This window comes from Aethalodelphis obliquidens, unplaced genomic scaffold (assembly GCF_003676395.1).
Source record: "Aethalodelphis obliquidens isolate GAN/ISIS:26980383/991018 unplaced genomic scaffold, ASM367639v1 scaffold59, whole genome shotgun sequence".
NCBI classification, from domain to species: domain Eukaryota; kingdom Metazoa; phylum Chordata; class Mammalia; order Artiodactyla; family Delphinidae; genus Aethalodelphis; species Aethalodelphis obliquidens.
This window is the reverse complement of record NW_020838003.1, coordinates 10,906,539-11,050,717: the sequence shown is the minus strand read 5'-3', so window position 1 is coordinate 11,050,717 and position 144,179 is coordinate 10,906,539. Positions and strand designations below refer to the sequence as shown.

Below are 144,179 nucleotides of genomic sequence, written 5' to 3'. Positions count from 1 at the left end.
AGTCATAACTAGGGACTTTCAAACTTCTTAAGGCATAAAAATACCAGTTTAGAAATTCCTTGTTCCTGGAATAATTTTTTTTAAGAACTGCCATTGAAAGCCTGAAAAAAAAAAAAAAGATCTGATATTGTATCCAAAGAAATGTACTTACTAAAGCAGAGTCTGCATGCTTCTGAATACTCACGCATGTGCATAGTGAGTAGAATTCCAGAAATGGTGATACTCCTTCTTCTCACTAAATTAACATTATGAATGTAAATCTTACAGATGAGACCACCGACAAGGAAAAGAGATTGAGTGGGTCATTATATAACTGGTATAAGAACAACAAAAAAATACTGAAGAAAATTTTAGAAAACAATAACTTTTAAGCTGAAAAAAAAACTGTTTTAACTACTGCTAGAATAATTATATTAGCAGCTAAAGCTGTGTTCTGCTCCCAAATACCTGTTCACTGAAACACTTCTATTATGAAAGAGACAAATTAAAAACATAAAAATTAATCAAGAGTTTATTTCAAAAAGCAATTTCTTTATGCAGCAGGAGAAAAATATTATAACCTCACAGCTCTATAATTAAGAAAGATCATGTTAGTTTAAAGGCCTTCATTCAACTGAGCTACTCTGTAGAAAAGAGAGAATTTATATCAGAAAGAGGAAAGAAGAGGTCAGTATTCCAAGATGGAGGAAATGAGAAAGAAAAATGGGAGAGAGAGGGAGAGAGGGAGAAAAGAACAGATAAGAGACCACATGCTCTGCAATAACTTCCCATCTTGAAACATCTCCTCAAATATATAGCAAATGCTGATAAAACTTATTAGACCTCTGTTGCCTGTCACCTTATAGGGGAAGAGAAAATCACTTTAATAGGGTGAAACTTGTATATGGGATGTGAAAGTATTCTTTGCAAAAACTTTTTTTAATTCTCATAAAACACAAGTCAATGATTTATTCAACTCATTGATGAGGGGACCAGCAAGATGGAGAGCTGGTTCCAGGAGCACTGGGGGACTTGGGTGTCATATACCATGTGAAAGAGAATGTTAGAATAACATTTTAGGTTAGATACAAAACTAGTTGTATCCTACAGGACAATAAAAGCATAACCTAAGGATATAAATCATTTGCATTTCTACTAGAAAAAAAATTCAGAGGCTAACATTAATTTCAGTCTGGTCTCTGAATCATACCAAATAAAAGCTCAAAAAAGATATTTCCCTTTTGAAGGGTTGACAAAACTATGGCTTGCAGGCTAGCCATCTGGTTTTATAAATACAGGCAAACCTCTGAGATGTTGTGGATTTGGTTCCAGAACACTTCAATAAAGTGAATATGGCAATAAAACAAGTCTCATGAATGTTTTTGGTTTCCCAGTGCACATAAAACTTATGTTAACACTATACTGTGGTCTGTTAAGTGTGCAATAGCATTATGCCTGAAAAGCAATGTACATATATTAATTTAAAAATACTTTATTGCTAAAAAATGCTAGTCATCATCTGAGCCTTCAGCAAGTCGTAATCTTTTTGCAATAGTAACATCAAAGATCACTGATGACAGAGAACTTCCCTGGTGGTCCAGTGGTAAAGAATCCGCCTTCCAATGCAAGGAAGCGGGTTCCATCCCTGGTCAGGGAACTAAGATCCCACATGCCACAAGACAACTAAGCTCACGCACCAGAGCTACTGAGCTCGCGCGCCTCAACTAGAGCCTGCATGCTGCAAACTACAGAGCCCACGCCCTCTGGAGCCCGTGCCACAACTAGAGAAGAGAAAACCCGCACTCCACAACTAGAGAGAAGCCCGCACACCACAACGAAGAGCCCGCGCACAGCAACGAAAGATCCTGCATGCCTCGACAAAGATCCCACGTGCCACAACTGAGACCCAATGCAGCTAAAAATAAATAAATAAATAATAAATAAATCTTTTTAAATAAATTTATTTATTTTATTTTTGGCTGCATTGGGTCTTCATTGCTGCACTCGGGCTTTCTCTAGTTGCAGCGAGTGGGGCTACTCTTTGCTGTGGTGCACAGGCTTCTCATTGCAGTGGCTTCTCTTATTGTGGAGCATGTGGCTCTAGAGCACAGTCTCAGTAGTTGTGGCGCACGGGCTTAGTTCCTCCGTGGCATGTGGGATCTTCCCGGACCAGGTCTCGAACCCGTGTCCCCCGCATTGGCAGGCGGATTCTTAACCACTGCACCACCAGAGAAGCCCAACAAGTCTTAAAAAAAAAAAGAAAAAAAGATCACTGATGACAGACCACCATAACAAATATAATAATAATGAAAAGCTTGAAATATTGTGAGAATCTGAAATATCGTGAGAATAGTGCACAAATGTTGTTGGAAAAATGGTGCTGATAGACTTGCTCAATGAAGGATTGCCACAAACCTTCAATTTGTAAAAACTCAATATCTCCAAAGTGTAATAAAATGAAGCACAATAAAACAAGGTATGCCTATAAAAACCTTTTGGGACACAGCCATGTTCATCTGTTTAAATATTTTCTACGGCTGCTTTCAAGCTACAACAGCAGAGTTTAGTAGTTGCAACAGAGATTATATGAACTGCAAGTTTAAAATATTTACGGCCTGACCCTTTAAGGAAAAGTTTGCCAACCTCTGCCCTAGATGATTAAATAAATTACTGAGAAGTCCTGTAAAAAATACTCCACTGGGACATTAAAAGGACATGATGCCCACTCTTTGCCTGTTTCCAAATTTTGAACAGCTTTTCCTTAACAAGAAAATTTAGGTAGGGTAAAGCATAACTTTTTGATGCAAGGTCCAGACCACAAAGAGTACAAAAACTAGAAATTAGCAGCTTTCAGAAAAGAGCTTTGAACTTTCACAGGTAATGGCATTAACTGGGGCCACAAGCCAATTATAGTGGCAAAGGGCAAGACTGCTGCAGATGGTAACTAGGTAATATAGTAACTATAGAGTAGAGGCAGTAGAGTTTGTCAAATCTTCCGTACTTTCTCCTCTTTATAAAACACAGTAATAATTGTTCACTGTAATCATCCTGGGATATAACACTATCCCGAAGTCTGTCAGTGTTTCATGAAAGGGAATTTAATCTTGTTCGGCATAGTTTCAGTGATACTGAGTATTCTATTGGTCTGAATCTTATAGTACAAACAGTATGTAACATGTCCTGTGGCAATGGTTTTCAAACTGCACTCGGTAAGGGAAGGTGGATGTGGGATAGAGGAGTCAGTAATTAAGACTCCCAACCTTTTTCTCTTATTTTAATCCCAGGAGCTGCCTTTTACCAATTTTAAAAAATCAAGTGTCCACTTTGAATTAAGGTCTATGTGGCGGGGTGGGGGCGGGGGCGGGAACTGCCCCAACTGCCCAAAGATGCTGCTCAGGGGTCAAGACTTTTCAATGAGAAGAGAGAAAAAACGTAGAAATGAAACAGGAATATCACAGCCAATCTTGCAGCCATTAAAAGCATACTATTGAAAGTATTTTTAAAGTCATTAAAAGTACTATGGGCACCTTATCTTTGATAAAGGTGGCAGGAATGTACAGTGGAGAAAGGACAGCCTCTTCAATAAGTGGTGCTGGGAAAACTGGACAGGTACATGTAAAAGTATGAGATTAGATCACTCCCTAACACCATACACAAAAATAAGCTCAAAATGGATTAAAGACCTAAATATAAGGCCAGAAACTATCAAACTCTTAGAGGAAAACATAGGCAGAACACTCTATGACATAAATCACAGCAAGATTCTTTCTGACCCACCTCCTAGAGTAATGGAAATAAAAACAAAAATAAACAAATGGGACCTAATGAAACTTCAAAGCTTTTGCACAGCAAAGGAAACCATAAACAAGACCAAAAGACAACCCTCAGAATGGGAGAAAATATTTGCAAATGAAGCAACTGACAAAGGATTAATCTCCAAAATTTACAAGCAGCGCATGCAGCTCAATAACAAAAAAACAAACAACCCAATCCAAAAATGGGCAGAAGACCTAAATAGACACTTCTCCAAAGAAGATATACAGACTGCCAACAAACACATGAAAGAATGCTCAACATCATTAATCATTAGAGAAATGCAAATCAAAACTACAATGAGATATCATCTCACACCAGTCAGAATGGCCATCATCAAAAAATCTAGAAACAATAAATGCTGGAGAGGGTGTGGAGAAAAGGGAACCCTCTTGCACTGCTGGTGGGAATGTGAATTGGTTCAGCCACTATGGAGAACAGTATGGAGGTTCCTTAAAAAACTACAAATAGAACTACCATATGACCCAGCAATCCCACTACTGGGCATATACCCTGAGAAAACCGAAATTCAAAAAGAGTCATGTACCAAAATGTTCATTGCAGCTCTATTTACAATAGCCCGGAGATGGAAACAACCTAAGTGCCCATCATCGGATGAATGGATAAAGAAGATGTGGCACATATATACAATGGAATATTACTCAGCCATAAAAAGAAACGAAATTGAGCTATTTGTAATGAGGTGGATAGACCTAGAGTCTGTCATACACAGTGAAGTAAGTCAGAAAGAAAAAGACAAACACCGTATGCTAACACATATATATGGAATTTAAGAAAAAAAAATGTCATGAAGAACCTAGGGGTAAGGCAGGAATAAAGACGCAGATCTCCTAGAGAACGGACTTGAGGTTATGGGGAGGGGGAAGGGTGAGCTGTGACGGGGCGAGAGAGAGTCATGGACATATACACACTAACAAACATAGTAAGGTAGATAGCTAGTGGGAAGCAGCTGCATGGCACAGGGATATTGGCTCGGTGCTTTGTGACAGCCTGGAGGGGTGGGATAGGGAGGGTGGGAGGGAGGGAGACGCAAGAGGGAAGAGATATGGGAACATATGTATATGTATAACTGATTCACTTTGTTATAAAGCAGAAACTAACACACCATTGTAAAGCAATTGTACCCCAATAAAGATGTTAAAAAAAAAAAAAAAGTACTATGGGGACTTCCCTGGTGGCGCAGTGGTTAAGAATCTGCCTGCCAATGTAGGAGACAAGGGTTCGAGCCCTGGTCCGGGAAGATCCCACATGCCGCGGAGCGGCTGGGCCCGTGAGCCATGGCCGCTGAGCCTGTGCGTCCGGAGCCTGTGCTCCGCAACGGGAGAGGCCACAACAGTGAGAGGCCTGCATACCGCAAAAAAAAAAAAAAAAAAGAATAAAGTAGGAGGAATCATTTTTCCCAATATTAAGACTTACTATATAGCTACAATAATCAAGACTATATAGTATTGGTAAAGGGATAGACAATGGAGCAGTGGAACAGAACTATGAACCCAGAAATAGACCCACACAAATATGCCCAATTATTTTTTCACAAAGGAGCAAAATTAATTCAATAGAGGAGAAATAATCTTTTTAACAAATGGTGCTGGACCAGTTGAATATCCATAGGCAAAAAAATAAAATAAGGAAACTTGACCTAAACCTCACACCTTCTACAATGATTAACTCAAGTAGATCATAGACTAAAATGTAAAACATAAAACTATAAAATCATAGAAAACCTTCAGGACCTAAGACTAAGCAAAGAGTTGTTACACTTGACACCAAAATCATCCCATAAAAGGGAAAAAATGGTGAATTTGATCTCATGAAAATGTAAAACTTCTGCTTTGTTAAAGCCTATGTGGGAGAATGAAGAGCCAAGCTACAGACTGGGAGAAAATGTTTGCAAACCACATATCTATCAAAGACCTAGAATTTAAAATAAAGAACTAACAAAATTGAACAGTAAAAAATTCAAACAATCCAATTAAAAGATGGGCAAAAGTGCTTCCCTGGTGGCACAGTGGTTGAGAATCTGCCTGTCAATGCAGGGGACACGGTTTTGAGCCCTGGTCTGGGAAGATCCCACATGCCACGGAGCAACTGGACCCGTGACCCACAACTACTGAGCCTGCGCATCTGGAGGCTGTGCTCCGCAACAAGAGAGGCCGCGATAGTGAGAGGCCCACGCACTGGGATGAAGAGTGGCCCCCGCTCGCCACAACTAGAGAAAGCCCTCGCACAGAAACGAAGACCCAACACAGCTAATAAATAAATAAATAAATGTATTTAAAAGAAGTCAGGAGACATTTTCTTAAAAAAAAAAAAAAAAGATGGGCAAAAGACACAAAGCTACATTTCATTGAAGAGGATATGAGATGACAAATAAGCACATGAAAAGATGTTTAACATAGCTTTCAATCAGGAAGATGCAAATTAAAACCACAATAACATATCACTATACTTCTATCAGAATGCCTAAAATTTAAAATAGTGATAACACCAAATGCTGGCAAGGATGCAGAGAAACTGGATCACTCATACATCACTGGTGGGAATGTACAATGGTTCAGTCATTCTAGAAGGCAGGCTGACAATTTCTCAAAAAAAAAATAACGGTGAAATTACTGTATAAACCAGCAATTGCATTCTTTGGCATTTATTCCAAAAAAAGGAAAATTTATGTTTACGCAAAATCCTGTACATAAACATTCATAGTAGCCTTATTCATAATAGGCAAAAACTGGAAACGACCAAATATCCTTCAATACATACTGTGGAATATATTGCTCCACAGGAAAAAGGAACAGACTGCTGAGAGACGCAACAACTTAGATGCAGCTCCAAGGACTTAGGCTGAAGGGGAAAAGCCAAACGTTACATAGTATATAATTCCATTCTTATGACATCTGTGAAATAACATAGTTATAAAGTGAAGAATAGATTAGGGGCTGCCTGGCACTAGGGATGGGGGTTTGTCTATAAAGGGACAGATGGTAAAGTAGCTAATTATGGTGGTGGTTACTGCATAGAGTTACACACCACACACATACACACAGTGAACACATGTAACTGGTGACAACAGAATTGTACAGTGTCAATTTTCTAGTTTTAATATTGTACTATAATGTCTTATGTAAGACATTAACATTGGAGGATGCTTGGTGAAGGGTGCACAGGACCTCCGTGTACATTTCTGTGCAACTTCCTGTGGATCTACAACTATTTGAAAATAAAATGTTAAAAAAATACACTGCCCAAAGATGATGCTCAGGTGTCTAAAATACAGCAATACCTCAAATACTCAAAATGTATCCAGTCTGGAAAAACAGAATCTTAATGTACACATCTTACATGCCTTTATCACTTAAATTTACTATTTTACTAAAATCTACATGTGGGATAGAGGCACTTTACATATTAAATTTGTAATCTGTTTTCATTCCCCCATCTGTACTGAAGTAGGTAGAATGTAGTGGTATAGTGGTTCTAAGCGAGACTCTGGACCTGGACTATACCACTTAGTGCCTGTGTGAGAAGTCATCCCACCTCACTTCTGCCTCAATTCCTCATCTGTAAAATTGGTATAATAATAGTACCTACCTCAAAATGTTGTATGATTAAATGAGCTGATGTATGTAGAAAGCTTTGAACAATGCCTGGCATACTGCAAATTTTCGATGAAAGTTAACTCCATTACTTATGTCCTTGTTAACATTGCCATCATGAGAATTTACTTTCTCTCTCATCAATATCCTTTATCAGAGGACAAGTACAAAATAATGGGCCACCAGAGGTTTAAAACCATAAATAAAATCTCTTATATGATTTTCACACTGAAAATCCCTTACTTTCCATATAGTATTTCTTTACATAGTTCTACTGAGAAGCATAAGATGTCTCCAGGTAAACAATCACTGTCAAGATTCTCACTGAACCAGAAGTAGAAAACACCAGAAAAAATTCTAACAAAATCCCCTGTGAAATTGGTCTGATTTCTGCTTCAAAAAGTTTTAGATAAGGCACCAGACTTGTGGACAGTTATTGAATCTAAATCTCATCTCTTTGAATTTTTATCTTTTTTAAATGACTGATTTTTATAAAAAGATGTTTGCAACCTACAATGGATATTTCCCTCTCAAAAAAAAAGTTAGCAGTACCTTCCTCTCCCACCTGATGTCACTTAAATTAAAGCACTCACCATTATATTTTCCCAGTCAAAGCAATCAGATTGAACATGCAAATATAATTCCTTTGGGGTGGAGGCGGGAGTAGGATAGGAGAGTACCACAGGGTAAAACGTGAGCATTATTAGAGAAAAGGTCTGTATCTCTTCCTCTTCACTTAATCCATTTGTTAATTCATAAGTGCTTCTATGTGTCAGGATTTCTTCTGGGGGCTGAAAATACAACAAAGAATAACTAAAAAGATAAAAATCCCTGTGCTCATGGAGCTCACAGCCTAGTGGGGAAGGCAGACAACACAAAATTACACTATTGTGAGATTCCTTCTATGACTGGGGAAATGCAAGATAATAAAGAAGCATGTCGGAGAAGCACTACCTTGGTCTGTGGGATCAGAGGACACTTTCTGAAAGTAGTGATATCTATGCCAAAACCGAGGGCAGAAGTTAACTGCAAGGCAAGTTTCTTTTACTTACACTCCCATTTTTAAAAAATAAGAACATTTTGAAACACTTATAGGAAGGAACAGATGAAGAAGGGTCAAAAACTGAGAAGAGAAAGGGGAAAACCAATAAACTAGGTTCCCTAAAGCAGAGGTAGGGGTAAGATACAGAGAACACATAAAGACTCGCCTCAGAAGAGAGAGGTGGGAGGTTTTAAAGGGTGAGTAGTGGGAGAGAGCAGCCTGGAGGAACACACGAGGAATTCCCAGCAGCAGAGAACACCGCTGGGGGTGGACACCGTGAATAACTGAAATGAAAGTCTCTCCTTTTCTGTGCCCCCATGGAAAGCAAGGGGAGCTTAGATGCTGTTTACATCCATAATAGGGCATTCTTTAAAAACACTTCCAGGAAGCCAGTCTGAAAAGGCTACTTATTGTATGATTCCAATTATATGACATTCTGGAAAAGGCAAAACTATGGAGACAGTAAAAAGATCAGTGGTTTGAAGAGGGTTGGGGGAAGGAATGAACAGCTGGAGCAGAGGATTTTTAGGCCAGTGAAACCACTCTGTATGATAACATAATGATGGATACATTTGTCCAGACTCATGGAATATACAACAGCTAGAATGAACCCTAATGTGAACTATGGACTCTGGGTGATAATGATGTGTCAATTGTAGGTTCACCAACTGTAACAAAAGTACCACTCAGTGAGGGATGTTAATAATGGGGGAGGTTGCACATGTTTGGCAGCAGTGGGGCGGTGGTATATGGAAAATCTCTGTACCTTCCTCGTCATTTTGCTGTGAACCTAAAACTGCTCTAAAACAAAATTAAGAATTTTTTAAAAAAAAATACCTTCAGGACCTCTGTAACAATGTATAAATAATGAGAAATTCAGGGGGAAAAAAACCTCAATACATCCTGACACTTCTTTCAAAGAAGAAAAACACTAACAAACCATCTGACCTGAATATCTTTAAACATAAATATAAAATGTGATGCCTACAAGGCATCTCACTTCCCGGTTGAGATCCAAGGAGAGAGAGGTTCCCTCTGCCCAGGGCCGCACAACCCACCAGAGCCTGAACACACACCCCGTCTCCAGACTTCCAGTCTGGGATGCTCCCTATACACCATACTTTTTTCTTTCCTCCATTAGATACTTTGAGAGATCATCTCACTTCCATTTTTCTGTTCTACTACAGAGCATCAAAGTCACATTGTGAGAGGTTGCAAGTTAGTCAATCGCCAGTTGCTCAGCACAAGGGATGCGCTGAACTGATGGTTGGTTTTGGTGTCATGCAGACCCAGCCTGAGTGCTGGCCACCAGTGGCTCCTACACAGTCCCTAGAATTTAAAGCATAGATATCATTTGTCCCCCCAAGTCCGCTCTGTCAGCATCTGTCTAGAAATTGAATGGGAGGAAGTTTACTCCCAGATCCACAGAGAAGGCTTCTTTCCCAAGCCCAGAGAGGCAGTGTCTCATCATTGAGATGCCCATGTTCTAAGTCACTGAGACCAGCTCTTGCCTCTTCCACTTACTCTTTATTTCAGACTATCCAGGACAGATCAATAGGAAGACAGAGCCAAGAGGTGCTCCTCTGCCTTATGCCCTAAAGATAATTTATCTTGAATGAAAGCTTCTGCTTCCTAGCTAGTTTCTAAGCAAAGGTCAGTGCTAGCCATCCCCCCAAAAATGTGGTACACATGATATAGCTCCTTCCCACATATTTCCATTTCTCTACCACTTCTGCTGTCCCACTGTGGACCCCACCCTCGGATGCTTCCCTGCAATACTCTCATTTTCTCCTTACTCTCCCAAAAGTACATCCAAGTAAAAGCTCTCCCTGTCTCCAAGTATGACATTCAAGTCAAGCATTAAGCAAAAGTAATATGACCAGTTATTTCACACCATGTGATCAGTACACTCTCATGCGCACTGTTATCTTATTTGGGATGTGTGTGGTTATTGTGCATAAGCACAATAGTTCTATGTGCAATTTTGGAGCTAGACAGGCCCTGGGTCCAAGTCCTGGCCCTGTGGCATGCTAGATTTGTGACTGTGGGCACGTGATTCAATTTCCTGGTCAGTAAAAGGGAGATATAAGGATATCTGCCTCAGATGGGTGTTATAAGAATTATATGAGGTAATAGGTATAAGTGCTTAGAAAAGTCCTTTGCACATAATAAGTACTCAATAAGTGGTAAATATTGCTATTTCTGATTCATACTACATACCTGTGATGCAAACAGGGTTTTAAATCACCATTTTATATAGCAGTCATGTGATTTGCCCAAGGTCACAAAGGAGACCTGTATCCTATTGTTTCCACCAAAACCCTCTGAGAATATCCCGTTAATCCTCCTCCAGCATTTAAAAATAATAATAATGACAGTAATAATAATAGCTAACACTGTGCTAGGTTAGGATATTGAGGCACAGAAAGAGAAATGATTTGGCAAAATTCACCCAGCTAATAAGTGGCAGAGTCAAGAACCAAACCCAGTTAATCTGGGACCAGAGTCCAGGCTCTAAACTATCACACTGTAAAAGAAGTGCTATTTCATTCACTCATTCCATACCCAATTCTCAACTATTAATTTCTAGACACTATGCTAGTTTTGGAAACAACAGGCTATATAAAATAGTCCTTGACATCAAGTAGCCTGCAATCTAGAAAAGACTAATTACCACACAATTTGTTGAATACTGTTTTAGTGGCATGATGAACAAGGTGCTTCAGAATCACAGAGCAACTAATGGTGTCTGGCCCAGTCAAGGAAGGCTTCATGCAGGAGGTGCCCTCTGGGGGAAATCTTGCCTCAAGGTGAAGAAGGAGAAGGCAGAACATTCCAAGCAAAGGAATTTGTGAGGGATTTGGATTCAAATGTGCAAAAGTCCCGGGGCCAGTGCGAAGTTCAGTGTGGAGAAGTTCATAATGAGAATAATAGGAGAGGAATCTGGGAAAATGAGCAGGAATGGCATTGGAGAGATCCCAGCATACTAATCCAAGAAGTCTGAATTTTATCCTTGGAACAAGAGAGGGGGGAAACACATTTTTAAACAGCTGTATGGAGTATTGTGATGTGATTGTAACTGAGCAGGACCCTATGAGGCCTTCCCAGAATAGACCCCCAACTGTGTCCTCCACCTGCCTTTTGTCTGTAGAAAAACTTTAGTCAAAGAATAAATTTAATTAGAGAAGTGAGAAAACGAAGAAAGGAAAACAGTTAAGCAAGATAATATAATAATACTTTAACCATTAAACAAAGTCAAGGACACTAAGTTCTTTCTCAAAGACTATAGATAATCTTCTGAGCCATGTCCTTTGAGCCGTTTTGCAGATACTGAAGCCCCACCAGGTGGAAGAAGTTAACTGTGTGCTGCCCACAAGCACGCAGACCCCAGACTGGTTGGAATCAGAAGTTTAATGATGCTGACTCCCAATACCTCACCACCAGCCAATCAGAAGAATGTCCACGAGCTGATCACACCCTGCTCCTTGAACACTCTAAGACTCCTCACTACCCGCTCCAGGGCGGGACACAGTCTTGAGGGCATTAGCCCACTGTGGCCCCCTTTGCCTGGAAAAGCAATAAAGCTATTCCTTTCTACTTCACCCAAAACTCTGTCTCCGAGATTTGATCCGGGACCGATGTACAGAGGCCAAATTTTGGCAGCACGATCATTTTAGGATAAAAACCCTGGAAGATGATAAACTGGGCTAAAGACACATTACTGGCAGGACGTCCAATGAACAAATGGTTGAAATGGTCTAAGAAAGACATTTCCAAATATGGTTAACCATTAGAAAGATCTGGAGGAATATTTTTAAATATGCATTCTTAAGCCCCACCCAAATGAGTCAAAATCAACAAGAGTGGACTTGGGGCATCTATATATGTTTGTGTATACGTGTGTGGTGTAATATGTGTGTGTGTGTGTGTGCGCGCGTGTGTGTGTGTGTGTGTGTGTGTGTGTGTGTGTGTGTGTGTTAACTCTCCAGCTAATTCTGAAGATGAGCCTGATTTGGGAACCACTGATGTTCAAGGAGACCCAGTGATAGTCCTGTTAAAATAGTAGCATTGAAGATAAAAGGAGGCTGGACTAAAGACACAATTCTAAATTAGAATTGTTAGGGTTTTGTGAGGAGTGTAGTTGATGCAGGATCCTCTTGTGTGAGTCCCAGGAGATACAGCAGAAGTGCCTTAGGACCCAAAGGAAGACAAGAGGGGCCAGGCCATCAACATGATATCCCTAAACTATCACCTAAATTCTAATAAGATATACTGAAGATTTACCTTTGTATATTCAAAGAAGCATCACCCTGCCCTGGCTAACACCGCTTCATTCACACCTCCATCCTTTCCCCTGCTTCTCCACTCCAACTCCAAATCAGTGTCCCTACTAAGGCCCAAGTCTTGTCACTGAAATATAACCATGGCTGTTAAAACTTGTTTTTCTCAAGCCTGTCGATTAAAAAACTCTGAGTTAGAATGAATGTATTGTCCCCAGTAAATTAGCTACTTACTATTCCCTGACCTATTTTTCCTATCACAGTCTCATTTGATTATTCCAAGCAGACAAGTCTATTTTCTTCCTTTGGCACGCAGATGAGGAAGGTGGGTAGGAAGTTATATTGAGAAAAAAGTAAGTGCACTGTAGTGCATACTTGAAAGCCTTTCTGTGATAAAAGGACGGAACTTAGCTCAGGAAAGTCACAGTGTCAAGCTTAAATGCTTTCTCTACCAGTGTGCTTTGAGAGGGAAAAAAACACATAATCTGGAAAGCTGGTCCAGCAATTATATTACTGACAGAGAGTTTTATGAGATAATATCAGAGGGGAAGTGCAATCAGGCTCTGTCAAACCACAGGCAGCACAAAAAGAAAAAAAAAATGGAATCATAGAAAAGGGACAAATAAAGTTGGCAATGAAGAGGGCATTTGTTTAATTGCTTAACCTTTCCTTTCAACTGCATCTATAAATGGAGCAAAATGTCCCTCCGATCTCCTGAAGGCACCTGGTGCTTAATGGGAGAACCAGGACCCTGCAGGTGAGGTCAGGCAAGAGAGGGAGCTGATCTCCCAGGGAGAAGTCAGGACTGGTCAGTAACGGGTGAGATAAAGCGTATAACCTCTCAAATGATGTATTTCATCCTTCCACAGAGTCCGAAATGGCAGGTGGCAAAGCTTTGACCCCAAAAGAAAACAATTTGCACTGTTTGTGCCGGTGGGAGAATTCATGGAAGAATGGTTACTTTTGCTTCATGCTTTGTAGGCACCATTAGAGATCACTGGGAAAGGAAAGTTGTATTTGGTGGGCAGCTTGGTGCAGTGGAGCCTTGGGGACCTGAAGGCTGTGAATTCTAATTCTGCCTCTGCTGCTAATTTCCTGTGGCATGTTGAAAGGACGCACTTAATATCTTAGAGCTTCAATTTCCTTCCCAGGGGAGGTGGGCCTGAACCTTACTGATAAATGATTATGAAGCAAGATTTCATTCACACCCCTAGAGCAGCCTATCACATGGAGTTATTCCCAAGAGTAGCATATTAAAATGTTTCTAGTACAATTAAGCTAACAAAAAAACCAAAATATTAACGTGATGGTAGATACACATTTTACTTACATCTAATCTTAAAAGAATGGCAGTTTTTTCCCAAAATAATCAAGCATCAAATGAGATAAAATGTTAAAGCTCTTTGAAGAAACATCCAGCACTATTCAAATACAAGGCCATGTCATTATTATTACTAAGCAAAAAAAAAAAAAAAAAAATCAATGTGTGAAATCCCAAAGGTGCTTGCTACTCCCATCCTCCAACTAAGACTTTCATTTATTCCGTTTATATTTATCCAGTACCTTTTTGGGCCTGGCATTAACTGGGCACTGAGAATGCAAAAGTGAACTGTAGCCAGACAAAAAAGAACAAATATTGTATGAGTCCACTTATAGAAGGTATCTAGAACTGGCAAATTCATAGCAACAGAAAGTAGAATAGAGGTTACCAGGGGCTGAGAGGAGAGGGAATGGAGAGTTACTGCTTAATGGTTACAGACTCTCTGTTTCAGGTGCCGAAAAATTTTGGAAATAGACAGTGGTGATGGTTACACATGTTGTGAATGTACTTAATGCTATGAAATTGTCCACTTAAAATGGTAAGCTTCATATTATGTATATATATACATATATATATATATATATATAACCACAATTTTTTTAAAGGGTTGAAACAAAAAAAAAAAAAATGTGAACTGAGCATATTCTTTCTCCCTCCTGACAAAGGCAGGACCCTTACTTCCCAGTCAGAAAACTCTGTTGATGTGGATTTTGTTGCTTCCTGCTCCCCAGGAAGTTTTCTCAAGGTTCTTTATCATCTTGCATCCTGACACTAAGAGCCTACTCGATTCAGGGTTATTTCCAGAATACTGAGTATTATCAAACTTTCATTATCTTGGATGTTCACTGAAGCTCTCTTCTCACAGCTGAGTAAATACTCTTCCAACAGGAAGCCTGACACATGAATTGTCTTGGCCCCGAAATGTATTTTCACGTCAGAACTCAGACAAGTGTGACAGTTTCTTCCCCTAAGCTCCTCTTTTGAATAGTTTAATATGACTCAAGCCTCTACCACCTTCCTTCACCTTCAAGATATTCTTTTCCAAGACTATTTGCCATTAATAGAGACCATCTCCTCACAGGAGAGGGAGCAGTGTCCTAGCCTGGAAAAGAGAGGTGGTTTAATTGGGAGAATCAAGCAACACACTTGGGGAAGCTGATTCTGGTTCACATTCTGTGTCTAGTTTAACCATAAGACCAAAGCCTACCCCTCCAATTCCCCTCTATGGAAAAGTAGCAATCATAACACCTCCTAAAAACCTCACTGTAATTTAACAAATCAACTCTTGAGGGAATACATTATGAAAATGATTTTAACTGAGCAAAATTATTTTGGTACTTCAGAATTAAATTGCTTTGGCTGGGATCCAAGACTAACCCAAATTACAGTATATTCTACTTAAAGTTATTAGTGTTATAGTCAAGTTGTTGAGTTTAGTGTTCATTTGGCAGAATATTGGCTGATGTGTTTGTCGTGCCCCTTTAAGAATATAATTTAGACTTATTTTTATATGGCAGCCTTGTAATTCACCTTAAATTTCATTTTCACTTGTTCACCAAGTTCACTGATTTGCCATTCTTAAATTCATGCCTCATCCTAGACCAGAGTTGTTCAACCTCATCTCTAATGACATTTTGCACGGGATAATTCAGATAATTCTTTGTTGCAAGGGGTTGTGATGTGCAGTGTCTGATGTTTAGCAGCATCCCTGGTCTTGTACCCACTAGATGCTAGCAGCACCCCTTCCCAACCACAAATGTCTCCGGTCATTACTGAATGTCCCCTGCAGGCAGACTAGTCACCACCACCACCCAGTTAAGAACCACAGCCCTACATCTTTTTTCTAGCCATGTAACTAACACCACAAAACTACTTCTGACAACACTACCATCCAACATTTTCAAAATGCCTAAATAGCCACAGTTTGTCTCAACTTCTGTGTTTTAGAACACCTCCCCTGCTCCGAGGAATAGGGTAATTCCTGTCCAAAAGTCTCATCTATGTGTATACCCAAGCATGAGATATTCTGAAAAGTGTCTAAAGGAGACTCATTCCCTTAAATGTCTCATCATTCCTGAAAATATTAAGCTAGGAATGCTTAAATAGATTTTGAGGTGGGACTTATGGATGAGATATAGATAAAAATCAAAACTGACTAGAAACCTTCACCACAACTCAAAATGAATCTTGCCAAAATCCTTTTAGAAAACTAAAAAAAAAGTTTTCAGAAATCAAAACATCTTAACCCAATTTCAGTAAGAATTAAAGAGCAGGAAAATACTCCCTGTGTGTCAGACCCTATATCATAACCCTCCTAAACATTTCTAGCAAAAGTGGATTCTTTCTATAAACCATTCCCAACTCTATGTGGCAAACTTGTCTACTTTCAGTCTGACTGGAAATAATTCTGCCCACTTTCTCCCTGAACCCAACACCAGCTTCGTAAATCTCAGATGGTCCTTGAGAGACTACAATGTGATTTTTAAATATCAGAAAACTTGAGATTTCAGGAAACTGATGTAAACTGTTTAATGTTTACCCCTCACTTTCAAATTTCCCAGACTGTCTAATGAGCTTCTCAGGGTGTTTCTTCCAATCACTTGCCAAGGTAAACATGGCTACACTGGAGGGAGGGAAAGAAGGGAAAGATATTTCTACAATTCTGGGTGTTTTCCACCTCTGCCACCTGATTAGGCCTGCAAATGGGGGAAACATCCATTTTGGGAGAAAGTAAGATAAATCTCCTAATTTTAAATACCATGACTATATGACCTAAGGAAGCACAATTTTTTATTATGTAAAACATAAATTCTGTTAATTATTTTAATTCAGTTAGTAAGTATCCATTGTGTTTTCCAAGGAAAAATATAAGCAGACAAAAGTCCAAGAGCTAAAATTTCAATTCTTTGGTCTCAACTACCTATCACAAAGTATTAGCGAACAGGAGCTGAAACCGTGTGCTTAAGCCCAGACATGTATTGTTAAATGTGACATGCTCAATTTATCATTAGTTATGAAGTGAAAAACGGATGAATACACATTCAATTTAGTTCAGCTGCTTTCTTCATTTATCACACTCTTTCATCATCCATCATCTTCCCCCACCCTTTTGATTTGAACAAATAACACACTTTCATAAGTTTAATCTAATTAATCATAATTGTAAGGTAATGTTCCCTTAATGAACCATACATCTGATTTTATAAAGTTTGTTGCAATTTTAATAAAATGTGTTCCAGATAGAATCTACAAATGTTCTCTTTGAAGCCCATCCACCTAATCATTCCTCTGCCTAACTTATGTTTCTCAACTCTGCGTGGATGCTCATGCATGCACACAAACACACACCAGCATATTCTTCTTTCTGGGGTTGATGAAGATATAACAATACTGAGAGTCATTGAAGCATGCTGGTCTTCTACAGAATAACTGTTTCAATAAATTGGAAAGTGTTCATTATTTTATGAGGTGAGATAGGAAGTTAAGAAAATTAATTGCAGAGTGGAGAAAAAAAGCAAGGAGGAATGGAAAGAATTCCTCCATTATTATCATTTTATTATTATTATTGTTGTTGTTATTACTACTACTACTATTATTAATATGAGTCTAGGCCTGGATGGTAACTACAAAGACCACGACAGAAATATAAAGAAGAAATTGTGGGTACTAAATTTGTAGGTACTAAATTAAGCTACAAATCCCAAAACCCTCTCTTTCTAGTGTAACTCCAAAGAGAATCTCATAGGAGAGATGACAGTCTATAAACTGTTGAAAGCACATATCATTCCCCATATTTGAGCAGGGGAAATAAGATGAGCCTCCATCTGAGCCTACACAAGCTTTAGTTTAGGGGACAAAGTGTCAAAGAACAGTTAAAGCCAGAAGAAAACTTAAAGCCATTTTGCTCAAATCCCTTGCTTTAAAAATGAGGAGAGTGAAGCCATGAGAAGTTAAAAGGGACTTGGCCAACGTCATAGAATTAGGTGGCAGTAGAATGTGACTATAAGACAAGCCCACTGTGCCATGCGGCTGCTTCCCACTAGCTATCTACCTTACTATGTTTGTTAGTGTGTATATGTCCATGACTCTCTCTCGCCCTGTCACAGCTCACCCTTCCCCCTCCCTCGGTGCTTTGTGACAGCCTGGAGGGGTGGGATAAGGAGGGTGGGAGGGAGGGAGACGCAAGAGGGAAGAGATATGGGAACATATGTATATGTATAACTGATTCACTTTGTTATAAAGCAGAAACTAACACACCATTGTAAAGCAATTGTACCCCAATAAAGATGTTAAAAAAAAAAAAAAAAGACAAGCCCACTGATTGGCATTCCCACATTGTTTCTCACCTGATCCACATTCCTTTCCACATCAGAGAAACCTCACAAGCCTGGTCCCTGTTTGATACCAGTTGCTTTCTCTTTTATATGAAAAAATGTGGCACATTTTAGAAAGAAAAATAGACTCTCTTTAGAGCCTAGACCATAATATTCCTATGAAGTAGCAATCTCATAGCTCTTTTTAAGCCAAGTGCCACAACGATACCATCAGAGAGGAAATACAACCCTTCTATTGTCCTCTTGTGGGACACTTTGTTTCACGTGGGCATGTTGCCTCTAGCTTCACACTTTGATTTCCTGCCAGGGAAAAGTTCTTCTTGACTGACTAGCTGCTCTTTGCGCTCCTTCTCATGGGCACCTGGTCTACTTCTCCTTTGCAATCACATTAGCGACACTGGCACCGTCTGTCCCAGCTCTCTCCTTGTGTTGCCGACATTCTAGCCCAGGTAAACTCTTAAATGCCCTCTCTCCGTGTGGCGACAAGATGATGGCCAAACTGAAGAATCAATTAACGTAAATATAAAGAATAGGCCTATTAGTCATTCCCTTGCCTTATGGTTTAAGGGCTGCAACCATCCAACAGTCCTGACAATCGCCTTGGCAAATGCTTCTCTGCCTGAACACTGATTACAAATTTCATTCATTATGCTTTGAAGCCGATCTCATTAGAGATCAATGCACAAGAAATGATAACAAACAAAAACACACAGACAAGGTTAATTTCTTTTTAAATGCCAAAAAAAATGCTGATGTCGATCTTCTCACACACTGCTAGTAAAAGTGCACGCTGTCAGTAGACAAGCTGAGTAAGCAAGCGATAGAGTCATACTCAACAACAGCTGTAAATTTTTGCAGACTCTGATAGAAAAACTCCAATCCCAGTAATTATTTCTAAGTAAATAATGTATATCACAGTTTGAAAGTTTGGAACATTGTTAAAACAAAATATGAGCAGCTATATAAAATGTTGTTGTAGAATAATGTTGAAAGACCTGAAGAAATAGTCACAAAATTTATAATGTTATAAAGGCAGATTAGAAAATACTATCACGGTATTAGTTATTTTTTAAAAAAATTTTATGAATATATTGCTTTCATAAATAGCTTGAATAAACATATACTAAAACATTACCTTTAAATCCAAGGAAGAAGGGATATATGTATACATGCGGCTGATTCACTTTGCTGTACAGCAGAAACTAACACAACATCGTAAAGCAGCTATACTGTAATAAAAAAAATTTTTTTAATTAAAAACGTTGCCATTAACTATCTTCATGTGTAAGAACTATGAAATATTATATATATGTGTGTGTATACATATATATATACATATATATATATTTTTTGTTTGTTTTTGTTTTTTGGCCATGCCATATGGCATGTGGGATCTTAGTTCCCTGACCGAGGATCGAACCTGGGCCCCCTGCTTGGGAAGCTCAGAGTCTTAACCAGTGGACTGCCAGGGAAGTCCAATTATGGAAATTATAGTTCATTAATTAACCGTGTAAATTATAACCATCTATTTAATTTCTCTCTTCTATGAAATTCTGAAAGCAGAACTTGGCCTGTCTTATTAACTCTGTTTTTATTTCCTATGCAGTTATTTATTTTTTATTAAATTTTTCCATTGAAGCATATTTCATTTATTATATTAGTTTCAGGTATACAGTTTAGTGATTCAGTATTTCTACAGGTTATACTCCATTATAAGTTATTACACAATAATGGCTATAATTCCCTGTGCTATAAAATATATCCTTGTTGCTTATCTATTTTATACATAGTAGTTTGTACCTCTTCTTTTTTTAACATCTTTATTGGAGTATAATTGCTTTAAAATGTTGTGTTAGTTTCTGCTGTATAACAAAGTGAATCAGCTATATGTATACATATATCCCCATATACCCTCCCTCTTGCGTCTCCTTCCCACTCTCCCTATCCCACCCCTCTAGGTGGTCACAAAGTTTTAATCTCACTCTATATGAATGCAACTGAAAATACAATGTTGACTATTACATTGTTTTGTATTAAATCATAATATTTTTAGTATCAATGAATCTAGCCTGATTTAGAATACGGTAATATAAGAGGAACCACAAATTAATTTGAAGGTTAGTAGTTAAATATATCAAAACCACAATGTTACAGACTAATAGGCCCTTCTATACTATGAATTGTCTGTGTTATTATTACTGAGACTTCTATTAGCTCTCTTCTAAGGATACTCATTTGACTGGAAAATTAGTTCAATATTAATGCAACACCTATTATGTTGTACTTTAAGGAAAGGAATGTCATACTTGTATAGGGCCATTGTGAATAATGAAGATGGAATATATGGTTTCTTATACGAAGTCTGAGGTGATGTAGAAAAATTAATTTTTCTCATATCATAAGTGAACACGTTACTGAATGGTGTCCATGTGAACGACTGCCTTAGTCAAATTCACTTTAAAAAATAAAAACAAAAGCTATTTAAAATATACAATTATACATCGTGAAAGAGATTTTATTTATTTTTTTTAACATCTTTATTGGAGTATAATTGCTTTACAATGGTGTGTTAGTTTCTCCTTTATAACAAAGTGAATCAGCTATACATATACATATGTTCCCATATCTCTTCCCTCTTGCGTCTTCCTCCCTCCCACCCTCCCTATCCCACCCCTCTAGGTGGTCACAAAGCACCAAGCTGATCTCCCTGTGCTATGCGGATGCTTCCCACTAGCTATCTATTTTACATTTGGTAGTATATATAAGTCCATGCCACTCTCTCATTTCGTCCCAGGTTACCCTTCCTCCACCCCGTGTCCTCAAGTCCATTCTCTACGTCTGCGTCTTTATTCCTGTCCTGCCCCTTGGTTCTTCAGAACCATTTTCTCTTTTATTTTTAGATTCCATATATATGTGTTAGCATATGGTATTTGTTTTTCTCTTTCTGACTTACTTCACTCTGTATGACAGACTCTAGATACATTCACCTCACTACAAATAACTCAATTTTGTTTCTTTATATGGCTGAGTAATATTCTATTGTATGTATGTGCCACATCTTCTTTATCCATTCATCTGTTGATGGACATTTATGTTGCTTCCATGTCCTGGCTATTGTAAAGAGAGCTGCAATGAACATTGTGGTACATGACTCTTTTTGAAGTATGGTTTTCTCAGGGTATATGCCCAGTAGTGGGATTGCTGGATCATATGGTAATTCTATTTTGAGTTTTTAAAGGAGCTTCCATACTGGTTCTCCATAGTGCCTGTATCAAATTACATTCCCACCAACAGTGCAAGAGGGTTGCTTTATCTCCACACCTTTTCCATCATTTATTGTTTGCAGATTTTTTGATGATGGCCACACCCGTCAGATGACCTGACTGGTGTGAGGTGATAACTCATTGTAGTTATGATTTGCATTTCTCTAATGATTAGGGATTTTGAGCATCCTTTCGTGTGTTTGTTGCCAATCTGTATACCTTCTTTGGAGAAATGTCTGTTTAGGTCTTCTGCCCATTTTTAGATTGGGTTGTTTGGTTTTTTTGATATTGAGCTGCATGTGATGCTTGTATATTTTGGAGATTAATCCCTTGTCTATTGCTTCGTTTGCAAATATTTTCTCCCATTCTGAGGGTTGTCATTTCATCTTGTTTATGGTTTCCCTTGCTGTGCAAAAGCTTTTAAGTTTCATTAGGCCCCATTTGTTTATTTTTGTTTTTATTTCTGTTTCTCTAAGAGGTGGGTCAAAAAGGATCTTGCTCTGACTTATGTCATGGAATGTTCTGTCTATGTTTTATAGTGTCTGGCCTTACATTTAGGTCTTTAATCCATTTTGAGTTTATTTTTGTGTATGGTGTTAGGAAGGGTTCTAATTTCACTCTTTTACATGTAGCTGTCCAGTTTTCCCAGGACCACTTATTGAAGGGGGTATCTTTTCTCCGTTGTACATTCTTGCCTCCTTTTTCAAGGATAAGGTGACCATATCTGTGTGGGTTTATCTCTGGGCATTCTATCCTGTTCCATTGATCTATATTTCTGTTTCTGTGCCAGTGACATACTGTCTTGATTACTACAGCTTTGTAGTATAGTCTGAAGTCAGGGAGCCTGATTCTTCCAACTCTGTTTTTCATTCTCAAGATTCCTTTGGCTGTTCGGGGTCTTTTGTGTATCCATACAAATTGTGTGATTTTTTGTTCTAGTTCTGTGAAAAATGCCATTGTAGTTTGAAAGGGATTGTATTGAATCTGTAGAATGCTTTGGGTAGTATAGTCATTTTCACAATGTTGATTCTTCCAATCCAAGAACACGGTATATCTCTCCATCTATTTGTATCATCTTTCATTTCTTTCATCAGTATCTTATAGTTTTCTGCATACAGGTCTTTTGTCTCCTTAGGTAGGTGTCTTCCTAGGTATTTTTATTCTTTTTGTTGCAATGGTAAATGGGAGTGATTCCTTAGTTTCTCTTTCAGATTTTTCATCATTAGTGTATAGGAATGCAAGAGACTTCTGTGCATTCATTTTGTATCCTGCTACTTTACCAAATTTATTGATTAACTCTAGTAATTTCCTGGTAGCATCTTTAGGATTCTCTATGTATAGTATCATGTCATCTGCAAACAGGGACAGTTTTACTTCTTTTCCAATTTGGATTCCTTTTATTTCTTTTTCTTCTCTGATTGCTGTGGCTAAAACTTCCAAAACTATGTTGAATAATAGTGGTGAGAGTGGGCAACCTTGCCTTGTTACTGACCTTAGAGGAGATGGTTGCAGTTTTTCACCATTGAGAATGATGTTGGCTCTGGGCTTGTCATATATGGCCTTTATTATGTTAAGGTAGCTTCCCTCTATGCCTACTTTCTGGAGAGTTTTTATCATAAAAGGTGTTGAATTTTGTCAGAAGCTTTTTCTGCATCTATTGAGATGATCACATGGTTTTTCTCCTTCAATTTGCTAATAGGGTGTATCACATTGATTGATTTGTGTATATTGAAGAATTCTTGCATTCCTGGGATAAACCCCACTTGATCATGGTGTATGATCATTTAATGTGCTGTTGGATTCTGTTTGCTAGTATTTTGTTCAAGATTTTTGCATCTATGTTCATCAGTGATATTGGCCTGTAGTTTTCTTTTTTTGTGACATCTTTGTCTGGTTTTGGTTTCAGGGTGATGGTGGCCTCATAGAATGAGTTTGGGAGTGTTCTTCCCTCTGCTATATTTTGGAAGAGTTGAGAAGGATAGGTGTTAGCTCTTCTCTAAATGTTTGATAGAATTTGCCTGTGAAGCTATCTCGTCCTGGGCTTTTGTTTGTTGGAAGATTTTATTCACAGTTTCAATTTCAGTGCTTGTGATTGGTCTGTTTATATTTTCTATTTATTCCTGGTTCAGTCTCGAAGTTTGTGCTTTTCTAAGAATGTGTCCATTTCTTCCAGGTTGTCCATTTTATTGGCATACAGTTGCTTGTAGTAATCTCTCATGATCCTTTGTATTTCTGCCATGTCAGTTGTTACTGCTTTTTCGTTTCTAATTCTACTGATTTGAGTCTTCTCCCTTTTTTTCTTGATGAGTCTGGCTTTTGGTTGGTCAATTTTGTATATCTTCTCAAAGAACCAGCTTTTCTTTTTACTGATCTTTAAAAATATATCTTCTTCATTTATTTTTTGTTTATTTCTGATCTGATTTTTATGATTTCTTTCCTTCTGCTAACTTTGGGGTTTTTTTGTTCTTCTTTCTCTAATTGATTTAGGTGTAAGTTTAGGTTGTTTATTTGAGATGTTTCTTGTTTCTTGAGGTAGGATTGTATTGCTATAAACTTCCCTCTTAACACTGCTTTTGCTTCATCCCATAGGTTTTGGGTCGTCGTGTTTTCATTGTCATTTGTTTCTAGGTATTTTTTGATTTCCTCTTTGATTTCTTCAATGATCTCTTGGTATTTAGTAGTGTATTGTTTAGCCTCCATGTGTTTGTATTTTTCACATATTTTTTCTTGTTATTGATATCTAATCTCATAGAGCTGTGTTCAGGAAAGATACTTGATACGATTCCAATTTTCTTAAATTTGCCAAGGCTTGATTTGTGATCCAAGGTATGATCTATCCTGGAGAATGTTCCATGAGCACTTGAGAAGAAAGTGTATTCTGTTGTTTTTGGATAGGATGTCCTATAAATATCAATTAAGTCCATCTTGTTTAATGTGTCATTTAAAGCTTGTGCTCCCTTATTTATTTTCATTTTGGATGATCTGTCCATTGGTGAAAGTGGGATGTTAAAGTCCCCTACTGCTGTTGTGTTACTGTGGATTTCCCCTTTTATGGCTGTTAGCATTTGCCTTATGTATTGAGGTACTCCTATGTTGGGTGCATAAATATTTACAATTGTTATATCTTCTTCTTGGGTTGATCCCTTGATCATTATGTAGTGTCCTTCTTTGTCTCTTCTAATAGTCTTTATTTTAAAGTCTATTTTGTCTGATATGAGTATTGCCACTCCAGCTTTCTTTGATTTCCATTTGCATGTAATATCCTTTTCCATCCCCTCACTTTCAGTCTGTATGTGTCCCTAAGTCTGAAGTGGGTCTCTTGTAGACAGCATGTATATGGGTCTTGTTTTTGTATCCATTCAGCCATCTATGTCTTTTGGTTGGAGCATTTACTCTATTTACATTTAAGGTAATTATCAATATGTATGTTCCTATTAACTTTTTCTTAATTGCTTTGGGTTTGTTTTCGTAGGTCTTTTCCTTCTCTTGTGTTTCCTGCCTAAAGAACCTCCTGTAGCATTTGTTGTAAAACTGGTTTGGTGGTGCTAAATTTTCTTAACTTTTGCTTGTCTGTAAAGGTTTTAATTTCTCCATCAAATCTGAATGAAATCCTTGCTGAGTAGAGTAATCCTGGTTGTAGGTTTTTCCCTTTTATCACTTTAAATATGTCCTGACACTCCCTTCTGGCTTGCAGAGTTTCTGCTGAAAGATCAGCTGTTAACTTTATGGGGATTCCCTTGTATGTTATTTGTTGCTTTTCCTTTGCTGCTTTTAATATTTTTTCTTTGAATTTAATTTTTGATAGTTTGATTAATATGTGTCTTGGCATGTTTCTCCCTGTATTTATCCTGTATGGGACTCTCTGCACTTTCTGGAGTTGATTGACTATTTCTTTTCCCATGTTAGGGAAGTTTTCAACTATAATTTCTTCAAATATTTTCACAGACACTTTCTTTTTCTCTTCTTCTTCTGGGATCCCTATAATTCGAATGTTCATACAGTTAATGTTGTCTCAGAGGTCTCTGAGACTGTCCTCAATTCTTTTCATTCTTTTTTCTTTATTCTGCTCTGTGGTAGTTATTTCCACTATTTTATCTTCCAGGTCACTTATCCATTCTTCTACATCAGTTATTCTGCTGTTGATTCCTTCTAGAGAATTTTTAATTTCATTTGTTGTGTTGTTCATCATTGTTTGTTTGCTCTTCTTCTAGGTCTTTTTTAAATGTTTCTTGTATTTTCTCCATTCTATTTCCAAGATTTTGGATCATCTTTACTATCATTCCTCTGAATTCTTTTTCAGATAGACTGCCAATTCCTCTTCATTTGTTTGGTCTGTTGGGTTTACACTTTGCTCTTTCATCTGCTGCATATTTCCCTGTCTTCTCATTTTGTTTAACTTACTCTGCTTGTGCTCTCCTTTATGCAGACTGCAGGTTCGTTGTTCCTGTTGTTTTTTTTGTCTGCCCTCAGTGGGTGAAGTTGGTTCAGTGACTTGTGTAGGCTTCCTGGTGGAGGGGACTGGTGCCTGTGTTCTGTTGGGTGAGGCTGGATCTTGTCTTTCTGGTGGGCAGGACCGCATCTGGTGGTGTGTTTTGGGGTGTCTGTGAACTTAGTATGATTTTAGGCAGCCTCTCTGCTAATGGGTGGTGTCACGTTCCTGTCTTGCTAGCTGTTTGGCATGGGGCATCCAGCCCTGGAGCTTGCTGGCCATTGGGTGCAGCTGGGTCTTAGTGTTGAGATGTAGATCTCTGGGAGAGCTCTCGCTGATCGATATTATGTGGGGCTGGGAGGCCTCTGGTTGCCCAGTGTCCTGGACTCAGCTCTCCCACCTTGGAGGCTCAGGCCTGACACCCAGCCACAGCACCAAGACCCTGTCAGCCACACGGCTCATAAGGAAAGGGAGAAAAAAAGAAAGAAAAAATAGTAATAATAAAAAGTTTTTTAATTTTTAAAAAGTTATTAAAGAAAAAAATTTTTAATTAAAAAATGAAGAGAGCAACGAAACCAACAAACAAATCCACCAATGATAACAAGTGCTAAAAACTAACCTAAGATAAACATAAAAATTAGACAGCAAACCCCAAGTCTACAGTTGCTCCCAAAATCCACGGCGTCAATTTTGGGATGATTCGTTGTCTATTCAGGTATTCCACAGATGCAGGGTACATCAAGTTGATTATGGAGATTTAATCCGCTGCTCCTGAGGCTGCTGGGTGAGATTTCCCTTTCTCTTCTTTGTTCGCACAGCTCCTGGGGCTCAGCTTTGGATTTGGCCCCGCCTCTGCGTGTAGGTCGCCTGAGGGCATCTGTTCTTCGCTCAGACAGGACGGGGTTAAAAGAGCAGCTGCTTCGGGTACTCTGGCTCACTCAGGCCGTGGGGAAGGAGGGGTACGGATGCGGGGCGCGCCTGCGGCGGCAGAGAACAGCATGACGTTGCACCCGCCTGAGGCGCGCCGTGCGTTCTCCCGGGGAAGTTGTCCCTGGATCCCGGGACCCTGGCAGTGGCAGGCTGCAGAGGCTCCCGGGATGGGGGTGTGGATAGTGACCTGTGCTCGCACACAGGCTTCTTGGTGGCAGCAGCAGCAGCCTTAGCATCTCATGCCCGTCTCCGGGGTCCACGCTGTTATGCTGCGGCTCACACCCGTCTCTGGAGCTTCTTTAAGCGGCGCTCTTAATCCCCTCTCCTAGCGCACAAGGCAGCTCCAGACTTTTTCCTCGCCTCCCTCCCGGCTAGCCATGGCGCACGAGCCCCCTTCAGGCTGTGTTTACACAGCCAACCCCAGTTCTCTCCCTGGGATCTGACCTCCGAAGCCTGAGCCTCAGCTCCCAGTCCCGCCCGCCCCGGCAGGTGAGCAGACAAGCCTCTCGCGCTTGAGTGCCAGTCGGCCCTGATCCTCTGTGCGGGAATCTCTCCGCTTTGCCCTCCGCACCCCTGTTGCTGTGCTCTCCTCCGTGGCTTCGAAGCTCCCCTCCTCCGCCACCCGCAGTCTCCGCCCACGAAGGGGCTTCTAGTGTGTGGAAACCTTTCCTCCTTCACGGCTCCCTCCCACTGGTGCAGGTCCCATCCCTATCCTTTTGTCTCTGTTTTTCCTTTTTTCTTTTGCCCTACCCAGGTACGTTGGGAGTTTCTTGCCTTTTGGGAGGTCTGAGGTCTTCTGCCAGTGTTCAGTAGGTGTTCTGTAGGAGTTCTTCCACATGTAGATGTATTTCTGTTGGATTTGTGGGGAGGAAGGTGATCTCCGCATCTTACTCCCCCGCCATCTTGAAGGTCCCCCCTTATTTACTCTTATATTCCCAGTGCTTTGCATGTACCTAGAGAGTCATAAGAGCTCAACAGATATATTTTGAGTGAATGATAGTGATTTTTATCTTCTTGTTTATGCTCATTTATATTTTCTCCGCTGAGGATGAGAAAAGAAAGAATATATTTTTTATTGATGTTATTTTTGTTCCCAGTGCCTACTGTTATTTCCTTCCAAAGTCTTAAGTGTGGAACACTTTCTTAAGAAACAGTCACAAAGAATGTCCTAAGGAAACTAGTGAAAACTCCATTCATCCGGATGTTAACCGAAATTAGATAAGAAGTGTACACATTTGCAAATCAGATGAGCATGCTTTAAGGTGTCTTTCTTTCAATCAGTAATTAATTAAACAGCAACCATGTACCACGAATTCTAAAGTTCTTTGGGATGGAGAGAGATGAATACTGTGAAGAAGAGAGTAAAAAGAACCTCTTTGTCTCAAAAGAAATTACAAATTTTATTGAAAAACCAGAGCCAATAAGCATGTAATTCCATATAAGGCAGAATGAAATGTGATACAAGACAGCTATAAATTAAATTCCATGATAGAAGAGAAAGGAGGGATTAAATGCAATTGGGGGATGGGAGGTCAGAGGAGGCTTCAAAAGAGGGGCTGACACCCTTAAAAGATCCATAGTTGAATTCTGATAGAAGGAGAAAAGGGAGGTCTTGTCTACATTTAACCTTGAATTAGAATAAAACTAATTCCCAATAGCCTGGCATTTAATCACTGCATAATCAAAAGGCCAAGCCGCCTCACTAAACATTCAGGGACATATTTTTTTCTAACCCAGAGGGCATGCAGCAGCAACAACAAATTACCAACTTTGCCCCATAGTTGGATCCTTGTCCAGCCCTCACCTGCCCAGCCTGCAGAGGAACAGCAACAGGTTCTGGGCATTAATTTTTTTTTTAAAGCATTTATCACCACTTGATTATCATATTGTTATGTGCTCGTTATCTGTCTCTCCCAGGTAGAATGAAAGCTCCCAAATGGCAGGGATTTTTGTCTACTTTGCTCACCACTGTATCCTTAGCACCTAGAACAGTGCCTAGGATATGGGAGGCATTCATTAAATATTTGTTGAATCAGTGAAAACCTTGTGGAGTGGTGTGGCACATGCAAGGTATGCTGCACCCTGGGGACACCATCACCATCATCACTACCACTCCCAGGTGAAGGGTCAACTAAGACCCTGAATCCAAGATGCATGACCACTATAGACATGTGGATTTGGACTGGTAGACTCAGGACACTTCAAGGATGCAGCAACTTTAGAGGTTTCACGTTCATTACCCTAGAAAAGACCTTAGAGTGCCCGGTTCATATCCCTCAGAAAGCCCATCAAATTCATTCATTTCCTTATTCATTCCTCCATGTGTTCATTTAACAAGAATTTATTGATTATTGACTTATATGAAGTATTGTTGTAGTGAAGAATTTGTCTTTGTCCCAGATTCCTGGGAGAGAGATTCAAAACACCTCTAATTCCTTGAGGGATAGGAGTGTCTTTATTATTCATCATGGGTCCTTGGATCGTATCTGGGTTTATGCTAAGGAAATGACTCAGGATAGGGGCTGGTCGTGCCGGAAAAAACAACGATAGGACGAGAAGTTTGGGGCTTTGAGCTAGGTGATATCATCCCAACATCCACAAAGAAAAGGGTGGTTGGAGATTAAGTTCAGCCACATGGCCAATAATTCAATCAATAATACTCCAATGAAAATTCTGGATACTGATGTCTGTGTTAGCTTCCTGGTTGGTGAACACACTTATATGCTCAGAGAGTGATGTGTCTTGATTCTATGTGTCAAGGACAGTTTGGAAACCTCCCCAACTTCACCCTATGTATCCTTCATAATAAAACGAATTATAAGTACAACACTTTCCTGAGTTCTTTGAGTCATTCTAGTGAATTCTCAAACCTGAAGGGGTCATAAGAACCCCCAAATTTATAGCCAATTGGTCAAAAGTTCAGGTGGCCCAGGGACCCCTAAACTTGTGGCTGCTATCTGAAGTGAATGCAGTCTTATTGGGTACTGTGCCCTTAACCTCTACCCTATGACCCAACTCAGACTTAAAAGGCTTAAGGTATTCTCCCTTATTGCCAGTAGAACAGGGTAGAAGTAGATCTTGGTGATCGGTTAGTTGTATTACAAAGTAGGGAGACTCCCTCTGGCAGAAGCATGATTTCCCCTCCTGGTACCACCATACCAATAAGATGACAGGGCACAGAGAAGCCACTCCAAGTTCACCCAAAGCCAACAACCCATGATATGGCTTAGGGCTGCAGCTCCAGCGTTCTCGTGTGCATGTGTATGGGTGTGTGTATCTCAGGAGATATAATTATATACATATAAAATCTCCTGCAGAAGAATTAGTTGTTGGAATACTAGGGGAAATTCCAGAAACTAAAGTTTTTTCAATTGTAACTGAAGTGTTTCTCCCAATCAAAATTTGCAAGTACCCTCTTCTATGTAGAAAAGACAAAAAATGCCCTCAGAAAATTACCTGTGACAGTAATGTCAGTGCAATACAACAGACCCAGAAATTGGCATTCTTATCTTAAGTAATGATACATATGGTGCTATGTATTGATCATGAGATAAGAGAACAATTCTGACATTAATTTCTTCGATGAAACCTTAAGCAGTCTCTTTAACTTTAGGAGCCAGAGTTTTCTTGTCTGTAGAATAGGGACAACAACCCATGCCCCACATGCCTTAAAAGATTGTTGTAAAGGAACTAGAAGCTATTGAAAAGTATGCTTACTGTCAGATGTGGGCTGTTATTATGATACATCCCAAGGAACTATTGAACTTGAGTTTGGTATAAAAAATAGTTTCTTGGGCTTCCCTGGTGGCGCAGTGGTTGAGAGTCCGCCTGCTGATGCAGGGGACACGGGTTCGTGCCCCGGTCCAGGAAGATCCCACATGCCGCGGAGCGGCTGGGCCTGTGAGCCATGGCCACTGAGCCTGCACATCCGGAGCCTGTTGCTCCGCAATGGGAGAGGCCACAGCAGTGAGAGGCCCGCGTACCGCAAAAAAAAAAAAAAGTTTCTTTTGGTTGGAGCATTTAATCCATTTACATTTAAGGTAGGTATCGATATGTATGTTCCTATTATCATTTTATTAATTGTTTTGGGTTCGTTATTGTAGGTCCTTTCCTTCTCTTGTGTTTCCTGCCTAGAGAGGTTCCTTTAGCATTTGTTGTAAAGCTGGTTTAGTGGTGCTGCCTTCTATTAGCTTTTGCTTGTCTGTAAAGGTTTTAATTTCTCCATCGAATCTGAATGAGATCCTTGCCAGGTAGAGTAATCTTCGTTGTAGGCTCTTCTCTGTCATCACTTTAAATATGTCCTGCCACTCCCTTCTGGCTTGCAGAGTTTCTGCTGAAAGATCAGCTGTTAACTTTATGGGGATTCCCTTGTATGTTATTTGTTGCTTTTCCCTTGCTGCTTTTAACATTTTTTCTTTGAATTTAATTTTTGATAGTTTGATTAATATGTGTCTTGGCATGTTTCTCCTTGGATTTATCCTATATGGGACTCTCTGCACTTCCTGGAGTTGATTGACTATTTCCTTTCCCATATTAGGGAAGTTTTCAACTATAATCACTTCAAATATTTTCTCACTCCCCTTCTTTTTCTCTTCTTCTTCTGGGACCCCTATGATTCGAGTGTTGGTTCATTTAATGTTGTCCCAGAGGTCTCTGAGACTGTCCTCAATTCTTTTCATTCTTTTATCTTTATTTTGCTCTGCAGTAGTTATTTATACTATTTTATCTTCCAAGTCACTTATCCATTCTTCTGCCTCAGTTATTTTCCTATTGATTCCTTCTAGCAAATTTTGAATTTCATTTATTGTTCATCACTGTTTGTTTGCTCTTTAGTTCTTCTAGGTCCTTGTTAAACATTTCTTATATTTTCTCCATTCTATTTCTAAGATTTTGGATCATCTTTACTATTATTACTCTGAATTCTTTTTCAGGTAGACTGCCTATTTCCTCTTCATTTGTTTGGTCTGCTGGGTTTTTTACCTTGTTCCTTCATCTTCTGTGTGTTTTTCTGTCCTTTCATTTTGCTTAACTTACTCTGCTTGGAGTCTCCTTTTTGCAAGCTACAGGTTCATAATTCCAGTTGTTTTTGGTGTCTGCCCCCAGTTGCTAAGGTTGGTTCAGTGGGTTGTGTAGGCTTCCTGGTGGAAAGGACTGGTGCCTGTTTTCTGGTGGATGAGGCTGGATCTTGTCTTTCTGGTGGGCAGAACTGTGTCCAGTGGTGTGTTTTGGGGTGTCTGTGACTTTATTATGATTTTAGGCAGCCTCATTGCTAATGGGTGGGTTGGTAGTTCTGTATTGCTAGTTGTTTGGCATAGGGTGTCCAGCACAGTAGCTTGCTGGTTCCTGAGTGGAGCAGGATGAATGAATACAAAAACAAGACCCATATAAATGCTGTCTACAAGAGACCCACTTCAGACTTAGGGACACATACAGACTGAAAGTGAGGGGATGGAAAAGGATATTCCATACAAATGGAAATCAAAAGAAAGCTGGAGTGGCAATACTCATATCAGACAAAATAGACTTTAAAATAAAGACTATTAGAAGAGACAAAGAAGGACACTACATAATGATCAAGGGATCAACCCAAGAAGAAGATATAACAATTGTAAATATTTATGCACCCAACATAGGAGCACCTCAATACATAAGGCAAATGCTAACAGCCATAAAAGGGGAAATCCACAGTAACACAATAGTAGTAGGGGACTTTAACATCCCACTTTCACCAATGGACAGATCATCCAAAATGAAAATAAATACGGGAGCACAAGCTTTAAATGACACATTAAACAAGATGGACTTAATTGATATTTATAGGACATCCTATCCAAAAACAACAGAATACACTTTCTTCTCAAGTGCTCATGGAACAATCTCCAGGATAGATCATACCTTGGGTCACAAATCAAGCCTTGGCAAATTTAAGAAAATTGAAATCAATCAAGTATCTTTCCCGACCACAGTGCTATGAGACTAGATATCAATAACAAGAAAAAATATGTGAAAAATACAAACACATGGAGGCTAAACAATACACTACTAAATACCAAGAGATCATTGAAGAAATCAAAGAGGAAATCAAAAAATACCTAGAAACAAATGACAATGAAAACACGACAACCCAAAACCTATGGGATGCAGCAAAGCAGTGTTAAGAGGGAAGTCTATAGCAATACAATCCTACCTCAAGAAACAAGAAACAGCTCAAATAAACAACCTAACCTTACATCTAAAGCAATTAGAGAAAGAAGAAAAAAAACCCCAAAGTTAGCAGAAGGAAAGAAACCATAAAGATCAGATCAGAAATAAATGAAAAAGAAATGAAGGAAAGAATAGCAATGATCAATAAAACTAAAAGCTGGTTCTTTGAGAAGATAAACAAAATTGATAAACCATTAGCCAGACTTGTCAAGAAAAAAAGGGAGAAGATTCAAATCAGTAGAATTAGAAATGAAAAAGGAGAAGTAACAACTGACACTGCAGATATACAAAGGATTATGAGAGATTACTACAAGCAACTATATGCCAATAAAATGGACAACCTGAAAGAAATGGACACATTCTTAGAAACACACAACCTTCCAAGACTGAACCAAGAAGAAATATAAAATATGAACAGACCAATCACAAGCACTGAAATTGAAACTGTGATTAAAAATCTTCAACAAACAAAAGCCCAGGACAACATAGCTTCACAGGCAAATTCTATCAAACATTTAGAGAAAAGCTAACACTTATACTTCTCAAATTCTTCCAAAATATAGCAGAGGGAAGAACACTCCCAAACTCATTCTACGAGGCCACCATCACCCTGATACCAAAACCAGAGATGTCAAAAAGAAAGAAAACTACAGGCCAGTATCACTGATTAACATAGATACAAAAATCCTCAACAAAATACTAGCAAACAGCACATTAAAAGGATCATACACCATAATCAAGTGGGGTTTATCCCAGGAATGCAAGTATTCTTCAATATATGTAATCAATCAATGTGATACACCATATTAAAAAATTGAAGGAGAAAAACCATATCATCATCTCAATAGATGCAGAAAAAGCTTTTGACAAAATTCAGCACCCATTTATGATAAAAACCCTCCAGAAAGTAGGCATAGAGGGAACATACCTCAACATAATAAAGGCCATATATGACAAACCCACAGCCAACATTGTCCTCAATGGTGAAAAACTGAAACCATTTCCTCTAAGATCAGGAACAAACAAGGTTTTCCACTCTACAACTCTTATTCAGCAGAGTTTTGGAAGTTTTAGCCACAGCAATCAGAGAAGAAAAAGAAATAAAAGGAATCCAAATTGGAAAAGAAGAAAAACTGTCCCTGTTTGCAGATGACATGATACTATACATAGAGAATCCTAAAGATGCTACCAGGAAATTACTAGAGCTAATCAATGAATTTGGTAAAGTAGCAGGATACAAAATGAATGCACAGAAGTCTCTTGCATTCCTATACACTAATGATGAAAAATCTGAAAGAGAAATTAAGAAAACACTCCCATTTACCATTGCAACAAAAAGAATAAAATACCTAGGAATAAACCAACCTAAGGAGACAAAAGACCTGTATGCAGAAAACTATTAGACACTGATGAAAGAAATGAAAGATGATACAAATAGATGGAGAGATATACCATGTCCTTGGATTGGAAGAATCAACATTGTGAAAATGACTCTACTACCCAAAGCAATCTACAGATTCAATGTAATCCCTATCAAACTACCACTGGCATTTTTCACAGAACTAGAACAAAAAAATTCACGATTTGTATGGAAGCAGAAAAGACCCTGAATAGCCAATGCAGTCTTGAGAAAGAAAAATGGAACTGGAGGAATCAGGCTCCCGGACTTCAGACTATACTACAAGGCTACAGTATTCAAGACAGTATCATCCTGGCACAAAAACAGAAATATAGATCAATGGAGCAGGATAGAAAGGCTAGAGATAAACCCACGCACATATGGTCACCTATTTTTGATAAAGGAGATAAGAATATACAATGGAGAAAAGACAGCCTATTTAATAGGTGGTGCTGGGAAAAGTGGACAGCTACATGTAAAAGAATGAAATTAGAACACTCCCTATCATCATACACAAAAATAAACTCAAAATGGATTAAAGACCTAAATATAAGGCCAGACACTATAAAACTCTTGGAGGAAAACATAGGCAGAACACTACATGACATAAATCACAGCAAGGTCCTTTTTGACCCACCACCTAGAGAAATGGAAATAAAAATAAACAAATGGGATCTAATGAAACTTAAAAGCTTTTGCACAGCAAAGGAAACCATAAACAAGACGAAAAGACAACCTTCAGAGTGGGAGAAAATATTTTCAAATGAAGCAATGGACAAAGGATTAGTCTCCAAAATATACAGGTAGCTCATGCAGCTCAATATCAAAAGAACAAAAATCCCAATCCAAAAATGGGCAGAAGACCTAAACAGACATTTCTCCAAAGAAGATATACAGATTGGCAACAAATGCACGAAAGGATGCTCAACATCCCTAATCATTAGAGAAATGCAAATCAAAACTACAAGGTATCACCTCACAGCAGGCAGAATGGGCATCATCAAAAAATCTACAAATAATAAATGCTGGAGAGGGTGTGGAGAAAATGCAACCCCCTTGCACTGTTGGTGGGTATGTAAATTGATACAGCCACTATGGAGATCAGTATAGAAGTTCCTTAAAATACTAAAAGTAGAATTACCACATGATCCAGCAATCCCACTAATGGACATATACCCTAAGAAAACCGTAATTCTAAAAGAGTCATGTACCACAATGTTCATTGCATCACTATTTACAATAGCCAGGACATGGAAGCAACCTAAGTGTCCATCAACAGATGAATGGATAAAGAAGATATGGCACATATATACAAGGAATATTACTCAACCATAAAAAGAAGCGAAATTGAGTTATTTGCAGTGAAGTGGATGGACCTAGAGTCTGTCATACAGAGTGAAGTAAGTCAGAAAGAGAAAAACAAATACCATATGCTAACACATATATATGGAATCTCAAAAAAAATGAAAATAATTCTGAAGAACCTAGGGGCAGGAGAGGAATAAAGATGCAGACTTAGAGAATGGACTTGAGGACACGAGGAGGGGGAAGGCTAAGCTGGGATGAAATGAAAGAGTGTCATGGACATATATACACTCCCTGATGCATCAAGGGGAAGGAGAGACAAAGGGAAAGCCTGCACCCCAAGGCTCCTCCTCTTCACGGGCTGCATGCGCAGTCCCTGTCCTGTTCCCATACCACTCCCCAGAGTCATCGTCTTGTCCTGCTTGGAGGGACAGAGTGCTTAGGAGACTTGCTGAGTCTGGATTTTCCTCTGGGGCATAAATAAATCTTCAGGTTTTTTATGTATATCTCAAAAATCATTGTCAGCTCCTATATTTGCTGCCTTTTCCTACTGGAAATGAGAAGTGAACGAACTGATGAGGGCCATGGTCATAGATAGGTTTTGTACCCTCCGTCTATTTCTTCCTGTTGCTGGGATTAAAAATCCTTAGAAAACTGAAATAGCTCTGTAGTAGATATGATGGATAGGCACTCAACATTCATTCCACCCTCCTCCTAGTGTGTCTTCCTACAGTGCAAAGCCTGAAAAGCTAAAAAAGCACAATTGACAAACAACTAGAGTTCTAGATGCAATTTTGGTTTGATCCATCCAATGAACTTGTGCAATATCTGGATGGTGGAAGTAGGTGGAAACTCAGCTATTGCTTTCTTCTGCAGATAAGCACATCATGGAGGTTCAGCAAAATTCCCCATAATGTGAAAAGTGGGTCCAAAATTTTCAATCATGCAAGCTGCTGTTATTACAAGATGAATGTAGTGACTGGAGCAAGCCCACATAGCTGGGAAGCTCTGAGGCTCTAGCTGCACAACTAAAATTTTTCAGTCCCACCTCAAGCTTAGCATCAACAATGACAATTGTTTTTCCAGCTTTAATATCAATGATAATTCCAAGATAGTAGCAGCAATTTCAGAAATTTCCTGATTAGTTAGTATTCATCTTTGTCATCTCCATCCAGAGAAATTGGGTTAGGAAGAATACGAAAGACGCAGGGGTTATCCCTGTAACCACCACATTCTCAAGATACCATTTCCTGGATTTCCCTGCCTGGCCTTACCATCCCCTCATCCCTACCTGCCCCAAGAGAGAATGAAGACTTTAGCGCACTTCTATTCTCACACAGGGGTGGGTACAGGATGACTGCTAATCACGTTATATCCATATTTTTGTTAACATGAACTACGTCATCATTGGTGTTATTGGATTTGGTTTTTCCATAGCTGCATTAGCAAGGGCCCCGTCACTAGCTGCATGGGACTTAAGAGGCAGGGCATGGGCACTATTTTGCTGGTGTGAATCATAGCGAGTTCAACACAGTTCTGGTACAAGAGACAGTAGCAGTGATGACCCAAGCATTGGGTAGCAGTGACAACCCAAGCATTAGGCTTCATCACCAGTTAGACCTACAGGAGATCCCCGCCTCCCTCACTGAACCACTTTCCTCACCTCTTCCCTGTTCCCCTTATTCCCACTACTTCACCAGTTTTGTTAGGATTCTTGCCCAAGGCAAGCAGCAAGGCAAACTCCTATTTCAATTGTCCCCAAAAATGGAAACATCCGTGTAGGAGTCCCTTGTTTCATTTCTAGGCCTTCTATTGGAGGAGATAGGTTTCTGGAAACATTTTCCACACATAATCACTACAATTCATGGTCATGAGTCACTCTTGGTTTTACACTTTAGTAAGGTATATTGCTTTACTTGTATATTAGGTTGAACCATATGAAGTGGCCTCTTTTGTAGGGCAAAAAGTGGTGAAACACTGGCAATTTCATGATTTAATCTAACACTTTAATAGATTTTTGTGGTCTAGTCTATGAAACATGTGTAATATTGTCTATATAGTTCCAAATAACTGACTTACAAAAGAATTTCTGACCAATATTGCTATATTAACTTGTAAGATGCTTCAGAGCAGCTATAGTGTTTTATGCATGTTTGTATCCCTTACAATACGCACCATAATACCTTACACACTGAGCGCCTCAATAAATGTTGAGTGAAAGGAGGATGTGGCTGTTTATATCTATACCTTGTTCCTCAAAGGATATAAGGTCTCAATTTAGAGGCTAGAATTCATCCTAATAAGGACTGATAATAACCAAAAGTTATATATAATAATTTCAAAAGAAATTTTAAAAAGGAGAGATTGACATGGAACTAAACATTTAGAAAGATTTTAGTTATAATCAGTTCAAAATTCCAAGCTACTCTATCTACACAGGATGGCCTGTCAAACACCTCTACTCAATTTACTGTCCCAAGCTCTAGGGTAACCAAATTAGACTGAAATTCCCTTGTCTGTTTCCCTAGGGTTGTGGCCAATCTGGACCAACTGCCAGGTCTCAAGAAATGAAAGACAAAGGTGGAAGACATCATTCATTCAGATTTAATTAACTTACAAAGAACTTATGAAACACTGGAAGATAGGTGGATGGATTCAAAATGCATGGATAGGTAGAAGTACGGATGAATGGTGGATAGATGGAGAGAGAGGAAAGAAATGGATAATATGCTCACATGAGGAGTAATATGATGAATGGAAAAATATTATGCATGTCTCATTCTCTGTATACATGTATACACACTGTTGTCTCCAATCTGCACAGAGATTTCTTTAAAAATAAGAAGTATTACGTATGGTATCCATTTGCCTAGCTGAAGTACCTATGTTAAAGCATTCCTGCTTTAGCAAAGTCCAATTCTGTTCAGCACGTTCTCCTGCTAAGAAACAGGCTGAGCCCTGATGATTACTAAATAAGAACATAATTAATTATTTCTTCAACTGAATAGTCCTGAATTCTACCACAAATCAATCAGTTCTTCTAGCCTAAGAAGCTCTGACTCTATTTTAGCTCAATGAAAACAAAATCAATGAAGACCAATTATAGCCCATCTTGTTAGAGTATGCAAATGGTGTGCCATACAAATTCCCAGCCATTGCCTCCAGAGCATCAGAGGAGGATGGGGAAGCCAACGGTGAGCTGCTGCTGGCCCCTAGCTACTCAGGCCACACAGTACAGCTATACCTGAAGTCTGTAAGTGGGAGACCAAGGGTAAGCTTTCTTCATTTGTTTCTTTAACAAATAAGTATTCATAGCAAGTCTTCAGGGTACAGGGAGCAAGTCTAAGCAGATACCCCAACATTCAAGGGTATGGATCTATATTCTAGTATAATGGCATTCTGCATATGAAAGCTGATTTCCTTATAATTCATAAGCTTGCAACCTGATTATGCAATGCCACAAAATTTCTGAGCGAGGATAACATATATGTCACAAAGGACCAGGCAAGCCTCAGGGACAGACACAGGGTTGATAAGAACAGAGCACTGAAGGGATGTAAAAGAAGGCTACCTTGCTCCCCAGGATTTCCTTGACACCCACCACAACCCAGCCACAGGGCTGACATTTCTACCACTGTTATCACTCTTAGGGCTAATGCTTTGCACCTTAGAGAGATCCTATTAAAATACAAAGGCACCAGGGCTTCCCTGGTGGCGCAGTGGTTGAGAGTCCGCCTGCTGATGTAGGGGACACGGGTTCGTGCCCCGGTCCGGGAAGATCCCACGTGCCACGGAGCAGCTAGGCCCGTGAGCCGTGGCCGCTGAGCCTGCGCGTCCGGAGCCTGTGCTCCGCAACGGGAGAGGCCACAACAGCGAGAGGCCCACGTACCGCAAAAAAATATATATATATATATAAAGGTACCAGATGGAAAGAGTAGGTCACTAAGCTACTGTTTCCTATATTTCTGGTATTTTTTCACCAAATCTCCTTTCTTTCCAAATCATATTTATTTACCATATTTCATTGAATCTAAAATGCTCTGACGTTGATCTTTCTTGATTCGACCACAGGTGTCACCAGAAGGTTTACACCACTCTGAGTGCACTGCCTGACCTAGTCCACAGGCATCATAAGATGACACCAATTGTGTGATGTATCATGATTTCAGAGGGGTTAAAAAATTGGGGGGAAATTTGAATCTTTAGAATCTATGAAATAACGTGATTTTTTTCCCTAAATCAATTTTTACTTAGTAAATTGCCTTAAAAAAAAAACAAAAAAACTTTGTTTTCATGGCCTTAGAAAACCAGTAGCACTAACATAAATAAAATGGAAACGTGTAGACGAATACAATGATAATTTTAAATTGGAGGTAATATAATTAATCAAGGTGTACAGTTTTTACTTACTCTCTAGTGTATATATTATACTCAATACACACACAAAAAAGACGCTCCCTGGTGGTCTAGTGGTTAGGATTCAGTGCTCTCAATACAAAAAAAAAAAGTCTAAGAAATAATTTACCTCCCAAGGCTTTTAGCCTGAAGACCATACTTGCTTTGTCAAAAGGGGAGATTAGCAATTGTTAAAAGATAAAACTTTGTTAAAACCACCAAAATGAAATTTTCCCCTTGCCTTAATTAGAAAGATTTGAGAAGAAATTGAAAAGGGAATAATTTTCACTCTATGCGATTCAATGTTATATAGTGCCACATTCATATGCCACTTAAAATGTTCTCCCTTGTACCATTAGTCCTACACGCCACTCGTTAAAGGACACTGAGGAACCGCCATTAACCCCTCTAGAAAGAGTTATCGGTGTTAATAAACTGTCAATTTGGAAAGCCAAGTAGAGGTTTCTAGATAATGGAACAAAGGAGAGGGAAGTTTTGACAAGTATGTAGGGAAGAAGAAGCCCAAGACATGAAGGGCCATCACAGAGACACCAGTCCAAGGGAAAATATTGACATGAGTGAGGAAGAGGGTACTAAACTGGCAGAGAGGGGCAATTTAAAAGTCCTGGGCATCTGGGAAAGAGATGTTCTAGGATGTGTCCATGGAAAAAGGGGACAATTAATGAGTAATTGGGAGAAATAAGAAGCAAATCTTGCCAGTTTAGCAATTTCAGCATCATACCAGAATTCCCATTGAAATAGGTACCTGTTTATCGATGACTCTTGTCAAATCACTGCTCTTCCACTGAATCAAGGAACAGAGGGTGCTATGACAACACAAGAAAGCAGTACAGTCAGCCCTCTGTATCCACAAGTTCCACATTCACAGATTCAGCCAAACATGGATCCAAAAATATTCTGGAAAAAAAACAAAAAAAGTCCAGAAAGTTCCAAAACACGAAACTTGAACATGCCGTATATTGGCAACTATTTAAATGGCATTTACATTGTACTAGTATTACAAGTAATCTAGAGATGACAAAGTATACGGAAGGATGTGCACAGGTTATATGCAAATACACCATTTCATACAAGGGACTTGAGCATCCACAGATTTTGGTATCTAAGGCGGGGGGTCCTGGAACAAATCTCCCTCAGTTACCCAGGGACCACTGCATATGCTTAAGGACCATGGATTATTATGCTAAGGATTTGTGGGAAAAACGAGCCCTCCATTCTGGTACATAATACTGTTCGTTTAGGGGGTTTTTTGTTCTGGCTCTCGTAATACCAGTATATCCCAACTCTCTCACACTCTCCTTTGGAAAATAAGAAAAATTAGCCAGAATGGTTTTCATGATAATCCTTCTTATACATTAGCTGTCCCTTTTCTAAACAAAACAACCCACGTCCTTTAACCTGAGATATGGCTACTGAGATATCAATCACTTAAGATGCAAAGGCTGGGTGTTCCAAGTCAGTGTGACCTGGAAGTTGGTATTCTTAACCAAAATGATGTCAGAGTGGAGAATTTAACCATTTACCCCCACCGTTAGTTTTTCTCACTTATTTCTTATTCCGTTCATCATTTTGTGCTTCTTTCCTTGAATCTTTTCATCTTTTAATATACAGTGACCAAGATTGGTAATTATATTCTAAATAATGGTTGATCAATGCCAAGTGTATCCTTGCCCTTTTCATGTCATACTCCTGCTAATACATCTCTCAATCCTGTTCCCTTTTTTAAAAAACAGCATTACAAATTGCTGACTCATATTCAATTTATGGTACACAATACTTCAGCCAATTCTTTTAGTATCCTTGCAATGCAAATGCAAATTACCAGGATCTGCACATTTAGATACAGATCTCACTTATTTAAATGATCTTCCTCCAAGTCTTTTTTTTCACTTTTCATTCTCCTAAAGTATGCATTACCTATTTCCAGAGCCCCATTCACTTGATCATGCAGAAAGGTCTTTTAAAAAGACATTGAATGCCCCGTGGCCATTTGATGTCATCATTGAGTCACTTGCTGTCCTATCTAATTAAAGAACAACACTCAGCTTTAGTCTTTTGCTCCTGATAGAGTTAAAAAAAAAAAAAAGTTCTAGTTCAATTTTGGAATCTGCATTTCATTTCCGGCTTTAGTAATTCTGACCTTACTTCTACGAACCTCTCTACAGGTATTTGTCCTTGAAGGTTCAGCTTTCTCTAATTTTTTTTTCTATTTCGGAAGTTTCTGTAATTCTTTCATAAATCAATTAGATTTTTTTTAATCTTCCCAAATCTTTTAGACATGTATGTAAACCTGCTCTCCCTCTCTCCCTTGACAAAGTTCTGACGACGTATTTTACAAAATCTAATCCCATGTAAAGTAATTAGTTGAAAAAGAGTTGAAAGGAAGGAGCCCAAGTGAGCAGAAAGCTTCTTAAGAAAACATGTTGTTGCTGGGATTTTTTCCAACACTGAAAAAGACATGGTCACTTTATTTTAAATATTTTCTTCCTTTAAATACTCAGTAGTTCACTTTTCTAAAATATCTCCAAGAAAGATATTCCACATAGCTCCATTTACCCGATCCAAAATTTGTCCTTGACACTCTTTTTTTCTGCTCTTAAACTAAATTTCTTTACTTGCCATCTGAGCACATTTCCTCCAATAATGTCCACAGCACAGTAGGAATGAAAACTACATTGTTACTCTTCTTAATATTGTTACCATGGCTGTTAGCCTCGAGCTCCAACCCTCCTCCTTCCTTGAGGGAATGTAAGCTGCCGAGAAGTGTTATCCTTGTCCTACAGGAAACCACCAGAAGAAAAAAACAAGAGCCCACCGGAACTGGTTAGAACCGGACAAATCCAAGATGGCGGACAACGTGACCTTCAGGAGACCCTGAGCCTCATTATATGCTCTTTGTAATACATTAGCATGCTAAGTGACACACCCACCAGCGCCAAGACTGCTGATAATTACCATGACAATAACCAGAAGAGTCACTACAAGGACTGAAACAGAGCGTTTGCCTCAGTTCTGAGCAAACTACACCGCTGTTTCAGATAAGATATGGATATTCCTCCCTCTCTTTACTCAATTCCCTCCCTTTTATCTTGACCCTCCTATATATTATATATGGTGTCTCAGCCCGAGTAGCGTTGAGAAGTTGATTTGCAAACTACGTTCTTGCTTCTCTGTTCTCTGGTCATTGAATAAAACTTGGGCTGTTCAGCATCGGTTTTGCTATTGGCTGTGTGAATCCAAACGAAAAACAACCTTCCCCACCAAGGCAGGCAGCTTGGGCCAGGCTAGGGCCCAAATGGGGGGGTCCATTCGACCAATTCGGTAACAATATAATCCCAAATTCTATTTATTAATGTTCTGTGACCACTTCTCAACACTCACACTGCCAATGCATTAGTTCACACCACCCAGGTAACTGCAATGGCCCCTGATTACTGGCCTGCTGCCATCCTTACCCCACCTGTGGTCTATTCTCCATACAGTAGCAGAGGCATCTTTTAAAATATAAATCCATCATGTCAATTGATCCTCTGCTCTTAGTTTTCCATCGGCATCCCTTCACACCCAAAATAAAATCCAAACTCTTCATCATGGCCTAGAAAGCCTTCCATCATCTAACCCCTAACCACCCTCCTTCCTGCTCATTTTGGTACCAGGGCCTTAGCACTTACTGTCCCCCGCCTGGAACACTCTTTCCCTTCACATCATTATCTGGTTAAACAATAACCCTTATTACATTCATCTTGACCTGCTTTATTTTTCTTCATTCCAATGACCACTACCTGACATCATATTTATTATACGTGCATACATGTGTTTAACATGTCACCTTACTAGAATGTAAGTTTTGTGTAGGCAGGAATTTTGTTCATTTTGTTCTTTGCTGTATTTCTAGAAACTAAAACAGTACCTGGCATCCATAGAGCAAGTACCCAAAAATAATTTGGGGATGGTTAATGATGAAATAATTTCTGACCTTTTTACCTGGTAATTTATCACATTCCTTCAGACACACAAATTAAACACCATGATGAGAGCATATTGTTTAGAACTCATGTCTTTCCTCCTATCAGAAATTTCATACAAAAGAAAAGTATTTGACTTTATAATGATAATGCAGCTTGAAAATGTCTATTGTGGAACACTATTCTGAATCATTCATTGCAGTCTCTCTGGGGAAAATAATTTGCAATTTATCTACAGAGGAAAATTTTGCTTTGCCCACTGCTCTTTGCAAAGGTCAAATGGGACAGCATTGATTAGGGTACAGAGTGGGGAAAAATGCTGAGGACATAGTCATTCTGGGGTGAATTATGAAATCTAGGAAAGCATGAGAAGCATGCAAAGTACTGAAAAGAAGGCTAGAGTAAGGATGCTACTGGGAGAACTTGTTCCTTCTCTTGTGTCCACAGCTATATCTTCCAGGGAATGAAAAGCGCAAAGCATAATCACCATGTGAATTTCATTTATCATTATGTCTATTCCGGAATAAAAGTCAGAGGGAGAAAAAAATTGTCTGTGATATATATGGACTGTTTTCATAAGCATTCTTGTTAAAAAAAAAAGAAAGGCTGAACAATTGAACTGTGAAATCAAAAATACTTGGCCAAATCAGAAACTCTCTATTATGTTTCCCAATGTTCACCACTGTTTGAAACCAAGATGTGATCTCTTTAGCAATTATTCGTTCCTGCTTTCCATCCTTCAGTTAAGAACTGGTCAACAAATACTTGCACACTTGCTATGTCCATGGTCCTGGGAAATAGCATCAACAGAGGCGGGAGGCATATGGTGAGGGGGTTGAAAGATGTGGTTCCCGACCTCATAGAGATTACAAATAAATAAGTAAATAAATAAATAAAATAAAATAGAGATTACAAGCCATTGTGTTCATCAATTAGGCTCCAAGCACTACTGCTCTATGGTGCTCTTGTTAAAAAGAGACTTGATTATGATCCAAGCATCTAGGCATGGCCAAAGGGTCTGGAGAAAAACTATTTGGGCACTTATTTGGTCACAACCACTGCAGAAGCGATGGTTTTCCAAGTGTATTACAAAATAAACAGCTCCATGAAATTCATCATTATTAAATATGCTTGTCTGTGAGCGAGAATTGGAGTTGTTAATTATTTCTTAATGAGATTTTAATGGGTATGGGTTTTTTAAAATAGTTTTAAAGGACAGGGACTGCTTTTTCCAATGATATTTAAATTGTCTTTTCTCTCTAAACCTATTTGGTGTTAGCAAAGCGCCAAACTCCAAATAATTCAGGTTTGTGTTAGAGTTCACTGAAATTAGTTATGGGATCAAGATAACAGTGTGTGTTCTAAGCTTCCAAAGGCTCACGTGCCATTCTTTGCATGCACATGCAAAAACAAGCTTAACAGAGAAGAGAAAACTGAAGCCTTCCCAATTTTCCACCGTGTAAACCACTGTGGATGGATTTGCTCAATATTTATCCTAACCTGTGTCTACCACGCCTTCCTGCACTGCCAAAGCTGAAAAGACAAAAACTCCATTTCCCTGACTTGTTTGAAGATGAATTTGGGCAAGAATTGGATTCCAACCTGAGTCAAGCAGGGAGGGAGATACTCATTTTGCTGGTTCAGATTTCTCAGAAGATCAGGGCTCCAGAGCCAACAATGATGGAGCCAGCTTCCTGACCCCTAGATTTTGGCCCAGGTGATGTGTTTCTGAACTGACAGTCAAGGCGGTGGCACCCTGACCCCAGACTCACAGCTAAGGTAACATGACCCCAGAGCCAACAGTGGACCAACTTCCCGATTGTGCTGAAGTCTTTGTTCCTTTGCTGGGCCCGTGTGCGTTGTTCTTTTGATAGCAGCTCCTGGAGGACCAGCTGGTGCTTGCTCCTCCAATACTTCCCATGATTTTGTAAGCACACTTACTCCCTGTGTGAAATTTCCTTCTGCTTAAAATAGCTGAAGAGGTTTCTCTGACATCCAACCAAGCCCTGACTGATAGAGCCCCTTACCATAACTCCACCCAGGAATTAACTCAGCCAAAAGCACATAGCCTTGCTTTTTCCACCTGTCTATAGAAAACGTTCTCTGAGTCTTATCTAAACCCTACTTTGTGTGGCATTTTAAGGATTTTTTCTTTTATACTACTTTAATGACTCCTAAAAAAGAACATAAAATCCCTTTTATGTCTCCTTGCCCTCTCTCCTCCTCCATTTTTAGTCAGCCTCCATTTCCTGGGTCATGGTAAGCTCCTTGAAGTAGATCTATTAATGCAAGGGTAATAAAACCAAGATGTGCCTTGAAAACGTCGGAAAGGGGCTGGGTGGGGCCGGATGGAACGGAGAAACTTCATTTTTACTTCAGTAAGAATTATTTGCTTAAAAACTTTGCACCTGAGAAACATGAAAATCTAGGATTCCATACTTCGTTTTAAAACAGAACACTAAAGATAATGTAGTCAAGCCTTCCAAAGCTGAAAAAGAGAGGCATTTAGTTCTTCTTCGTAGTTTTTAAATCAAAGAACACCTTCCATCATGTGGAGCAAAATCATTAATAATAATAATAATAATTGTTCCCAACTGGTGAGTGTGTATGCTGTGCAAGACTCTATGCTAGATCAGTGATTACTTCCAAACCTCATATCACCCCGAGACATCATTTCCTTTCTATTGATGAAAAACTGAGGCACAGAAAGAGTAAGGAAATTGTCCAGGATTTTAACTCTGTTTAACTCTAAAAACAGTAATCCTTCCAGTACGTTCATTCCATCCATAACTGAATAAATCTCTTTTGAACATCTCAAATTGGCCATGCTTCCCACGGGTCCATACCCTTCATGTGCTAACATGGGAGATGCAGCTGTGAACAGGTCAGACACAGCACACTCACTTCTTGAAACAGAAGTGGCCAGTCGTGCCACTGCCATTGCTCAAGAAACTGCATGTGACCAGCTCTCAAAGCATCAGGGACCATCTCTTTTGAAGATCACCTTGCTTTGGTTCTGACCTTTTCAGTGTTGCTCTTCCTGCCTGAGTTTGCAACCCAGCACTGCTACTTATCAGCTACGTAACCTTGGGCAAGCTATTTAAACTCTCTGAGCCTCAATTTCTTCATCCTTCAAGTGAGCATAATAAAACTGCCTACCTTATGGGGTTACCATAAGGATTAAATAGAAGATTGTAAATAGTGCACTTAGAAGAGTGCTGGCACATAGTAACACTCAATTTGTGTTAGCTGTGGTTGTTGGTATCATTGCTGCTCTTATTTCTGTAGCACCACGCAACATTAGAAGTACACGGAGTACTTACTATTGACTAGAGTATGAGAAAAACTTAGGGTATGCTCTTCTCAGAATGAGAAGGCCACAGGAGCAGATCAGAGCTCATTCATTTCGATCTGAGTTGCTTTAAAGCTTAGTTTGAAGACACAGTCGGCCCCTGATTCCCAGATCTGAGGGTTACCACAGTTTGCTTTGATAGTCCACACTGACTTCTATCTCCCCAAACCAGAAGTACATTCCATTGGCCCCTGAAAAATTAAGTCCTTTTGAAATAGACTCTGTTATATTACCTAAATCTCAACCGCAGGACTGAAGGAATTTTCCCCCCAACTCCTGGGCATGCTGCCCTCCAAAGCCCTCAGCTCTCAGCCCTTGGGAATTGCCCTCAAGTTGGCAGAATGCAACCACCTTAGCCAGTTTTACCCTCTTCCCAGGGTCAACCTGCATTCGGTGACAGGTTGATGCAGGGACATGAAAATCCAGCCTCTAAGCCCCAACTGGGTGCAACTCCAAAGGTCTATTGCAGACGTGGAACTCGCCATGGGGTCGGCCACATCGCCACCCAAATCCTCCTTCTGCCTGATCCCTCCCCAGCAGGTGTGGATCCCAAGAGCATGCCCTAATAAACTCTTTGCATGCTAACCTCTGATTTAAAGTCAGCTTTCCAGGAATCCAACTTGCAACGTCCATTCTGTAGATTTAATTTCCACATTTGCTGCATGTCAAAACTGCTGTCTTCACAGACACCCATCTCAACTCAACACAGTGGGCACCCCCCAGCTTCTGTACTTCCCCATCAGCAGCATGGCCTTATATCCCAGGAGTTCTGTCCCTCTTATGTATGCTCTATCGTTGAAGCACTTCCAGTCTGCTTACAAACCTAGTGTAAGAATTTTAGCATCATGACTCTATCAGCTTCTGTCTTATAGCTTTTTTTTTTTCATTACTCTTCCATGAGGTAGAATATGGTCAAATAGTATTCCTCCCAAAACCTTACTCTGGGCTCGGTGAGGGACTGGGCTCATGAAACCTGGTTCCTACCTCTCCTAGGGGTGAGTCCTCTCCCACGTGGCTCTCCAGCACTTTATACACATTGACTTCTATCAGCCCCACTGAAACCCAGCTACCGACACAGCTGATGCTAATGTCGCTTGCCCAGTCCATGGGCTTCACCATCAACTGCTTAATGTTGTTTACTGGTAGGAGGTGAGCATAAATATTCACCTTCTAAGCAGAGAATAGTCTCATTCAACCCAGTCTGTAGCTGTAATTTTTTTTTGGCCGCGCCGGGTCTTTGTTGCGGCATGCAGGCTCCTCTCTAGTTGTAGTGCGCGGGCTCTCTCATTGAAGCACGCAAGCTCAGTAGTTGTGGTGCGCAGGCTTAGTTGCCCCGCAGCATGTGGGATCTTAGTTCCCCAACCAGGGATCAAACCCGCGTGCCCTGCATTGGAAGGCGGCTTCTTTACCGCTGGACCACCAGGGAAGTCCCTATAGCTGTAATTTTAAAAAGACTGAATTCCTAGTTCCCTTTGAAACCAAATAAATCATCTTAGTGGCAGAATTCAACCACGTGAGGGTGAATTCAGCACATTTACTATCTGACCTGTGTACAGTTTCCAGTTTCCCAATAAGGAGGATATGACATAAATTTGCTCTGCTGGCCAAGGTAGGTACTTCAAAGTGTCTCTCTTCTCCTTGAGCACAAACCTGGCCTTCGTTGTATCTGCTTCCTGCTTTCATATCTGCTAGACACTTGAGGAGGATTAACCTTTGACCCCAAGATGACTTTCCCTGGCGCAGAAAGTCAGTGAACTGCTGCACTAAGGGCAGAGCAGAGCACACTGGGTGGTGTGGGTTTGTGCAGGTGAGGCTGCTCCCACCGGCGGTCACATGTACGTGCTGTGCTGACAGTTATCCACAGGGTCTGCCTTCTACTTCCCGTCCCGGTGGTCAGCCGAGGAGAGCAGACAGCCATTGGAGGAGAGAATAAACTATATCCCAGAGGAGTCCCAGGAAGAAACTTATTAGTTCTGATGAAATCCTGGATCAGCTGGTTTGTCACACAAGTCAAACTTTAATCCTAAGGAATTTATCCAATGGATACTTTATGCTTTCAATCTGTGTATCAGCTAGAAAAGAGTTCTCAGAATTACAGTACATATCAATAAAAGGATAATTTTAGTTCAGGAAGAAAAAATGATTGTATACAATGATAAGAGAAGGAAGTACCAAGTGTTATTTCCTCATGGCAAGTGAATGAGATGGCTGCCCTACTATTAATAAACGACAATGTTCATAGCTACTATTTATTGGGAACTAACTATGTACCAGAAATTGAGCTAAATTTCTTACATTACCTTATTTAATCGTAATGACTAAACTATCTTGAAGGAATTGTGTCCCTGTTCACAAATAAGATGGAGGTTTGCAGGGATTGAGTTGATTGCCCCAGGTTACACAACTAGAAAGCCGTGGGGAAAGGGCTTCCAATAAAGGACTGTCTGACTCTGCACTTAGGCTCTCCTCATCGGCCATAGGCCATTTTTCACACCTTCAAAAACCAGGATAGACATCCTGCACTCAGCCGTGCTTTCTCCTCCTTCTAATAGTAACTATAATCTGTGCCAGGGCCTGCCCATCCTCAGAATCCACCCACACACTACCTGGCTGAATTCCCGAGGCCTCCTGTCTGAAGACCCTCACCCCGCCAACCTGGCTTCTCTGCAGGTAGGATGCCTATCCGACCAAGCTCACAGTGCCCTTCCCTCAAATTCAAGACCACTTCAATTTGGACACACTTCTCAGAGGTTACAGGTGTGTTTCCTCAGGCTGCTACTCACCTGATATTAGAGACAAATACATAAAAGTTCCCAACTTATTTCCACCTTCAAAGTTTTCAATAAAGCCCAATAAAGCTTTTAAGAATGCCTAAGTCTCATCTTGAATTAAGGACAAACTCTTTCCTACTCAAGGACTTTACTGGCCCATTTTTATCTCCTCAGTAAACACTGAGGTTTTGCATGGCATTTCTGAGCTATAAGTATTTTATTTCTAATTAGAAGAGGACTATCTGTGCACAGACCACCTCCATCCTGAGGGGACCATTCCCTCCTTGGACGCTCGCAGCCTGTGTACATACTCCTTCGGCACTTGGTTTGCACAGGCGTGACTGCCGCTATCTGGACACATGACTCCCAGCTCCTCCAGGTAGAAAGCTCATTGAGAGCAGATTTGTTTTGCTAATCATCTGTCCTTAGAAGCCCTTTACATAGGGATTGCTCAAAAAATTGTTGTTGAGTTGAATTTTACCTTTCTCTCATCCAGAAACAAAGTCCAGAGAAAACCCGTTCTCTAGCTTCACCAACTCATCCAGGTTTGCAAAACTTTCCTGGGTTTGGCATTGAAGGTTGTATGTCCTAGGAACTCCCTCGGTTTTAGGCAAACTGGGATGGCTGGTCACCCTATCATCCTCTCTGACATATGTACATCTACTTAAATGTCATTCCTCCCACCAGTCTGAGGCAACACTCCAAGGAAAGAACAAAATTATCATACAAACATATCTGGGCTTTTCCAAAAAACACAAAATGGAACCTAACATAGGTGTAGACCCATAATTAGCTACAAGATAAACTTTAAAAGAAAACATGATTTTAGCCCTAAATTTACTTATTTTTCTACTTCTTTTAAAGAAATAATTATATGTATTATAACTATTGAAGATACAATAGTTGGGTATTTTAATTGAGGATGAAATATTGAGGGTGTAGTTGAGGGAAAAATGATGGCAGAAAGAAGACCCTCAATGTATACTGTCATCTCTTTGAACACCAGCGTGATGTGAACTTAATGGCACCTGTGTAATTTTAGCAGCATACTCTGCACATGGTTAAAAAAAATCAATTTTTCTTAAGAGCCAAAGGGTTAAGGAGAGGTCGCAGGCACAGTTGGAGAGCCTAAAAGCCAGATATTATTTTTGAGAGACTATAATAGCCTGGTGATCAGTTCAAGAAAATCACAGTCATTCAAGATGATGTCTTACATGTACTGGCTTCTCTGTAAAATGAATTTACCTTTTCATTATTATTTACTGAGTGAGCCAGTATTTCATTTGTATGGATTTTATCCAGCAACTAGTGGGGAGAAAACACAGAAAATCTAATAAAAAGATGAAGCTGCTGTACAATATTTTGAGTCTGTGTCCTGCCTTTTGAGGTCACGTTTCTGTCTTTTTTATGATGTTCGTTTTAGAAAATGAAAAAAAATGTGTACATACGCAGGTATGCATTTTATGCATTACAACTGACAGCAAATTCAACCTGACAAGTATAGAGACATACTTATCAGGAATGACAGCAATAGAATAGTGGCAAAAATAAAATCACAACGTCACAAGCGTTTATCATTTGAGTAATAATGTAGAATCTTGTCTGCCTGGTATAAGCATTTCAGTTCTACCATTTCAGGATGGGTGATGGGATATATTACAGTTAGATTTGGCATGTGGTGCCATTCTTCATAAAAAGTTGAACCTCTAGAAAAAATGTTCATTAGCAAGTCATCTCCTCTTGAATGGGACCTTCACTAAACCCCCAACCTTTCCATTTCTCACCATCTACGGCTAATTCCTGTGTGATAGGGAGCTTCCCAATCAAACATCTTGTTTATAAGATCATTGCATCATGCTGCCATCCAGGTCAGAGTTCACTAAAAAGTATTTTAAAATTAAAATCTCTTGGGCTTCCCTGGTGGCGCAGTGGTTGAGAGTCCGCCTCCCGATGCAGGGGACAGGGGTTTGGCCCCAGTCCGGGAAGATCCCACATGCCGCGGAGCGGCTGGGCCCGTGAGCCATGGCCGCTGGGCCTGCGCATCCGGAGCCTGTGCTCTGCAATGGGAGGAGCCGTGGCAGTGAGAGGCCCGCATACCACACACACACACACACACACACAAAAAAAAATTAAAATATCTCATGCAATGATTTCCCATCCTGTGCACCCCAAGAGGCTACAGTGTCTCTATAAAGTTCTCTATTTTGGACTTTCCCAATTAATAGATACTAAAAATATAGCTACTGGAAGCAGCCCAAGTGTCCAACGTCAGGTGAATGAATAAACAAAATGTCATATATACATACAGTGGAATATTATGCAGTCCTAAAAAGGAAGAAAATTATGACAAATGCTGCCACATGGATGAAACTTGAAGACATTATGCTAAGTGAAATAAACCAGTCTCAAAAAGACAAATATCATAAGATTCCACTTATACAAGGTACTTAGAATAGTCATATTCATAGAGACAAAAAGTAGAATGGTGATTACAAGGGGCTGAGGGGATGGAGGAATTAGGAGTATTGCTTAATGGGTATAGAATTTCAGTTTTACAAGATAAAAATAAGTTCTGGAGATGGATGGTGGTGATGGCTGCACAATATTATGAATGTATTTAATACCATGGAGCTGTACACTTTAAAAAGGTTAAGATGCTAAATTTTATGTTATGTGTATTTTAGCACAATTTAAAAATTGGAAAAATGTATGTATATAGCTACCATCATATAAGGTTTTTTTTGTTGTTGTTGTTTGAGGGTTTTTTTGGTTTTGTTTGTTTGTTTTGGCTGCACCATGTGGCATGCGGGATGCAGGATCTTAGTTACCGAACCAGGGATCAAACCCATGCCCCCTGAAGTGAAAGCATGTAGTCTTAACCAGTGGACCACCAGGGAAGTCGCATATAAGTGTTCTTAAACTTTTTTTTTTAACATCTTTATTGGAGTATAATTGCTTTACAATGTTGTGTTGGTTTCTGCTTTATAACAAAGTGAATCAGTTATACATATACATATGTTCCAATATCTCTCCCCTCTTGTGTTTCCCTCCCTCCCACCTTCCCTATCCCACCCCTCTAGGTGGTCACAAAGCACAGAGCTTAAACTTTTTAACACAGCAGAGTCCTCATACAGAAAAAGGTCAGAACCACCAGTTTGGTGGGAAAAGTATGGGTGGGAAACATAGAAGCTGAGTTTTACCGTCTCTCAGGCACTAACTAGGTTTTGGAACCTAAGCAAGTCATCTGTCATCTCTATGCTGCAGTCTTTACATCGGATAAATGAAAGCAGGTGAAGGAAACTTGCTGAGAAGTGTAAACCCTTCAAAGAAGATAGCTATAACTTATCCAGCCTCCTGCCCTATTGCTAGTAACCAGTACTCCAGGTATCGAATCAGCAACATTCATTTCTCGAGTAAATACCAAATCCACCTGGAAACATATTTATGACCCCAAATTCACTAATTAGTGGTATTCATTCCAGTCCTATCACTGGTTGTCAATACCTGACCATACTGTGGTTCCCTAACTCTTCAACTGCTTTGTGAGTAGTGGAAAGTTTACCTGTCATATGACATTGCTTCAGCATCCCAATACCTGAAGCGATATTCCCTTTTCATCAGTGAACCATCTGGGTGTCTGTCCCACCCAGATCCAGAGCCACAGAAGCAGCCCTGAACCTTATGGTCCATCAGGAGATAGTCAACAGTTACTCAGTCCTCACAGGCTGCCAGAGTAGAGGGAAAAGCTGAGCCAGGTGAAGCTGGTTGGGGAGATGGGGCAGGTGTTGGTTTGTTTCCCCACCAACTATTACAAAACCTCCACTCTCATATACCTATTGCTTATTTCCCCTAGTTTGAGAATTGAAGCTAAATCCTAAATCTTAACTCAAGCTGAAAATCAAAAATTCAAGTTAAAAATCAACAATAAAATCTGCAGTAATTCTGAACAACTGTGGTCTTTGAAAAAACACAGCTTTTGTCCACTTTAAAGATAAGTTTCAGAAATTCAATACTAAAAACCTATCTGAAACCACAGCTCTGTGACCCATCTAGATGGATATAAAATAACATTATTGCTTGTACGAAATAACATTAAGGAGGAAAAATGGAATATGAAATGGTATTTTTAAGACAAAGCAATTGATTGATTATAACTAGGCAGAATGCTTATATGTACATTAATAAACAGATTATTTTGAACAATAAAAATGGTTTACTATTTATTATTTTTTGGTAAATTTAAGTTCGGAAGGAAGTTAGAATGGAAGACAGAGATGTGGAGAAAGATTCAATACAACTTAAGTGGAACCAGTTTTAAACAAGGAACCTGTGATACTAACTCATAAAAAGCTCCCTTAGAACCCTCTGACATCTTTAGGATCAAATGTCCATAATCCAGTGGCCATTTCATTATCTAAATCCAGTGGGTCTAAATGTCCATTGACAGATGAATGGATAAAGAAGATGTGGTACATATATATAACGGAATATTACTCAGCCATAAAAATAAATGAAATTGGGTCATTTGTAGAGATGTTGGTGGACCTAGAGTCTGTCATACAGAGTAAAGTAAGTCAGAAAGAGAAAAACAAGTATCATATATTAACGCATATATGTGGAATCTAGAAAAATGATACAGATGAACCTATTTGCAGGGCAGGAATAGAAACGCAGACGTAGAGAATGGACATGTGGACACGGGGCAGGGAAGGGGAGGGTGGGATGAATTGGGAGATTAGGTTTGACATAAATACACTACCATGTATAAAATAGATAGCTAGTGGGAACCTGCTGAATAGCACAGGCAGCTCAGCTCAGTGCTCTGTGATGACCTAGAGGGGTGGGATGGAGGTGCAGGGAGGTCCAAGAGGGCGAGGATATATGTATACATATAGCTGACTCACTTCATTGTACCACAGAAACTAACACAACATTGTAAAGCAATTATACTCCATAAAAATAAAAATTAAATAAATAAAAATAAATCCAGTGTGTGCCATCCTTGTCACACGCTCCTCCATCACCTTTATTTTTGTTGTTTTTTGCTCTGCCCAGATCAGAAGCTGCAGGTTGTTAGAGAACCAAAAGTGCAGCCACACTGGAAGTAGGAAACACCCCGAAATATTCGTTCAGACAGTATTACCTGTCAGAGCTGGAGGGACACAAAGCAGATCAGAGAGAAGGGTCTCTGCCATATGTTAATGCTGACCTTCTCAGGAGCAACGTGCTCTCTTTAGCTTCTACACATGTCTAATCACAAGGGATTTGTCTAGCTACACGAATTTTTCATATTTGTCAGCTAAGTCAGTGCTCCAAATGCACAATGCAGCACTTAGAAACATTATGTGAATTTATTAAATTCTCTGGAGGACTTTGGGTCCATAAAGCAGTAAATTGATTACAGGGAACCGAGGCCATAATATTTTCATCAGCAACAGAAGCAGTCGGGCTCCCATATTGTCCATGGCATGTGAAGAGAAACTGTTCCTCACTTAAGCCAGCAGGCTGAGCAGCAAAGGAGAAGGCTCTGGGATGCCCCAACATGATCTGTCATCTCATCAGTTTCTTTTAGAATGCCAGCTTTCCGGTTTATTAGTTACAAGAACACATGTGAGAAATATAAATGGCCTCTCTCCACTCTGGATTTGCGTATGAATGCTTTCAGAATTAGCCCTTGAGATCACCTGCTCATTGACTTTACCATGAAATTGTCTATTGACATTGCCATCAAAATGAGGAGCATTGATTACTAGTGAACCAAGAGGAACCGAGGTGTCAATGGTGACGACACAATTTTGATACCAAGCATCCTTATACATTGTTTGATGACCATGTGACTAACTACCTATACCCCCTTCCAAAGAGGGAAAAGACAATCCTAACATTTTCTTGGATGCCTCATACGCCAGGAATTACTATAGTTGCTTTCCCGTATATTATCCTATTTCAAGAATTGCAACAACCTTATGAGCTAGGAATTATAATTCCTGTTTTTAAGTGAGAAAACCAAGGCTGACAGTAGTTAACTAAATTGCCCCAAATAACAGAGCTGATAAGTGGTTAAGCTGGGATCCGAACCAGGACTGTGTGTTTTCAAAGATATCTTGTTCTATGACCCATTTCAGTATAATTGCTACTCATTTCTTCTAAAAGCTTTGACTCTTGTAAAAAGTAATTAGGTATCTTTCTGCTGCTGCATGGGGCAACTTTTACCATCTTGTATCTTTCTGGATGATGAGGAGAGGATAAACCTGGGGGCAATCTTGTTAGTGTCTTAGCACAAGAGATGTCATTTTCAAGCCTTCTCCTAGAATATGACTTTGACCATTTCGCTGTGTCTTTGAACCTTCTACAGGCATCCTAGAAAAGGATATGATTATAAAATTCACGTATGATGAGTGATAATTTTTTAAATCTATCACTAGATTTTAATAAACATCTAAAATGACCGTATTTCTTCCCTGTTTGAAGGGTGGTAGTACAAGGGACACAATCAGAGAGTGAGCAATTCTCACTCTTCTGTAGCCTCCGACTAGAGAATGTTTCTGTATGAGAGAAGCAGGGACCTTGCTACAGAAAGGACAACGGATTTAGGGAGTATTGACCTCCTCTCCTTGCACCACAGCCCTTGGACTGAGACCTTTAGCTGTGATGGAGGAGAAGCAGAGTCTCCATAAGGCCTGAAAACAGCTGAACTAAAGGCTAACATGGAAGGAAGGGCTCTGTTTCACTAATTTGTGGATTCCCAGCGCTTGGCCGACTGCCTGGTACATAGTAGACCCCCAATACGTGTTTATTAAATTCAATTGAAATATTAAGATAGCTCAGCAGTTTGTCAAGTTATACAATATCAGAATATTAAAAATTACTTTATGAGGTGTTTTTAGATGTAATAATTTGCAAGCATGAATGTATTTCATATGAGGCAGTTCGCAAAGCTAAGTGCAGCACCTCCCAGTTCATCTTAAAGCTGTATATTTAAGCAACTCTTGACCCTACAGCAACAGCTATCCATTATATCCGAATTTTTCCTGGCATATGTGCCTGTCCAAAATAGTCTTTCAAAACTGGAATTATCCAGGCCACACCAGAGCATATAATAGACTTAGAATTAGCCATCATTTTTGTGTATTTTTTCTTCCCCATACTATTGGCTGCAGTTGTATGAATTGCAAAGATTTTATCTCCCTCTGAATTTTTTGCTTATGGAGGGGGGTGGCTGGCTTTTCTCGCCTTATTGCTTGTCTGATGCTAAAATCCTATCAATCCTTCAGAAACTAATCTAATTCATTTTGAGATTAATGCTGTGAACTCAATACAGTCCAAACCCAAAAAGCGTCAATTGCTTCGTGAAACAGCACCACCTACTGGCAGAAGTGTCACATTGCGCCATCATATTCTCAGCCCTGAAATCCGTCCAAAATTGCTGAACTCTCTCCCTTTGGGAAATTTTGACAAGTAACTTCACAAACAGAACCGATTAGAAAGACTTAAAACTTAATAAAATTTTTACTGTATCTTACCTTCATGGAAAGTACTCCCTGCTTACAATATTTGTTAAAAAAGAGAAAAATATCTGATCTCTACCTCTTTTCATTGACCATAAAATTATAAAAGATAAAAGTTTCATTCAAGTCTGACACCAGCTTCAGATGGGTTCAAATCAAGCATTCATGTCTTTGTGTTAAATGAGTTCAGCAGTACTATCCCATGTGCAGTAAATACAAAGTACCAAAACTAACTTTAATAATATTCATACAGTTAGTTTTTTTGCTGTGAACATTTCTTTATTCCTGATCAGAACATTCAGTCAACAAATATTTACTGACACCACAGTGAACAACCTGGGTCTTATCCCTGCCACACAGAGATTATAGCCTAGGAGAAAGAATAGAAGGGGGATTCAAGGACAACTTTCTAGCAGGCACTGCTTGTACCCCACCCATAACCCCTCAACCCACACTGAAAGTCACTGTAGCCTCAATAGATAGTTGTAGCCACACTGATGTTTTTCTACACCAAGTACTTGCATCTCCCTAACTGAGGACTTCTGTTATGTACAAAATGGGCCAGCTAAAAGTGTCAGGGAATTAACACCCCCAAAGCAACCCTCAATCTGTGAGGGATGGGAGTTGGTGGATAAATATGCCAGCTTCCTTGCCCCTCAATAGATAATCCTGAAGTGTATTCCACTCAGGCTCTTAAGAGGTCCCCAGTGGAACCTATGCAATTATTATGTTGATAGAACTGTTGGGATTTCAATAGGCTCTACAAATAACATCCATCTTTTCCACAAATGATGTTAGATGATTAAGAAAAAAGATCAGGGACTTCCCTGGTGGCGCAGTGGTTAAGAATCCGCCTGCCAATACAGGGGACATGGGTTCGATCCCTGGACCGGGAAGATCCCACATGCCGCAGAGCAACTAAGTCTGTGCGCCACAACTAGTGAGCCCACGTGCTGCAAATACTGAAGCCCGCATGCTCTAGGGCCGGTACTCCACAACAAGAGAAGCCACCACAATGAGAAGCCCGCACACCTCATGGGAGGGTAGCCCCTGCTCACGGCAACTAGGGGGAGTCCACGCACAGCAACAAAGACCCAGCGCAGACAAAAAACAAATTAAAAAAAAAAAAAGAAAGATCAAAGAATAAGGCGAATAAGGGACTGGATATCGCGTTGTTAAAACTGGAGGATGTGGCTCATCTCTTTAGGTAAGGGGATTCCATTATACTGAACCTAAGAGTTAAACTACTTCTGAGTCACAAGCACCACTGGAAAGGGACAAGCCTCACAGAGACAGGGCCTGTCCCTGGTATATTTATGGGAAGGAGGATCAGAGTAGAATGCAAGCTTCCTGCAGACAGGCTCACTCCCAAGAGAAAAGGGGAGAGTCTGGACCGTAGCGTCAGAGTTAATCCTTCCACATCCAGCAGTCAGATAAGAGACTCCTCATCGAGAGAGGAACAAAGGGGCCGAAAAGGCCAAACCTATTATACCAGAGGAGCTCCCTTCACACAGGATGAAACATCAACAATGGCCAGAGTGTCCCCAACACCACCAACCGACACCACGTCCCTGTCAACAGCACTTTAACATAGTTTTGCTAGTCCCATGATTCCTCCACAACACCACTCAGTATAATAAGTAAAAACAAAGCCTTATAATTTCCACACTCCCAATACCCTTTCCAAGTGATACTGGCCCCCAATTAACAGAGTAATTGATTATATGAATAGACAATGATCATTAAATCAATGGTCTCTAAGACATTAATAAATGGGTTTCAGCCATGTAGTGCCTGCCTATAAAAGGTACTAAGAAAAGCTTTTTTTTTGTACCCTAACTAGGTGCTAATACCACTACACATTTATTGAACCCTCACAATAACCTTATGAGGTGAGTACTGGTATTACTCCCACTACTCAGATCAGAAGACTGAGACTTTGGTTAGAAAATGTGCTGAAAGTCAGACAATTAATAAGAGTGGAGCCAGAATTCAAACCTTGGTCAATATAGTGCCAAAACCCATGCCCTTAAGCGCTACCCTATTCTTCTCCTCTAATCATTAAGCTAAATGTAGGGTCTTAAAATAAATCATTCAATTTGCTTTAAATTAGAAATACCAACAGGACAATGAGCTCTGAAACTGACTAATGAATAATGTAAATTGATTCCAATATTGTTTGATGATTAATTAGCCCTCAAGTGAACAAACCAAACTCTGCTTGGAACAAAAGACTAGAAAAACTAGAAAGAGGAAGAAAATGCTTCCATCTTTTTAGACAAACCATTGCCAAGTATCTTTCACTCTGAAATTCATCCCAGTAATATCACTAACTCTTTGAGGTTCTATCAATATTTACCCCTATTCTCTGTACAAATGAGATTCTCTTATTTCAGTGGTTTTTAATTTTACATAAGCACCACTTGTGAAATGTACAGAATTCTAAAAATGCTACAAGTTGAACATATATGCAATTCATACTGCAATTACAGCCCCTTACTACTTAGTATTGTAATTATTTTTCATGTCTTTAAGTTCAGAGAAGTCAGGGACATATTCCTAGGACCTAAAATGATATCTGACAAATATTAGGGGTTCAAATAACTGCTTATTTGAATAAATTATTGAATGTCTCTGAAGTGTTTGACTTACTAAAATAAGTTTCTCAGAGGATTCTTTTCTTTTGAAAATTTTCAAAGATATGTTAAGTGAACCCAAAATAGATCAATTCAAGTGAACTGACTTTGTGGTCAAGTTTTTTTTTTCTCCTTAATGGAAATAGATTGTTGGACCAGGAGTAGCCACTCTATCTGGACCTAAGAGGAATGCACACTGTCTAGAAATCCTAAGCTTGGTGTTGAATGCATCAACACAATGCATCTTTGAGTTGCCTCATCTTGAAGAGGGGGTAAGTTTGTGCTGTCGCATTGTACTCAGGAAAGTTAAAGTGTTTTGGCCCTTTCAGAGTTGTGTGCACAGGGAAAGGGTATGGATGTGTGCTGGTGTCCAAGTAGTGGAATGTAGTGGGTTGGGTTGCTCCTTTATTTTGCTCATTTGCCCAGCAAGCATTCCCACATATTCTGTCACTACGGTAACATATTCATGTTGCTAAGGTCCCTTCTCCTCCACCCCCAACCACAGGCATGATCACAGATTCAAGGTGGCTGTTCATGGTGCCCCATTCCCCATGCCAATGGCACTTGGCATGTGTCCCATTTGGGTCACATGCCAAGCCTTGTGCATGATTGGTACAAGGCTTGGCATGTGACCCAAATCAGGCCAGAGTTTGTACCTCAGTCATAATGCAGAAATGATTTGAAATCTGGACCTCTGACAACACTCTTCCCTGAAGCAAGAGAGGATAAAACCGAACAGAAATGAGAAACAGAGGAGCAGGTCCTGGTCACACTGGGTCCTGGATCTAGCCTCCAAGGCCATGGCTGCTACTTCCTCAGTTCTGTGAGATAACACCTTTTCTTATTTAAGCTAGTGTGAAATAGGTATCTGTCACCTGACACTGAAAGAGACCTGATTAATATACCAGGGCTTTGCCATAGCCAGATAATGTAATCTCCCTTCATGACACTAGTTCTATGGGGAGAGTTTTCAAGTCCAGACAGCCCAAAAGTCCTCATAAACTTTTTAAACAATCTTTCTGGCAAGCTGAAATGAGTTGAATTCAATACATTCATAATACTGACCACAAGATGGCACCTAAAGCATTCTTTCAAAGACTTCTCAGCCACTCAGGATGATTGCCAATGTCTAATGTCCTATTTATGCCCCACATAGATTTTATTAGACTGCAAAATCATTCCATTCTAGATGATTCCATATGCATTCTGGTAGTTACAGTGTACCTCACAGAGTATCTTGCACTTAATGGTCTTAAGTGGATGGTCAAAATATTGAACAGATGTAAAAAGGTGAGGTTTGGTCATTTCTTTCAGGATAACAGGTCAACTTACAATGTGTTTGGGAAATTTAGTCATATCAACAAGTTGTATGACAGCTGAGCTCTCCAAACCCCTATTATGCACCCATGAAATTAGCCTGATTATCTGTTCTTTTTTCATGGCAAAACACAACTTTATATTATTTTTAAATCGTTTTCCCTGTTGACAACTTAGAGTCACAAGTTTATGTCCTTATCTCTAAACCAGATTTAATGTCCACCAATTGGCCCAAGAAGTCTTCTTAAAGCTTGCCTTCAGGTTTCAGTTACAACCTACTACATATAAGGTCAACACAAAAATATACTACATCTTACAGAGTGTATCACTGAATTGTATTTTAATGTGAGTTTATGAAAATAAAGGACAAAGCCTCTTGGATAAAATGCAAAGTTCCTACCACCAGAATGAACGTTTGAACACTCTTTATGGGGAAAAGTCCTTCTCCATTACCTCTCCTTTGATAGTAAAACACCATCATATGTTATATCCTGACCACAATCTGTAATTTTCCTTTTTTAGCACTTGGCACAATTTATAATTATACATTCCTATTTAATTATCTGCTTAATATTATTCTCCCTCTCTCTACAGTTACTATCTCCATGAGGGAGGAACTGTACCTATTCTGTACCACTATGTACTTAGCACCAATACCAATGACTGGCATTCAGTAAATATTTATTGAATGAGTAAACAAATGAGAGTGTCACAAATCTGAGTCAATTTCCTAAATACAGAGAGTTACTATAAAGCAGGTGCAATTATTTATCAGGACACGATTTATGTCTTGATAAACAATGGCAGGTTCACAGAACAGTTCCAGAGTCCAACCCAAATCCCTCTATTCCTTCATTCATCATGCCTTTGTTGAGTGACTATGCTGTTTTAACTGACATTTCCCTCTAGGAAGATCTCCCTTCTCCCCCAGCAACACATGCACGCGTGCACGCACACACACACACACACACACACACACACACACACACACACACACACACCTCTAGGCGCTGTCTTCTTGATCAAAATAGTAGTAGAAAGAGCTTCAATCTAGAAATCTGTGTCTCTTTCATCTGTAACAGCCTAATTCACATGGATCAATTAAGGGAACATATGCAAATGTGTTTACATGCATAGGAAAATAAGATAGCATTTTTATTGTTAATAAAGTATTATTTCCAAACCATTTTCCCATTTCAGGGCTTTTCTCCCCTTTCTCCACTCCCCTTCTTCAATTCCAGAAGCCTGATGATTAATGGGGCTTTTGGGAAGGGGGGATTTGCTTGTTTTTTTGTTTTTTTAATGGTAGAACAAAGAGTCTGATAACCCAAATCCCAAGAAGAAGTTACAGACTGAAAATAGTTTAATATTTTAAAATTAATATGATAGTTTAATATTAAGAAGCAGGGGACATGAGGGTCTGTTCTCAGGAAGGCCCCGAAATGTCTCTCTCAGTTTCAATAGCACCTTGGATATACTCTAGTACAGCACATAACACACAGCATTCCTGGTAATTGTGTCTGTCTGTCTCCCAGACTAAGCCGTGTGGTCTATTATCCTAGTGTCCACAGGAATATAGTCTGCCAGCCCTTCTTGAGCTGTCTCCTCTCAGGCTGGTTTCGTCGCGTTCACAATTCGTCCTACCTTTCTTTGTTTCACAGGCCTCAGTCCCCACTGCATGCAAAAGTGTCTTGTGCATCCCCGCCTTTCCTTTAGTAGCCACGCCCATGCAAGTCATCGTGGGTCCAGCTCATCCTCACTCCGAGACTTCTCCAAGTTCCTCATTGGCTCCCATTCAGTTCCACGCGCCTGTTGGTAACTGTTCCGTGGAACTGCACACGTGCACGTGGGTGAGCTGTGGGAGGAGATTCTGCCTACGCACACCACACCATTCTGCTCTTCCTCAGCTGCACCACATTACCGTGGGGCTGGAAGAGAAGGACTTCTTTCAAGGCTTGCTGCCTTCAGGCTTCTCCTGAGAAATAAGGGGCAGGTCCTCTCTGCCCTGACATCCTCCAAGACGTATTAAAAATGTCTCTCCTTTCTCATCCTCTACCTCCACCACATGGCTCAGTGTAGGATGCCCATCTCAGACACTCAGTGGCATCAATGTCTCAGTCATGTTCTCTCTGAAACTTCGCTCCCCACCAGTCACTTAGACTTTAATGCCTGTCTGATGGGGAACCACTCCCACACCATTGCACATCCTTCTCCGGACTACAGTTAGAAAGTAAACTCAATGCTTAAGAACTCCTTTTCTCTCTCAAAAGTCTGACTCTTCCAATAGGAAGCCTGATTTTTAAAAGTCAGGCTTTTTTAAAGTCAATTCAGAAACTCAATTTTTACACTTTTTGGGGCCAAATCAGTGAATGCTACCAACAGGCAGTAGCCTATGGGGCAACAAGAAAATTTCAGGACAGAAAAGCATTGGTTATTATTTTGTAATTTTATCTTGTCACCCTAGTCTGTGTGTTATATGAGGACTTGGAAATGAACAACGGAGGCATTTGGATATGGTTTTCTAAAGTCAAATAATGCATTAAACTAAGTCAGCAGAAGTCTTGGGAACTATATCTAGCATCATTGAAAGTCAGAGCTGGAAAGATCTGGAGAATTCATCTTTGTCTAATCCCCTCACTACAAAGGTAAGGCACTGAAGCTTCTGGGAAGTGGGGAAGAGATGGAATCAAATGATTTGCCCAAGGACATGGAAACAGACACTCCCTTTTTATTTTTAGCTACAATCTATTCAGTGCTTGCTCTGTGGCAAGCACTCTTCTGTCACTACATAGTCATTGTCTCCTTCACTCCTCCCAGCACCCCTGAGAATTGGTATGATTCAGCTCATTTTACAAAGCAGTAACTGGGGCTTACAGAGGTTAATTTATTTGCCCAATGTCATATAGCTCTTAAATGGAGAGCCAGTTTTCAATGTCATGATGTTGGATGCCAGAGCCCAGGATTCTAACCTGAACCTACTGTTTCAGATACAATGCAGAGAGCTGAAAATAGAAGGAAAAATAAGGTACCCTACCTGGCCCTAAGCTGCTGGATCTGCTGACAATACAAGCTACTATTGGTCTGCTAATGTGACCTGCAGTGATATTTCTATCAGGTCAGGAACAAGGATTTCTCCTTGGAAATCTACCAGTAGCAACTACTCACTCTTAGGCAATGTCGTTTTGTGCAAAGATGACAGGCCTTAGGGTCAGAAGGTTCTGGTTCTAACCTCAACTCTGCTACCCACTCATCAGTTATGAGTCCTGTGTTAGCCTCTCTCCCCTACCTGCAAAAGCATAAAATGCCCATCCCAGTTAGCTCATAGGACTGTGGTGAATTTCAAAGAAGATTGTAGACTAGAAAGCCCTCAGCACAAAGTGAAAAATTATTGTAAATACACATCAGAAGTCACATTGCATGTCCTCCCACAAAGGTTTTCAAAACTCTTTATAAATAATTACAGTCAGTTCATGAAAATTTTGGAAAGGAAGGCACAATGTGGTTCATAGTGGGAGGGGGAAGAGGAGGAAAGAAATGAACCACAGATAAAATGAATAGCATTAGCCGTGTTCTGGCTTGTAAGTCGCTCGGTGGTCCCACAGGTGTTCAAATTATTAGTATGCTTCTTAATATATATGTGATACAGACATTCTTTTCTATTAATGTATTGAATAATAAATGTTTGAATTTTTAACAAAGAAAGGAAGGCATTACTGGAAAAAAGCTGTAAAGCAAGAGGTTAGAAATATGTGGACTCTTTTCTGAGGAACTTTTATGTTTAGGGTTCTTATATGGAGGGAGCTTAAGACCACACAGGTTTTGTGGGTAGAGGGGGGTTGAAAGCAACATCCTTAACCTACTGACTTCTCTAAACTCAGACCCCACCAAGTTTCAGCCTCAGTTCAATTAGGTGCTCACTTTCCCCATTTGAATGGAGGAGACCATTTCCTCTTCCAAGAAAAAACTCTCATCTAGTCTAGAGAGATAACACATGTGTCATAACTATAAATTTATTTGGAAGAACAACTGGGCTTTACACAGGCCATCTGGAGAAGACAAATATTTCATGTAAGCATTCGGGAAATTTCACTGACAACATATGCAGCTAAATGAACTGTCTTCAGCATTGCCAAAATGAGAAAATTCCATCACACATGAGGAAGGTATCTCAACAATCACCTCAAAATAAATATAAATCAATCTTTTAATTTAACTAAAACATACGTAAAGGGCAGCTGTATGTCTTTTCAATGTACTGACAACCAAATACACAGCCTCTGCAGAGAGATGAATTGGGTTCAACTCCACAGGGACAGCTCCGAAATCACTGCATTCATCTACTCACGTTTAAAGAAATATGTCTTCCTGCAACCTCCCCTGCTTTGCACACCTTCCACTCCTCTGAACACTGGATGTGACATCATGGAAGAGTGTTAGACAATAGATCAGAAGTCCTAGTCCTACCCTCACTAATTCACAGAGTGACCTCAAATCCTGTTACCATTCTGTTTTAGTTTATCCCCTCTAAAATAAAGAAATAATTCCTTCCCAAACAAGTTTTAAATGATACATTAAACAAGATGGACTTAATTGGTATTTATATGACATTCCATCCAAAAACAACAGATTGCACTTTCTTCTCAAGGGCTCATGGAACATTTTCCAGTATAGATCATATCTTGGGTCACAAATCAACCCTTGGTAAATTTAAGAAAACTGAAATCATATCAAGCATCTTTTCTGAACACAATGCTATGAGACTAGATATCAATTACAGGAAAATATCTGTAAAAAAATACAAACACATGGAGGCTAAACAATACACTACTAAATACCAAGAGATCATTGAAGAAATCAAAGAGGAAATCAAAAAATACCTAGAAACAAATGACAATGAAAACACGAAGACCCAAAACCTATGGGATGCAGCAAAAGCAGTTCTAAGAGGGAAGTTTATAGCAATACCATCCTACCTCAAGAAACAAGAAACATCTCAAATAAACAACCTAACCTCACACCTAAAGCAACTAGAAAAAGGAGAACAAAAACCCCCCAAAAGTTAGCAGAAGGAAACAAATCATAAAGATCAGATCAGAAATAAATGAAAAAGAAATGAAGGAAACAATAGCAAAGAAACTTAAAGTAAAACCTGGTTCTTTGAGAACATAAAGAAAATTGATAAACCATTAGCCAGACTCATCAAGAAAAAAAAGGAGAAGACTCAAATCAATACAATTAGAAATGAAAAAGGAGAAGTAACAATTGACACTGCAGGAATACAAAGGATCATGAGAGATTACTGCAAACAACTATATGCCAATAAAATGGACAAACTGGAAGAAATGGACACATTCTTAGAAAAGCACAACCTTCCAAGACTGAAACAGGAAGAAATACAAAATATAAACAGACCAATCACAAGCACTGAAACTGAAACTGTGACTAAAAATCTTCCAACAAACAAAAGCCCAGGACCAGACGGCTTCACAGACAAATTCTATCAAGCATTCAGAGAAGAGCTAACACCTATCCTTCTCAAACTCTTCCAAAATATAGCAGAGGGAGGAACACTCCCAAACTCATTCTACAAGGCCACCATCACCCTGATACCAAAACCAGACAAACATGTCACAAAAAAAGAAAACTACAGGCCAATATCACTGGTAAACATAGATGCAAAAATCCTTAACAAAATACTAGCAAACAGCACATTAAAAGGATCATACACCATGATCAAGTGGGATTTATCCCAGGAATGCAACGATCCTTCAATATATGTAAATCAATCAATGTGATACACCATATTAACAAATTGAAGGATAAAAACCATATGATCATCTCAATAGATGCAGGAAAAGCTTTTGACAAAATTCAACACCCATTTATAATAAAAACCCTCCAGAAAGTAGGCATAGAGGGAACATAACTCAGCATAATAAAGGCCATATATGACAAACCCACAGCCAACATCGTTCTCAATGGTGAAAGACTGAAACCATTTCCTCTAAGGTCAGGAACAAGACAAGGTTGCCCGCTTTCACCACTCTTATTCAACATAGCTTTGGAAGTTTTAGCCACAGCAATCAGAGAAGAAAAAGAAATAAAAGGAATCCAAATCAGAAAAGAAGTAAAACTGTCACTGTTGCAGATGACATGATACTATACATAGAGAATCCTAAAGATGCTACCAGAAAACTACTAGAGCTAATCAATGAATTTGGTAAAGTAGCAGGATACAAAATTAATGCACAGAAATCTCTTGCATCCCTATACACTAATGATGGAAAATCTGAAAGAGTAATTAAGGAAACACTCCCATTTACCATTGCAACAAAAAGAATAAAATACTTAGGAATAAACCTACCTAAGGAGACAAAAGACCTGTATGCAGAAAATTATAAGACACTGATGAAAGAAATGAAAGATGATACAAACAGATGGAGAGATATACCATGTTCTTGGACTGGAAGAATCAACATTGTGAAAATGACTGTACTACCCAAAGCAATCTACAGATTCAGTGCAATCCCTATCAAACTACCAATGGCATTTTTCACAGAACTAGAACAAAAAATTCACAATTTGTATGGAAACACAAAAGACCCCAAATAGCCAAAGCAATCTTGAGAAAGAAAAACGGAGCTGGAGGAATCAGGCTCCCTGACTTCAGACTATACTACAAGCCTACAGTAATCAAGACAGTATGGTATGAGCACAAAAACAGAAATATAGATCAATGAAACAGGATAGAAAGCCCAGAGATAAACCCACATATCTATGGTCAACTAATCTATGACAAAGGAGGTAAGACTATACAATGGAGAAAAGACAGCCTGTTCAATAAGTGGTGCTGGAAAAACTGGACAGCTACGTGTTAAAGAATGAAATTAGAACACTCCTTAACACCATACACAGCAATAAACTCAAAATTGATTAAAGGCCTAAATGTAAGGCCAGACACTATCAAACTCTTAGAGGCAGAACACTACATGGCATAAATCACACCAAGATCCTTTTTGACCCACCTCCTAGAGAAATGGAAATAAAAACAAAAATAAACAAATGGGACCTAATGAAACTTAAAAGCTTTTGCACAGCAAAGGAAAACATAAACAAGACGAAAAAACAACCCTCAGAATGGGAGAAAATATTTGCCAATGAAGCAACTGACAAAGGATTAATCTCCAAATTTTATAAGCAGCTCATGCAGCTCAATATCAAAATCACAAACAACCAAATCCAAAAATGGGCAGAAGACCTAAATAGACATTTCTCCAAAGAAGACATACAGATTGCCAACAAACACATGGAAGGATTCTCAACATCACTAATCATTAGGGAAATGCAAATCAAAACTACAATGAGGTATCATCTCACACCAGTCAGAATGGCCATCATCAAAAAATCTAGAAACAATAAATGCTGGAGAGGGTGTGGAGAAAAGGGAACCCTCTTGCACTGTTGGTGGGAATGTAAATTGATACAGCCACTATGCAGAACAGTATGGAGGTTCCTCAAAAAACTAAAAATAGAACTACTATACCACCCAGCAATCCCCCTACTGGGCATATACCCTTAGAAAACCATAATGCAAAAAGAGTCATGTACCACAATGTTCATTGCAGCTCTCTTTACAATAGCCAGGACATGGAAGCAACATAAATGTCCATCAACAGATGAATGGATAAAGAAGATGTGGCACATATATACAATGGAATATTACTCAGCCATAAAAAGAAATGAAATTGAGTTATTTGTAGCGAGGTGGATGGACCTAGAGTCTGTTATACAGAGTGAAGTAAGTCAGAAAGAGAAAAACAACAAATACCATATGCTAACACATACATATGGAATCTAAAAAAAAAAAAAGTTCTGAAGAACCTAGGGGCAGCACAGGAATAAAGACACAGACATAGAGAAAGGACTTGAGGACACTGGGAGGGGTAAGGGTAAGCTGGGACGAAGTGAGAGATAGCATGGACGTATATACACTACCAAATGTAAAATAGATAGCTAGTGGGAAGCAGCCACATAGCACAGGGAGATCAGCTCGTTGCTTTGTGTTCACCTAGAGGGGTGGGATAGGGAGGGTGGGAGGGAGACACAAGAGGGAGGAGATATGGGGATATATGTGTATGTATAGCTGATTCACTTTGTTATACAGCAGAAACTAACACACCATGGTAAAACAATTATACTCCAATAAAGGTGTTAAAAACAAAGAAATGTAATCAGGGTAAAAAAAAAAAAAGAAAAAAGAAATAATTCCTTCCCTATTTACATCTTAGAGTTTTCTGTGAAGATACTTTTAACACCTCACGTTAGCATAATATTTTACAATTTAGTAAGTGTTTCAAACATATTATTTCATTCACAACAAATTTATGCCCATTTTATAGATAAGAAAATTGATGCTGTATTAGGGGAAAAGCAGGGCTATAATAAATAAGCTGTAAAAAGTCAGTGGCTTAACACAATAAGGTTTGTTTCACATTCATGTAACAGTGTAAGGCAGGTATTCCTGGACACTGATTAGCTTTCCAGCATGAGATGATTGAAGAGCCCAGGCTCCTTCTGTCTTGTGGCTCTATAAGGCCCTAGGACCTTGGAGTCTCCTGCCTCCAGCTAGCAGACAGACAAGGAGAGAGTGGAGAAACCCACCCTCTTCTAAGCAACCTCTTCCTGGCAGTGACTCAAATGAGGTCCACTCATATCTCCTAGGTGAGAACCAGTTAATGGCTCCACCTAGAAGCAAGGGGTCACTGAGCAATGTAGCTCCTGGTTGGCAGCCACTTCTCAGTTATGATGCCATTCGGTGGAAGAGAGAGCATAACTTATGGTGAATAATCATCTCTGCCATGAGAGAGAGGTTATGTATTTACCTCAAACCTGCACAACTAGTAGGTAAGTGCATTAGCTATCTATTTCTGCACAACACACTACAACAAACTCAGTAGCTTAAAGCAACACCCATTAGTTTTCTTACAGTTACTCTGGGTAAGGAATCTGATCATGGGTTAACTGGTCTCTGCTTCAGAGTCTCACTAGGCTACAGTCAAGATGTCAGTCTGGGCTGTGGGCTCATCTGGAGGCTCAACTAGGGAAGGATCCACTTTCCCACTCACATGGTTCTTAGCAGCATTTGGTTGCTTCCAGCTGCAGGATTCACGGCAGCTTCCTTCTTCAAAGCCAGCAATGAAGAAAGACTCTAGAGTAAGTCAGCTAGCAAGACAGAGTGATATACAATGTAATGTAATCATGGGAGTAAAATCTCATCACCTTTGCTATATCCTACTGGTTAGAAGCAAGTCACAGGTCCACCTACACTCAAGGGGAAGGGATTACACAAAAACATGAATATCAGGAAAGGGAACATGGGGGCTATCTTAAAATTTGTCTGTCACAAAAAGAAACTCAAGCCCAGATTTCCTGACTACGAATCTAGTGTTCCTTCTATTTAATTATGTGTCCAGCTTTGGATTCCAAAGTTATTATCTATGATAATGTGGATAATATTTGCATATAACATATCCAGTTGTTATGAGGAACAAATGAAATAGTGGATGTGAATACACTCTATAAGCTATAAAGTACTCTGTAAATTTAATGGGTATTTATTACTATTTTATCCCCTTGACTGTGATGTTTCTTTACTCTTCTTGTCTGTTTAAATCCTACTCTTCCTTCAAGGACCATCTAAATGTTACCCTATGTCTTCCACAAAGCATGTGTATCAGTTGGTACTGGGTTCAGTTTCACATAACAAAAGAACAAAATGATGGCTCAAATAACATTGAAAGCTGAGCTCATATTATAGATCCACAGAGCCACTGGAGATCCAGATTCCTTCCAGATCTCTGGTCTGCTTGGTCTAGAGTGTGGCTCTTGTCCTCAAGGTCCACGATGGTTACTAGAGCTCCAGCCAGCACAACCCCAAACTAGGCAGCTAGGAAGAAAAAATTTATTTTATAGATGCTTCCCCAGAAGTCCCACCCAATACTTGGACTGATGTCCTCTTAACAAGAACTCAGTCCCATAGCTATACCTGGTTACAACAGAGACTGAGAGTTACAGTTTTCAGTTGAGTATGCTGATATCTTGAATAAAAGTGGGGTTCTGTCAATAAGAAGGAGAAAGAAAATAAATGTGGGGACAATAAATAGTTTTTGCTGTGGGATGTTTTGGAAACATCAAGTATACACATCTACCCAGAGGAAAGATGATAAATAAGAATTTTGGTAGTTTGGAACCATATTGTGGGGAGCCTAGAATTTCAGGCTAAGGAACTGGCCTTCATTTGGCACCTAATAAGGAACAAGGACACCTTTTCATAGAAAAGGGTATTTTAGGAAGCTCAATCTAATGGTGACTTCATATTTGGAGAATTTTATTTCTAAGACTACTGTAATCTAGCAACAGAGTGAAAAGGTTTGAACACTCCCTGAATGGTGATGACAGAGAAGAAGAAAATAAGGGAGTGATCTTAAAGGAAGAATCCAGTTGTGTGTAGAGGGCTGGAGAGTGTAAAGAAGGTTCAGATGTTGCCAGCCAAGTTGATGGGGAGACAAAGGTGAGACAGAAGAACCAAAGGACATACAGTATCAATAAATTAGAAAAGCAATTAGAACTCCAAGGCAAACCACCAGAATTAAGGAAAACAAATGATGAGGAGGCTAGTAAATTTGAAAAATAAAGCAGTTAAATATGTATGAGAGAAATATCTTAAATATATACCATCTCTCAAGCTGTGGGGCCTTAGATAGACCCCCTACCCTCTGTGGATCTCACTTTTCTTCACCTGAAAATGAGGATAATAATTCTTACATTGCAGGGTTAGAGTTCCTGGTATACAGAATTCACAGTAGCAATGACACCTACTTTTTCAATTCAAAAGATTAAGAGAGGCACATCTGGCGGGTGACCACATGCCTGGCTGTGTGGCTCAAACAGACACCTGTTGAAGCAGGTCAAGTTCCTTTCCCTTCCAGGAAATTACATGAATCTAGTGGCTTTAGTGGGAAACCCAACACTGGGGGATAAGCAAAGAGAAACACAGTCTCCCTTACCCCTGTTTGAACTCAGGAGTCTTCAAACGCCAACCACTTCCACTGGCCACTGACAAACAAGTCAGTGTGTGTCGGCAACTGCCAGCATGGCTGGGGCCGCATCCAGTCCCTCCATGAGAGCACTACTAGCCAGCTCACAGGCCACGCTCCAACCACCACAATGAGAGGCTGGGGACATCTACCCCAAGACCAGAAAAAGATCTGCAGGCAACCTTAACACCTGCCCCAAGGCCACACCCACAGACCAACAGGTGAGACACCCAACGTGGAAAATTAACATTTGTTTCTGTCCTATCAGAGGGTTGTCAGGAAAAGTTCTACTTCAGTGACCACTGAGTGAATGAATGAATCAATGTCTCCAAGCTTTTGTTCAGAAAGTTGAACTATAGATATAGGACAGGTGATTAATCCACAAAGTATTTTGAACTGTCACAAGATGATCCACTCTCTCAATTTCATCTGTAAATATAATATGACAACAGCAGAACAAAATCTCCTGAATTGGAATTTATTAGGAGTTGAGAGAAGGAAGAAATTTAAGAACTTTTGGCCATGTAGCAATTTCCCATTATTTAAAAAAAAAAGGAAGTTGCTTATATGACATTACTTACTTTCTTAGTAGAAGACGAAGTTGAACTTTTGGCCTCAGACTTTGGCTTGTGTCTATGAAACTGGATTTTCTTCTAATGATGTAAGCAATTATTTGATGAGACCACTTTAGAAAGAAATGAGATCAGTACTAGGAAGTAAATGCTTCTTGCTCCAAAGCAAATCTCACTAGAATTCACATAACCACCTGGAAAACGCTACACTTAAAAAAAAAAAAAAAAAAAAAACTGACTTGGTGTCATTTCAGTGATGACTATGCCTTTTGTTAGCTGAATGACTTGTGCTGCCAAGACACATGATTTCCATCCAAAACTACCTCAACGATGTGTTAAAAATAGCGAAGCAAAATGAACTGAGCACAGGCAACCAAAGCCAGACTGAGTGTTGGGGTCACAGTATAAATAGAAGAAAGAAAAGATGGAGAGAAAACAAGGTCAAAAAGAAAACCAAGATGTTTTTCTTTAATACAGACTGAGATTCCCAGGGTACAGTGAGGAAAAGGGTTACTTGTTACATTGCTTTATGGAAAGCTGTCATGGTTTACACATTCTGAGATTTTCTGAGAGTTGTATTCCTGCAGATCAGCATTCTCTCCTAAAAATAGGGGTTTGTTTACAGAAGAAAAGCACTGATACCTGCCTTCTCACTGGTCCCCCTCAAAGTGTAACTATAGCATTGTGGAACCTCTAACTCCCAGTATTATTAAACCCCTTTGAGAGTCTATTCAATCACACCTTTTATGTTCAGGTCAGCGTTGTGTTCTATGCCAAAATCTACCACTCTGCAGCATTACAAAATGTGTGTGTTTACTGTTGAACATGGGGACTTGCCTCAGGCGATAGGGGTGGAATCAGGTATAGATTAACGAGAGATATTCGAGGCCTCAAATGTTCTTTTTCTTCAGGTCACTCTAAAAGGGGAGAGGGAGACTTCTGGAACGTCTTCCTCTACTTCCTGTGAGTTTGTGATAACTCTGCCCTGCCTCAGACTGGCTGGCTGTCTGCCCTGGCCCTGACCAGAGATTTTGTGCTCTGCAGCTGCTGAAAGAATCCATGCCTCTGTGGCCTCCATTGTCTGGGGTAACGCCCCACAGTGGCTTCTCTACCTCAGACAGGAGTTCTGCATCAAGCAGGAAGCTGCCAGAAGCTCCTGGACACAATTATCTATCTTAGCTAGACTCAGGTTTAATTACGCTAATATTTAATTAGCTCAATAGTTGATGCTGTCCAAAAAAGTACTCTGAGGGAGACATTTAAATTCTATAAACATTGTCAGCAAGGTTTATTGTACTAGCTTTATTTTATTTATTTTTAATACAGCAGGTTCTTATTAGTTATCTATTTTATACATATTAGTTATATATGTCAATCCCAAACTTGCTTTATATTTAAACCATTAAAATTAGGCCCTACTTGCAACTATACCCCAATAAAAAATAAATAAAAATTAGGCCCTACTTAATTGAAAGGGAAATTCCTTAAAAATGCATATTCTGGGGCTTCCCTGGTGGCACAGTGGTTAAGAATCTGCCTGCCAATGCAGGCGACACGGGTTCGAGCCCTGGTCTGGGAAGATCCCACATGCCGCGGAGCAACTAAGCCCTTGCGCCACAACTACTGAGCCTGCGCTCTACAGCCTGTGAGCCACAACTACTGAGCCCATGAGCGACAACTACTGAAGCCCACGCGCCTAGAGCCCGTGCTCTGCAAGAGAAGCCACCGCAATGAGAAGCCCGCGCACCGCAACGAAGAGTAGCCCCTGCTCGCCGCAACTAGAGAAAGCCTGCACGCAGCAACGAAGACCCAATGCAGCCAAAAATAATTTTTTTAAAAAAATGCGTATTCATTGCTCCAAGCCTGAGCTTTCCCTTTTGTCTTGCAGAGTCCTAGGGTTTCACAGGGTTGCCCCAGAGTATCAATGGAGGCAAAAGGAGACCGACTGAATGGAGCTCTGGGTATCTGGAATCCTATCCCTGATCCAATGAAAGTATTATCTTTTGAAGTTCTAAGGGCAATTTCAGTTGGGGGGAAAAAAAAGAATTCCCTAGCTAAAAAAAGAAAAGTGCTTGTGTATGTACATGTATACGTATAAAATACTATACATACATTTTTATAAAACCATTTGTTTTAAGACTGTTTCATTTTCAACATACTATAGCTGTAAACTTGAACTCACTCTAAATGCGAACCCATCTAGCTTAAGTAGGAGGAAAAGATTTTATTGACTATTGTATCTGGAAATTCATAGGGTTTTCTGGCTTCAGGCATGAGTGAATGAAGGGTATCAAACTATACCATCAGGATGGGTCTCGCTTTTTCTCTCCACTTTCCTCTATGTTCGCTTTATTCTCACAAGGTACTTTCCATGTGGCAGCAAAGAAGATCCCCAAGATCTTTAGATCTGCATGGTTCTCTTTCTCCAATCTCAGAAAAAATAAGAAGCTATCTCTCTATATCCCTTTTGCTCTTTCAAAAGACTCTCCTTGACACTCGTAGGTCATGTGTACACCCTGGGAACAAAGGAAGTCCTCTAACTGGCCATCCTTGGGGGGATGTACCAACCTCTGTGGCAGAGGAAATCGATTGCCCTATACTGTAACATGGCAACAACAGGAAAGAATACGGGTAAAAGTAATAACATTTACCCTCTGCATCGCAGTAGTATCAGACCTCAGTTTTCAAAAGAAAGCACAGTCCTAAAACATCTTTAATATTCTTTGTTCATTAAAGCCAAATTAGAATTTATCCAGGAAAGTCACCCAGTTATTTAAAGAGACATGGAATATGTATACTTATGTATGTGTAATTTAAAGAAACATGTAAGATTGAAAGTAAAGGTTGAAAAACGATACAATATGCAACCACTAAGCAACCCCCCACCGTCCCAAAATTCTAAAAGATGGGAATGGCTCTTCTACTTCCCCTTTCTCTGCTTCTCCCTTTCCTGAACCCTTCAGTCCTAAAGCCACAGGTGGTGCAGAGTAAGGTGGGCCCCATGCTGGTGGCCGGAAGCCTGCGGTGGACCAGAGCAGGTGTCAGAGCCTGTGCAGGGGCCAGAGAACGTCCATGGAGGAAGGACCCACAGGACTCATTTCAGGGGGAAATGACATGATTCGATTACGATGCTAAAGGATCAGACCAGCTGCAGTTCATCAAATAGACTATTTTGGAGAGACGAGCAGAGGCAGATTAATCAGTTGGAAGACTCTTACTGTAGCCCAGGTGAAAGACGATGACTGCTTGGGCTCAGGTAGTAACGGTGAGAAAGAATAAATGGCTCCAAAAATAAGAACAGGAAACGTTTCAGAGGCAAACAATTCTGTGGTTATAAACAACCCTCTCCTATTGAATTTTTTGTTTTGTTTGGGCGGGGGGAAGGGAGGGCGTGGTGCATGTAGGTGCACATGCAGAACGAGGAATCCAGTCACCTGAATTTTCCCTAATTTCATCAGAGAGCACTTACCCTCTGTAGCTCGCTGCTCAAATGTCCTCCCTTCCACACCCCCTTTCATCCCCTGCATTAACCACTTCTTCAGACTCCACAGCATTTTGCTCCTGGGCCAGAAAAAAAAAAAAAAAAAAAAGGCCTTGCCTTGCCACTTCCTCTTGTGGTTAGTGGTGTTCGTCTTCAGGTCCAGATTTTAAGTTCCTGCAGTGTGGATTCCTGTCTTGGGCAGCACAGAGCCGCAGTACCAGCAGAGTGAATCATCGTATACATTTCATAAAGTATGTGTTAAATATCTAAACAAAATCACTGTTTAATAGAAGCATTTTCAAAAGAGAGGTATTAAACCAACGGATTTATTGGGCGAAGCTACAGCATCTCATTCGTCCCTCTACTGGTTAACCAAATTACTGTAGAACCTGCTGGATAAGTCCTTCCTCTGCCCCATCCTGAACAAAATTCTGGCTCTTCAGGAACAATTTCAGAACGTGCTTTAAACAATCAGCGCTGAAAATTCCTTCCAGTTAGGAAGTTTGGAACTCTTTCACTTGTGCCTGATTTAGTAACAACCAGATGTCAGAGCTGCCTGTATCAGCAGATGGTTGCTATAATAAGCAAGCTTTAACCAAGGTCAAACCTTCCGTCTGCTCAGCAATGAGCACTGTCAGGTGTGCATTCCATAGAGATTAGGCCCCCCCCTTCTCCCAGTCACAGAGCTCGATTGCACTGATGTTATACTCTAGCTGTAAGAGAAGTATACTTTCCTGTAAACTCCTTCTAAAGAACACTTAGGCATTTACTATCCCAGGCTTATATAAAAAAATTAAAGATCACTCTGAATTCCCTGTGATGGTTTTGTCCAAACATGTTTCTTGATTTTTTCTGTTTTCCACCTGCTTTAGTGGATTTCCGTAAGCCCATCAACTTTGTCTTCCTTTGTCGTTGCTGTGTCCCCAGACCCAGAACAGCCACACATAGCAGTCACCAAATACAGGTGTTTTACTTTATAAAGCTTGAGAAACAGTAATGTGAATGCTTTCCCAAGAACGCTTTCGTTCCCAGTTGATTTTTACAATTGGCAAGAACTTAAGTCAAGGGACACAATTTTCAACTCTACTCAAAATAAATTAAATTCACTTATTTTTAATAGTAATGAGTATCATATTTCACCTTGTGAAGAGACTGACTCTTTGGTCTCAGTCTTCCAGACATCTCACACCCTAATCATAGCTTAGAGCTCAAAGGGATTCAAAATATTTTAGTTCACCAAGACAGAGTATAAATACTCTATTTTCAAAGCTATCTTGGGCATCTTTTCCAGACGTAGAGCCAAGAGGCCAACAAGTAGCCAGAACTGCTATATGCTTCCTACAACAGTAGGGGGCACCCATAATGGGGATTTTTGACTCCCATGAAGGGCCATCAAAGGCTTTGATGGGACCCCAGCCAAGGCTGTAACATGGGCAGTCAGAGAACTTGCCAGTCACCCAAATATGCAGAAAATACCACTGCACCTGCTTTCAGCTGCCTTCATGCTGTTAGGTTTTAGCAGTATGGATGCTAAAAACCTCATAACTTTCCCTGTGTTGGTCCATATCTTCCTGTATATTGCTTCAACTTATAAAAAGCCTTCAGCAGAGTATTTAATTTTCAAATTAAGTTGTAATTCTAAAGAAGTATTTTTGTTCTTTATATTAAAATAATGACTCAGAGAAACTATATTTCTTTTGAAAGTTGTTGCTTTCTAGAACTTTTATTTCTACCAACATGTACACACCCTCTTTCTATATGATAAAAGAAAATTATTTTGATGGCTTCCATAAACTAGCAAGAAGGTTATGACCACTCAAGCCAAAGACTGAAGGAAGATAGGTTATCCCAGTAGATAAGCAGAGCAGAGAGGCCAGCTGTTGGCTTTCACCTTGAGGGTGTTGGCTGAGCCAAGCAAACTTCAGCAGTGGCTTCCAGAGCCTCAAGGACCTAAGGGACAAGCGACAAAGTTGAAGGCCAGCCCAAGGTGGGAAGTCTAACTAGAAACCCTTCTCTGAAGGGTGGGATCTCAAAGGGCTACACCCTTTAAGTAAGAAGAAAGTAGAAATCATCCATCCCTCACTCCCAGATGCCAGCCTGATAAATTGTCTGTGTCAAACCTTAGTGCTAAGTGAAAGGGAAAAATAATTCCCCCTAAGGATTTAAAACCACTTGGCAATTAAAAGGCAAAAACTACTTATAAACATAACAACATGGAAGAATCTCAAATACATTATGCAGAGAATTCAAAACCACCAGATGGCCTCATTTGGGTTTACAGGCTAAATTCTCACTATTTACATGGTTCAATAAATCTCAAGCCAATAAGTTAAAGTGGTCCTGGGTTGACTGTGCCCGAGAGCAGGGGTAGGCAAACTATTCCAGGTGAAGGGCCAGAGGGTGAATAGTTTAGGCTTTGTGGGCCATCCAGTCACTGTTGCAACTACTTAACTCTGCTGCTGTAGCGCAGAAGCAAACACAGACAGTGAGTGAACAAATAAATGTGGCTGTCTTCAATAAAATCTTACAGAAACAGGCAGAGCACAGGATTTAGCCTATGGGCTGTAGGCTGCTGATCCCTGATCTAAAGGCCTGAAGGCAGATAAAATTCCAAAGATGACATCATCATAAAAATTCTCTAACCACACAAAGAAATGACTCCGTTAATGAGAAGCCACAGGGGGATAAAAAGACTCAGACTCGCAAAAGATTGAAGACTTTGGAATAGTAGGAAAAACATATAAAATCAATACATGTAAGATGCTTCAAAACTTATTGAAGAGTAAGCACATCTGAAAAAGAATCAAATACTCAGGGAACTATATTCAATATCTTATAATAACCTATAATGGAAAAGAATCTGAAATAGATAGCTATCTATATGTATATAGCTATACTGGGTTGGCCAAAAAGTTCACTTGGGTTTTTCTGTAAGATGTTATAGCCAACCCAATATATGAATAACTGAATCACTTTGCTATACACCTGAAACTAACACATTGTAAATCAACTGTACTTCAATTTAGGAAAAAAAAATCAAATATAACTCATAGAAATGATATATATAAAAACTGAAATTAAAGACTCAATGATGGGACAGAACAGTAGATTAGAACTGAAGAATTAGTGAAATGGTACAATCATAAGATTGTCCAGAAAGAAGTCTAGCTAGAGGCAAAGAAATGGAAAATATGAAAAAGAGATTAAGAGACAGGTAGGATACAGTGAGAAAGTCTAGTATTTGTTTAAGCAGACTTCTAGAAAGACAGGAGAGGGCAAATGGGAAAAAGACATTATTGAAAGGGATAACTGAAAATTGACGAAAAATACTAAACCACAGATGAGAAAACAACAAGTCACAAGCAAGATAAATAACAAGAAATCCACACCTAGATACATCATAGTGAAGTGGTAAAATAACAAAAACAAATAATCTTAAATACACTCAAAGAAATATTACCTTCAAAGAAGTAATATTTATGCCTGGTAGCTGACTTCTCAATAGAAACTACGGAATGACCCTTAATGTGTTTAGAGAAAAATAACTGTTGATATAAACATAAACTTCTATATCCAGCAACAACTTTCAAGAAGGTGTACAAAATAAATAAACTTTCAGAAAACAAAAACTGAATTTGCCACCAGCAGACTCTCAATAAGGAACGTGATCCCAGATGGAAGGATTGAGATAAAAGAGGTAAGGAATAAGAAAGAAAGTGGTCAACATGTGGGTAAACGCTGACTATATAAAATAACCAAAATGATGATGACAACAATGACTACGATATTTTGTGGGATTATATAAGTAATTAAAATGCATAATATCATATAAATTGGCAGGAGGAATGAATGACTGGAATTCAAGGTCCTTGTATTATTCAGGAGTATAAGGATAGTGATCAATTTTAGACTTTGATAAGTATGCAAGTTGAAATTTATAAGGTAACCACAGAATAAAAATAAATTAAGACCATTAGACTCCAATTTAAGTAGAGAAAATGGATAAAGTAATAAATCCAGTAGAGGGCAAGAAGAAGAGAGAGATTTTTAAAAATGGAAGAAAGAGAAAGCACAAAACAAGATTAAAAATAAATCCAAATATGTTATTACACTAAATGTAAGTGTTGCTCTCATACACTGCTGCTAGGTTGTGTAAAATGGCACAACCTTTTTGGAAATGTTTGGCTGCTTCTATGCTAAAGGTGAAATGCTCATACCCTATCCTGGAGCAGCCTTAATTCCTACTATACAAAGAACTAGGGAAACTCTTGCGCATACCTAAAAAGAGATATGCAAGCATATTTACAATAAGCTAAAAGGAACCCTACTGTCCATTGATGGTAAATGGAATAATAGTTTGTGATTTTTCATACCTTCCAGGATCCAGTCATGTTCTACTTATTGGCCTGGTAACAAGCATGCAGGTATCTATTTTTATCACTGCCCTTAAAGTGTACCTGCACACCTTCATATACATTTGTGTGTGTTCTAGAATTTCACAATAAATAGAAAGAAGACAAGTGAGAATCAGAGAAGTAAGTTGTCAAAGGCTGAAAAGCTGATGAGTGCTAGAGCCACAATTAGAAAATGTCTTTATGACTCTTTATCTCATCTTAACCATTACTCCAAAAAAACATCAAACACCAGTAGCGTCAATTCGCTAGAAACCAGTGTTAAAAAAAGACAAAAGCAATCATATAGCTTTTGTCAAGTTCCTAATAGGGCCCCTAGTTTTCGGTACCAATCCCAGATCCCATCCTCCCCGCCAGCCTCCCAGCACAAGCTACTCAGACCCAGCAAGAAGCAGGTTAGATCTGCAGTACCACGTTTAAGAAAGTACCATATTTCAGAAACACGACTGAGAGCAACTCTGGTCAAGAGGCAGCCCTCATGACCACAGTAACTTTTCTGTAGTCACGAGAAACCAATAGCCCTTATCATATATTTGCAGGTATCAACAGAACAACCCAAACGCAGCATGTGCACCGAGGGGATAATGGCAAATCACTAAGACAAAGTTGAGTTGGCCTTGGAAAGTCTGCTTATACAAGAAAACTTTCCTTGCCACTGTTCTTTGTCCCAGGCTGTGATCTGGGACTATTCCCCCTACGCTCTGAGTGTATTTGCTGATTCAGACATGGCTGCTCTTCCAGTCCCGGAATATGCCAGGACATTTCAGAAACCCTTGGCATTCCTGAAACTCAATGTCTATAAATGTCACCAAGACAAAGGGTAGGACTAAAAAAAGGTAACCTCAAGGCTCAGTGAATGAATCTGTACAAGGGTTAGATGAAAGTTCTTACCTAATGGGATTTTTCTACTAAATCCTGCCTACCCTTGATATCCCAATACAGTTACAGAAGACTCAGGAATACACACAATATTTCGGGCACAATATTTCTAAAGTGGGTATAAAATAATATTAGGGAAGGCAAGTCCAAAGAAGGAGTATAAACTAAATCTGAGCAGTATTTGCTTTCTAAAAACATGTTTTCAGTAACACCGTAATTCCTAAAACAACCTGAAAACTAGTTGTGTAACTCAAAGACCTACAAGAAGGTTCTGATTAAAATAGCATTAGATTTTCTAGTGAATACATGACAGCATTATTACTTTCACAGTGCCCTTGGAAAGATACATATTATCAGTGTCCAAACAAAACAGCTGTTAGTTGTTCTATCAGCTTTTCTGAGAACTGACCCAATTAATAAAATGGATTTATTAATTCAAGCTATATTGAATATGAAAAGGAAAACGGAAAAGGAAATCTTCTGAGAAAAAACAAATAAGACAAAGAGTCACCCCAACATACATATTTGGATTTGCTGATTTTCGGTCAAGTTCACCCTCAGGAGAGTTTTTGTTTGTTTTGGGTGGGGGCAAAGGTTAAAGCAAGAACAAAGGGAAAAGATGGGAGGAAGTGAGAAAAGAAGGGTAGCTGACCAAGATGGTCAACTGTTCCACAAATCTTCCCTTGGGATCAAACTCCTATAGCTTGATAAGAAGAATACTCACTGATAGCATTGGGGCAGGCCTACCTAGAGTCAGTTAAGAGAGAGTTGCCTGAGTTCACCTGCAAAAGAATGGAATCCAAGGGTCAGAGTCCAGACAACTAGGCTAATTAAAAAAAAAAGAAAAAACACACCAAAACCAGCGGTTCATGTTTCTCATTTCCCAGATGTTCCAGCCCCAGAAAATCTAACTCTGTCATTGAAATGAAAAACAACAAACAATCCTTGTTTGTAATGGAAAAGAATTTAACTTACTCAAAATCAGAAGAGGGTAAGAGGGTAGAGGTGCAGGGAAAATAATGCAACAGACATTTAGAAATATAGAGTTTATTTATATTCACCGTAAGACAGTGTCACATTTTGTACATGGCTACCAGAAGAGGAATAACACTCTGATTGCACTAGATTGCTATCAATATTGCTTATTCTGCGGAGTCGGGAAACATGTATTTTCTCCTTTAAAAAACTTAAGGCTCAGTTTCCAAAAGGTAATTTTACCACTTATTTTCCTGTTTAAGGAACTGGGAAAGTTCTGAAATAAAGGACAAAGGGGTGGAGGAGGAAGGACAGTGCCACACACTTCACTCACTCCTACCCCCGCTGAAGACACTCAGTGTGATCTGTGGTTTTGTCAAAGGCTCCTCCTATCTGAAATGTGTTTAGTTACAAGATCAAACAAATCAGTAGATGGGAGAGGCCTTAGGTATATACCTTTAGTAAACAAACGGGAAAACTAAAAACTTTATCACTAGTTGCTGGCTAACGTATGTTTATTTGCAAGTTGCCTGCGGATAAGTGTGCACACATAGTCATGCGGACTCACTTTCCTTTGGTAAAGCTCACCAAACAGGATGTCTCTTCGAACACGCTAGTAAAAAATATTTAATTTCCTTTCAACTTTCAGATCAAGTGGCCACAAAGCTGTCCTTTCTCCTAAATACTGTCTTCCATTTTTCTTTTCAACCTTGTAGTAGAACAAAACCATGATAGTAACTCAAACTCGTGTGTAATCCCTGTTTCAGTGATTAAAGAGAGTGGGAGGAAAGAGCGTGAGAAAGCTAATCGTGAACAAAGTTTGGGGTATTTTCTTGAGAATTACCATATCAATGAGTTCTAAACACAACGAGTTCCCAAAGTGTTTTAGAAGCACATTTTCCTGTACAAATATTTCATTCAATCTACAATGACATAATCATTTTACAAAAGAGAATCTGTTCAAACTCAGTAAACTACCTTACAGTTCATGAGGCCAATGCTATAACAACAACAAAAGCCAAAAGGGCACCGTGGGTTCTGCCTCTGGCATCAAGAGGTAGAGACAATCACTGGGTAGAAAAGATTAACAATAAAAACAAAAACGGTAAAACAAAACAACACGCCCTCCCCCCAAAAAAATACTCCACCACATTCCATTTCTAAGGACTAGTTCTGGAAAGCCTGGGTGGCATTCAGTCTAATTCTGAGTTGAGAGATCCATTGCCCACAATCATCTTGCTGTAGTTCTTCTGCTGCTCTTCCTTAAAGGTGTCCTTCACCTTGGCTCTCTTCAGTCCTCCATCCCTGAGAACAGAAAGACAAATAAATAAAAGATACTCCCAGCAGCGATTTAAAAGTGTTACCTATTAATACACGCTGCACGGTGCCATGACATTTAGCAGCTGGTCAGAGATTAGGCAAAAAAACACTGGATTTGGAAGCAGAAGGAACCAGATTTCAATCTCTGCTCTGCCACTCAATCAGACTTGTGTTACTTTAAGGCAGGAACAATCTCTCTGATGTTTGATTAACATAAAACAATCTCTCTGCTCAGTTTCTTTTTATAAGTTAGGGCTGCTATATTCAATATTTGGATACTGTATTAAAACTAGGATTGTTTACCTATCTTTTTCCCCAAGGAAAGTAAAGTACTAGGTATTTTTAATCTAAATCGACCTATATCTTACTAGAAAGCCATATGGAAAATTTTAAATAAACACACAAGAAATGGCGAGGATACTGAGTATGTGTGGGTAAATTCCTTAAAGAGAAATGGGTTCATCATTATTCAAATCTAATCCTATGTCTAACAAATCATGTTTTGATTCAAACCACTATATTTCAAGTACTATAATCTTCCATATTCCAAAACAGACTCAAAATAAAACAAGCAACAAAAACATAAACTGCATTCAACCAATAATAGTGCCTATGTAAGCAGCATTCCTTAATTCAGAGCCTGTGAATCTTTGAACTCTCTCCAGGGTGGAGAAAACAGACCTGCCTGGGTTATAAGTATTCTGTGCGCACTTCCTTCTTTAGACAACACAAATAAACAACAAGCTGGAAGAGCTGGAAGGGGACTGGACGGTCAGGGCCACTCTCTCTCTCCTAATCTCATGTTTTAGATTTTAACTCCTAGGAGAGCATGGACCAAGAACTTGCTTACTTTATACTCTGCCTGTTTAATTTTAACCCAGCTAAGCATGAATGTTTACCAAGTGCTCTCTAATGATGATGAATGGATCATAGGTTAGCCAGTGAACTCAATGCCATGAAGACAGTGACCTACAAACAGATGGCCGCCTGAGACAACTGCCATGTCCTGGCCTCTAAAGTCAAAACTAAGACACGGCCCACCAGGAGGTCCTCAACTTAAAAATAGACTTCGGTCCACAAATCTTCCAGGGGGTCAGTTGTAGGAACTTTCCATGAAATAAGGTTATAAGTTGTCGTTAGGTCTCCAGAATTGTCCACAAGAGCCTCTTTTATCCACATGAGCTGCCTCTAACTATTCAGAGCATCTTTGTGAATTCTGAATAGTAAGAACTAGGGAAGGGAGGGAGAGACAGAAGAAAGGCCATTCCTCCTTTCCTGAGGTCCAGGCCAAAGCAGATAAAAATTCACAGTCAGCAACATTTGTCCTTGAGCATCCTGACATTATTTTTACACAATTCTCCCTCCCAAGCACTCCAGTAAACCTCACGCTGCTCTGAGCACCCCAGCTGTGACTTGCCACCCCCAGAGACTTTAAAGTTTTACCTAATTCCCCTTTGCAATGACAGCAGATCTTAGCTCTTAAGGAGGGCAGTAGCCATATATAAAAGCCACTTTAAGATGACACAATTAAATTCTCATTTAATCTAGGGGGAAAAAAAATCTAGACATGTTAATTCATATCCAAATGACAAACACATCTGGAAAGGCAGTGAGCCTATTTTCTTTTTAAAGAAGAGGCCAGGTAATTAAAAGTAACTTTTTATTATTAAACTGCAGATGGCCTGATAAAAGGAAATTTTAAAACTCTGAGGATCATTTGTGCCATTTCGTTCAAGCCAATCTGACTGGGAGTCTGTCCTGGAGCTAACTCCCTTAGGTTATTTTTGTTTCTCGAAAGGGTTTCTTCCTTTCCTTGGTATCTGAGACTATAGATCCAAAGCTCTAAGCTTTTCATAATGGCTTCAGGGCAGGAGCGGGGCTGGGATGTCAGGTAAGAGGAAGGGGGATAAAGAGTAGAGAACAATGAACAAGGAAGAGGAAGCCCATTACACATATGAACATGGGTGGGTCACTAGGACATCTGTAAACTAGGACATTGGTAAGCCTGTCATTTCATGATGGTAGGATGTCTGCAATTTAGTTTCACATATTCCAGTTTAGAGAGTGTAATACAAATATTAGTCTTAACCTGTCTTAACCCTAGTCTTGACTTTAGGGCCCTAAAGTGAGTTGCCCTAAATCAAGAACTCATACTCCCAGAGTGGTCAACTAGGCATTTAATCAGAAGGCCACCCTCCAGAGGTGCCACTATAAGGTTTCAGCTATCTTGATCTCCCATCAACCTCCCAAGCTTTGTTAATTAGCATAATGAATTTTAGAAATGGGTTTTCACTGTAGAAATTAGGAGTTTGTTCATTAGCATGACAGATGCCAGAGACAGGCTCTCCTAGGTGAAATTAGTTGTATTCAAGGTATGTGAATGGATAAAATATTTTACAGACATTCCCCACCCTTGCATTAAAGCGTATATAAGAATCTAGCCAGCCCTTCTTCAGGAGGCTTAATCCCTAAATAGTCCTACGTTCCTCTGTGGGTTCAGAAGGCTTTGGTTGCCTGGCTGACAGCCTGACTTGGTGAGCCACATCCTGCTCCTACAACATTGCCAAAATTGCCTCCGATGAACTTTTCAAACACCAAAAAGACAGCAGGACTTTATTACACTTACAGGACTTGAAGTATGGACTATTTTGTGCCAGTTTGCAAATCCTATGTCTGTGTGTGTGTAAGAATCAATCTCCTATTATAACCCTCACTGATACAGACTAAATGTTTGTGTGTCCCCCAATATTCATGTACTGAAGCCCTAACTCCCAATAATATGGCATTTGGAGATGGAGCTTTTGGGAGCTAATTAGGTTTCAATGAGGTCATCAGGGTTGGGCCCTCAAGATGGGAATAGTACCCTTATAAGAAGACACACCAGGGCTTCCCTGGTGGCACAGTGGTTAAGAATCTGCCTGCCAATGCAGGGGACAAGGGTTCGAGCCCTGGTCCGGGAGGATCCCACATTCCGCGGAGCAAGTAAGCCCGCATGCCACAACTACTTAGCCTGCACTCTAGAGCCCGTGAGCCAAAACTACTGAGCCCATGTGCCACAACTACTGAAGCCTGCACGCCTAGAGCCCGTGCTCCGCAACAAGAGAAGCCACCGCAACGAAGAGCAGCCCCCGCTCACTGCAACTAAAGAGAAAAGCCCGTGTGCAGCAACGAAGACCCAACGCAGCCAAAAATAAATAAATTAACTAATTAATTTTTTTAAAAAGACACAACAGAGAACTTCCAGCCTTCAGAACTGTGACAAAATAAATTTCTGTTGTTTAAGTCACCCAGTCTATAGTAGCTTGTTATGGCAGCCTGAGCAGACTAATACTCCCACCTACATTCAATCTTGCTCAAAGAAACAAAAAACTGAAGTCATAGATATCCATACCTAAAATATTTTGCTTATTTCCTGTCAAGTTTTTAAGTTTTCTTTAATATAGTTATAGCTGGAGTTAAATATGAACAAGTCTGTAAGTTGCCCCTTGCCTCCCAGGGCCCATTCCTCCAAATCCATTCTCACTTTCTTCTTCAGTGAAAGAACCCTAAATTTTAGCTTGACACGTGGCCATGCAGAACAAAGACTACATTTCCCAGATTCCTTTGCAGCAAGGTGTCAGTTCAAACAGATACAAGTGGAAGTGGCTTGTCCAATTTCCAGCCTGTACTCTTAAAGACATGAATGTGTCCTTCTTGTTTTAGTTCTTCCCTGCTAGCCATTTTGCTGTACTCACTGGGTAGAGGTGGAGCAGCCATCTTGGACCATAAAGTAGAAGCACACCAAGGATGGTAGACCAATACAGAATGAGCTGTTATAGCAGTCTAGACTGCCTATGTTTATGTATGGGAGATGAAATTCTCTCTTAGTTAAGCCATCGTTATGCTGTATGAGCCACTGTCAGTGTCAGCTAAATCTCCAGCTAACAAGCATAATAAATGACATTATTAAAATTGAGTTTTTTTAATTTAAAAAAAAGTGATAGTACTTCTGAAAAATTTCTTACCAGGGAAGCTCAGTCAACCCTCCTTGTATGGCAATAGCAGACTTAACCCGGTTAGCAAACTGGACTGCATCTTCTCCTTCCTGGAAAAAAACAATCACAAGTACTTTCTTAAGACAGAGTTTTCAAATAATGCTTTCAAATGTCTCACAATCATTTAGATTTGTTTTAAAGTATAAGATTCATATTTTAGCTCAAATATGCTCTATTCTGAATCATAGCAAGTATCATTTGTTCTATTAAGAAAATGCAGTGCTGTACTGTTTAATATTTTTATCACGTGTATATATGTTTATTATGCTCTATATTAGCCTTATTCAAGATACAAAATTCTACAATACCTGCAGGTTCAAGAAACCAATGGCAATTGTAAAAACTATTACGGAAAAGAGTCTCTGAATATAAAACCAGCTTGATTTTGAAGAGAGCTAGGTATATATACTTTTTAATGACTAATGCTGAGAAAGCAGAAAGTCCAACTGTAGCTAATGTGAGGAAGGGAGACACCCAGGTTTTCAGGTAAAGGTTTTCTTGCCTTTATCTGACTAGATAAAGCACCAAAGACCAGCTGTCTATGGCATACCTCTCTGGTCATGGGGGGCATGTACCACACATCACAGACAATTGCCCAGCTGGTCATCATTCGAAGCAGGTAGCTCACCATGTTGTATTTACTACTGTTCCAAAATGCATCACCAAACTGAGGATTATACTGAGAAAAGAGAAAAGAAAATGCATTCCAGTTAGGAATTAAGTGGCAGTTTCTCTTATCCATGTCAATGGATGATAAGCCAAACATCTCTATCAGACACCCCAAAAAAGAGAAGCTACTTTACTTGACAGAAAGGATCCAAAGAGCAAACTAGATGTAGAAAACAAATTTATGGTTACCAGGGGGTAACAGGGGGAGAAAGAAATTGGAAGATTGGGGTTGACAGATATGCACTACTGTATATAAAAGAGTTAACTAATAAGGACCTACTGTATAGCACTGGGAACTCTACTCAATACTCTGTAATGACCTATATGGGAAAGGAATCTAAAAAAGAGTGGATATGTGTATTTGTGTAACTGATTCACTTTGCTATACACCTGAAACTAACACAACATTGTAAATCAACTATATTCCAATAAAAATTAAAAGAACAATTTAAAAAACTACACTCCATTAAAAATTTAAAAAACAAACAAACAAAAAACCCAAAGAGCAACCCAGGCCATATAACTCACCTGACTAGAGCCAGAGAGCACTGATACAGGAGGGTTATTGACATGACTCTTAAATATCTGTCTTCCCACTTAACTAGAAGGTGGGTGAAAGAAGGAACAGTATCTGTTTTGCTTATCATGGCGTCCTCAGTACTCAGACACTGGCCTGGCACACAGTACCACCCCACATATCTATATACATAACTCAGTAGAGAGAAAAAGTGATCAAGCAAATGGGGCAATTGGTCAATCTGAGTAAAGAGTCCACAAGTATTCCTTATTCTTGCAAATTTTAAGTTTGAAATTATATCAAAATGACATTACCAAGTCACTGCCCTCTTTTGGGGGGGTGAGGGCATTTTACCTTAATGGCAACTGGATATATGGTTCCTCCAATTTCAAAGCTTCCCTTTTTAAACATCATGACTGAAGTATTATTGATGCAAGTTCCTATAAGGAAATGGGAGAAGAGGGTGAATATTTTTTAAAGCAGCCATTTTTAAAATGAATCATTTTGATATAAAATAAGTTAAAATATTCAAGTCATATCAAATTACAGATTTTTTTAAAAAGAAAAAAAATTACAGATATTTTATTATCATTTTACAAATCAATTCCCGCTTAAGTAGTAGTAATTCGACAGTTCTAAGCAGGTTTAATAACGAACTTTTACTTTATTATTGGTTACTCTAAAGATATAATTTCCTCATGACAGGTGACAATTTCAGCACATCTTAAAATAAGGACTTTAAAAAGTTATGGACAATACCTTTCTAAGTTCATTACCCAGAAACAACTTCTAAGGTCAAAAAGGTACCAGGACTTCCATCAGATCTCAAAAGAAAGCAGGGAATTACTAGCTCAGAGGCCGTCCCATCCCTACAGGACAGCATAGATCTGAACTAAGAATGCCAATTCTAGAACAATCCAATTCCTCATATACTTTCGGTACTTGTTAGCAACTATAGCTTGGTAATAAGCACTGTCCCTTCTTACCTTCAGGAAAGATTAATATGGGTAATTTTTTCTTATCAGCAATGTGTTCTCTTAGTCTGTGAAGAAACAAAAAGGATCAAAATTATACCATAAAAAAGAGAGAGGTGGGAATCCTTTTTGGTATTCTTTACTCTCTACTAACACAGATATACTTGTAAAGCAATAAGGAGGAAAGAAATAAGATACAAGTAAAGAAAATAAACTCAAGTTGGTCCCTTTCTAAAAAATGTGTAAAGGTTGGTAAAGCTGAGATAGAGAGATTACAGCTGCCAGAGTATATACTGCTGCTCAGTAATCTCAAGATGGGGAACAGTTTTCTAACCTTAAAGAGATTTCAACAGGTACTTTCCATTTTACTTTTAAAAGCATGGCCCACCTTCATCTTTACAGCAATGATCAGAGTGCCTTCAGTTAAAGGCCTCAGGTAAAAGCTGTTTCCAAACAAAGGTTTCTGGTAAGCAACTGTACCCCAAGCCCCAGGAGTTCCTTCTCCTGTTCCATAAATAGCATTAGCTCTGTCTGTCTCTACATGGATTTAAGTGATAATGGTCATTCAGCAAACACTTAATCCACCATCTATTTATTCAGCCAATGGTTACCAATTATTACCTTCAAGGTAGTAATTTTCAACTTTAAAAATTCAGTGACTGGACTATATCTAAGTCATGGCAATGTAAATGTATGGGCCTTCTAATCTCATCATGTATCCCACTATGATTACAGAATTCAAAAATTTTTAAATCTAGCTAAGACAGGTGATTCACCAGAAAAGGCCAACCACAAATAGAGCTCCATATGTTTTAGTTTTAACCTTTAGTACTGCTCTGCCTTCTTTGGCAGGAAGACCAAGGCTTGAAAGATTTTATGCTACTCCAATGGATACTGTGTAATGATGCTGCTTACCTCTTAGTAACCAGGTGTCGGTCCTTCATTTCTGAGCGTTCAAACCAGACATGTGGACAAGACTTGACCATAGCTCTCTGAATAATTCCCATCAATCCACCATGAACCTGGCCAACCTAGAAGGACCATGAGAAAAAAATGCAAAGGCATAGCTGTCCAAAGAAAGCCTTTTTTTCTTTTTAGTACCAGTAAGTTCCTATTCCCCACTCAGAGAAAAGATTGGCCTTCTTCTGCTGATTGAAGTTCTTAGTCTGTTCAAAGGACATGACTGGCCAAATATTAGCACAAAGTATTCTTAGTAGCGCCTTTGAATTTTAAGCTATGTTGCTATACTAGCTTTACTCTAGCTTTAAAAAGTAGAGGTCTTTCAACTCAGCCAAGATAAGGGAAATACAAATTAAAACTACAGTGAGGGACTTCCCTGGTGGTGCAGTGGTTAAGACTTCACACTCCCAAGGCAGGGGGCCCAGGTTCGATCCCTGGTCAGGGAACTAGATCCCACATGCATGCCTCAACCAAGAGTTCGCATGCCACAACTAAGGAGCCCAAGTGCTGCAACTAAGGAGCCCACCTGCTGCAACTAAGACCCGGCACTACCAAATAAATAAATAAATATTAAAAAAAAAAACTACACTGAAATATGATTTCTGACCATTCAAATCAACAAAGATTCAAAAGCTTGACAATGCGCTCTGAGCCAAGGCTGTGGGAAACAGGCACTCTCACACATTGCTTGGGATGAGGAGATTATAACACCCATAGCAGGAAATTTGGCAAATTTATCAAAACTACATATACATTTATCCTTCAACTCAATAATTCCAGTTCTAGGAATTTACCCTGAAGATATAGCTCCAACAAAATGGAAATATATATGCACAAAGTTATAACTGCATTATTTGTAATTGCGACATATTGGAAAATACCTAAATGTCCAAACATAAGAACTTAGATGAATAAACCATGGTACATGCACACAATGGAGTACTATACAGCTAGGAAAAGAATAAGGTTGATCTCTATGACTGATAAGGAGTGATTTCTAGGAGATATTGTTAAGTGAAAAAAGCAATTGCAAAAGAGCAAATAAAGTATGCCACTTTTTGTGTTAGATGGAAGGGGAAATATACACATGTATTTGTTTACCTCTACAAAAAGAAAACATATGCAAAACCAATGTAGTTGGAAACCTACAAGGATAGGAGGGAATGGGGTAGAATGGACATGGGTGGAGTGACTTCTATGAGTGTAGTTTTCTGTCTAGTTTTGACATTTCAAAACATATTAATGTCTCACAAATTTAAAAAATAAATCAACAAGGATGCAACTAGCAAAGTGAAAGCAAATTTAAACAAATGAACCCAACTGTATTTCAAATGAATAAAAGAACACTGAAGGAAGGGGGAGGAAAAAAAAAAATCTAAGAAATTTACAAAGATAGTATTTGACCACATCTGCTCCATCTTGGGTGGGGTACCAAGAAAGGCAAAATACCCTGAATTCTTTTTACAACATATTTTTCTTTTTGTAGTAAAACAGGTGAAGCAATTCTGAAGCAATTTTAGATGTATTATAGGATTGAGAAAATGAGTAAACATGTTGATATTGTTGGGAAAAAGTGTATTCACTGTGAAGAAAAGGGAGATACAAATATAGGTTGCAGAAAACTAAGAAAGAACTTGATGAATGAATTGTTACAGACTCAGATTTCTAATATTATATTAGTATTACACATAAATATGACATATAAACATATTAAAAGTAGAAATATTTTACACACATTTTTACATAGAGAGAGAGAAAGCAGCACATGAGGATGTAAATAATAAAGCATGGCACAAAATGTTACCAACAGGTACATGTGGATAAAGGGCATATGGATGTTCCATGCAACATTCTTATTATTACAATTTCTCTCTAAGTTAGAAAATATTTCTAGATTTTAAAAAAAAAGTAGAGAGCTTTGTTTAGGAAGAAAAAAAAATTCTGAAAAGGCACTAAGAAGAGATCTTGATGTATAGTTTATATTTAGCCAAAAGAGGACAAATACAACCTCTGGAGGTTAGCTGTACAGTTCCTCCCACTTCTGCCCTCTCCTGCCTCTGATATAAATCTGGTTGGCTTAGAAAGGATGGAGATGGGGGGAAGGGGTTGTGGGACAAAATAGTTGAAGAGGATTAAGAGGTACAAACTTTCAATTATAAAATAAATAAGGAATGGTATGTAATATACAGCATAGAGAATATAGTCAATAATGTTGCAATAACTTTATATGGTGGCAGATGGTTACTAAACTTATAGTGGTGATTAATTCATAATGTATATGTGTTGAATCACTATGTTGTACGCCTGAAACTAACATGACATTGTACTCAACTACAATTAAAAAATTAAAACTAAAAAAAAATAAATAAATCCAACTGGCTTTTGGTTTCTATCACTCAACCCATCAGAAAGTTCACAGGTTCTATGCTTTTCTAAGCCTTGGCTAATACTGTAACTTATACAATTGTATACTGCACCTGTAATTGCAGTTATATATGATCAAGAAGCATGGAAAATGCTAACAAAATTCTGAGGCCTTCAGTCACAAATGAGTTATACTCAACTCTTTGTTGACCAGGACAGGGAATGAATATTGTATCAGAAACACAAAATCATGATTAGGCAAGTTGGTTAAGACGCTTGAACCTCTGCTTTCTCAACTACAACATCTCAGCCCTAACCCCTTTGGATTACAGGGAAGGTCAAACACAATGGATGTGAATGTGCTTGTCCACATAAATGCAAGGAATTATTATATACACCCAGAAATGGGTGGGGTCTATCCAGGATTGTTAACATGAGGGTTTCTGGACGGACTTTCTGGCGTCTCTGGATGGGCTTTCTGGGATCCATAAACATCTTGAAATTATACACAAAATTTTGTTTGTATGATGCAAATGTATGTTGTTGTTTTTCTAAAAAAAGGATACATAAATATTAACTGATTGCTAACCTAAAAAAGGTTAAGAACTACCAATTCCCATTAAGTCTTTTCAGAGTGGTGGTTAAAGCTTCCTTAAATTCAGAAAGAGCTCCACAACTTAGAGAAATTTAATAACATGTTAAAATGTGTTTGCCCAAGAGTTATATATATGAACTTGTGTCTTAGATTAAATATCTGGCAATGAGCTAGGAGCTTTTACAAAGGTCTTCAAACCCCCCTCAATGACTTGTATAAGCCACAGATTGTCAGCTACCAACACACATGCCAGCACTCCCTACTTGCCTATCGGCAGCAGACCCTTAAATCAACAATGGCTCCCTTCATATGCCTTCCTTTCCAGGAAAGCACACCAGACCATGAGTATCAGTCATAGGAGGAGGGGACTCAGAGGTACAAACTACTATGTAGAAAATAAATAAGCTACAAAGATACGTTGTACAGCACAGGGAATATAGCCAATATTTTATAATAACTATAAATGGAGTATAATGTTTAAAAATTGTGAATCACTATGCTGTACACCCGAAACTTATATAATACTGTACATCAACTATACCTCAAAATAAATAAATAAATTAAATAACGGCTCCCTTCAAATGCCTTCCCAGGAAAGCACACCAGACTATGACTAACAGTCACTAGAGCTGACACATGAAATAAAATCCATCTGTTCTCTCTGAAGCGCAAGCCACCACCATGAGATATGAAAAGAAGATTCCCCAGGATTCCTCTCTCATTATTCTATTCACACATCAGTTTAGGGCATATTTACCACCAGCAGGAAAGAACATCTTTAGTGATCCTCCAAATAAAAGAGAGGAAGAAAATCTTGACAAGTTCTTCAGGGTGACAGAAAACACCCTTTGAACTGAAAACATGCCAGAAATGCCACAAAAAGGTCTTGTGAGGTGTCTGATTTTTACTGTGGACTTTGTGGTTTGTTGATGGGTTTTTTTCCTTTTCTTTTCTTTTGCGGCTGTAGGCAAGAACTGAGAAAGGCAATGTGGTATATATATCTGCCTTCCTTGCTTGACCTTCATTAAAGGGACAGGGTTTTTTTCTTTAATTGCATATGACTCCCTGAAGGGAGACAGAACTAATTGGCTGGTAAGGGATTTGTACAGCTCTAAGGAGGAAGACTTTAACATCTCAAAGTGTCATTAAACATTGCAGGGATTTTTTTTTTTAACTTTTCTTATTGCTTGTTAAACATTGCAGGGATTTTACAAGCAAGATGGTATCAACTTTATAAAGTCCAATCATGCTCAAGTATGTCTACATTTCATTAATTTAATTTCTTACTACCTTAAATATAATGGCTGTTTTCCTTCTTTTTCTTGCACTATATATTCCTCATGTAAATATATTAATATTGATAACTTATATACTTACATAGTATAACACGTCACTTTCTAATATAAAACTAACTTTCTAATTTGTGCCAAAATAAAACAAAAGTTTGAACAATCCACAACACATGCAATTACTTGAAATATCAACGCGTTGTTCTTACCATAGCATAGCACCCATCCGTTGTCAAGATCAAAACATCTATCGGTGAAGTATGGTTGGCAACACAAATGCCTCCCTTCTGGGGTCTGTACTGCCTGCAATTACAAACAACGGTTAATACTAAATCTTGAAAAATGGGCACTATTTTGCAGAACAGCATGTAGAAATTCACGCTATTTTGTTTTTAAAAGTACACTAAAAAAATAAAGTTTCAAAGTATACGGGTTCATCTTAAAAAGGTTGTCTCCAGGCAGTATGATGGGAGGGGGCTAAGAGTATAGGAGGAGGGGCCCATGATTTTCCCTTTACATACATTTATATCACTTTTCTGTAATGATCATATTGTCCTTTTATGATGAAAAAATAATTTTAAAACATTAGACTGAATTACAAAGATTCCATAACTTTAATAAACTTTGTGATATGTAAGTTTTACTTATTTTACCATAAGTATTTTCACATTATTTCAATCTTCATAAGTACCACTTTCAGTGGCTTCAGGATGATCCAGAGTAAATTCACTGTAGTTTCCTCCCTCCTATCCCCCTAAAACAGAGGTTGGCAAACTCTTCTTATCACAGGCCAGAGAGTAAATACTTTAGGCTTTACAAGCCAGCCAATCCCTGTCAAAACTCCTGGACTCTGTGGTTTTGGCACAAAGGCAGTAACAGATAATACCTAAATGAATGAGCATGGATGTGTTCCAATAAAACTTTATTTACAAAAATCAGATGGCAGGCCACATTTTGCCTACAAGCCCATAGTTTAGTGTGCCAACCTCTGTCCTAAAGTTCAAATGGTATTTCACACTAATGAAGCAAAGTGGTTTTCTTTGGACCCATACAGAGAAGAAAGCGAACCAAATGCATAACAATGTTAATATGTTTTCCTTAAAATTAGAAGTAATTCTACAATAAGTTGTGAACTCCTCTCCGTGTAATTAAAGCTCCTTTTCTGTAGAAGATGTTTCCTCTAATCATACTTTTCACAAAACATTTTCTTCTAATCCTCACCCCAAAACTCACAGCCCAATCACAAATCCTGTAATTTTAGAAATTTAAGGGGCCTTTTATGTTGGTAACACATGGTAAAGCCAAATGATGAAATGTTTCCCTTCTAGAAAAAAGACACAAACATCCAGTCACACAGATATAGAGAGCAAACGAGTGGTTAAAAGTGTGTGTTGGGCTTCCCTGGTGGCACAGTGATTGAGGGTCCGCCTGCCGATGCAGGGGACGTGGGTTCGTGCCCCGGTCTGGGAAGATCCCACATGCCGCGGAGCGGCTGGGCCCATGAGTCATGGCCGCTAAGCCTGCGCGTCCGGAGCCTGTGCTCCACAACGGGAGAGGCCACAACAGTGAGAGGCGCGCGTACCGCAAAAAAAAAAAAAAAAAAAAAAAAGTGTGTGTGGCAGGGGCATCACAGGGGTGGAGAGTGGGAGGTGCAAACTACTGGGCGAAAGACAGGCTCAAGGATGTGCTGTACAACACGGGGAATATGGCCCATATTTTATAATGACTGTAAGTGGCAAGTAATCTTTAAAAGTTGTATAAAAATTTTTAAATTTTTTTTAAAAGATCCAGTCAGTAAAAAAAGAGACGCTTGTCCTAGAACTTTTTAAATAATGATATTAAATATAAAAAAATAAAATTTAGTTTCCAGAAATGTAATTCAAAAACAATCAAAATGACCTCCATGTAGTTAATAACTTCACTTACTACCTTTCTCCTCTCTGATGAGGGGTGAGGTAAGCAGAATGCTGGGTTCTGTTTTAAGGCTCAGTTGTGGGATTTTAGAAGTGGCAGAGCTGAGACTAGAAACCAGACTCAGGATTCCCAAGTCTAGTCCTCTTTCCACCATTCTGCAGGCCTGTCACCTTCACCATTTAAAAATTTTTACATGGATCCAGTTTAAAACCTGACTCTCCCATTTACTAGCCACGTGAACCTAGACAAGCAAACCCAGAGCTTCCATTTCTTCACCCCGTAAAACAGGATAACACAGCGCCTTCTCAAAGGGATGACCTATGAGAAGTACGGGCCTGGCCTGCACACCATAAATGCCTATTTATTAAGGTCATTATATGTTTATTATTATGTTCCCTCTGCAAATGGATTGCTTTTGAAAAGTAGGGGTTTTTTTGGTTTGTTTTTTAAACATCTTTATTGGAGTAAATTGCTTTACAATGGTGTGTTAGTTTCTGCTGTAAAACAAAGCGAATCAGCTATACGTATACATATATCCCCATATCCCCTCCCTCTTGCGTCTCCCTCCCACACTCCCTATCCCACCCCTCTAGGTGGTCACAAAGCACCGAGCTGATCTCCCTGTGCGATGCAACTGCTTCCCACTAGCTATCTATTTTACATTTGGTAGTGTATATATGTCCATGCCACTCTCTCACTTCGTCCCAGAATGTCCTCAAGTCCATTCTCTACGTCTGCATCTTTATTCCTGTCCTGGCCCTAGGTTCTTCACAACCTTGAAAAGTGTTTTTGTGCACTGTTATGTCTGTGACGCTCTAAGCAGTAGGGATGAACACGCTGAAAATACTCTTATTTCACCTGCTTCCTCCCACCCACTACTGTCAATCACATGCTGATTTACCTAGAGAAAGGCTGGCAGGAAGCCAGCAAATACTCACTTGTTATGATAATGAATGGTACCAGAGAGGGCACGAACACAGATCCTGCAGCAAGTCAGGTGCACCAGTTCACTCAGCCGGTTTCTGAGACTGAAGGAAAGAGAAAACATTTTATTGTGCAGCTCTGGGCACTCCTAAGAAACAATACAATAAAAGCTTCAATGTGCTCCTTGACAGCAGCATACAGTTCAATTCTCACTGTCTCGCTGAGGTATTTAGGACAAAACTCTAATGGAAAATAGCTTCCACCCTGACCAACGATAAATCCTGACCAAGGACTAGCATGATAAAATTCCTGCCCAAGAAAGCTGAAGCTTCTTTGGTCTCAGCCTCATTAGCTTGACAATACTACAAGACTCTCTTGCTTTCCTTGAGTCCCTCAGTCCATTTGCTTCCTTCTCTTCATTTCCCATTTTGAAAAGCAACTTCTGTCAATTTAAATGTAAGCATCATGGGAAATCAAATAAGTACTATGAAGATGAAGTGAGTGGCATTTTAATACGCGTGCTGAGGCCATAAATTTGACGCAGTACATAGGAATCACACAAATATTCTCTTTGTGGACACAGCTAAGAAAACGGACAATCCTATTAATGGCTGGGAGGAAGGAAACAGTTCACCTGCTTTCTGGCAGCTGTCCAACCAGGGTAGTTCCTATAACCAAAAAACTGATCCCAACGAAAGCCAAGGTAACCCTGAAAAGGAAAAGAAACAGTAATGCAAAACCTAGTTGAACAGTAGGGGGAAAAGGGAAGGAATATAAAGTTCATAAAAAATTAAACTGTAAATAACTTGAGGAGTATCTACGCTATGCAATATGATGCAGCCATTCAAAGAATCGGGCAAATCTATAGATTCTGACATGGAAGAATGGTTCTTTGTACATTTTGAGAAAAAAAAAAAGAGAAAATTCAAAATAATGTGTAGAGTATGATACCATTTTCAAAATAACACCAAGCACATAACCAGTCTATAGATGCATATAGCAGGCCTGGAAATTTGTTCACAAAACTGCCACGTTCAATCTATGCAATCATCAAAGGGTTAAGTGGGCTAGTGAAGAGAATAAAAGTCTTGCCCTTCTGCTTTCCTGAAGTATTTTTAAAAATTTTTAAAAATATACACATATTAACTTTTTTTTTTTTTTTTTTTTTTATGTGGTATGCAGGCCTCTCACTGTTGTGGCCTCTCCTGCTGCGGAGCACAGGCTCCAGATGCGCAGGCCCAGAGGCCATGGCTCACGGGCCCAGCCGCTCCGCAGCCATGTGGGATCTTCCCGGACCGGGGCACAAACCCGTGTCCCCTACATCGGCAGGCGGACTCTCAACCACTGCGCCACCAGGGAAGCCCTTAACTTCTTATATAATAAAAGAGTTTTATGCTGTATAAAGGAGTCATTTCAGGTTGAAAGTAGTTAACTTACTTTGTTTGAGATACTTTGGTGTGGCATGGTGAGGTTGTAAAAGGAAAATACCTTGCAAAGGTCTGAAAATAACTTGTTTTTCTATGCTTTTTAATGATGGGGGGAAAAGGGCACAATTCAAATTTTTCTCAAAGAAATTTATAGCAAATGACGAGAAAGTTTTACTTAAAGGCTCTTTCATAATAATAGCACCAAGTTATATCACCATGTAGGAATCCTTCCATGCAAATCTAAGTGTGGTTCCTTTGTGTGGTTCTAGATAGCTCAGAAGTTAGTAAACAAGGTGACAGACAATATCTCTCATTTCCACAGACACTTTCTCATTTTTGAAAAGTGCTTTTACTTCCAAAAGGAAAGAGTCATTCTTAGAAATGTAAATAGAATTACTCAAAAAGAAAAAGCTGAGATTTTATACCTTTCAAAATAAATGGGGCTTCCTTATAAAGGCCTTGTTAAGTTGTTAAACCTTGTTAAAGTCTTGGTTTAACACCTTTTGACACAGCGATTTGAAGGTCTGATTCAGTTTTTCTTTGGATGCCATATTTTCATGTCAGTCACTAATGCAATAACTAAATGACTGCTTAATCTCATCCATCGATTACACAAAAGTTTTAAAATAATGTTGTGCCATCTTGTCCTAATGAGAATCACTTGTTCCTACACATTAAATCAGAAGAGGTTATATATTTTAACATGTTTAACAACTGGGTTCAAAACTATTGAACATTTTTATTTGCTAAATTAACAGAAAATTCTGTTTTCCAGTCTCAGTGAGCCAACATGAGAGTTCTCACAGATGACACAAGTTTTCTGCCACAATCTGTGTTGCTTAGGAGCTTTACTGAGATACAATTCACATGTCATACAATTCACCACTTAAAGTGGCAATTCAATACTTTTCGCCACATTCACAGAGTTATTCAACCATCAACACAATTTTAGCACAATCTTTTTTTTAAATGCTCACTTTGCAGCAACTGCTTCTTTTAAAAAGAATTTACAAAGCAATTCTTTCCCATGAAGAGTATGTACTAAGAGTAGGAGCCTCAATTCTGCCATTTTCTTCTTGTTCTTGGCTGCTTATATTACTGAATTATCCTAAATCTGTGGTTTCTTTGCAAAAATCTTTTATGTCACGTATCTATTTCATGAGCATTAATTTAAACTAGATAATAGAATCATATCACTATTTGGTGGGTACCCCCAGCAAGTGAAAGCTAACCAACATATGAGGGCATCTCAAGTACTCTGGGCTGTAAAATCCTCACTCTTTCTTCAGGTTGCCTTGGATACGGTGCCTGACCCATGGACCAAGTGAAGATGTAAGAGCTCATCTATATATTCAACTTTACTGAAATTTCATTTCTTTATAAGGATAAAAATAAAATCAATGGAAGCACTAATTATAAATAGACTAGAAACTTCTAATAAATAAAAGCTGAAACATTTCCCAAACACAACAATGGATAATCTTGTGCATCCCCAGAGTGCATGAACCCCACTTTGGGAACACTGGCTTAATGTTCAAGCAAGTGTGTCCTAATTTCACTTTGTTATCACAGCTGAAATGATTCTCCAAAGACATACCCCAACATCTACACAGTGGCAACATGAGCACAAGAAAAGAGAGAGAGCTTCTTAGAAATGTGCCTTTGCCTACACTTAAGCAATCTCTTCCCACATAATAAATTGGAATGAGGCAAGGATAGGACACCCTAGGGATGGTAAAGAGGTTTCAATTCATGTGCCAATTTTAGTCGGCTGGAAGCAACTGCCTGGAAAGTTGTATTGAAAGCACACCAAGGCCATGTCCAGGGAAATGAAGCAAGACAATCAACAGCAATATCATGCCTGGCACCCGTGCTACTACCTGCCATCACCACGCTAAACAGACCATAACCACTTCATCCCACTGCCCAGTGTCACCTCTTCAACTCACAATCCACACTGTGGCTCCAGTAAACTGGGCTTTGAGGCTACTTCCTCATGAAGGAGCACGCAAACTCAGAACCAAAACGGGGCCCAACTGGTGAACTTTTAATAAGAAAAGTGAGTGATCAAAATTGAACTAGGTGGAACAAATTCACCTTTCCAAATATCCCTCTCCTGTGTGGTAACCACTTTGAGGAATTTTTTTTCTCCTGTGCAGCTATGAATGGCTACAGACCAGCAAAGAGAGGCAGTCACAGTTTGGATGACACTCTGGTGAATGTGAAACTGTAAATACTCTCTCTTCTTTTTTCTAACTTCCTTTTTCTATCCATCCTCAAATTTTCCATGACTGAAAGAGCAACATGGATGCAGTTAACATATACTGGATTCTGAATACACACTTCCATTTGGGAAAAATGTGAGAGAATAAATAATATGTTTTTGTGGAGGTCACGTTTAGTGGTGTTTTCTAAATGGGAAGGGGTGGGTTAGTATCATTAATACTCTCAGGTGGCCATTACATACATGATTTAAAAAGAAAACTGAACCAATTGTACCATCAAGTTACTGGGCAGGAGACGTACCTCAGAGGTAGTAGGACACAGTAGCGCACTATGACGCCCAGCACCCACACCATGGTGAGCTTCGGACTGATGTACTGGAAATTTACATTGGTCCTTGTGAGGAGATTCCATGACACTAGCTCCTCTGAGGAGAACCTCTGGGTCACTTCGTCTTCCACAATGGCTTCCAATCCCTTCTTGGAGAAATAAAACACATCAGACAGCTCAAAGTCCCTTCCTCGCAGACCAGACAGCCCTTTTTCCATGGGTGACTCATCTCTTTGGATAATACCTTAAAAGAAAGCATCAGGACATGAGAAAATGCCATAGGACAGAAGAACAACTGATCAAAGAGGCTACTTTAACTGTGCAGAAGACAAATAACTCTAATGGGTAACATGAAGCAGATTTCAGAAATAAAAGACAAGCAACTGAAGCGGGAAAAGAGGTAAAAATCCCTGAGTCTGCATGAAATGGCTTCTACCCAATGATTTCAATTCATTACAGAGGAATTTGGTCCTCAATAACCCTTTTGCTTGCATCTTCTCCCTACGAATCATTAGCAAAAGAACTCACAGAAACAAACTCTCCCCAAGTATAAATCTAGACTGTGTAGAAACAAATTTATGTTTTCCCCAGATAAAAACTATAAAGCCATAAAGCAAGCAAAATGGCAGAAGGTATTACCACAAATAGCAAAAGTTTGATGTTTTTAATATGTAAAAATTATTTAATAAGAAAAACATAGGCTCCTGCAAAAAAGTAAGCAAAGTTCATGAACTGAATTCATAGAAAAAAGATAAATAGTTAATAAATATTTCAAAGCCTTTTTACTAGTAATCAAAGAAACATGAATCAGACAAAGAGTGGCCTATTTGCATGATCAAATCAGCAACATGTTTCTTTAATGATAAAGTTCAAAGACAGATATGACACAGGTACTCTCATACTCAATTTGTACGAGTGTGGAACTGGGAGCAATTTTGTCAAAATCTGTTTGGCATGAAGAAACTAAAAATAGTTTTGCTGATGAGTCAATAATTCCAATTCTAGGAACCTGTCATAAGAAAATAATCAGAAACGCAGGCAAGAGTGTTCACTGTAGCATTTTCATTATAATAGATCCAGACAGGGACTTCCCTGGTGGCACAGTGGTTAAGAATCCGCCTGCCAATGCAGGGAACATGGGTTCGAGCCCTGGTCCGGGAAGATCCCCCATGCCGTGGAGCAACTAAGCCCAAGCACCAAAACTACTGAGTCTGTGCTCTAGAGCCCGCGAGTCACAGCTACTGAAGCCCGCATGCCTAGAGCCCATGCTCCACAACAAGAGGAACCAATGCAATGAGAAGCCCTTGCTTACCGCAACTAGAGAAAGGCCGCTCGCAGCAACGAAGACCCAACGCAGCCAAAAGTTAATTAATTAATTTTAAAAAATAGACCCAGACAATGAGCTATAGTATATCTATTAATAAAAACTATAATGTTAAGTGAAAAAAGTCAGGATCTAAAACTATGGTTTACTCTTAACTCTATGAAATATATATATAGTAAAAATGTCCAGAAGGAAACATTAAGTGGTTATCTCTGGGCAATAGGACTAGGTTTTCCTCTTTATACTGTTATTGTATTTTCCATAAAGAAAATAATTCAAAGATTTTTTAAAGTAGCATAAGTTTAGTAGATTGAAAAATGACTACTGCCACCCAGTTCTACCCACTGAATAAAAATAATAGATGAGAAGATCTTCAAAATAAAAAGTAGCTATATACACAGTGACATGGCTATCCATTTGTCCCTATGGGGCATATCACAAATGAATTTACTTCTTACATTAATTAGAAAAGTCAAGACTTAAGACATTAAGTTCCCTGAAAGAAGATCCCCTTTGATTTTCTCATTTTTCAGTTTACTAGGAAATCAATGAGGAAAGTGGAGACAGCTATGTTATCTACCCTCTGGAGAACTTGGATGTGCATCTGTAGGAGGAGCTGTAATATACCCATTTTTTGAAGGAATGGCAGCATAATGCACTGGAGTAGAAAGTGAAGAGGATCTGGAATCCAAAGTCAAGTTCTGTTAGGACAACCACCAGCTTGCTCTATGACCAGGGGTAACCAATAAGTCACCTCACTTGGTGTCCTCCTTTATAAAATGGGGGGCAGGGGGCTGGGAAAGTCCTTACAAAGGCTAAAGTTTTCTGATTTTACTTTTGAGTTTTTTGGTGGGTTTTGTTTGGTTTTGCCCACATGCAAAGCTAATACCTAACAACCTTAAGAAGGCCAGCACTAAAGTAAGTTCTTGAATGATCATTAGATTATCTTTTTCAGTAGTGTACTCCAAGTGGTTTAATCTCTCCTCATCTCTGCAAAGGGTTTAATCAGTATTAGAAAATGAACCAAATAGTTTTGCTACTGAATTACCCTCTTGCTCTGTAGGTAATGCAGTACCACTGAGAGCAGGTTACTCAATCCGAGCACTGGCCAATATTTAGCAGTGCAAGAGTTTCATTATTTAGCAATGTATAGACTTTTTTTAATTAAGTCTAGAAGGGAAGAGAAGAACAGTTACTTGGGAAATCACTGAATGAAATACACTGGAGACAGGAGACTGCCCTTCTAAAAAAATAACCTTTTTCAGAAGGACCAGAAATAAAAATACAAGTTCAAGTTGCCTCATATTATTTAACTGAGCCAAGAGAGAAGAGATCTGTAAACAAAAGCCAACCCCTTAGCCACTACACATTTGATGTGCAATGTTTTCTCTGCCCTCTGACCTACTTTATTCTGCGTAACTCAAATAAAATATAACTCAATTTTATATTTTCCTTAAGCCTCTTTTGAAAAGTGTGTGGGTAACTGCAATGTGGGTAACTGACAAAGGATTCATTTCCAGAATATATTAACATACAAAAAATTAATAAGAAAAAGTCAAAGAACTCAGTTAAAAAAATGCTTAAGTATATGGCAAGGAATTCATAAAAAGAGTAAGCCTTAATGACTTACTTACTTTTAAATAAACATTTAAAACGATGTTCAGCTTCCCTATAATCAGAGAAATGCAAAAACCACAATGAGATACTATTTCATACCCATGAAGACCGATGGAAATTTTTAATTGAATAATATCAAGTGTTGGTAAAGACCTGGGACAATGGAATGTAATTAGCACAACCACACTAGAAAACAATTTGGCACTGTCTAGTAAATTTAAAGATATTCACAGCCCAAGACCCAGCAACTCTACTTCCAGGTACACCGCAGGAAGATCTGCGTTTAATAATTGCAAATATACAGAAAAACTGCAGTGATGGTTCACTTTACCCAGATCCACGAACTGCCAACGTTTTGTCACATTTGCTTTACTGTCATATCTCTGTATGTATAAAACAATACTATTTTCTGAACCACTTGAGAATAAATTGCAGACATCATGCCCCTTACCCCAAATATTTCAGCATAGATTTACTTAGGACATGGAGCTTCACTTACTTAACCACAGTACTTTTTTTTTTTTTTTTTTTTGGCCTTGCCGCGGCGCTTGCGGGATCTTGATTCCCCAACCAGAGATTGAACCAGGGCCATGGCAGTGAAAGCACCAAGTCCTAACTGCTGGACCACCAGGGAACTCCCATAACCACTGTACAATTATCAAAATGAGGAAAGTTGACATTACTGCAACACTAGTATCTACAAACCTTATTCAAATTCTAACAATGGTACCAATATCTTTCACAGCACTTTTTTCCTGGTCCAGGATTCAACCCAGGATTGTACAATACCTTTACATGTCGTCTCTGTAGTCTCCTATTATATGAAAAGTTTCCTCAGCCTTTCTTTGTTTTTCAAGATACTGACATTTCTTAAGAGCACAAGCCATTTATTTTGTAGAATGTCTCAATCTGGGTTAACGTGATGTCTCTTCATGCTTAGATGCAGGTTGTACACTTTGGGCAGGAATACTGTGTAAGTGATGCTGTATCCTTCTCAGTGCATCCCATGGGGAGGCACTGATGTCACTTTGTCCCATGATTTGTGACGTTTAATTTTGACCACTTGGTTTAAGGTAGTCAGTGCTTACAGGGTTCCCCCACTGTGAAGTTACTATTTTTCTCTTTTTGATTAATAAATGGATAATTATTACCTATAGGTATCTATAAAAGGGAGATGCTTTGAAACTACGGAAATATCCTGCTCCTCACACTTTCACCCCAAATAAATTGGTATTATGTGGTTTTTTTTTTTGTTTTTTTTTTTTTTGCGGTACGCGGGCCTCTCACTGCTGTGGCCTCTCCCGTTGCGGAGCACAGGCTCCGGACGCGCAGGCTCAGCGGCCATGGCTCACACGCCCAGCCGCTCTGCGGCATGTGGGATCTTCCCGGACCGGGGCACGAACCCTCGTCCCATGCATCGGCAGGCAGACTCTCAACCACTGCGCCACCAGGGAAGCCCTATGTGTCTTTTAAAATAGTATTTTCTCTCTCCTTCATTCCTTCCACATTTATTATTTGGTATTCCACTTTAAGGAAGAGCTTTTCCTTATATTCTAGAGAGCTTCTTATAAAATTGTACACAAACAGGCATATATAAGAACATCTTGCCACATTGTTTATAATAGCAAAATAGTGGAATCAATACGAAGGTTCATTCAATAGGTGGATATACAGCAATGTACACAAATATCGGGACTTCCCTGGAGGTCCGGTGGTTAAGACTCTGCGCTTCCACTGCAGGGGTCACGGGTTTGATCCCTGGTTGGGGAACTAAGATCCCACATGCCACCCACATGGCGTGGCCAAGAAAAATTTAATTTAATTTAATTTTAAAAATATATATACAAATATCGAATCATTATGTTGTACACCTGAAACTAATATAATGTTATATGTCAATTATACGTAAATAAATGGAAGCTCATATTTTTTAAAATGGATGTATGAAGTATATACTACACAGCAGTTAAAAGAAATTAACTAAAATTTACCAAATTAGATAATACGCAAATATCAGAAGGAACAAACATTTCAGAGTAATATGTGAAAGGTGATATTTTTATAGAGTTTGAATAATGCAAAACAATAAATACTATGTATTGTTTAAGAATACATACATGTATTGGGGAAGTATGAAAATATGCATAAAAATAATAAACATCAAAATCAGAGTAGTAGTTTCAGGTTTGGCAGGGCAATGGAATCAGGGAGGGATAAACAGGAGAATTTGTTTTGTAAAGCTTTATTTATTAAATTAGGTGGTGGCTACACATGTGCTATAACCAAGAAAAAGAAAAAGAAAAGTTACATGGAACTGACAATTGTTCCCAAGATGAAGCTCTATATTGTAAGAGAGCAGGTACTAGCTTAAGAGCTCTTTAATAAGGCACACAAAATCTGAAATTAGGTATTATAAAATTAGATGTCAAAAGAAGCACTACTGAATTTATAATGTTACTTCCTTCTTAAATATTGACTACTGGAGGGTCAGAAATACTGACTGAATTCACCCTAAGTATGAACTTCTAACAGGAAAAAATATTCAATTCACTCCACATATAGGGGATACTCACTATGTATCAGGCATCAAAATACACCTTAGAAAGAGGAAATACTTCTTTTGACACCAAAAAATGATAATAAGTAGACCAAAAGTCTTCAAAATATAGATATAAGTACATATCAGGTTTAACTAGCACAGACAGTTTCTATACTGGTTTTATTGTCATTAAGGAAAACTCGTTATTATTAATAAATTAATCCTGATCCTTCAGAGCAACCCACAGATCTTAAATTGGTAAAACCCTGATTCTAGAAAATATTTCCTTTTGTTTCGCAAGTTAACCTCAAAAAGGGAAAGCCATAAACATTTGAACTTTGTCCTTAACCAGTGCTTTGGCCAACACGACAAGGTTCATGCTTGGATGAAAATAAAATTAGAACAATTATATCTAATGCAAGAGATGAATTGCACAAGCTGCCTGTGCCACCTGCCTTGAGCAAGTCACTGGTACATAAATAATACCAGCTATGAAAGGCCTGTTAAAAGAAATGGAGGCTGAAGTTAAAACCATCTCAAATATAATTAACTCTAAATTAGCTGAGTGAACTATTGGAATAACTGCCCATTTATAAATCACACTACTTTTTCTATCTTCCAGCTGTAAAGTATGCTTTCTAGGTCAGCAATTACGGAAAATCAGGGTCCACCACAGACCAAAGGTGGATACAGCAGGCTTATGTATAGAAGTTGATCCTTAACCTACCAATAGGCTATATTCCAAAAGTCAGAAGCTCAGAGTTTAAAACACACTCTCTCATGGAAACTTTGAATTAGTCTGTTTGAGCTAGAGTCCTATCCAATCATAAGCCTAATTAACCCAAAATATACGTGATCATATAGTAGCAGTACCATGAAATAGAAATCTCCTTTAGCACTATTTCCACAGGAAATTTAAAAATTAAATCTGGCTTGGAATCAACAAAAACAAAACAAAAAACTTCCTTGTCTTGTAGTGACTTAGAGGGCGCATTAGGGGCACTTTCTGGGACACTGATAATGTTCTATTTCTTGATCTAGGTGAGAGGTCCATGAGTACATTTACTTTGGGAAATCCATCAAGTTGTACATTTATAATTTTATACTCTTGTCTATGTATATTATGCTTCAATTTTGTAAAAATTGTACTTGAGATCTGCTGTACAGTATGGCCTATAGTTAACAATACTGTATTGTACACTTAAAATTTTGTTGAGAGGGTAGATCTTATGTGAAGTGTTTTTACCACAATTTTAGAAAAAAAAAGAATTGAAGGAGACAATATCTGTTAATCCCCTATTTCCATGATTTACCTATTATAGGATTAAATAAATACTAAATAGTATTAAATAAGTACTTAAATAAATACGTCCCTTAAAAAAAAAAGTTTACTCTATATCCCCCTACCCAATTATTAAGCAATTGGGCAGGAAGGAGTTTACCTCTCCCAGCTCCAACTAGTGGTGGCAAGGTCCTTTTTCTGCTATGAGAATCTCCTCTGAGGGTCTCCAGTTCTTGGCAAGAAAGCCAGACCTACATTCTTCCCTCCCATGCCCCAATATCCTTCCTGATCCATAAATGTGATTGGCCTGATTAAAGAGACCAGGGTAAAGTAGCTGTAAAGATTAATTGTATGTGGGCTTCCCTGGTGGCGCAGTGGTTGACGGTCCTCCTGCCAATGCAGGGGACATGGGTCCGAGCCCTGGTGCAAGAAGATCCCACATGCTGCGGAGTAACTAAGCCCGTGCGCCACAACTACTGACCCTGTGCTCTAGAGCCCGCAAGCCACAACTACTGAGCCCGTGCACCACAACTACTGAAGCCTGTGCACCTAGAGCCCATGCTCTGCAACAAGAGAAGCCACCACAATGAGAAGTCCGTGCACCACAACGAAGAGTAGCCCCCGCTCGCCGCAACTAGAGAAAGCCAGCGTGCAGCAACAAAGACTCAACGCAGCCAAAAATAAGTAAATAAATTTATTTTTTAAAAAAAGATTAACTGTATGCGGTTGGGGCTGGGGAGTGGGGTGGATCAGAGCAGCTGGGATTAAAGAGCGGAAATATTCAGTGCCAGCCTCCGGAGAGATAAGACCCATGTTCAATCCCTTAGGCATAGTTCAAGGTCCTGATACAATTCTAACAAGCCAGAGCGAAGGACAGATCCCTGAACAGACCACTGAGCTCTGTCCTCATTCTTCTCCAGTTCATTAATCATCATAGATATTAACACACTAATGAACGCATCAACTACGCAGTCCCCCAACTACACAGGTTTCCAGTCCACTTTTTGCCATCTTTTTTCAAAATAATTTACCATCGCAAGGCTAAGCTTGAGATATACCATGTGCAAAAAATTCCCTGGGCCGTTAGTCAAGTTACAATTTCCAGCACATAAATTAGGTGATTTGACTATGCTTATTTCACAGTGAATCCTTTGTGTTCCTGACTACCACTGTTCTCCTTCCTAAGTATTTTTTAAAACTCCAGTTTACTGTTATTAACTTAGTTAAGTGTAATAATGGTATCCAGATTATGTATTTAAAAAGTCAGATTTTTGAGATGCATACTAAGGTACTTAGAGGCAAAATGACATAATATCTAGTTTTAAAATACTCCCACAAAAGGACATTCATTAAGGTGAGAGTACGGGGGATGGGGGTATGGGATGAATTGGGAGACTGGGGTTGACATATAACACTATTGATACTATGTGTAAAATAGATAACTAATGAGAACCTACTGTACAGCACAAGGAGCTCTACTCAGTGTTCTCTGGGTACCTAAATGGGAAGGAAATCCAAAAAAGAGGGGATACATGTGTATGTATAGCTGATTCACTTTGCTGTACAGTAGAAACTAACACAACATTGTAAAGCAACTATACTCCAATAAAAATTTTTAAAATGAGTCACTACAATTATACATTAAAATACATGACAGCACACACACAAAAAAGTGAGAATACAATGTTTCTGATTGCTTATCTGTATTCTCTGATTTTCGACATTGCTCACATACTACATCTGTAATTAAACTTTTAATTAAATAAAATACTTCCACAAAGAAAAAACTGAAAAAAAGGATAGATAAAGCAAATTCTTGTTGAATTAGGGTGATGGCTATAAGGGAATTAACTGTACTATTCTCTTTACTTTTTAAAACTGAATACTGTATTTTCTTTTTAATCTGTTTAAGAAACTCATTTGAAATGTCAGTTTAGCTGGGAATCAATTTCCTCATCTAAATCTCATTCATTCGTTCATTCAGTCATTACAGAGAGAGTTCCAGGTCAGGCACTAAAATATTCAATACACAGATGGGAGAGGGAAAAACTCAGTAATTCTCAAGCATGGCTGCACATTAGAATATCTTTGGAATCTACAAAAGTAAAGACATCAGGGTCCAATCCCAAATCAACTAAATTAAAATAACTACACTTTTTAAAATATATAGGAATGGGGGAAAAACTATAAGGAAAGATATCAAAATATTAGGTCTTTTCTGGGTAATAGATTTCATGTGGGTAACTTTTAATTTTCTTATACATCTGCAACGTCTAATTTTTCAGTAAAGTATATGTATTATTTTACATAGTGAGAGAAAAGTACTAAAAATGCTATTGTTAATAAACAAAACGAGGGCTTCCCTGGTGGCGCAGTGGTTGAGAGTCCGCCTGCCGATGCAGGGGACACAGGTTCGTGCCCCGGTCCAGGAAGATCCCACATGCCGCGGGGCGGCTGGGCCCACGAGCCATGGCCACTGAGCCTGCGCATCCGGAGCCTGTGCTCCGCAACAGGAGAGGCCACAACAGTGAGAGGCCCGCGTACCGCAAAAAAAACCAAAAAACAAAAAAACCCAAAATGAGATATGTACTACTACTTACCCACCACATGGCTATAATTAAAAGGGCCAAAACTACCAAGCACTGAAGAGGCTATAGAATGCAGACACAGCTCTCAGAGTGTACAACCATTTTGGAATACCATTTAGCAGTTTCCAACAGTTAAACACACTTGTTTACCCTATGACCTGGCAATTCCACTTCAAGGTATGTACCCAAGAAAAACAAGTAAATAGGTTCACAACAATGGTCATAGCAGTTTTATTCCTAACAGCTAAAAAATGTAAAATAACCCAAATGTCAATCAACACAATAATGGGTAAACAAATTTTTATGTATTTGTATAAAGAAATACTCCACAACAATTAAAAAAAAAATCCACTGATTCATGTAACACGGAGAAATCTCATAAACATTATGCTGCTTGAAAAAAACACAAAAGAGCCCATTCTATATGATTTCATTTATGTGAATTTCAAAAAAATAGGAAAAACTAATTGATAATGACAGAAATCAAAAGAGAGGTTACAATGAGGACTGAGGGATGAGTCACGCCTACTAGGCAGGGCCTGAGAGAACTGTGAGATCATGAATATGTTCGGCTGAATCTGGGTGGTAGTCACATTGGTTTACAAGTATGTAAAAATTCATCTTGTTGAACAGTTGATATTTGTGCAGTTTAATGTATGTTAATTATGCCTCAATTTTGGGGGGGAATCAGAAAACTGTTACAGGGACTTCCCTGGTGGTCCAGTGGGTAAGACTCCACGCTCCCAATGCAGGGGACCCAGGTTCAATCCCTGGTCAGGGAACTAGATCCCGCATGCTGCAACTAAGGGTCTGCCTGACGCAACAAAGATCCCGTGAGCCGCAACGAAGACCCAGTGCAGCCTAAATAAATAAATAAATATTTTTTTTAAAGAAAACTGTTACATTTAAGAGTCTTCACAACTTTTAGCTATAATCCCAATTAGAGGCTCTAGCCAATCATACCTACCCTTCCCACGAATAATTTTTGTCTTCCTTCCTAAACTAAAAAGACAACTGACATTTATTGAATGCTTCCTGATGCCAGACTGTGTGCTAAACCCTTGACATGTACACTCATGTAATCCCCATAATCCTATGAGGTATTGTCTATTATCCCCATTTTACAGACTAGGAAACTAAGGCTCAGGATGATTGGGTAACTTACCTGGAGCCATGGGGAGAGAAAGGAATAGAACCAGCATTTGAAACCAAGTCTGTGACTCCAAAACCAAATGTTCTCTCATATTCTAAACATTCAAATTCCATGTCACTCTGTCCAACAGTTGCTCTTTGACAAACCTCAAAGATGTAAGATCTTTCCCATCAACTCCACACCAGCCCCAGTTCTTCCTTGCTAAAGAGAAGCCCTGAGTAGCACTTCTACTGAGTATCTGTCCTACCTTTGAAGGAAGAAATGGAACTTTGATATGGGAAAACCTATAAGTGGCCTCCACCTGTCATTAATCTGGACACGCACTTGTCACTGACTGATTTAGGCTTAATCATCCCTCCCAGGAAGCAGGAACTCAAGTCACTGGTTTTTTTTTTTTCATCTAGGGCAGGAATCTTTTACAGCCTGGAGCACACCCCATTAGGTCTTCCTACAATAAGCCCAATAGAAAACAGCCCCTGGGCAGTGGTCCATTTAATACTCCCTCAGTTTGTAGTTCAGCCAGGTCCAAGTTGCCCAAGGAGGCTGTTCTGTCCAATCTGTGATTCAGCACGCAGATGTCCTGCTGGTATCCTTCCTCTTCAAGTCCTCTCTGAGGCAGAAGCAGCTGCCCCAGGCACCTTGCAGGCTAGTCAAGGTTTAGAAAGGATAATCACCCTTGACGTTTTATTGTTGTCACTGTTAGGGTTTATTCTAAAGTCATTTACCTCTGTTATATCCTCATTAACCTGGACGGTCACCCAGCCAAGGTTTGTAGAAAACAGCCTCTATACAACCTGCTATATCCTCAGCCATGACTCTACATTGAGTTCAAGGTCTCTGAGCCAAAGACAGATTGACTGTAAAACTAAGAAGGTTAAGCTTCAGTCTCCTCACCTGCACGGCCCCTTCCAAGCTCCCACACCTAATTTTGTGTATTCTTTTTCTTAAAGAGAGTCTCCAAATTGTATAAGCTTCAGGCCCCCACAACCTGGATTGGTCCCCACCTCTGAATCAAAATATCATTTTGTTGCTACAAGCGACAGATCTATGTTAACCCCTCACCCTACAACCTAAAATGATTTAGAAGAAGAAATACTTAGGATGAGAGAAACATGTTATTACCAGCAAGTATTAGAACACTGAGAGTTCACAGACACACATTAACATCTTTCTGCTTAGTTTCACCTATTATTGATAATATTTTATCTATTTGATTGTCAAATTAGCAATATACTTGTAAGAGGGGTTGCTGTTGGCTAGGTCATTTTTTGGTTGCTGTTTTAAGGTTTGAAGTTTATCTCTTCTTGGAAGTAGAGAGATCGGTAAGGATGAAAAACAAAAATATGAATACAATGCAAACTGAAGGAAAAAAAACCTCACTACATAAAAGTTTCACAAGTGTCCCTGCTTTAGAATGAGACTTGTATGTACCATATAACAGGTCCATAAAAAGAAAAGGGGGCAAAAATCAGCAGAACTATCATGACCCATGATATACATGAAATGTGCTCAAAATAAATACTGACTTAGCATCTCCTTTGGTTCCCTAAGAGCTACTCAATCATGATTGCCTAGTTTTTAAAAAAGCTTTAGAGTTATGAAACTACTCGTGCTCCCCTCCCCCAGTAATGCTTCCCCAGTTGGCACATTTAAGAGTCACATTCAACTTTCTTTTTTCACATGAAAAGGGTAAAGTTTACTTTAAACACCTACACATCCCACTAGTTAATCCAAGTAAGAAAAACAAAATAAGGACAGGGGAGAAAGTCCACATATAATACAAAATAAGAATTTACAAAGAAGAAATAACATAAACAGAAAAGTATAAAAATCATAAGAAACGACGTTGCACAAAGTCCTATGCAAATGAATATAATAAAAAGCTAGTCAAAATGGATAGCTTTCTAACTAAGAAAACATTACTAATACTGACACCAAGAGATGAATGCTCTAAACGATGCGGGGGACGGTTCAGGCGGTAATGTGAGTGCTGGGGAGCAGCAGATGAAGCTTTGCGCGACCACCGCTCATCTCTTGCTGTGTGGCCCAATTCCTAACGGGCCTCATACCCGGGGATTGGGGACCCCTGCTCTAAAGAGAACCATTTTCACAAATGCAGTAATGTTGTGAGGAGTAAGGAAACTTTACCTGTCCCAGACCCGAACCGTTTTACAATGAATTTTACCAAACCTTTAAATCTGAGAAGAAAGGGCATAAAGGGGGAAGGAAGGAAGTAAGTAGGTAGCTAATACACTAATCTCAAATATAAGGATCAATTGCAAAAATCCTAACTCCAATTTTGGCACAGTTTCCAGCACATATTATGACCAAGCAGTGTTTAGTCCATAAACACAAAGATGACTCTAATATTAAGCTATTAATGTAATTTACCATAATATGCCTAAGGGGGTGGGAGGAATACTCATCACCAAATATACTGAAAAGCACGACAAATTCAACATTCATTCCTGATTTACAAAACAAGCATCAAGAAGTATTTCCCATAAGATGGAAAACTAGATCAAAGCCAACCTGATGCTTACAGGGAAGACGCTGCAGGCACTACAGCCTGTCCCCAGCAGGAACAGCAGCTAACACCACTGCTAGTCAATGCTGTATTGGGGTAGCAGCCAGCACAATTAGACAAGGGAAAGAAATGAAGTATAAACTGGAAAAGAAATAAAATACAAACTAAAGTTGAATAAGAAGTGGTAAAACTATCACTACTAAGATAAAATAGCTGCATGCCTGAAAAAAAAAAAGGAAATCTGAAACCTACATAAGTAGAATTCTTACTTTTTTATATCCTTCTGCCTTACTAAAATCAAAGCTTTCCAATATACAAATAACAATCAGTTAGAAGATATGATGGAAGAAGAGACTTCATTTATAATATCTACTGGAATTATAAACTTAAGAGGAAATGGACACTGTCTAAGGAAAACTTTCAAACACCTCTGGAGGGTACAAAGAAACACCTAAACAAATGGAAAGATGTAATGTTCTTGGAGAAGAAGACTCAACACAGATAAGGTCAAACCACCCTCAGTAAACTTATAAATTTACCACAATGCCAATAAAAATAGATAGTTGTATTTCCTCTGGAACATAGACAAGCTGAATGTCAAGACCATACGGATCATAAGCAAGAATTCACAAGACAGTTCTGTAAGGAAAAGCAATGAGAACAACGATCCCTGCCAGATATTAAAATGTCAATAATTAAAACAACGTACCAGTACATGAGAAGACAAGTAAACACTGCAGAATAGAAAGTTCAGGAATAGATCCAAAACTATACTAGAATTCAGGAAATTATTAAGGTTGCATCACAAATCATCTGGGTAGAGATGGGCTTTTTAATAGACAGTGTTGCAACATCTGGATAGCCATCTGGACAAATACACCAGAATAAAAGAATCAAATATTTAAATTGTTTTTTTTAAAGCCATAAAAGTAGTCAAAGAAAACACTGGAAAATTCCCTTAAGACTTGGCAGAGGGAAGACTTTTCCTACTAAAAAAACTAAAAATCCAGAAGCTATAGAGAGAAAATATTGATAAATTTGACTACATAAAGATGAAAAATATCGGACTTCCCTGGAGGCTCAGTGGTTAAGAATCCGCCTGCCAATGCAGGGGACACGGGTTTGAGCCCTGGTCCCAGGAGATCCCACATGCTGTGGAGCAAATAAGCCTGTGCGCCACAACTACTGAGCCGGTGCTCTAGAGTCTGAGCCACAACTACTGAGTCCGCGTGCCACAACTACTGAAGCTCGCATGCCCAGAGCCCATGCTCCACAACAAGAGAAACCACTGCAATGAGAAGCCCGCGCACCGCAATGAAGAGTAGCCCCCGCTCGCCGCAACTAGAGAAAGCCTGTGTGCAGCAACGAAGACCCAAAGCAGCTAAAAATAAATAAATAAATTTATTAAAAGAAGAAAATATCTGCATAGTAAGAAGCATGATAAGCAAAGGGGAAAATACAATTGCAAACTGAAAGCAGTATTTTTATCTCAGCACAGACAAAAGCTAATTAATCACTTTAATATATGAGAAGGTCCCAGAAATCAAAGTGAAACAGAAATCAAGAGAGAGAGAAAAATGGGCAAAAGAAAAGAAAAGAAAAATTGCCAAAAGACAGTTTCCAGAAAAAGAAATACAAATGGCCCTTAAATATAAAATGTGTACCAAATCACACTCTCTATAAAAGAGATGCAAATTAAGAGTAACATGAGTTTCCACTTCTCACCCATCAGACTGGTACAAACCCAAAAGTTTGACATACATTTACAGCATTGGTGAAGCTGTGGGGAAAGAGGCACTTCCATACACCCCTAGTGGAAGTACAAATAGTACAACCATTAATGAAGGGTGATTTGGCCATCAATCAAAATTACAAATGCTCTCTGACAGAGCAATCCCATTCATGTCACAGATTTATGTTACACGTATTTCATGTTACAAATAGTGTGAATCGCCACATATTTTTTGATAGCAAGAGGTGGAGAACTACAGGTAAGAAACCATTTGCATTGATGTAATGAAATTTCTTGTAGCTGTTAAAAAAAAAGAAACTTTCTAAGTAATAATATGGAAAGGACTATAGGCTATAAGTGAAAAACTGGCTCAGAGTAGTGTTTACTGTACATCATCTTTGGTATTAGCAACTGAAGAAAATAACAAACATTTCCATTACAATAGCACGTTTGAGGTCACATAAAGAACCACTGGAACATCCATAAGACACTAACATGGCATAGAGGTAGAAAGTAACGGCTGGAAGCTACACGTATCAAAGCACATGTTTTTAAATTGCTATGATTTTTGTACCATGTGAATGTAAATACTACCTATGCCAGAAAGTTTTTAAAAGATGTGTAAACCCAAATTTAAAATGTTTACACAAGAACTTGCACACACATATCCTTTGTGTGTCCTCTGCTGGCTCTCCCAGAATCCCATCAGTCTGATGGCTCAGCCTATGCAGAACTGCAAAGATGCAACAAAGTGAAACCGTACTACGATCTCTTTCCACATAAACCAGTGTCATCCCTGCATTTCAAATCTTACCCTAAAATACGTAATTTCTACGTTAGCTTTAGAAGTCCCTAATAACCCCGCCACCACCTCACATGTGTAGACACTCACAGAAAAGCAGTTTACAGATAAGGTATTCACTGTTTTTATTTCTGAAAAAGAGTTGATAGAAAACATCTATTGAAAAATATAGCACAAAAGAGTATCAGTGGACAGAGGAATGAGGAGAGAGAAAATATAGAGTTAGAACTGTCTCTCCTCTGAGTTTCCACTCTCTTTTCCCTGGTTGATCTTCATCTGGTTCATTTATCTCTTCCTGCCCCCCTTTTTTCTCTAGCCTCTATAAATGTCTTTCACTCAGTGAGTTCATTCAATCTACCATTTCAACTTCCACCCTCTGCAAATAATTCCCAAATGTACATCTATAGTCCTGACTTCTTCCCCAAGGCTCACATGTTTTTTTTTGTTTGTTTTGGTTTTTTTTTGTTTTGCAGTACGCGGGCCTCTCACTGCTGTGGCCTCTCCCGTTGCGGAGCACAGGCTCCGGACGTGCAGGCTCAGCGGCCATGACTCACGGGCCAGGCCACTCCGCAGCATGTGGGATCTTCCCGGACCGGGGCACGAACCCACGTCCCCTGCATCGGCAGGCGGACTCTCAACCACTGCACCACCAGGGAAGCCCCAAGGCTCACATTTTTATATGGCTGCACAGACCCTCCACCTCTGCACCAGCCCCATGGCTCTGGTTCAAGGCCCCAATGCCTTCCAGAATGGCTTTCCATCTACCACCCTCCTTTCTCCACTTTCCCCACCCTCTTCCTAACCTGCTTCCAAAAAGCTACCAGATTTGTCCTGAATTTAATTAAGTAATTTCTTGGCTTGGAATTTCAAGGCTTTTTAGGATTGAAATATCCAATCTCAACACTTTGCACCTCCAACTCATCTTCACTCATCCTAGCTCCAACCAGACTAAATCAGTTCTTGGGCCCCTAATATCTCTTAGGCTCTCCTACTCTCCTGCCTTTGCTTACAATTTCTTCCACCTGATACCCCTTTTTCTAAAATTACTCAAGATTCTTCACATCAGCAGACCTCCATTTTCCCCTTTTTCATTTTCCTTGAGCCCATGAACCACCAACCCCATTCACTATATGATGCAGGAGTTGTTTTAACTGATTATCAGCAAAGACAGGGAAAAAAGTCCATGTTACATCAAACTTACAAAATATCACTTGTAAGTTTCTAAAATTAAATCAGGCTTACACTAAAAGACAGAATGGATGACTTGTCCTATGACGGTGAGGGTGAAATGGCAAGGCAATGCCCTCCCTTAAAAAAAAAAAAAAAGATGTTAGTTCTTTTTTGTTGATTACAAAATGCCTGTTTTTCTCTTGTACACATACCCTGATACACATGCCTCTGTATTGATTAGCAATCTTGGGCACAGGTTCATTGAGATAAGCATCAGAGGCTGAGCAACGTCACACGCTGGGATTTCGCAATGCCTGCTGGCATCACACACAATGTCTGTTGTCAAGGGTCATGCGGGTTGACCACTGACTGGCAAGGAAATTACTGTTTAGAACATGAGTCACTGAAAATGAGGACATTCATTTAGTCAAGTAAATTTGTGCTAATGCTGTTGCAGAAGCAGGAAGAGGAAAGGATGCATCTGCATGATACACTAACAGATACCAACTTAATTTAATAAACAAAAAGCTTACCACACTTTGAAAAAAAGAACATACACCTACCCTTTGCAAAGGCTTGGAGTACTTTACATAGTCTACCAAGCAGGTGAACGCTTGAATTAATCACACATAGCCAACGTCTGTACTCTCTATCCAATCTTAATCTCATTTTCTCTCTCTCTCCTTTTTTTTAAGGGATGGTCTCTGGAATTCATTATCAACTTCCCCTCTGCTAGTTAGCTATTTATGTATGTATGTATGTATGTATGTATGTATGTATGTATGTTTGTTTGTTTATTTGGCTGCACCGGATCTTAGTTGTGGCACGCAGGATCTTCATTGCTGTGTGTGGGATCTTTAGTTGCGGCATGCGGGATCTTTTAGTTGCGATGTGCGTGCTCTTAGTTGTGGCGTGTGGGATCTAGTTCCCCAGGGATCGAACCCGGGCCCCCTGCATTGGGAGCACGGAGTCTTAACCACTGGACCACCAAGGAAGTCCCTCCCCACTGCTTAAATCAAGAGAATGCCACTGGTTTCAAAGGGATACCTGAAATCACTGCCCTTAATGCTGTTTTCTCTTGCAACTTGAAGAAGGTTGTTATTTGCTACGTATATGCACTGTCTCCAGAGTACCTTAAATTTTGTAAAGGCCTGAAGCCATGTTCCTCCAAGTTGCTGTCCTCTGCATACAATGCATTTTTCCAGGTATCCAAAGATAATAAGGCCAAATGATCCACCGACAAAGTTTGTCCATGGCATCCCCTGCACCCTCAGGCATCAGGGTCCACTTCTATTTCCCAGGTGAAATTAGCAGGTGCAGGCTGCCCAGTGCTCAACACCAGAGAAGCACAGAGGCAAATCCTGTTTCCAGAGAGAAACACCCGGAAAGGAAGAAGGCTCTAAAGCCCTAACAGAAAAGCGTCCCGTTCTTTACTCTCATTCACCAGGTATCCCAGAAGTTACAGGAGGCATAAGGGGTCTACTGGTTCTACTCCCTGAGAAACCTTCGGAAGATGGGCTAGGGCTCCAGGGTATAGAAGCTCTTCTCTAGCCAGCCCAAGCTTTGGCGGAAACAGAGCTTTTGAGGAAGAGAAGCAGAGATACCAGGCACCTGACCTAGAAAAGCGAGGGAAGGGGTCCAGAGTAGAGCTTTTCATCACACTGTTCTGAGGTTGGCACACCAAGGAGGAGGGCCCTGCCTAACAGTTTTGCTCACCCCCAGGGCATCCATACATCACTGGCTTCTTCCTACCCCAACCCGTGAAAAAAACTGTCTAATCACAAGTCCAATGGGATCTCTCCTTCCTCTGAGCCCAAGAGCCTATTCTCAACAAACGTAGAACCCACACTATCTGCTCCCTATCTCCCCCAACTTGCGTGTACGAGGCGTGTTTTGGTGCCCTCGCCCCTCACTTTCTTGTTGGTTCGAAAACTTATGCTGCCCCAAGTGCTTCAGCAAAAAAACAGAAAATTGGGAAATGCTATTACAAAATCTCTTGAAGAAAGGAGAAAAGGTGAAGAGGGCTTGAGGAGCTGTTGCTACTTTCTGGCAGAATAAAAGAACTGATGAAGAGCTTTCTCTACCCATAGAGCCAGTGACCCACAAGCAGACACCAATGTTACAGAGATAAACGCCACATAAAGACAGACTGAAAACTGAAATACTTAAAATATTTATAGGGAATTTGTTACAACCAAGACAAAAAGGCACTGCTAAAAAATGAAGAGTTTTGTTATATAATTTATACCTCTCCCCAACTTCTCAATTATCTATCCAATTTGCAAAAAATCTATATGTAATCTACCTACTAGTCTGGTCCAGTTTTCATATCCTTTTTTGCTAACGAGAAGTTCTTTCTTACATCTATCAATTTTTTGACTTCAATTTAAGCCGATCTTTTTATTCCATCTTTTATGGATATGGAGGAAAAGTGAGATGGCTTCCTCCTTCTAATAATTAACCAACTGAAAAATGTATAATCCCTCAGCTTTTTTTTTCTTTTTCTAAATTCAATAATCAACCCTCACAGATCTCATTAAACCCTTTATACAGGCTTCAGAATTTCCTCTTTACCACCCTTAATACAAACAGTAAACCTCAACTTACCTGTGCCTTTATATCACATCTAAACTGCTTTGCATTTGAGGCCCTTCATAACTTAATCTTATTTCTATCTTTTGTCTCTTCTATAAACGAAGCTCACTCCCATTGTTATTTAAATGATTCCCTCATTTTCCCAGTTTAGAAAGCCATCACCTTAGTTAACCTCAATCCACCTCCACATGGCCAGTTCAACACCAAACATCCACAAAAAACCCTCTCTGATGTCCCCCATCCAAAATGATCTCCTTTCATGCTACACTCATTAAGTTTCTTCCTCAAATTTATTATATTTCTATGTTTGTGGACTTCAATAACACCAGTGCTGCCTGATTCTCAACTGCCACATGGATATCCGGATCTTGGTGATATCTCCTTAACTAGGCTAAGGGTTGCTTGTGGGCATAGTTCCGAATATAACATAGGCACACGGAAGACACGCAGGAATCACTGTTCATGGCCAAGACCAGGGCTAGTGATTCAAAGCAGCGCATCACTGTGTAGTTAAACATGCTGGCTCTTTTATGCACTGCAGCATCAGTCTAGGTTCTGTGCCCTGCTTTCCACTGCCTGCTTATCTAAAACTCTGCCTGTGGCTTTCTGAAGGGGCCAGTTCCTATCATGTATGTAACCAAGCCTGGTTTCTTATCCCATTTTGGAGCATCCTCCTTGGGTAAAGGATCTTGAATGTTTTCCTTTTCTCTGGTGGCTCATTCATCAAAACCATCAAGGTTACTTTAAACTCTATTCCTGTTTCCTAGGCTGTTTAAAACCTGACTAATTTAAGAGTATTCAGTCCACCATACTGCACTTCAATGATGTCAAAGTCATCAATGTAACCTCAAACAATACAACCAAATCTAAGCCAAACCCAATTACTCAACAGGTTCCCTTCCTTTCAGTCAGTGGTCCTCTGATGAGCAGTGTGAGAAGCCCCATCTAATCTCCAGATCAGGAGTGTGACAAGGTTTCATCAGGAAGGCCAACCCCAGGTCAGTTGGTAGTGAGAAGCTGTCTGCAGGTTTGTGCTAAAGAGGACTTTTGAGGCCACATCTTGGTTCAGTGACAAAGACGTCATCAATTAGTGATGTCTGTCAGGGCCATGGGAAGGGTAACAGGTAGAATGGATTTGTTGACTGTGTTATTTGGGATTAAGATAAAAGCAAAAGTTTTACTGAAATAAAGCTTCTATTTTCCTGATTTCTACATGGTTTATATATCTATAATAGAATAATTTGCCTTTTTTGTATTGTGAGTAATTTTCTATTAGTGTCTCTCAGTTATCAAGAGTAAAAGTACTAAGCTAGAAGTACTGGTGATGTACTTTTAGTCTCTTGAGAAAGGTGGATGAGAAAATCTACCTTCTTTTTCATCATTATTTACCCCAGTTAGTTCTCCAGAAACTTATAAAATAATCAATGCTGATTATAAAGTGGGAGGATTTTAGCCCCAGATATAAATACTAATCACAGAATTAAATATGTGTGTATATCCATTTTAAAGCATAAGTGGGGTGGAAGTATGGACATTGCAATCAGTTGCCAATCAACACTGCAGAGAAACCAACAGGCATTTAGAATAACAGGCAGAGTTTCATTTTAACAATTAACATTTTAACATCTCATTCAATACACTGTTGACCCATATCTTGACTGACATCCACATTAACTTCGTTTATTTGGACATAAGTAGTCTGATTAAACAAGAAATCCCACAACACAGAAGAGTCCATAAACTTCATCATCAAATGAACCATCAATTCAATTAAAATGTCAACCTTATGGTTTGGCATTTATGTACAGTATCTTTGATCATAATGCTGGATAGTCTTAATGGATTTGTTTTCTTTAAAATTTCTGTTGATGATTTAGGATTGAAATGTTATGAGTTTCCTAGGATGTGACAAAGCCAACACTCAGCAGAGGAGATTCCATTTGTGGAAAAGTCACCTCAACCTTCAAAGGGAGAATTAGAAGACACTGGCCAGAGGGGCTGGTAAGGAAGGCATGGTTTAGGGTAGGAAGTGATGGCGAGGGATTCTGAGTAGGAAAGACAAATTGGGATTCCTTTTCAGGCTATCTTTGACTAGCGATGTGATCTGAAGCAAGTTATTTGACCTTCTTCACCTGTAGTTTTCTCATCAGTAAAATGAGGATTAACAAGATGTTATCCTCATGTAAATAATGTAAATTAATTTTGCACAGTGGAGTTGGTGTATAAGAAATAGTGGTGATTATTATTATTATTGATAGGTTCTTATCTATAAGGCAGAAACAAAATGGAGAAGCTCTGGAGTTTTGATCAGGGTTTTCTCTGTGGGGTAGGGTGGCCAGAAGCGGTATGGTGAATGGGAGGTTGGTTTTGGGAACATTTTTTTATTTATTTATCTATCTATCTATCTATCTATCTATCTATCTATTTATTTTTGGCTGCGTTGGGTCTTGGTTGCTGTGCACGGGCTTTCTCTAGTTGCGGCGAGCGGGGGCTACTCTTCATTGTGGTGCACGGGCCTCTCACTGCAGTGGCTTCTCTTGTTGCGGAGTATGGGCTCTAGGAGCACGGGCTTCAGTAGTTGTGGCGTGCGGGCTCAGTAGCTGTGGCTCATGCGCTCTAGAGCGCAGGCTCACTAGCTGTGGCGCACGGGCTTAGTTGCTCCACGGCATGTGGGATCTTCCCGGACCCATGTGCCCTGCATTGGCGGGCAGATTCTTAACCACTGCGCCACCAGGGAAGTCCCTGGGAACACTTCTAAAATGACAAACTGGATTTTGAATTTGATGGGCACCTGAGGAGATGTCTGCTCCTCCCAACAGTAAGGACAACTCTAAATAAACAGGGGATGTGTTCTCAAGTTGACTGTCCTATAATCTGATCCTATTATCTTTTCACTCTCAAAGAATCCTTGTGTCTTAGTTTTCACCCAGCTTTTTCAAACCTCCACAGTTCTGAGATGAAGGTACCCTCTTCTAAACTACTGAGGTATTTGGGACTAAGAGAGCTAAACCACCAACAAGATCCCCAACTAGTTACTGCTGAGGATAGAAAGATTTAAAACCTGTTTATATTAGGTACAGTTTTTTAAAAACTAATTTCACAGAAAATAGGGACAGGGCACAGGGCAAGTCATCCACTTTGTTACAGCTGTATGAAAAGAAAAACAATCTGAAAAACAGTAGAGAGTATGTTTTATGGGCTAAAATATACCGGAAAACCTGGTTTATTAGCATGGGAGCCTTTCTTTCTGTGACTTACCACTTAAATTGCTCTTTCTCCACCCATCCCTCACAATGCAGTTAAAAGTATTAGGCTGCTCTGACATTCTGCCTTCCTCTTTCCTGCCAGAACCACTCCATCTCGCTTACTCACTGTTGGCCAGAATTACATGCTAAGTCATCTACTTTCAGAGGTGAGAGCACATACTCATATGCAAGTCTCTAACCCACTCTAAAGTAAAGTTTCTCCTAAAGAAGCAGTCTATTTTCCTCGGATTACGAGGTGAAGTTTGAAGTTTGTCTCACCTCTACCTTTCCTTAAGGAACATGCCTCCTCTGCCACCATCCAGAGACCCTGTTAACACTGTGATTCCCATGCCTTACCTTGCATTCTATCTTCCCCCAAACCAGCCACCAAAAACTGTAGAAATCAAGTTCTGCTCCTTCAAGGGGCTATTAGTTAGAAAGCTAGAATAAATTATGCATAATTATGCCAGTGAGAGTGGCATAATAGATTAATGCATTATTCACTAAGAGAGGTGGTTCCCGAAGGAATGGTCCCAAAGGAGGGGGGGGGGGAAGAGGAGGGTTTTGCCCCCAGGGGACAGTTGGCAATATCTGGAGACACTGTTGGTTGTCACATTAGGGGTGTGCTACTGTCATCTAGTGAGTAGAGACCCAGGACACTGCTAAGCATCTTACAACACATAGGACCTCTCCCTGTGACAAAGAATTATTCTGCCCAAAATGTCAGTAGTACTGAGGTTGTGAAACCCAGCTCTAAGAGGTAATATATTTCAGTTAACAACGCCTTTGTTCCACAGGTTTAAGTTTCTATTCCAGGCACTAGGCATGCTGACTAGAGATGTATTTTGGAGCATGTAAGCATCAATCACACCCCTAGACAGGTACCTATTTTCTATTCATATGAAACTAGTTCCATTTATCAGACTACAGACTCTAGCTGAAGGCTTAATGATATTTTATTTGGTTGGTTTTCTTAATGTTTATGTTTAAAATACAAGTTTAACCAAAAAATATGAGTTCAACAAAGAAAAAATTCCATTGTCATATCTGCTTCAGATATTTTTGAAGAAAAAAATTATAGGTACAGTTAAAGCCCACCTCCCCATCTGTTCTCCTCCCTCCTAGCAGATATATCATTTCCACATGTATTTTATACTTATCTACATACCTCTACATAAATATATAGTTATCTGTTTAAGGTACTAAATTTTAAATGAATGTTATTATACTATACATTTCTTCTCTCTCAATGTTTGTCCATTTTGTTTTCTTCATGTAAATCCAGTTAGTTCATTTTGATCACTGTACAGTACAAATAAAGCAGCTTACATAATTTTCCTCCTAAGGAGTGACTGGGTCGTCTCCACATTGCCACTATTTGTATGCACCTGTAACACGTCTCCTAACACACATATGCTGAGAGTTTGGGTAGGTCTGGTACCTTAGGAGAAGTGGAATTGTGGGGTTACAGTGCTACGAATTGCCAAATTGCTCTCCAAAGTGTCCCTGAACTAAGTTTTCATTATATTGCACTTAGAAATGCAGATGACTGATCTTACGGTTTTAAAACAAGCAAACAAAAAAGAATCAAACCTTTGCCTTCTGCAGAACTATATTAACATATTAGGATTAAAATACATGGTATGCTAGTGAATTTTTTCAGAAACACCTTCTATCAAGTAATTTTTGTTCCAAGAAGAGAAACTGTACTCCATATGTCCAATAAAGGCAGTGTCAATAAATAAATAAGCAAACGTATTTGTGGACCATGACTGAATGTCAAATCAAACAATCAGTTATCAAACCATTTTGAAACTGTTACAGAAATTTATATATGGACTATGTATTAGATGATATTAAGAAAATATTAAGCTTGTAAAAGGGATAAAAGCATTGTGGTTCTTTTTTAAAGTCCTTTTTTAAAAAATGTATAAAAAGATGAAATCTTATATCTGCACTGAATACTTTAGCAAAAACTGAGGAGTGATAGATGAATCAAGTGTGGCAAAATCTTGACAAAAGTTGGCTATACGGGTTATCACACTAAGTGAAATAAGTCAGAAAAAGACAATTATATGACATCACTTACATGTGGAATCTAAAAAAATAGCACAAATGAACTTATTTACAAAACAGAAACAGACTCACAGACATAGAAAACAAACTTATGGTTTACCAAAGGGGAAGCCAGCGAGTGGTGGGAGAATAAGTTAGGAGTATGGGATTAACAGATACACACTACTATATACAAAATAGATAAACAACAAGGACCTATTGTATAACACAGGGAACTATATTCAGTATTCTGTAATAACCTACAGTGGAAAAGAATCAAAGTAAAAACGGATAGAGATATACACATATATACATGTATAACCAAATCACTTTGCTATACACCTGAAATTAACACAATACTGTAAATCACCTGTACTTCAATTAAACAAACAAAAAACAAAAACAAGTTGGCTAAATGGGTCTCATTATACTATTTTTCTACTTTTGCTTATGTTTGAAAATTGTCATCATCATCATCGTCACCATCAGGCAGATAGACTAATAAAAGCAGGTAGACATTTGGCTGTGATAAAGAAAATCTCAACCTCTAACACTTCCATATCCCATAACTGGATTATTTTTCTCTCTGCAAGTAGTCAGACACGTTCTAGGATTTTATGAGCAAGATAACCCCATTAAATGCATTAAAGTCCATATCCTTGAGGACAGCAGACACTGATTTATATTCAGAGAACTTACACCAAGACAATAGTACGAAATCAACTTAGCTGATTTAAACAGACTATCAAAAACGGCCCGCCCAAGACAAAATGAGTATAGAACATGACACTCCTCAAATTTCTGTTACAACGTATTATCCCACATTTTCTGTGAAGTTCACAGATCTGCTTAATATTGATGCAACTAATATTGTATTGGCATCAACATGGCTAGTCAATTCTCACAAAAGAATCCCAAATGTAGGGCTTCCCTGGTGGCGCAGTGGTTGAGAGTCCGCCTGCCGATGCAGGGGACACGGGTTTGTGCCCCGGTCCGGGAGGATCCCACATGCCGCGGAGTGGCTGGGCCCGTGAGCCATGGCCACTGAGCCTGCGCGTCCGGAGCCTGTGCTCCGCAACTGGAGAGGCCACAACAGTGAGAGGCCCACGTACCGCAAAAAAAAAAAAAAAAAAAAAAAAAAAGAATCCCAAATGTAAAAGTAGAGAGAAACGTTAGGCAGCCTAAATTCTCTCTGGACACGTACAACATCAAAGGCTTCACCGTAGCATTTTGTCCTTTGTGTGTGTTTGAGGGGAGGAAGAGGTGGAGGGGGCTGAGGGCAAGAGATACTGGGCAGAAGAGAAACTTAGCCCAGGGGCTTAATTAACGGTGGGCCAGGTGATCCCAAATCCTTGCTGGGACAGGGCAATAGATACTGGGCAGAAGAGAAACTTAGCCCAGGGGCTTAATTAACGGTGGGCCAGGTGATCCCAAATCCTTGCTGGGACAGGGCAACGTGGAGGACCTGAGGAAGCAAGTGCATTTCCCACTGCCAACAATGCGGAGTCCGGCCAGCAACACAACCCAGGGAAAAACACCGGAAGGACTGAGCCACGGCCTCTACTTATCTATATTGTTTAGGACTCACTCCCCGGGCAAGGGCACCTTCAGGCCTTAACTCCTGCCTGTCGACATATAGTCACTAATCACTGTGATGTCCTAGCATCGCAATGTAATTACAGTGGCATTAATCCTGAGTCATGAAAATGACATAATTAATTACATTCATTTCAATCACAATTAAAATTACTGACTCATTCAAGTCTGACAGCATAAGTTCTGGAAATCAGGTACCCAAAGAGCGAGACTGGTGGCTTCTTAGAGTCAAACGGTCCCTTGAACTAGTTACAGCAGAGTAAAATGAAAGTTGCTAAAATCTCCATCAGACCACAAGCCAGGGTCTGAGAAGATGCATTTGTTCTATGGCTAGAGTGGTAAAAGTACAGCTGATGCAAAGCAAAAGACCCAATACCCTTTTCTCTTCTTGTTTTACCACACAGTTCTCAGGGAACAAAAACTAGGGTAGAGGGTAACTCTGTATTCTCCACTGAAGTTGAATGCTTACCTATAACACAGTTACTTGAAGGGAGGAGAAAATTTATATTCACCACTGTATTAACAATGAGAAAAAGTCCTTAAACCCAGAAGAGGAAGGTACAATGATAGAGCTTCTTAAAGAGCTTTTATTCATGATCATATCTGAAGCTCAATGAGCTGGACAGTGTTTTAACAGAAGACATGGTAGAGTACAGCCAAGGACAGCGAAGAAGTATTTAAGCACAAAGATAATAATTCCCGAGGTTCAGCTTTCAGTTGGCTTATTCAATAAAAGCACAGAAGAAGTACAACACAAGAGGGGTTTAACTGGAGAGGGAGACTTGAAAACTGTTTCCAGAAATGTGCTTCACCAAGTAGAAGAGCAGCAAAAGGAATTTTCTGGTGCAGAAAATAAACATAACTCTTGTCCCTCTTTACCTCATCTCTCCCTCTCAATTCCCTAAACCTATCATCAGCACTGTATCATTCGACATCTCAAAATTGCACCCACACCCCTGGGACCCATGGTCTGCCAGTGACCCTTGCCTAAACTTTGGCCGGCTCAACATTGACTTGTGCTCGGTTGGCTGCGGTACAGAGACACGATGCTCTGAGGGCAGGCGACTGCACCAGCCAGGCACACAGGTGCTCAGTGTTTCATCACCCTCTGCCTCTGTCTAGGACTGTGATACTACCTCTCGGCTGACTCTAAACACCAGAATGTACAGGTGTTTAGAGTCAGCTGAGACTGACTCTCAACAGGGCACACACCCTGCCACAGGGCGACTCAAGCAGGATGTAAGTCAGGATGGGAGTAGAGGTGCATACCATGTACAGTTGAGGTATTAATACAGATGAAAGCAGCACATAGCAGAGCCTAAATGAGATCTCACCTCATCCTTTGCTTATGCCACTATTTTAGCATTTATCACAGTGGCCTATCAGATGCCTGTCTCCCCACAGGAGCCATGTCTTAATCATCTTGGGATCCCCTGTCAACCTCACAGGTAGCAAATGCTCAGTAACTACAATAGTCAATTCCCAACTGCACAGGCTAAAGGGGAGAGCAGCCACTCTGAATGAAATATGATAAATTCTGTAGGCATTAGCCACACTCTAAACCATTATTATATATATTTTCTCCTCCTACTCACTTCCATTCTTTCCTGGAGGTACCAAGAAAAAGGCAAAGACCAAAAATAGAAAAGACAGATGCATGATTAAAAAAAAAAAAATCCAACAAGTGGAAATATTCACTCTCATTAGGCTGAAAAACCTAAAACAACGCTACAAACACCCTCAGCTAGTGGTTTTTTAATCCTCTTAACCTACCAAATTGAAACACTTTGTGCCCTTTTAAATTCATGGCCCAAGACATGCGCCACCACCACCCCAACCTGTAGGGTCCCATAGAATTTCACCCAAGGACAATGACAGCCCAAAATCTCACCAAGTACAACAAAAAATCAGCAATAAAGTTTGTTCTCTCCTTAAATCACAAGGGCACACATTTAAAAAGAACCCAGAAAAAAAATTTAGTGGATCTGCTACACCTGAGAGAAAGTATCTCTCAGGTCAATAAGAAGAGGACCAAGTAGAGCCAGAAATATCCAATCTTGGTTAACATGTTATTGGTGCTAACCCTTTGGTGTTTAAGTGGACACCATGAAGCTCTACTAGTTGCTTTAATCATTTGAACATAACAATCTAATTACACAAAAATGCACAGATGTTTTCACTCAGATTCTTTATTTCCTAAATGCACTATAGCATATAATTTCTACAATTCCTCTTAGACAAGCCTTCAGAAGATAAATTCCTTCTAGTGAAATGTTTGACATTTTGACCATCTTTAACCCTAAATCAGATGGGCACAAAATTGTTTCTATATTATTTTTGAAAAACACATAAAGCCTTAATCTTTTAATTAAATCAAGGGTTTATTTCTCCTTAATTTCACAGCCAGCACTTCCACAGAATTCTACTCCCCTTTGAACCCAGTGTCTTAAAAATTCTTAAAATTCTTAACCCAAGTGAAAGGGTTTATTGGGACAAAGGCAAAGCACACATATAGAAGCAGGGACTGCTTAGCTCGGCTGACTTGTTAACTCACTTCTAACAAAAATTAAGTGAGTTTCTTTACTACAGGACTTTTCTGAGCCTTTGTTACTATACATTATTAGTCTCCAAAAGGAATGTGTAGCATGTGGTGATTCCCAAGCTTATTTCACAAGGGAGTTATTTTTTTCTTTCATGCATTACTAATTAGTTTTTAGCAGGAAAGAATATTTTGAGGAACATACTTTGAGAACCACAAGTTATAAGGTGCTAATGAAACCTCAAACATAGGTTTAACTTAACACCAGGTAGTCCGATTAGCCTTTTTTTTCTTAAGACCATTAACTACCATGGGCAACCACCTTTAAATACATACCTTTAGAAATACCCTATAAGAACATGTAGATGAACCAGCACATATTACATCTTTACAGTAAAAACTCATCCAAAAGTCAGAAGGCGGCTATTTTGCATAAAGGTCAGAATTATGAACAATCCAAGGCCCATAAAATGTACTACTCTATGCATATTTGAAGGATACTTTAACCATTAAAATGAAAAGGAAGACTTACCAACAGAAGCTGAGCTTTTAAGAACTGATTCCTTTGAGACTCCTTTTTCAATTCGTAACGTGGCCCACTGTTCAAAAACAACAAATATTAATGTAAACTGTGCCACAGACACAATGCAAGATATTTAAACCATGCTTATATAGACATGAAATTAATCATTAAGCCCTGGTGTTATGTGAATTGAAGAGATACCCCACTGAATCTCTGATATAATAGTATTCCAAATCCCAGGTATACTCTTATATTAGTTACTGGTAATGCCCAAATAAAAGGAGGAAAAGATCATGTTTACCCTATTAAAAAACCCTCACACACACCTGGTACCCCAATAAATTACTCCTTGGAAAAGTCAGAAAGCATGAAGGGCAAGAGCATAGACTATGGCATCAAGTCTATCTGGGTTTAAAATTACTTAATCCCTCTCAGCCTCAGTTTCCTCATCTGTAAAATGAGGATAATAGTTCCTATTCCATAGGGTTGCTATGAAGATTAAATGAGATTAACACATGTAAAGACATAAACACAGGGCACAAAGAATATTATTTTCATAAGAAATTAGGCATTCAAGGATGAGACACACTCAAAGATGCCTAATTGCCTGTATCAGACAAAAGCTTTCAAAAGGAGCAGTGTGAGACTGGGAAAGCTGGAAAGGAATCCATGAAATCACTAACTAAAAAGACATCTGCCAGGAGACTGGGATTGACATATACACACTACTATATATAAAATAGATAACTAATAAGGACCTACGTATAGGACAGGGAACTCTACTCAACACTCTGTAATGGCCTATGTGGGAAAAGAATCTAAACAAGAGTGGATATATATATATTACTGATTCACTTTGCTATACAGCAGAAACTAACACAATATTGTAAATCAATGATACTCCAATAAAAGTTTTAAAAACAAACAAACAAAAAGTTAAAAAGACATGTGGGGGCTTCCCTGGTGGCACAGTTGAGAATCCGCCTGCCAATGCAGGGGACACGGGTTCAAGCCCTGGTCTAGGAAGATCCCACATGCTGTGGAGCAACTAAGCCCGAGCGCCACAACTACTGAGCCTGTGCTCTAGAGCCCACAAGCCACAACTACTGAGCCCACGTCCTGCAACTACTGAAGCCCGCACGCCTAGAGGCTGTATTCCGCAACAAGAGAAGCCACCGCAATGAGAGGCCTGCACACCACAACAAAGAGTAACCCCCACTCGCCTCAACTAGAAAAACCCGCGCACAGCAATAAAGACCCAACGCAGCCAAAAATAAATAAATAAATAACTTAATTTTAAAAATCTATATATATATTATGTAGATGACTACAATTCTAGAAGCTAACAATGTCTAAATTGACCTTATTTGGGGAGGTGGGAGAAGAGCAAAACAAGAGGTAAAAGGCACTATAATTATAATTACGACTTAGGCACTCTTGAAGGGGCAAAAAGACAGAATTTATTAAATATGTCAAGGCAAAAACCCAGTTGTTGCTGGGTTTGAAGGGCTCAAGCAGAGAGGTAAACATTTTTTTCTCAAATAAATAAGAAAATAAGTAGTAGAGAATAAATAACCTAAAACATGTACATGAAGGTCAAGGAGCAAAGCATGATCTGACTACGTCAGGACCCCTGCACAACATCCCAAAGAGCAAAGTAGGAACATGCCATGGGTGCTTAGAAAACAGCCTATGAATAGAGGCTTAATCTTCCCAGCTTCAAGTGGCAAGTCACAAATGATAATAGGCTCAGAGTCTTAATCTGGTTGCGTCCTTTTCTCTTCCTTGCTGATCTAGGCAGGAATTCTCAAACTCCAGACTTTACCTCCCATCTCTTCTCAATAGAGGTAAAGGTTTATTTCCACAGTTTTTCACTTTAAAGCCCTGTTACCTATTATCAGTTGTAAGGAGACCTAAGACATGATTAAGATAAAACTTTGTCAACAATCAATCATCCTTATCCTGGAGCTCACTTTTTTCATTGTGGGCATGTGATTTTATATTTTATATAAATGGTAATTACCTTAGACTAGAACAATTAGTCCATGCTTATAAGATGGAAAACATTAGTATTCTTTGGCTATTATGGGTTGAATTGTGTCCCACACAAAGCACCCCAAAAATTCATGTGTTGAAGCCCTAACGCCCAGTGCCTCAAAATGTGACTATATTTGGAAACTGGGCCTTTAAAGAGGTGACTCAGTTAAAATGAGGCCCTTAGGGTGAGGCCCTAATCCGGTATGACTGGTGTCCTTATAACAAGAGGAAAAGAACCAGGGTCATGTACAGAGAAGACAGACCATGTGAGGTCACAGCAAGACAGCACCATCTAAATCTAAGGAGAGAGCCCTCAGAAGAAACCAAAGCTGCTGACACCCTAATTTTGGACTTCTATCCTCCAACACTGTGAGAAAATAAATTTCCATGGTTTAAGCCACCCAGTCTATGGGACTTTGTTATGGCAGCAAACTAATATGGGGGCATTCCTCCAATAACATGATGTGCTCCAAAGAGCTCCCTGTGCCATCATCAGAAGTTTCAGAAGACAGACCCTCTCCTGAAATGCTAACTCTGAGGTCTATCCTCCAAAATGTAGTTACAATGTTCAAGATTAGCAAGTTTTAAGGTTGGAGGAGAAGTCACTTAATGCCAAAAGGAATTTGTGCTGGAAAACGGTTTTCTTCTTTGGGCTAACTCTCCAGTGAAAATGACCAAGTGCCTATGCTCTGCAGCTGGACAGACAGAAGTACACGTGAACTGCAGTTCTGCCACTTCCTTGCTGTAATCATCTCAGACAAGACTTTAACCTCCTGGGGTCTAAGTTTCATCATCTCTGAACAATACCAAGGGTTGTTGTAAAGATTAAAGGAGATAATCTATCCAACGACCATCACACAATCGGCCACAAGGTAGAAAAACATTGGCTTTCTCCTCCCTCCCTACATCTATATAGTTGCCAAAATGATCAGTTTGTTTTGCAGACCATCAGTGCATCTCCCAATAAATAGCTATTTCTCTTTCACCAGGCCAGCTTCTCTAGCTGATCAGGTAAGCCCAAATACAGAGGAAGAATATCTCTTTAGAAGTTCTAAATCTCTTGAGGTATCTCAGGACACATCTACCTCAAGGCACCAGGAAAGACGCAGCTCTGTCTGCAAAGGGCCCTGAAGATAGCAGCTTCGAACAATCCTGGCTACCACTCCCCATCTCACTACGCCTACCAAGAAGGATGACAACTTTCAATCCGGTTTTCACCCCCACTTAATTTCAAAATCCTCTTGGAAGAAAATAAGTAGTTGTCCACAATTCACCAAAATAAAGGGTTAAGTATAATTTTTAAAGCTTAGGCCAAAAGCTTGCAAAAACGAGACACTGTCACCTAGACAATTCAACTTTCAGTTTTCACACTAAAAAGACATTTAAGAATTGACTAAATAGAGGGAAAGGAAAAATGTATAAAATTATATAAAAATTCAAAATATTAGGCTTACTCAAATAATAGCTGGCCATCATCTGTAGCAAAACAAAAGTCTCTCAGCAGAGTCTGTCATTTTAGCAGAGTAGAACTCAGATTCAGATTAAAATCCTGATTCTACCACTGACAGCTGTATGCCACTGTCCAGACAAATCACCTATCTGAACCTCCATTCTCCAGTCTATCAATGGGAATAATAACAGACCCTAACCCAGAGAGCTGCTGTAGAATTAAGTTATCTGAAAAGCATATTGCTTTGGTAGCTTTTATTATTACTTTCTGTCATAAAGAGTCATGGCCTTCTAGCAGATTTATTATATTTCCAACACCAGGGATAATACCTGAGTGTTATAATAAGAGGTGTTTATCATCTGAAAATTATTGACCTGCCTTTTTAAAATGACGGAAAACTAATTGGTGGATGGAGGAAATGGTAAGGGAAAGAATAATAACTAAAATAAAAGGCAGGAGTAGGCTATTCTGAGTATGTATGTGTGCTGACCCATCAAAGATCTGAAGGTAGGTTAAACCTTAGCCACACAGGAGCAAAAAACCCCCCAAAAAAATATAACCAAAGAGTGTTCCAATTCAAACTCCACTAAGATTTGAGCACCTACTATGTATCAAGTGCTTTTATTCACCTTTCTTCATTTAATCTGCACAATAACTCTGTGAGGCATATTCCTGTACACACATGTAGAAACTAAGGTGGAGATGTTGAGTGATTTGCCCAAGGTTACAATGCCAGAAATTTGGAGTAAGTTGTTCATGCATCCAACTTATTCCTCAAAAGTTGAGGGAAAAATCAGTCCATTAACATTTATCTTCTCTGTCTATTGTTTGTATTATCTGGTTAGATTAGATAATTTACATATCATTCCCCTGCCTTCTTCTTCTCCATCAATCCTATATTCTCTTCCCATTCTTTATTTCCCTCTATGAACCTTAGGCCAATGAATAGCAATCCTTAGGTCAATCAATAGGAAGCATCATTAACCTTGCAGGGCTGAGAACAGCATATTTCAACCTTTAATCCATGCTCCTATTTGACAAACATAAAAAATTCACACACACTCTCCCAGAGATTCAGATATATACATCCCACCATGCAGATGGACTACCCTCTACAAATCCTCTCAGCCAAAAGTTTTACTTTTCATGGTTTGTATTCCTAAAACAATTTTCCCTAATATACTGCTACCATATTGGCATATATACTCCTAAGAAATTGTTATATACCCCTTGAAAATCACTGGTTTAGAGAATCACTACACTTACTCTAGGCTAAGAATTCAAGCCTTACCCTCAAGCAGCTTGCCATATCAGGGACCTATGAACACATCTAGAGATATTCAGCAATGCAGAAGGCAGCATTCAGTAGGTACTCAATAAATAATTATTACCTGAACTGATGAGCTAAGAAAGGGCCCCAAGAAGAGCATATAGCTGGCTGAGTTACTTGACAATTAGCAGTTACCACAGTCAGCTATTCTGAAGATACCCCACACACATTGCAACTTCCAGAATTTGAGTTTATGATCACAAAAAATCTAACCATTGTCAAGAAAACTTATCAAAGTAAACACATCATGTACCAAACTAAATGACCTTTTAAAATGGTGTGTAAATTGTGACCAAGGAAACCTGTGAAATAGCTAATTCCAATCAAAGAGCCCAAAGAATATTCTTGGGACTGGAATGCAAAAGAAAGAAAGAAGCAAATCAGTTGAGAACATACTAAAGAATAATGAGTAGCAGAAAGGCGGGGCCTTGAATGGACTCTACAAAAAGGCAGGGTATGTTTCCAGATCTAAAGATGTTCTAATATTAAACAACCAGCACACTTTTTAAGAGAATTATCCCCATAGTTGGCAAAAAAAAAAGCAATCCACTGTACCAACCTCTGCCTAACAGAAATGTCTCTGAAACATCTAACGCTGTTCTGGTTAGAGGATGGAAAACCCTGGGTTGCCATCTCCCTCTTCTGTGCCTAAAGCAGATATCGCTATGGAATGATAGCTCTTTCCTGAGGGGCCCAGCTGCTTCCAAACACAGGCACTCCAGGCAGCTACCACCAAGTCAGAGTTGGCTCACAAAATGAATCCCCATTCTAATTCCATATATGCCAAGCATCTCTCTGACCTAATAACTTTGGTCTGAGCTAAGAAGATGGTTCCTTATGCTGCCATCTACCTGGTTTCCAAGCTAGGTGGTGTATCTCCCACTATAATTAGAAAACTAGCATTCTTGAGAGTTTGATTAACAAGGAGTGCACCTCTAAGTCTCTTCAAGTCTAGATGGACAAAAATTAAAACTTGAGGCCCTGCCACACTGAAGCCAGACCCTGGACTGGAGACATCCCTTCAAAGTATAATAGTTATTTGCCAGGCTAACAGCAACTAGCAGGCCTCTCTCCCTGACATCTCTTTAGCTGTATCCTGACTTACTCAAGCAAGCATATAGGAGTCAGCAGCTGGCAGACAGGTGTGCAACTTACTTTACTCTATCCTCACTTGGGGTATCAATTCCAAAAGACATTGCTACATGGGAGAACAGTTCAATCATTTCAGTTCTGAGAAAGAGTGAACACCAGCTGAAGAGGATCAACTGCTACAGGGAGAGTATTCTGAAGATCTAACAGTAAGAGGTAGCTAAGAAATTCACAGTAGAGTGTGACCAAGTTCAGAGTGTGACATCAACAAGATAAGTTCAAGACTGTGAAATATCTCCCAAGTAGAAACAACAGAACTTTTAAAACATGAGGGCTGAGGATGAAGAATCAAATATAACTTCAAAGACTAGACAGAAAAATAGCCACAAAGAGAAGTACAACAAAAATGTGGGGTAAAACAGGAGATAAGCAGCCAGAATAGATTTGCAGGAGATTAGCTGGTGGGAGATCTGCTGGTAATCTCCAGGTAAGAGATAAAAGATTAGAGATGTATATCTGGGAGCCACCCTCCTGCCTGAGGGAGAAGAGCAAATAAAGCCACGCCTGGGGGCAGACATAGAATAAGGGCAGAAAACTGCAAACCGTATTAGAAGGTACTTTAGTAGCTACAGAAACAAGGATGCTAGAATCTAAGTAATAATATTATTACTTTATTATTACTTTAATAATAAGAATAATATTATTCTTTTAATAGTAGCAAACACATACAGATACCATTCTAGGATGCTTGACATATTTTAACTCACTTAAACAACCCTATGGAAATAGTTGTTATTGTTACTCCTATTTTATAGATGAGGCAAATGAAGCACAAGAAGTAGGTGACTTCCCTATGGTCATATACTGAGAAGCAGAGCTGGGATTTTGGTACCAAATCAAAGCAAATCTGCATCCAAAGTCTGCACTATTAACCAATAGCTGCAGGCCCTCTCCTCAGTTAAGACTCCTGTCTCCACCACTTAATTCAAGCAAACCACTGAACTTGTCAGAGTCTCAGTTTCCCTACCTGTAAAAGGGGGAATAACACTTGCTCTCCCTACCTTCCAAGGCTTTGGGGAGCATCTGATGAGAGGATCAACAGGGAACCCTCTGTGATTTAATAAAGCCCTGTATTAAGGGTAAGCTGTAGTTGTTCCCCATCAGGCCCACTTAGAGTTGAGGTCAAGGAATGTAGATTTTCAATGACATTTCAAGTGCCATTGGTTAGATTAAATTTCCATGACTCTGTTAAAATATAATCAGACTTCTTTCTACCATCCAGCAATTGGTGTCTTATATTGAGCATACACTAGAACATGATGCCTTTCTGGACAGGATGCCTTAGTCCACGAAAGGACCTCTGAAACCTGGGGCTGTAAAAACTAAGGACACTGAGGTGACAGCTGCCCCGCAGAAAGGATATAAAGAAATTCGGTGATAGAAAAGGTGGTTGCATTGATATTCTTATCAGTAAAAATCATAATAACAACAGCAGGGTGTGGAGGTAATTCTGCCTCCAACCGCAGCAACAACAGGGTGGTCCAGTGGTTTTAGTCCGAATCCCTCCAGCTCTGCGGGAGAGGAGGGATGCAGCCGCGAATAAACTAAAACGCACACCCCTCCAGACCACTGACTTTACTTACTGGTCCCCTCGCGTCTACTCGTCTTTCAGCTCTACCTTCGTTTCGCATCGCCCCAGGATCTCCCTAAAGCCCTCGGAGGAGGGGCCGCGGCATGCCCCCATGCGCTCACCTCTAAAGTTTTCACCAGGATCTTCATGTAGAGCTCGGAGATGCCCAAAGATAACCCAAAGGCCGAAGGCAGGAGTATGAAGCCGAGCACCAGAGTAAGCCAGGTGTAAACGATCTTCCCGGCCAGCTCCGCGCTATCCATGGCTCGGCGCACCCAGAAGGGGTCCACGGAGGAGGTCCGAGCGCGACAGCTTTCCCTGTCCCCAGCTAGTCGGTTGGCAGCTCCGGGAGCAGAGGTGCGGGGCCCGGCTCCCCGGAGTCAGCGCCGCCGCCGCCTGCCTCTCACCTCTGCAGGGAAAACAAGAGAGGACGGGAAAAACTTTCAGGAGGACAGCAATTTCCTTCCTCTAAGGGCTCCACCTCGCCGCGGCCGGCTGACTCTTTCTGGGCTGGAGGCCCAGGCCCCCTGCTGCCGCTTGCGCAGACCTGGTAGCGCCCGCCAGGCGACCAGGGCTGGGGGTGAGCGTGGAGACACGCGAGCGCAGCGGGGAACGTGTCCCACCCTGTGCCTGATTTCAGTTGGGTGGTGATTGGGGCAACTCAGCGTTGAGTCACGGAGGCCCTCCCGGAACGAGGATCCCTGCGGCGCCGTGCACCGCACCACCTCACACCAGCCGCTGGCGGAACTGACGCCTGGTCCAGGACTGCGCTGCTGGTGGGCTGGCTCGGACGCCCAGCGCCCAATTTCTGCACCCTGCCCTCGCCCCACCTCCTCCGCCACCCAACGGGGAGCTCTAGTAGGGATCTGCACGGAAAGCGCCGCAGCCTCCCGGGCGGCCTCCAGTCTTCCCCGCGCCCCGCCTCGCCAGCACTCCCAGCGGAGGTTCTTCAGGGAACAGAGTTTTCATCTGCAACACGTTAGAATTTTCTCACCCCCGGAATGAACTACTGACGTGTCCGGAACGCTTGAGAAGGTCCTGCTCGTGTGTGTATAAAACGACCTCTCGGCAGGGCTGTCAAGGAGAGGGAAATGCCCGCGGCGCTACTGAGCTGCGGCTTCCTCCGCTTCCAGGTCTCCCACTCCCTCTTCTCCCTCCTCCTTCCCCTCCCTACTCTACGGAGCTGCCGGGCGAGATCTTGCTCTTCCTGAAAGTGGAAAGTTTTCTCCACGAGTCGCCTTCCCGGCTCAGCCGCCGTTCCCTTGGCACAGAAATCCTTCCGCCGAGGGTCGCTCTCTTCCTGGGGCAAGATTCCAACTACAGCTTCCCCTACCTTTCACCCAACACGATTCTCACAGAAGCCACAGAAAAACACCAGGCCCCCGCAAGCTTCATCCAGCTGACGCGCTCTTCCAGGGAATTCAGTGCCCGCATCGCTGCCTCGTTAGCCCTTCTTAGAACAGTAAAGGGCAAAAAGCTTGTACGGGTATTTACTTCACTGCGGTTCATGCCTCTTAGAAACCTGATCTGTTTTTAAGAGTAAGCATAAGAAGGGATGTTGAGATGTAGTAGATAAGAAAATCAGGCTCCCCCCGTTTCCAGATCGTCACTGAATGGGACCAAAATCTCGTACAGGTCTCTTTCGGGTGTAATTTCAAGCTAGAAAAACTGGGACGGCAAGCAAACTGAATTCAAAGAGTGTTGACAACAAATACTGCGAAAGAGGCTGCCTCGGCCCAGGGTGTGGAGGAAATGGAGAGCGGAAGAGAGGAGAACCCCCTGCAAAGAATGTAAATGTTTGGCTTCTGCACCTCCTGCAAGGCAGGTATCACAACTCCTTACCCCACTAGGAAGGGAAAAAAACTGTAACTTGGTCCTAAAAACCAAGCTGAGAATGAAGAAGTGTCAGGCGCTTGGCTTCTCAAAATTAAACCTCTTCATAGTCTGCCATTTTACGAAAACAAACAACAACAACAAAAAAACACACATGCCAAAATTCGTCCAAAGTCTTTGCTGGAAACAAACAAATATTTAGCACAAAACTTCAAAGGTTATATTGACTCATTTAACACCATACATTCAGGCAAAGCTCTTACCCTCCTTTTATTTCCTCAAAGGAAGATGACTAAGGAATGCTGAATGATTGTACCAAAGTTTACCCAACAAGTCTCAGTGCAGGTAATTTCGTTTAAGGATGGCCTTTTTCTGCCCATCCAGACAGAGGAGCTGAGTGCCCACAGTCTCCAATGATTTCTTGTTGTTCATAACCAAATTTCATGAACGAGGTTTACTTCTTTGGTTTTGGTTTTGGTTTATTCTTTATGTAAGAATTATTGTCCCATAAGGGACTTCCCTGGTGGCACAGTGGTTAAAAATCCGCCTGCCAATGCAGGGGACATGGGTTTGAGCCCTGGTCTGGGAAGATCCCACATGCTGCGGAGCAACTAAGCCCGTGCACCACAACTACTCAGCCTGTGCTCTAGAGCCCGCGAGCCACAGCTACTGAGCCCATGTGCCACAACTACTGAAGCCCGCATGCCTAGAGCCCGTGCTCCGCAACAAGAGAAGCCACTGCAATGAGAAGTCCACGCACCGCAACGAAGAGTAGCCCCTGCTCGCTGCAAGTAGAGGAAGGTCGCGCCAGCAATGAAGACCCAATGCAGCCAAAAAATAAATAAATGAATAAAAATTTTAAAAAGAAAAGAATTATTGTCCCATAACGGAATGGTGGAATGGTAATAACGTGGAGTCTGAAGTCTTAGACTGACTCCAGACTGACACAGACACTTGTAAGTTTGAACAATTCGTTTAGTCTTCTGTGCTTCAGCTTTCTCATCAGTAAAATGGATTCTTTTTAGTGTCAAATGTGATTATGAGTTTGAAATTGCTCTGTTAAGGACAAAGCTCTGTGCAAACATCGAAGGCAGCTTGGTGCAAGTGTAAAAGCTCTCCACCTTTTTTTTTTTTTTTTTTTTTTGGCTGCATTGAGTCTTCATTGTTGCACGTGGGCTTTCTCTATGGCGAGCAGGGGCCACTCCTCATTGCCGTGTGCGGGCCTCTCACTGCGGTGGCCTCCCCCGCCACAGATCACAGGCTCCAGCCACTGGGGCCTCAGTAGTTGCAGTGTATGGGCTTCAATAGTTGCGGCTTTCAGACTCTCTGTGCTTCAGCTTTCTCATCAGTAAAATGGATTCTTTTTAGTGTCAAATGTGATTATGAGTTTGAAATTGCTCTGTTAAGGACAAAGCTCTGTGCAAACATCGAAGACAGCTTGGTGCAAGTGTAAAAGCTCTCCACCTTTTTTTTTTTTTTTTTTTTTTTGGCTGCATTGAGTCTTCATTGTTGCACGTGGGCTTTCTCTATGGCGAGCAGGGGCCACTCCTCATTGCCGTGTGCGGGCCTCTCACTGCGGTGGCCTCCCCCGCCACAGATCACAGGCTCCAGCCACTGGGGCCTCAGTAGTTGCAGTGTATGGGCTTCAATAGTTGCGGCTTTCAGACTCTAGATCACAGGCTCAACAGCTGTGGTACACAGGCCTAGTTGCTCCTTGGCATGTGGGATCTTCCCGGACCAGGGCTCGAACCCATGTCCCCCGCATTGGCGGGCAGACCCTGAACCACTGCGCCACCAGAGAAGCCCAAGCTCTCCATCTTTATCTCACCTAAAACACAGGATAGCCAAGATAGGTTCATCTCTGCAGTGATGAGGGAGAGAGAGGGAAGAAGTAATGGTGGTGGTCCCCAGGCTCCCTTTCACTCACCTCACCTGCCCTTTTTTGCACACCTTAAGGCTCTTTCATTTAAACCTAGGAAGGATCCTCCCTCCCTTCCTGCACTTACAACTCCCTTCATTTTATTAGTTTCCTAGGGCTGCCATAACAAATTACCACAAACTTAGTGACTTTAAGCAACACAAATTGATTCTCTCAGTTCTAGGAGCCAGAAGTCTGAAATGGAGGTGCCTACAGGGCCAAGCTCCCTCCAAAGTTTCTAGGGGTGAATCTGTCCTTGCTTCTTACAGCTTCTTGGGTAGCTACCAGTGTTGCTTGGCTTGTGGCAGCATACTCACTGCCTCAGTCTTCACATGGCCTTTTCTTCTTTTATCTTATGAAGACACTTACCACCCTGGATTTAGGGCCCATTCTAATGCAGGATGATTTCATCTTGAGATTTTTCACTTAATTATACTTAATCTGCAAAGAATTTTTTTTTTCCAAATGAGGTCACATTCGCAGGTTAGGAGTTGGGCATATCTTTTAGTTCAACCCCCCTACTCTTACCATATCTGTAAACTGGGGATAATAACACCTACCTGGAGAGGTTGTTATTGGGACTTGAGATTATACATTTAAACTTTAGCTGATAGTATATACTCAGTAATGAGGTTGTTCAAGACAATCCTGTTTTTCTCCTGTTGTCCTGGCATATGTGTGTATATATATATGTATATATATATATGTTTTGTTTTGTTTTTTGGCCGCATTGGGTCTTTGTTGCTGTGTGCAGGCTTTCTCTAGTTGCAGC

The 144,179-nt window shown here is 39.7% G+C and overlaps 1 protein-coding gene across 3 annotated transcripts; it reads right to left on the bottom strand.

The window, feature by feature from the left end:
* Nucleotides 1–83,349: 83,349 nt before the first annotated feature.
* On the bottom strand, nucleotides 83,350–141,006 carry GPAT3 (glycerol-3-phosphate acyltransferase 3). Of its 3 annotated transcripts, none has more exons than XM_027087587.1 (13): nucleotides 140,990–141,006; nucleotides 139,779–140,065; nucleotides 132,130–132,196; nucleotides 102,807–103,077; nucleotides 99,488–99,562; nucleotides 98,868–98,957; nucleotides 96,225–96,318; nucleotides 91,723–91,838; nucleotides 90,820–90,875; nucleotides 90,188–90,273; nucleotides 89,198–89,326; nucleotides 88,618–88,697; nucleotides 83,350–84,598 (listed from the first exon to the last, which is right to left on the bottom strand). In XM_027087587.1, exons 2-13 carry the CDS (start codon nucleotides 139,917–139,919, stop codon nucleotides 84,487–84,489), a joined length of 1,317 nt encoding a protein of 438 aa, XP_026943388.1. In that variant the 5' UTR covers nucleotides 139,920–140,065; nucleotides 140,990–141,006; the 3' UTR covers nucleotides 83,350–84,486. The 3 variants fall into 3 exon arrangements, with proteins under 3 accessions (XP_026943388.1, XP_026943385.1, XP_026943386.1); XM_027087584.1 differs by lacking the exon at nucleotides 140,990–141,006 and adding an exon at nucleotides 140,651–140,894; XM_027087585.1 differs by lacking the exon at nucleotides 140,990–141,006 and adding an exon at nucleotides 140,280–140,588.
* Between the last annotated feature and the right edge of the window lie 3,173 nt (nucleotides 141,007–144,179).

Coding starts and splice junctions, on each gene's coding strand:
- GPAT3 (XM_027087587.1), bottom strand. CDS start 139,919: ATGGATAGCGCGGAGCTGGCCGGGAAGATCGTTTACACCTGGCTTACT. Junction 132,197..139,778: donor TCCTGGTGAAAACTTTAGAG/GTGAGCGCATGG, acceptor GTTTTTGAACAG/TGGGCCACGTTACGAATTGA. Junction 84,599..88,617: donor GGGTTGACTGAGCTTCCCTG/GTAAGAAATTTT, acceptor TTCTGTTCTCAG/GGATGGAGGACTGAAGAGAG.